Raw genomic sequence first — 144,179 nt, 5'->3', positions numbered from 1 at the left:
CGCTCAGTCAGACCGAGTGCTGACATAAGGCAAGACGCTCCTCGGGGCGCGTCTTGCTGGGGCCTCTCTCCTGGAGGAGCTCAGTCAGACCCAGTGCGTACATGTGGCAAGACGCTCCTCGGGGCGCGTCTTGCTGGGGCTTCTCTCCTGGAGGCGTTCAGTCAGACCGAGTGCTGACATGTGGCAAGACACTCCTCGGGACGCGTCTTGCTTGGGCTTCTCTCCTGGAGGCCCTCAGTCAGACTCATTGTTGACATGTGGCAAGACGCTTCTCGGGGTGCGTCTTGCTTGGGCCTCTCTCCTGGAGGCGCTCAGTCAGACCGAGTGCTAACATGTGGCAAGACGCTCCTCGGGGCGCGTCTTGCTTGGGCTTCTCTCCTGGAGGCCCTCAGTCAGACTCATTGTTGACATGTGGCAAGACGCTCCTCGGGGCGCGTCTTGCTTGGGCCTCTCTCCTGGAGGCGCTCAGTCAGACCGAGTGCTGACATAAGGCAAGACGCTCCTCGGGGCGCGTCTTGCTGGGGCCTCTCTCCTGGAGGCGCTCAGTCAGACCCAGTGCTTACATGTGGCAAGACGCTCCTCGGGGCGCGTCTTGCTTGGGCCTCTCTCCAGGAGGCGCTCAGTCAGACCCAGTGGTGACATGTGACAAGACGCTCCTCGGGGCGCGTCTTGCTTGGGCTTCTCTCATGGAGGCCCTCAGTCAGACCCATTGTTGATATGTGGCAATACGCTCCTCGGGGCACGTCTTGCTGGGGCTTCTCTCCTAGAGGCGTTCAGTCAGACCGAGTGCCGACATGTGGCGAGACGCTCCTCGGGACGCGTCTTGCTTGGGCTTCTCTCCTCGAGGCCCTCAGTCAGACTCATTGTTGACATGTGGCAAGACGCTCCTCGGGGCGCGTTTTGCTTGGGCCTCTCTCCTGGAGGCGCTCAGTCAGACCCAGTGGTGACATGTGACAAGACGCTCCTCGGGGCGCGTCTTGCTTGGGCCTCTCTCTTGGAGAACCTCAGTCAGACCCATTGTTGACATGTGGCAAGACGCTCCTCGGGGCGCGTCTTGCTTGGGCTTCTCTCCTGGAGGCCCTCAGTCAGACCCATTGTTGACATGTGGCAAGACGCTCCTCGGGGCGCGTCTTGCTTGGGCCTCTCTCCTGGAGGCGCTCAGTCAGACCGAGTGCTGACATAAGGCAAGACGCTCCTCGGGGCGCGTCTTGCTGGGGCCTCTCTCCTGGAGGCGCTCAGTCAGACCCAGTGCTTACATGTGGCAAGACGCTCCTCGGGGCGCGTCTTGCTGGGGCTTCTCTCCTGGAGGCGTTCAGCCAGACCGAGTGCTGACATGTGGCAAGACACTCCTCGGGACGCGTCTTGCTTGGGCTTCTCTCCTGGAGGCCCTCAGTCAGACTCATTGTTGACATGTGGCAAGACGCTTCTCGGGGTGCGTCTTGCTTGGTACTCTCTCCTGGAGGCGCTCAGTCAGACCGAGTGCTAACATGTGGCAAGACGCTCCTCGGGGCGCGTCTTGCTTGGGCTTCTCTCCTGGAGGCCCTCAGTCAGACCCATTGTTGACATGTGGCAAGAGGCTCCTCGGGGCGCGTCTTGCTTGGGCTTCTCTCCTGGAGGCCCTCAGTCAGACCCATTGTTGACATGTGGCAAGACGCTCCTCGGGGCGCATCTTGCTTGGGCCTCTCTCCTGGAGGCCCTCAGTCAGACCCATTGTTGATATGTGGCAAGACGCTCCTCGGGGCGCGTCTTGCTGGGGCTTCTCTCCTAGAGGAGTTCAGTCAGACCGAGTGCCGACATGTGGCAAGACGCTCCTCGGGACGCGTCTTGCTGGGGCTTCTCTCCTGGAGGCGCTCAGTCAGACCGAGTGCTAACATGTGGCAAGACGCTCCTCGGGGCGCGTCTTGCTTGGGCTTCTCTCCTGGAGGCCCTCAGTCAGATTCATTGTTGACATGTGGCAAGACGCTCCTCGGGGCGCGTCTTGCTTGGGCCTCTCTCCTGGAGGCGCTCAGTCAGACCGAGTGCTGACATAAGGCAAGACGCTCCTCGGGGCGCGTCTTGCTTGGGCCTCTCTCCTGGAGGCGCTCAGTCAGACCCAGTGGTGACATGTGGCAAGACGCTCCTCGGGGCGCGTCTTGCTTGGGCCTCTCTCCTGGAGACGCTCAGTCAGACCCAGTGTTGACACGTGACAAGACGCTCCTCGGGGCGCGTCTTGCTTGGGCTTCTCTCCTGGAGGCCCTCAGTCAGACCCATTGTTGACATGTGGCAAGACGCTCCTCGGGGCGCGTCTTGCTTGGGCCTCTCTCCTGGAGGCGCTCAGTCAGACCGAGTGCTGACATAAGGCAAGACGCTCCTCGGGGCGCGTCTTGCTGGGGCTTCTCTCCTGGAGGAGCTCAGTCAGACCCAGTGCGTACATGTGGCAAGACGCTCCTCGGGGCGCGTCTTGCTGGGGCTTCTCTCCTGGAGGCGTTCAGTCAGACCGAGTGCTGACATGTGGCAAGACACTACTCGGGACGCGTCTTGCTTGGGCTTCTCTCCTGGAGGCCCTCAGTCAGACTCATTGTTGACATGTGGCAAGACGCTTCTCGGGGTGCGTCTTGCTGGGGCTTCTCTCCTAGAGGAGTTCAGTCAGACCGAGTGCCGACATGTGGCAAGACGCTCCTCGGGACGCGTCTTGCTTGGGCTTCTCTCCTCGAGGCCCTCAGTCAGACTCATTGTTGACATGTGGCAAGACGCTCCTCGGGGCGCGTCTTGCTTGGGCCTCTCTCCTGGAGGCGCTCAGTCAGACCCAGTGTTGACACGTGACAAGACGCTCCTCGGGGCGCGTCTTGCTTGGGCTTCTCTCATGGAGGCCCTCAGTCAGACCCATTGTTGATATGTGGCAAGACGCGTCTCGGGGTGCATCTTGCTTGGGCCTCTCTCCTGGATGCGCTCAGTCAGACCGAGTGCTAACATGTGGCAAGACGCTCCTCGGGGCGCTTCTTGCTTGGGCTTCTCTCATGGAGGCCCTCAGTCAGACCCATTGTTGATATGTGGCAAGACGCTCCTCGGGGCGAGTCTTGCTTGGGCTTCTCTCTTGGAGGCCCTCATTCAGACCCATTGTTGACATGTGGCAAGACGCTCCTCGGGGCGCGTCTTGCTTGGGCTTTTCTCCTGGAGGCCCTCAGTCAGACCCATTGTTGACATGTGGCAAGACGCTCCTCGGGGCGCGTCTTGCTTGGGCCTCTCTCCTGGAGGCGCTCAGTCAGACCGAGTGCTGACATAAAGCAAGACGCTCCTCGGGGCGCGTCTTGCTTGGGCTTTTCTCCTGGAGGCCCTCAGTCAGACCCATTGTTTACATGTGGCAAGACGCTCCTCGGGGCGCGTCTTGCTTGGGCTTCTCTCATGGAGGCCCTCAGTCAGACCCATTGTTGATATGTGGCAATACGCTCCTCGGGGCGAGTCTTGCTTGGGCCTCTCTCCTGGAGGTGCTCAGTCAGACCCAGTGTTGACATGGTGCAAGACGCTCCTCGGGACGCGTCTTGCTTGGGCTTCTCTCCTCGAGGCCCTCAGTCAGACTCATTGTTGACATGTGGCAAGACGCTCCTCGGGGCGCGTTTTGCTTGGGCCTCTCTCCTGGAGGCGCTCAGTCAGACCCAGTGGTGACATGTGACAAGACGCTCCTCGGGGCGCGTCTTGCTTGGGCCTCTCTCTTGGAGAACCTCAGTCAGACCCATTGTTGACATGTGGCAAGACGCTCCTCGGGGCGCGTCTTGCTTGGGCTTCTCTCCTGGAGGCCCTCAGTCAGACCCATTGTTGACATGTGGCAAGACGCTCCTCGGGGCGCATCTTGCTTGGGCCTCTCTCCTGGAGGCGCTCAGTCAGACCGAGTGCTGACATAAGGCAAGACGCTCCTCGGGGCGCGTCTTGCTGGGGCCTCTCTCCTGGAGGAGCTCAGTCAGACCCAGTGCGTACATGTGGCAAGACGCTACTCGGGGCGCGTCTTGCTGGGGCTTCTCTCCTGGAGGCGTTCAGTCAGACCGAGTGCTGACATGTGGCAAGACACTCCTCGGGACGCGTCTTGCTTGGGCTTCTCTCCTGGAGGCCCTCAGTCAGACTCATTGTTGACATGTGGCAAGACGCTTCTCGGGGTGCGTCTTGCTGGGGCTTCTCTCCTAGAGGAGTTCAGTCAGACCGAGTGCCGACATGTGGCAAGACGCTCCTCGGGACGCGTCTTGCTTGGGCTTCTCTCCTCGAGGCCCTCAGTCAGACTCATTGTTGACATGTGGCAAGACGCTCCTCGGGGCGCGTCTTGCTTGGGCCTCTCTCCTGGAGGCGCTCAGTCAGACCCAGTGTTGACACGTGACAAGACGCTCCTCGGGGCGCGTCTTGCTTGGGCTTCTCTCATGGAGGCCCTCAGTCAGACCCATTGTTGATATGTGGCAAGACGCGTCTCGGGGTGCATCTTGCTTGGGCCTCTCTCCTGGAGGCGCTCAGTCAGACCGAGTGCTAACATGTGGCAAGACGCTCCTCGGGGCGCGTCTTGCTTGGGCTTCTCTCATGGAGGCCCTCAGTCAGACCCATTGTTGATATGTGGCAAGACGCTCCTCGGGGCGAGTCTTGCTTGGGCTTCTCTCTTGGAGGCCCTCATTCAGACCCATTGTTGACATGTGGCAAGACGCTCCTCGGGGCGCGTCTTGCTTGGGCTTTTCTCCTGGAGGCCCTCAGTCAGACCCATTGTTGACATGTGGCAAGACGCTCCTCGGGGCGCGTCTTGCTTGGGCCTCTCTCCTGGAGGCGCTCAGTCAGACCGAGTGCTGACATAAAGCAAGACGCTCCTCGGGGCGCGTCTTGCTTGGGCTTTTCTCCTGGAGGCCCTCAGTGAGACCCATTGTTGACATGTGGCAAGACGCTCCTCGGGGCGCGTCTTGCTTGGGCTTCTCTCATGGAGGCCCTCAGTCAGACCCATTGTTGATATGTGGCAAGACGCTCCTCGGGGCGAGTCTTGCTTGGGCCTCTCTCCTGGAGGTGCTCAGTCAGACCCAGTGTTGACATGGTGCAAGACGCTCCTCGGGGCGCGTCTTGCTTGGGCTTCTCTCTTGGAGGCCCTCAGTCAGACCCATTGTTGACATGTGGAAAGACGCTCCTCGGGGCGCGTCTTGCTTGGGCATCTCTCCTGGAGGCCCTCAGTCAGACCCATTGTTGACATGTGGCAAGACGCTCCTCGGGGCGCGTCTTGCTTGGGTTTCTCTCCTGGAGGCCCTCAGTCAGACCCATTGTTGACATGTGGCAAGACGCTCCTCGGGGCGCGTCTTGCTTGGGCCTCTCTCCTGGAGGCGCTCAGTCAGACCGAGTGCTGACATAAGGCAAGACGCTCCTCGGGGCGCGTCTTGCTGGGGCCTCTCTCCTGGAGGCGCTCAGTCAGACCCAGTGCTTACATGTGGCAAGACGCTCCTCGGGGCGCGTCTTGCTGGGGCTTCTCTCCTGGAGGCGTTCAGTCAGACCGAGTGCTGACATGTGGCAAGACACTCCTCGGGACGCGTCTTGCTTGGGCTTCTCTCCTGGAGGCCCTCAGTCAGACTCATTGTTGACATGTGGCAAGACGCTTCTCGGGGTGCGTCTTGCTTGGTACTCTCTCCTGGAGGCGCTCAGTCAGACCGAGTGCTAACATGTGGCAAGACGCTCCTCGGGGCGCGTCTTGCTTGGGCTTCTCTCCTGGAGGCCCTCAGTCAGACCCATTGTTGACATGTGGCAAGACGCTCCTCGGGGCGCGTCTTGCTTGGGCTTCTCTCCTGGAGGCCCTCAGTCAGACCCATTGTTGACATGTGGCAAGACGCTCCTCGGGGCGCATCTTGCTTGGGCCTCTCTCCTGGAGGCCCTCAGTCAGACCCATTGTTGATATGTGGCAAGACGCTCCTCGGGGCGCGTCTTGCTGGGGCTTCTCTCCTAGAGGAGTTCAGTCAGACCGAGTGCCGACATGTGGCAAGACGCTCCTCGGGACGCGTCTTGCTGGGGCCTCTCTCCTGGAGGCGCTCAGTCAGACCCAGTGCTTACATGTGGCAAGACGCTCCTCGGGGCGCGTCTTGCTTGGGCCTCTCTCCAGGAGGCGCTCAGTCAGACCCAGTGGTGACATGTGACAAGACGCTCCTCGGGGCGCGTCTTGCTTGGGCTTCTCTCATGGAGGCCCTCAGTCAGACCCATTGTTGATATGTGGCAATACGCTCCTCGGGGCACGTCTTGCTGGGGCTTCTCTCCTAGAGGCGTTCAGTCAGACCGAGTGCCGACATGTGGGGAGACGCTCCTCGGGACGCGTCTTGCTTGGGCTTCTCTCCTCGAGGCCCTCAGTCAGACTCATTGTTGACATGTGGCAAGACGCTCCTCGGGGCGCGTTTTGCTTGGGCCTCTCTCCTGGAGGCGCTCAGTCAGACCCAGTGGTGACATGTGACAAGACGCTCCTCGGGGCGCGTCTTGCTTGGGCCTCTCTCTTGGAGAACCTCAGTCAGACCCATTGTTGACATGTGGCAAGACACTCCTCGGGGCACGTCTTGCTTGGGCTTCTCTCCTGGAGGCCCTCAGTCAGACCCATTGTTGACATGTGGCAAGACACTCCTCGGGGCGCGTCTTGCTTGGGCCTCTCTCCTGGAGGCGCTCAGTCAGACCGAGTGCTGACATAAGGCAAGACGCTCCTCGGGGCGCGTCTTGCTGGGGCCTCTCTCCTGGAGGAGCTCAGTCAGACCCAGTGCGTACATGTGGCAAGACGCTCCTCGGGGCGCGTCTTGCTGGGGCTTCTCTCCTGGAGCCGTTCAGTCAGACCGAGTGCTGACATGTGGCAAGACACTCCTCGGGACGCGTCTTGCTTGGGCTTCTCTCCTGGAGGCCCTCAGTCAGACTCATTGTTGACATGTGGCAAGACGCTTCTCGGGGTGCGTCTTGCTTGGGCCTCTCTCCTGGAGGCGCTCAGTCAGACCGAGTGCTAACATGTGGCAAGACGCTCCTCGGGGCGCGTCTTGCTTGGGCTTCTCTCCTGGAGGCCCTCAGTCAGACTCATTGTTGACATGTGGCAAGACGCTCCTCGGGGCGCGTCTTGCTTGGGCCTCTCTCCTGGAGGCGCTCAGTCAGACCGAGTGCTGACATAAGGCAAGACGCTCCTCGGGGCGCGTCTTGCTGGGGCCTCTCTCCTGGAGGCGCTCAGTCAGACCCAGTGCTTACATGTGGCAAGACGCTCCTCGGGGCGCGTCTTGCTTGGGCCTCTCTCCAGGAGGCGCTCAGTCAGACCCAGTGGTGACATGTGACAAGACGCTCCTCGGGGCGCGTCTTGCTTGGGCTTCTCTCATGGAGGCCCTCAGTCAGACCCATTGTTGATATGTGGCAATACGCTCCTCGGGGCACGTCTTGCTGGGGCTTCTCTCCTAGAGGCGTTCAGTCAGACCGAGTGCCGACATGTGGCGAGACGCTCCTCGGGACGCGTCTTGCTTGGGCTTCTCTCCTCGAGGCCCTCAGTCAGACTCATTGTTGACATGTGGCAAGACGCTCCTCGGGGCGCGTTTTGCTTGGGCCTCTCTCCTGGAGGCGCTCAGTCAGACCCAGTGGTGACATGTGACAAGACGCTCCTCGGGGCGCGTCTTGCTTGGGCCTCTCTCTTGGAGAACCTCAGTCAGACCCATTGTTGACATGTGGCAAGACGCTCCTCGGGGCGCGTCTTGCTTGGGCTTCTCTCCTGGAGGCCCTCAGTCAGACCCATTGTTGACATGTGGCAAGACGCTCCTCGGGGCGCGTCTTGCTTGGGCCTCTCTCCTGGAGGCGCTCAGTCAGACCGAGTGCTGACATAAGGCAAGACGCTCCTCGGGGCGCGTCTTGCTGGGGCCTCTCTCCTGGAGGAGCTCAGTCAGACCCAGTGCGTACATGTGGCAAGACGCTCCTCGGGGCGCGTCTTGCTGGGGCTTCTCTCCTGGAGGCGTTCAGTCAGACCGAGTGCTGACATGTGGCAAGACACTCCTCGGGACGCGTCTTGCTTGGGCTTCTCTCCTGGAGGCCCTCAGTCAGACTCATTGTTGACATGTGGCAAGACGCTTCTCGGGGTGCGTCTTGCTTGGGCCTCTCTCCTGGAGGCGCTCAGTCAGACCGAGTGCTAACATGTGGCAAGACGCTCCTCGGGGCGCGTCTTGCTTGGGCTTCTCTCCTGGAGGCCCTCAGTCAGATTCATTGTTGACATGTGGCAAGACGCTCCTCGGGGCGCGTCTTGCTTGGGCCTCTCTCCTGGAGGCGCTCAGTCAGACCGAGTGCTGACATAAGGCAAGACGCTCCTCGGGGCGCGTCTTGCTTGGGCCTCTCTCCTGGAGGCGCTCAGTCAGACCCAGTGGTGACATGTGGCAAGACGCTCCTCGGGGCGCGTCTTGCTTGGGCCTCTCTCCTGGAGACGCTCAGTCAGACCCAGTGTTGACACGTGACAAGACGCTCCTCGGGGCGCGTCTTGCTTGGGCTTCTCTCATGGAGGCCCTCAGTCAGACCCATTGTTGATATGTTGCAAGACGCGTCTCGGGGTGCATCTTGCTTGGGCCTCTCTCCTGGAGGCGCTCAGTCAGACCGAGTGCTCACATAAAGCAAGACGCTCCTCGGGGCGCGTCTTGCTGGGGCCTCTCTCCTGGAGGCGCTCAGTCAGACCCAGTGCTTACATGTGGCAAGACGCTCCTCGGGGCGCGTCTTGCTTGGGCCTCTCTCCTGGAGGCGCTCAGTCAGACCCAGTGGTGACATGTGGCAAGACGCTCCTCGGGGCGCGTCTTGCTTGGGCATCTCTCTGGGAGACGCTCAGTCAGACCCAGTGTTGACACGTGACAAGACGCTCCTCGGGGCGCGTCTTGCTTGGGCTTCTCTCATGGAGGCCCTCAGTCAGACCCATTGTTGATAAGTGGCAAGAAGCTCCTCGGGGCGCGTCTTGCTTGGGCCTCTCTCCTGGAGGCGCTCAGTCAGACCGAGTGCTGACATGTGGCAAGACGCTCCTCGGGGCGCGTCTTGCTTGGGCTTCTCTCTTGGAGGCCCTCAGTCAGACCCATTGTTGACATGTGGCAAGACGCTCCTCGGGGCGCGTCTTGCTTGGGCTTCTCTCCTGGAGGCCCTCAGTCAGACCCATTGTTTACATGTGGCAAGACGCTCCTCGGGGCGCATCTTGCTTGGGCCTCTCTCCTGGAGGCCCTCTGTCAGCCCCAGTGTTGACATGTGTCAAGACGCTCCTCGGGGTGCGTCTTGCTTGGGCCTCTCTCCTGGAGGCGCTCAGTCAGACCGAGTGCTGACACGTGGCAAGACGCTCCTCGGGGCGCGTCTTGCTTGGGCTTCTCTCCTGGAGGCCCTCAGTCAGACCCATTGTTGACATGTGGCAAGACACTCCTCGGGACGCGTCTTGCTTGGGCTTCTCTCCTGGAGGCCCTCAGTCAGACTCATTGTTGACATGTGGCAAGACACTCCTCGGGACGCTTCTTGGTTGGGCCTCTCTCCTGGAGGCGCTCAGTCAGACCGAGTGCTGACATAAGGCAAGACGCACCTCGGGGCGCGTCTTGCTTGGGCTTCTCTCCTGGAGGCCCTCAGTCAGACCCATTGTTGATATGTGGCAAGACACATCTCGGGGTGCATCTTGCTTGGGCCTCTCTCCTGGAGGCGCTCAGTCAGACCGAGTGCTGACATAAAGCAAGACGCTCCTCGGGGCGCGTCTTGCTGGGGCCTCTCTCCTGGAGGCGCTCAGTCAGACCCAGTGCTTACATGTGGCAAGACGCTCCTCGGGGCGCGTCTTGCTTGGGCCTCTCTCCTGGAGGCGCTCAGTCAGACCCAGTGGTGACATGTGGCAAGACGCTCCTCGGGGCGCGTCTTGCTTGGGCCTCTCTCTGGGAGAGGCTCAGTCAGACCCAGTGTTGACACGTGACAAGACGCTCCTCGGGGCGCGTCTTGCTTGGGCTTCTCTCATGGAGGCCCTCAGTCAGACCCATTGTTGATAAGTGGCAAGACGCTCCTCGGGGCGCGTCTTGCTTGGGCCTCTCTCCTGGAGGCGCTCAGTCAGACCGAGTGCTGACATGTGGCAAGACGCTCCTCGGGGAGCGTCTTGCTTGGGCTTCTCTCCTGGAGGCCCTCAGTCAGACCCGTTGTTTACATGTGGCAAGACGCTCCTCGGGGCGCATCTTGCTTGGGCCTCTCTCCTGGAGGCCCTCTGTCAGCCCCAGTGTTGACATTTGTCAAGACGCTCCTCGGGGTGCGTCTTGCTTGGGCCTCTCTCCTGGAGGCGCTCAGTCAGACCGAGTGCTGACACGTGGCAAGACGCTCCTCGGGGCGCGTCTTGCTTGGGCTTCTCTCCTGGAGGCCCTCAGTCAGACCCATTGTTGACATGTGGCAAGACACTCCTCGGGACGCGTCTTGCTTGGGCTTCTCTCCTGGAGGCCCTCAGTCAGACTCATTGTTGACATGTGGCAAGACACTCCTCGGGACGCGTCTTGCTTGGGCCTCTCTCCTGGAGGCGCTCAGTCAGACCCAGTAGTGACATGTGGAAAGACGCTCCTCGGGGCGCGTCTTGCTTGGGCCTCTCTCCTGGAGACGCTCAGTCAGACCCAGTGTTGACACGTGACAAGACGCTCCTCGGGGCGCGTCTTGCTTGGGCTTCTCTCATGGAGGCCCTCAGTCAGACCCATTGTTGATAAGTGGCAAGACGCTCCTCGGGGCGCGTATTGCTTGGGCCTCTCTCCTGGAGGCGCTCAGTCAGACCGAGTGCTGACATGTGGCAAGACGCTCCTCGGGGCGCGTCTTGCTTGGGCTTCTCTCCTGGAGGCCCTCAGTCAGACCCATTGTTTACATGTGGCAAGACGCTCCTCGGGGCGCATCTTGCTTGGGCCTCTCTCCTGGAGGCCCTCTGTCAGCCCCAGTGTTGACATGTGTCAAGACGCTCCTCGGGGTGCGTCTTGCTTGGGCCTCTCTCCTGGAGGCGCTCAGTCAGACCGAGTGCTGACACGTGGCAAGACGCTCCTCGGGGCGCGTCTTGCTTGGGCTTCTCTCCTGGAGGCCCTCAGTCAGACCCATTGTTGACATGTGGCAAGACACTCCTCGGGACGCGTCTTGCTTGGGCTTCTCTCCTGGAGGCCCTCAGTCAGACTCATTGTTGACATGTGGCAAGACACTCCTCGGGACGCGTCTTGCTTGGGCCTCTCTCCTGGAGGCGCTCAGTCAGACCCAGTGACGACATGTGTCAAGACGCTCCTCGGGGCGCGTCTTGCTTGGGCCTCTCTCCTGGAGACGCTCAGTCAGACCCAGTGTTGACACGTGACAAGACGCTCCTCGGGGCGCGTCTTGCTTGGGCTTCTCTCATGGAGGCCCTCAGTCAGACCCATTGTTGATATGTGGCAAGACGCTCCTCGGGGCGCGTCTTGCTTGGGCCTCTCTCCTGGAGGCGCTTAGTCAGACCGAGTGCTGACATAAAGCAAGACGCTCCTCGGGGCGCGTCTTGCTGGGGCCTCTCTCCTGGAGGCGCTCAGTCAGACCCAGTGGTGACATGTGGCAAGACGCTCCTCGGGGCGCGTCTTGCTTGGGCCTCTCTCCTGGAGGCGCTCAGTCAGACCGAGTGCTGACATAAGGCAAGACGCACCTCGGGGCGCGTCTTGCTGGGGCCTCTCTCCTGGAGGCGCTCAGTCAGACCCAGTGCTTACATGTGGCAAGACGCGCCTCGGGGCGCGTCTTGCTGGGGCTTCTCTCCTGGAGGCGCTCAGTCAGACCGAGTGCTGACATGTGGCAAGACACTCCTCGGGACGCGTCTTAGTTGGGCTTCTCTCCTGGAGGCCCTCAGTCAGACTCATTGTTGACATGTGGCAAGACGCTCCTCGGGGCGCGTCTTGCTTGGGCCTCTCTCCTGGAGGCGCTCAGTCAGACCCAGTGGTGACATGTGGCAAGACGCTCCTCGGGGCGCGTCTTGCTTGGGCCTCTCTCCTGGAGACGCTCAGTCAGACCCAGTGTTGACACTTGACAAGACGCTCCTCGGGGCGCGTCTTGCTTGGGGGTTCTCTCATGGAGGCCCTCAGTCAGACCCATTGTTGATATGTGGCAAGACGCTCCTCGGGGGGCGTCTTGCTTGGGCCTCTCTCCTGGAGGCGCTCAGTCAGACCGAGTGCTGACATGTGGCAAGACGCTCCTCGGGGCGCTTCTTGCTTGGGCTTCTCTCATGGAGGCCCTCAGTCAGACCCATTGTTGATATGTGGCAAGACGCTCCTCGGGGCGAGTCTTGCTTGGGCCTCTCTCCTGGAGGTGCTCAGTCAGACCCAGTGTTGACATGGTGCAAGACGCTCCTCGGGGTGCGTCTTGCTTGGGCTTCTCTCTTGGAGGCCCTCAGTCAGACCCATTGTTGACATGTGGCAAGACGCTCCTCGGGGCGCGTCCTGCTTGGGCCTCTCTCCTGGAGGCGCTCAGTCAGACCGAGTGCTGACATAAGGCAAGACGCTCCTCGGGGCGCATCTTGCTTGGGCTTCTCTCCTGGAGGCCCTCAGTCAGACCCATTGTTGACATGTGGCAAGACAGTCCTCGGGACGCGTCTTGCTTGGGCTTCTCTCCTGGAGGCCCTCAGTCAGACTCATTGTTGACATGTGGCAAGACACTCCTCGGGACGCTTCTTGCTTGGGCCTCTCTCCTGGAGGCGCTCAGTCAGACCGAGTGCTGACATAAGGCAAGACGCACCTCGGGGCGCGTCTTAGTTGGGCTTCTCTCCTGGAGGCCCTCAGTCAGACTCATTGTTGACATGTGGCAAGACGCTCCTCGGGGCGCGTCTTGCTTGGGCCTCTCTCCTGGAGGCGCTCAGTCAGACCCAGTGGTGACATGTGGCAAGACGCTCCTCGGGGCACGTCTTGCTTGGGCCTCTCTCCTGGAGACGCTCAGTCAGACCCAGTGTTGACACGTGACAAGACGCTCCTCGGGGCGCGTCTTGCTTGGGCTTCTCTCATGGAGGCCCTCAGTCAGACCCATTGTTGATATGTGGCAAGACGCTCCTCGGGGCGCGTCTTGCTTGGGCCTCTCTCCTGGAGGCGCTCAGTCAGACCGAGTGCTGACATGTGGCAAGACGCTCCTCGGGGCGCTTCATGCTTGGGCTTCTCTCTTGGAGGCCCTCAGTCAGACCCATTGTTGATATGTGGCAAGACGCTCCTCGGGGCGAGTCTTGCTTGGGCCTCTCTCCTGGAGGTGCTCAGTCAGACCCAGTGTTGACATGGTGCAAGACGCTCCTCGGGGCGCGTCTTGCTTGGGCTTCTCTCTTGGAGGCCCTCAGTCAGACCCATTGTTGACATGTGGCAAGACGCTCCTCGGGGCGCGTCTTGCTTGGGCTTCTCTCCTGGAGGCCCTCAGTCAGACCCATTGTTGACATGTGGCAAGACGCTCCTCGGGGCGCATCTTGCTTGGGCCTCTCTCCTGGAGGCCCTCTGTCAGCCCCAGTGTTGACATGTGTCAAGACGCTCCTCGGGGTGCGTCTTGCTTGGGCCTCTCTCCTGGAGGCGCTCAGTCAGACCGAGTGCTGACACGTGGCAAGACGCTCCTCGGGGCGCGTCTTGCTTGGGCTTCTCTCCTGGAGGCCCTTAGTCAGACCCATTGTTGACATGTGGCAAGACACTCCTCGGGACGCGTCTTGCTTGGGCTTCTCTCCTGGAGGCCCTCAGTCAGACTCTTTGTTGACATGTGGTAAGACACTCCTCGGGACGCGTCTTGCTTGGGCCTCTCTCCTGGAGGCGCTCAGTCAGACCGAGTGCTGACATAAGGCAAGACGCACCTCGGGGCGCGTCTTGCTGGGGCCTCTCTCCTGGAGGCGCTCAGTCAGACCCAGTGCTTACATGTTGCAAGACGCTCCTCGGGGCGCGTCTTGCTGGGGCTTCTCTCCTGGAGGCGTTCAGTCAGACCGAGTGCTGACATGTGGCAAGACACTCCTCGGGACGCGTCTTAGTTGGGCTTCTCTCCTGGAGGCCCTCAGTCAGACTCATTGTTGACATGTGGCAAGACGCTCCTCGGGGCGCGTCTTGCTTGGGCCTCTCTCCTGGAGGCGCTCAGTCAGACCCAGTGGTGACATGTGGCAAGACGCTCCTCGGGGCGCGTCTTGCTTGGGCCTCTCTCCTGGAGACGCTCAGTCAGACCCAGTGTTGACACTTGACAAGACGCTCCTCGGGGCGCGTCTTGCTTGGGCTTCTCTCATGGAGGCCCTCAGTCAGACCCATTGTTGATATGTGGCAAGACGCTCCTCGGGGGGCGTCTTGCTTGGGCCTCTCTCCTGGAGGCGCTCAGTCAGACCGAGTGCTGACATGTGGCAAGACGCTCCTCGGGGCGCTTCTTGCTTGGGCTTCTCTCATGGAGGCCCTCAGTCAGACCCATTGTTGATATGTGGCAAGACGCTCCTCGGGGCGAGTCTTGCTTGGGCCTCTCTCCTGGAGGTGCTCAGTCAGACCCAGTGTTGACATGGTGCAAGACGCTCCTCGGGGTGCGTCTTGCTTGGGCTTCTCTCTTGGAGGCCCTCAGTCAGACCCATTGTTGACATGTGGCAAGACGCTCCTCGGGGCGCGTCCTGCTTGGGCCTCTCTCCTGGAGGCGCTCAGTCAGACCGAGTGCTGACATAAGGCAAGACGCTCCTCGGGGCGCATCTTGCTTGGGCCTCTCTCCTGGAGGCCCTCTGTCAGGCCCAGTGTTGACATGTGTCAAGACGCTCCTCGGGGTGCGTCTAGCTTGGGCCTCTCTCCTGGAGGCGCTCAGTCAGACCGAGTGCTGACACGTGGCAAGACGCTCCTCGGGGCGCGTCTTGCTTGGGCTTCTCTCCTGGAGGCCCTCAGTCAGACCCATTGTTGACATGTGGCAAGACACTCCTCGGGACGCGTCTTGCTTGGGCTTCTCTCCTGGAGGCCCTCAGTCAGACTCATTGTTGACATGTGGCAAGACACTCCTCGGGACGCGTCTTGCTTGGGCCTCTCTCCTGGAGGCGCTCAGTCAGACCCAGTGGTGACATGTGGCAAGACGCTCCTCGGGGCGCGTCTTAGTTGGGCTTCTCTCCTGGAGGCCCTCAGTCAGACTCATTGTTGACATGTGGCAAGACGCTCCTCGGGGCGCGTCTTGCTTGGGCCTCTCTCCTGGAGGCGCTCAGTCAGACCCAGTGGTGACATGTGGCAAGACGCTCCTCGGGGCGCGTCTTGCTTGGGCCTCTCTCCTGGAGACGCTCAGTCAGACCCAGTGTTGACACGTGACAAGACGCTCCTCGGGGCGCGTCTTGCTTGGGCTTCTCTCATGGAGGCCCTCAGTCAGACCCATTGTTGATATGTGGCAAGACGCTCCTCGGGGCGCGTCTTGCTTGGGCCTCTCTCCTGGAGGCGCTCAGTCAGACCGAGTGCTGACATGTGGCAAGACGCTCCTCGGGGCGCTTCATGCTTGGGCTTCTCTCATGGAGGCCCTCAGTCAGACCCATTGTTGATATGTGGCAAGACGCTCCTCGGGGCGAGTCTTGCTTGGGCCTCTCTCCTGGAGGTGCTCAGTCAGACCCAGTGTTGACATGGTGCAAGACGCTCCTCGGGGCGCGTCTTGCTTGGGCTTCTCTCTTGGAGGCCCTCAGTCAGACCCATTGTTGACATGTGGCAAGACGCTCCTCGGGGCGCGTCTTGCTTGGGCTTCTCTCCTGGAGGCCCTCAGTCAGACCCATTGTTGACATGTGGCAAGACGCTCCTCGGGGCGCGTCTTGCTTGGGCCTCTCTCCTGGAGGCGCTCAGTCAGACCGAGTGCTGACATAAGGCAAGACGCTCCTCGGGGCGCATCTTGCTTGGGCCTCTCTCCTGGAGGCCCTCTGTCAGCCCCAGTGTTGACATGTGTCAAGACGCTCCTCGGGGTGCGTCTTGCTTGGGCCTCTCTCCTGGAGGCGCTCAGTCAGACCGAGTGCTGACACGTGGAAAGACGCTCCTCGGGGCGCGTCTTGCTTGGGCTTCTCTCCTGGAGGCCCTCAGTCAGACCCATTGTTGACATGTGGCAAGACACTCCTCGGGACGCGTCTTGCTTGGGCTTCTCTCCTGGAGGCCCTCAGTCAGACTCATTGTTGACATGTGGCAAGACACTCCTCGGGACGCGTCTTGCTTGGGCCTCTCTCCTGGAGGCGCTCAGTCAGACCCAGTGGTGACACGTGACAAGACGCTCCTCGGGGCGCGTCTTGCTTGGGCCTCTCTCCTGGAGGCCCTCTGTCAGCCCCAGTGTTGACATGTGTCAACACGCACCTCGGGGCGCGTCTTGCTGGGGCCTCTCTCCTGGAGGCGCTCAGTCAGACCCAGTGCTTACATGTGGCAAGACTGTCCTCGGGGCGCGTCTTGCTGGGGCTTCTCTCCTGGAGGCGTTCAGTCAGACCGAGTGCTGACATGTGGCAAGACGCTCCTCGGGGCGCGTCTTGCTTGGGCTTCTCTCCTGGAGGCCCTCAGTCAGACCCATTGTTTACATGTGGCAAGACGCTCCTCGGGGCGCATCTTGCTTGGGCCTCTCTCCTGGAGGCCCTCTGTCAGCCCCAGTGCTGACACGTGGCAAGACGCTCCTCGGGGCGCGTCTTGCTTGGGCTTCTCTCCTGGAAGCCCTCAGTCAGACCCATTGTTGACATGTGGCAAGACACTCCTCGGGACGCGTCTTGCTTGGGCTTCTCTCCTGGAGGCCCTCAGTCAGACTCATTGTGGACATGTGGCAAGACACTCCTCGGGACGCGTCTTGCTTGGGCCTCTCTCCTGGAGGCGCTCAGTCAGACCCAGTGGTGACATGTGGCAAGACGCTCCTCGGGGCGCGTCTTGCTTGGGCCTCTCTCCTGGAGACGCTCAGTCAGACCCAGTGTTGACACGTGACAAGACGCTCCTCGGGGCGCGTCTTGCTTGGGCTTCTCTCATGGAGGCCCTCAGTCAGACCCATTGTTGATATGTGGCAAGACGCTCCTCGGGGCGCGTCTTGCTTGGGCCTCTCTCCTGGAGGCGCTCAGTCAGACCGAGAGCTGACATGTGGCAAGACGCTCCTCGGGGCGCGTCTTGCTTGGGCTTCTCTCCTGGAGGCCCTCAGTCAGACCCATTGTTTACATGTGGCAAGACGCTCCTCGGGGTGCATCTTGCTTGGGCCTCTCTCCTGGAGGCCCTCTGTCAGCCCCAGTGTTGACATGTGTCAAGACGCTCCTCGGGGTGCGTCTTGCTTGGGCCTTTCTCCTGGAGGCGCTCAGTCAGACCGAGTGCTGACACGTGGCAAGACGCTCCTCGGGGCGCGTCTTGCTTGGGCTTCTCTCCTGGAGGCCCTCAGTCAAACCCATTGTTGACATGTGGCAAGACACTCCTCGGGACGCGTCTTGCTTGGGCTTCTCTCCTGGAGGCCCTCAGTCAGACTCATTGTTGACATGTGGCAAGACACTCCTCGGGACGCGTCTTGCTTGGGCCTCTCTCCTGGAGGCGCTCAGTCAGACCGAGTGCTGACATAAGGCAAGACGCACCTCGGGGCGCGTCTTGCTGGGGCCTCTCTCCTGGAGGTGCTCAGTCAGACCCAGTGCTTACATGTGGCAAGACGCTCCTCGGGGCGCGTCTTGCTGGGGCTTCTCTCCTGGAGGCGTTCAGTCAGACCGAGTGCTGACATGTGGCAAGACACTCCTCGGGACGCGTCTTAGTTGGGCTTCTCTCCTGGAGGCCCTCAGTCAGACTCATTGTTGACATGTGGCAAGACACTCCTCGGGGCGCATCTTGCTTGGGCCTCTCTCCTGGAGGCGCTCAGTCAGACCCAGTGGTGACATGTGGCAAGACGCTCCTCGGGGCGCGTCTTGCTTGGGCCTCTCTCCTGGAGACGGTCAGTCAGACCCAGTGTGTTGACACGTGACAAGACGCTCCTCGGGGCGCGTCTTGCTTGGGCTTCTCTCATGGAGGCCCTCAGTCAGACCCATTGTTGATATGTGGCAAGACGCTCCTCGGGGCGCGTCTTGCTTGGGCCTCTCTCCTGGAGGCGCTCAGTCAGACCGAGTGCTGACATGTGGCAAGACGCTCCTCGGGGCGCTTCTTGCTTGGGCTTCTCTCATGGAGGCCCTCAGTCAGACCCATTGTTGATATGTGGCAAGACGCTCCTCGGGGCGAGTCTTGCTTGGGCCTCTCTCTCTCCTGGAGGCGCTCAGTCAGACCGAGTGCTAACATGTGGCAAGACGCTCCTCGGGGCGCGTCTTGCTTGGGCTTCTCTCCTGGAGGCCCTCAGTCAGACTCATTGTTGACATGTGGCAAGACGCTCCTCTGGGCGCGTCTTGCTTGGGCCTCTCTCCTGGAGGCGCTCAGTCAGACCGAGTGCTGACATAAGGCAAGACGCTCCTCGGGGCACGTCTTGCTTGGGCCTCTCTCCTGGAGGGGCTCAGTCAGACCCAGTGGTGACATGTGGCAAGACGCTCCTCGGGGCGCGTCTTGCTTGGGCCTCTCTCCTGGAGACGCTCAGTCAGACCCAGTGTTGACACGTGACAAGACGCTCCTCAGGGCGCGTCTTGCTTGGGCTTCTCTCATGGAGGCCCTCAGTCAGACCCATTGTTGATATGTGGCAAGACGCTCCTCGAGGCGAGTCTTGCTTGGGCCTCTCTCCTGGAGGCGCTCAGTCAGACCGAGTGCTGACATAAAGCAAGACGCTCCTCGGGGCGCGTCTTGCTGGGGCCTCTCTCCTGGAGGCGCTCAGTCAGACCCAGTGCTTACATGTGGCAAGACGCTCCTCGGGGCGCGTCTTGCTTGGGCCTCTCTCCTGGAGGCGCTCAGTCAGACCCAGTGGTGACATGTGGCAAGACGCTCCTCGGGGCGCGTCTTGCTTGGGCCTCTCTCCTGGAGACGCTCAGTCAGACCCAGTGTTGACACGTGACAAGACGCTCCTCGGGGCGCGTCTTGCTTGGGCTTCTCTCATGGAGGCCCTCAGTCAGACCCATTGTTGATATGTGGCAAGACGCTCCTCGGGGCGTGTCTTGCTTGGGCCTCTCTCCTGGAGGTGCTCAGTCAGACCGAGTGCTGACATGTGGCAAGACGCTCCTTGCGGCGCGTCTTGCTTGGGCTTCTCTCCTGGAGGCACTCAGTCAGACCCATTGGTTACATGTGGCAAGACGCTCCTCGGGGCGCATCTTGCTTGGGCCTCTCTCCTGGAGGCCCTCTGTCAGCCCCAGTGTTGACATGTGTCAAGACGCTCCTCGGGGTGCGTCTTGCTTGGGCCTCTCTCCTGGAGGCGCTCAGTCAGACCGAGTGCTGACACGTGGCAAGACGCTCCTCGGGGCGCGTCTTGCTTGGGCTTCTCTCCTGGAGGCCCTCAGTCAGACCCATTGTTGACATGTGGCAAGACACTCCTCGGGACGCGTCTTGCTTGGGCCTCTCTCCTGGAGGCGCTCAGTCAGACCGAGTGCTGATATAAAGCAAGACGCTCCTCGGGGCGCGTCTTGCTGGGGCCTCTCTCCTGGAGGCGCTCAGTCAGACCCAGTGCTTACATGTGGCAAGACGCTCCTCGGGGCGCGTCTTGCTTGGGCCTCTCTCCTGGAGGCGCTCAGTCAGACCCAGTGGTGACATGTGGCAAGACGCTCCTCGGGGCGCGTCTTGCTTGGGCCTCTCTCCTGGAGACGCTCAGTCAGACCCAGTGTTGACACGTGACAAGACGCTCCTCGGGGCGCGTCTTGCTTGGGCTTCTCTCATGGAGGCCCTCAGTCAGACCCATTGTTGATATGTGGCAAGACGCTCCTCGGGGCGCGTCTTGCTTGGGCCTCTCTCCTGGAGGCGCTCAGTCAGACCGAGTGCTGACATGTGGCAAGACGCTCCTCGGGGCGCGTCTTGCTTGGGCTTCTCTCCTGGAGGCCCTCAGTCAGACCCATAGTTTACATGTGGCAAGACACTCCTCGGGGCGCATCTTGCTTGGGCCTCTCTCCTGGAGGCCCTCTGTCAGCCCCAGTGTTGACGTGTGTCAAGACGCTCCTCGGGGTGCGTCTTGCTTGGGCCTCTCTCCTGGAGGCGCTCAGTCAGACCGAGTGCTGACACGTGGCAAGACGCTCCTCGGGGCGCGTCTTGCTTGGGCTTCTCTCCTGGAGGCCCTCAGTCAGACTCATTGTTGACATGTGGCAAGACACTCCTCGGGACGCGTCTTGCTTGGTCCTCTCTCCTGGAGGCGCTCAGTCAGACCGAGTGCTGACATAAGGCAAGACGCACCTCGGGGCGCGTCTTGCTGGGGCCTCTCTCCTGGAGGCGCTCAGTCAGACCCAGTGCTTACATGTGGCAAGACGCTCCTCGGGGCGCGTCTTGCTGGGGCTTCTCTCCTGGAGGCGTTCAGTCGGACCGAGTGCTGACATGTGGCAAGACACTCCTCGGGACGCGTCTTAGTTGGGCTTCTCTCCTGGAGGCCCTCAGTCAGACTCATTGTTGACATGTGGCAAGACGCTCCTCGGGGCGCGTCTTGCTTGGGCCTCTCTCCTGGAGGCGCTCAGTCAGACCCAGTGGTGACATGTGGCAAGACGCTCCTCGGGGCGCGTCTTGCTTGGGCCTCTCTCCTGGAGACGCTCAGTCAGACCCAGTTTTGACACGTGACAAGACGCTCCTCGGGGCGCGTCTTGCTTGGGCTTCTCTCATGGAGGCCCTCAGTCAGACCCATTGTTGATATGTGGCAAGACGCTCCTCGGGGCGCATCTTGCTTGGGCCTCTCTCCTGGAGGCGCTCAGTCAGACCGAGTGCTGACATGTGGCAAGACGCTCCTCGGGGGGCGTCTTGCTGGGGCTTCTCTCCTGGAGGCCCTCAGTCAGACCAAGTGCTGACATAAGGCAGCCAGACGCGCCCTGAGGAGCGTCTTGCCACATGTAAGCACTGGGTCTGACTGAGCGCCTCCAGGAGAGAGGCCCCAGCAAGACGCGCCCCGAGGAGCGTCTTGCCTTATGTCAGCACTCGGTCTGACTGAGCGCCTCCAGGAGAGAGGCCCAAGCAAGACGCGCCCCGAGGAGCGTCTTGCCACATGTCAACAATGGGTCTGACTGAGGGCCTCCAGGAGAGAAGCCCAAGCAAGACGCGCCCCGAGGAGCGTCTTGCCACATGTCAGCACTCGGTCTCACTGAGCGACTCCAGGAGAGAGGCCCAAGCAAGACGCACCCCGAGGAGCGTCTTGACACATGTCAACATTGGGGCGGACAGAGGGCCTCCAGGAGAGAGGCCCAAGCAAGATGCGCCCCGAGGAGCGTCTTGCCACATGTAAACAATGGGTCTGACTGAGGGCCTCCAGGAGAGAAGCCCAAGCAAGACGCGCCCCGAGGAGCGTCTTGCAACATGTCAGCACTCGGTCTGACTGAGCGCCTCCAGGAGAGAGGCCCAAGCAAGACGTGCCCCGAGGAGCGTCTTGCCACATGTAAGCACTGGGTCTGACTGCGCGCCTCCAGGAGAGAGGCCCAAGCAAGACGCGCCCCGAGGAGCGTCTTGCCACATGTCAACAATGAGTCTGACTGAGGGCCTCCAGGAGAGAAGCCCAAGCAAGACGCGTCCCGAGGAGTGTCTTGCCACATGTCAGCACTCGGTCTGACTGAACGCCTCCAGGAGAGAAGCCCCAGCAAGACGCGCCCCGAGGAGCGTCTTGCCACATGTAAACAATGGGTCTGACTGAGGGCCTCCAGGAGAGAAGCCCAAGCAAGACGCGCCCCGTGGAGCGTCTTGCCACATGTCAGCACTCGGTCTGACTGAGCGCCTCCAGGAGAGAGGCCCAAGCAAGACGCGCCCCGAGGAGCGTCTTGCCACATGTCAGCACTCGGTCTGACTGAACGCCTCCAGGAGAGAAGCCCCAGCAAGACACGCCCCGAGGAGCGTCTTGCCACATGTAAGCACTGGGTCTGACTGAGCGCCTCCAGGAGAGAGGCCCCAGCAAGACGCGCCCCGAGGAGCGTCTTGCCACATGTCAACAATGGGTCTGACTGAGGGCCTCCTGGAGAGAAGCCCAAGCAAGACGCGCCCCGAGGAGCGTCTTGCCACATGTCAGCACTCGGTCTCACTGAGCGACTCCAGGAGAGAGGCCCAAGCAAGACGCACCCCGAGGAGCGTCTTGACACATGTCAACATTGGGGCGGACAGAGGGCCTCCAGGAGAGAGGCACAAGCAAGATGCGCCCCGAGGAGCGTCTTGCCACATGTAAACAATGGGTCTGACTGAGGGCCTCCAGGAGAGAAGCCCAAGCAAGACGCGCCCCGAGGAGCGTCTTGCAACATGTCAGCACTCGGTCTGACTGAGCGCCTCCAGGAGAGAGGCCCAAGCAAGACGTGCCCCGAGGAGCGTCTTGCCACATGTAAGCACTGGGTCTGACTGAGCGCCTCCAGGAGAGAGGCCCAAGCAAGACGCGCCCCGAGGAGCGTCTTGCCACGTGTCAACACTGGGTCTGATTGAGGGCCTCCAGGAGAGAAGCCCAAGCAAGACGCGCCCCGAGGAGCGTCTTGCCACATGTCAGCACTCGGTCTGACTGAGCGCCTCCAGGAGAGAGGCCCAAGCAAGACGCACCCCGAGGAGCGTCTTGACACATGTCAACACTGGGTCTGACTGAGCACCTCCTGGGAGAGAGGCCCAAGCAAGACTCGCCCCGAGGAGCGTCTTGCCACATATCAACAATGGGTCTGACTGAGGGCCTCCATGAGAGAAGCCCAAGCAAGACGCGCCCCGAGGAGCGTCTTGCCACATGTCAGCACTCGGTCTGACTGAGCGCCTCCAGGAGAGAGGCCCAAGCAAGACGCGCCCCGAGGAGCGTCTTGCCACATGTCAACAATGAGTCTGACTGAGGGCCTCCAGGAGAGAAGCCCAAGCAAGACGCGTCCCGAGGAGTGTCTTGCCACATGTCAGCACTCGGTCTGACTGAACGCCTCCAGGAGAGAAGCCCCAGCAAGACGCGCCCCGAGGAGCGTCTTGCCACATGTAAGCACTGGGTCTGACTGAGCGCCTCCAGGAGAGAGGCCCCAGCAAGACGCGCCCCGAGGTGCGTCTTGCCTTATGTAAGCACTCGGTCTGACTGAGCGCCTCCAGGAGAGAGGCCCAAGCAAGACGCGTCCCGAGGAGTGTCTTGCCACATGTCAACAATGAGTCTGACTGAGGGCCTCCAGGAGAGAAGCCCAAGCAAGACGCGTCCCGAGGAGTGTCTTGCCACATGTCAACAATGGGTCTGACTGAGGGCCTCCAGGAGAGAAGCCCAAGCAAAACGCGCCCCGAGGAGCGTCTTGCCACATGTCAGCACTCGGTCTGACTGAGCGCCTCCAGGAGAGAGGCCCAAGCAAGACGCGCCCCGAGGAGCGTCTTGCCACATATCAACAATGGGTCTGACTGAGGGCCTCCATGAGAGAAGCCCAAGCAAGACGCGCCCCGAGGAGCGTCTTGTCACGTGTCAACACTGGGTCTGACTGAGCGTCTCCAGGAGAGAGGCCCAAGCAAGACGCGCCCCGAGGAGCGTCTTGCCACATGTCACCACTGGGTCTGACTGAGCGCCTCCAGGAGAGAGGCCCAAGCAAGACGCGCCCCGAGGAGCGTCTTGCCACATGTAAGCACTGGGTCTGACTGAGCGCCTCCAGGAGAGAGGCCCCAGCAAGACGCGGCCCGAGGAGCGTCTTGCTTTATGTCAGCACTCGGTCTGACTGAGCGCCTCCAGGAGAGAGGCCCAAGCAAGACGCGCCCCGAGGAGCGTCTTGCCACATGTCAACAATGGGTCTGACTGAGGGCCTCCAGGAGAAAAGCCCAAGCAAGACGCGCCCCGAGGAGCGTCTTGCCACATGTCAACAATGGGTCTGACTGAGCACCTCCAGGAGAGAGGCCCAAGCAAGACTCGCCCCGAGGAGCGTCTTGCACCATGTCAACACTGGGTCTGACTGAGCACCTCCAGGAGAGAGGCCCAAGCAAGACTCGCCCCGAGGAGCGTCTTGCCACATATCAACAATGGGTCTGACTGAGGGCCTCCATGAGAGAAGCCCAAGCAAGACGCGCCCCGAGGAGCGTCTTGCCACATGTTAGCACTCGGTCTGACTGATCGCCTCCAGGAGAGAGGCCCAAGCAAGATGCACCCCGAGACGCGTCTTGCCACATATCAACAATGGGTCTGACTGAGGGCCTCCATGAGAGAAGCCCAAGCAAGACGCGCCCCGAGGAGCGTCTTGTCACGTGTCAACACTGGGTCTGACTGAGCGTCTCCAGGAGAGAGGCCCAAGCAAGACGCGCCCCGAGGAGCGTCTTGCCACATGTCACCACTGGGTCTGACTGAGCCCCTCCAGGAGAGAGGCCCAAGCAAGACGCGCCCCGAGGAGCGTCTTGCCTTATGTCAGCACTCGGTCTGACTGAGCACCTCCAGGAGAGAGGCCCAAGCAAGACGCGCCCCGAGGAGCGTCTTGCCACATGTCAACAATGAGTCTGACTGAGGGCCTCCAGGAGAGAAGCCCAAGCAAGACGCGCCCCGAGGAGCGTCTTGCCACATGTTAGCACTCGGTCTGACTGAGCGCCTCCAGGAGAGAGGCCCAAGCAAGACGCACCCCGAGAAGCGTCTTGCCACATGTCAACAATGAGTCTGACTGAGGGCCTCCAGGAGAGAAGCCCAAGCAAGACGCGTCCCGAGGTGTGTCTTTCCACATATCAGCACTCGGTCTGATTGAACGCCTCCAGGAGAGAAGCCCCAGCAAGACGCGCCCCGAGGAGCGTCTTGCCACATGTAAGCACTGGGTCTGACTGAGCTCCTCCAGGAGAGAGGCCCCAGCAAGACGCGCCCAGAGGAGCGTCTTGCCTTATGTCAGCACTCGGTCTGACTGAGCGCCTCCAGGAGAGAGGCCCAAGCAAGACGCGCCCCGAGGAGCGTCTTGCCACATGTCAACAATGGGTCTGACTGAGGTCCTCCAGGAGAGAAGCCCAAGCAAGACGCGCCCCGAGGAGCGTCTTGCCACATGTCAACAATGGGTCTGACTGAGGGCCTCCAGGAGAGAAGCCCAAGCAAGACGCGCTCCGATGAGCGTCTTGCCACATGTCAACAATGGGTCTGACTGAGGTTCTCCAAGAGAGAAGCCCAAGCAAGACGCGCCCCGAGGAGCGTCTTGCACCATGTCAACACTGGGTCTGACTGAGCACCTCCAGGAGAGAGGCCCAAGCAAGACTCGCCCCGAGGAGCGTCTTGCCACATATCAACAATGGGTCTGACTGAGGGCCTCCATGAGAGAAGCCCAAGCAAGACGCGCCCCAAGGAGCGTCTTGACACATGTCAACACTGGGGCTGACAGAGGGCCTCCAGGAGAGAGGCCCAAGCAAGATGCGCCCCGAGGAGCGTCTTGCCACATGTAAACAATGGGTCTGACTGAGGGCCTCCAGGAGAGAAGCCCAAGCAAGACGCGCCCCGAGGAGCGTCTTGCCACATGTCAGCACTCGGTCTGACTGAGCGCCTCCAGGAGAGAGGCCCAAGCAAGACGCGCCCCGAGGAGCGTCTTGCCACATATCAACAATGGGTCTGACTGAGGGCCTCCATGAGAGAAGCCCAAGCAAGACGCGCCCCGAGGAGCGTCTTGTCACGTGTCAACACTGGGTCTGACTGAGCGTCTCCAGGAGAGAGGCCCAAGCAAGACGCGCCCCGAGGAGCGTCTTGCCACATGTCACCACTGGGTCTGACTGAGCGCCTCCAGGAGAGAGGCCCTTGAAAGACGCGCCCCGAGGAGCGTCTTGCCACATGTAAGCACTGGGTCTGACTGAGCGCCTCCAGGAGAGAGGCCCCAGCAAGACGCGGCCCGAGGAGCGTCTTGCTTTATGTCAGCACTCGGTCTGACTGAGCGCCTCCAGGAGAGAGGCCCAAGCAAGACGCGCCCCGAGGAGCGTCTTGCCACATGTCAACAATGGGTCTGACTGAGGGCCTCCAGGAGAAAAGCCCAAGCAAGACGCGCCCCGAGGAGCATCTTGCCACATGTCAACAATGGGTCTGACTGAGGGCCTCCAAGAGAGAAGCCCAAGCAAGACGCGCCCCGAGGAGCGTCTTGCACCATGTCAACACTGGGTCTGACTGAGCACCTCCAGGAGAGAGGCCCAAGCAAGACTCGCCCCGAGGAGCGTCTTGCCACATATCAACAATGGGTCTGACTGAGGGCCTCCATGAGAGAAGCCCAAGCAAGACGCGCCCCGAGGAGCGTCTTGCCACATGTTAGCACTCGGTCTGACTGAGCGCCTCCAGGAGAGAGGCCCAAGCAAGATGCACCCCGAGACGCGTCTTGCCACATATCAACAATGGGTCTGACTGAGGGCCTCCATGAGAGAAGCCCAAGCAAGACGCGCCCCGAGGATCGTCTTGTCACGTGTCAACACTGGGTCTGACTGAGCGTCTCCAGGAGAGAGGCCCAAGCAAGACGCGCCCCGAGGAGCGTCTTGCCACATGTCAACAATGAGTCTGACTGAGGGCCTCCAGGAGAGAAGCCCAAGCAAGACGCGCCCCGAGGAGCGTCTTGCCACATGTTAGCACTCGGTCTGACTGAGCGCCTCCAGGAGAGAGGCCCAAGCAAGACGCACCCCGAGAAGCGTCTTGCCACATGTCAACAATGAGTCTGACTGAGGGCCTCCAGGAGAGAAGCCCAAGCAAGACGTGTCCCGAGGTGTGTCTTTCCACATGTCAGCACTCGGTCTGACTGAACGCCTCCAGGAGAGAAGCCCCAGCAAGACGCGCCCCGAGGAGCGTCTTGCCACATGTAAGCACTGGGTCTGACTGAGCTCCTCCAGGAGAGAGGCCCCAGCAAGACGCGCCCAGAGGAGCGTCTTGCCTTATGTCAGCACTCGGTCTGACTGAGCGCCTCCAGGAGAGAGGCCCCAGCAAGACGCGCCCCGAGGAGCGTCTTGCCACATGTCAACAATGGGTCTGACTGAGGTCCTCCAGGAGAGAAGCCCAAGCAAGACGCGCCCCGAGGAGCGTCTTGCCACATGTCAACAATGGGTCTGACTGAGGGCCTCCAGGAGAGAAGCCCAAGCAAGACGCGCCCCGAGGACCGTCTTGCCACATGTCAACAATGGGTCTGACTGAGGTTCTCCAAGAGAGAAGCCCAAGCAAGACGCGCCCCGAGGAGCGTCTTGCACCATGTCAACACTGGGTCTGACTGAGCACCTCCAGGAGAGAGGCCCAAGCAAGACTCGCCCCGAGGAGCGTCTTGCCACATATCAACAATGGGTCTGACTGAGGGCCTCCATGAGAGAAGCCCAAGCAAGACGCGCCCCAAGGAGCGTCTTGCCACATGTCAGCACTCGGTCTGACTGAGCGCCTCCAGGAGAGAGGCCCAAGCAAGACGCGCCCCGAGGAGCGTCTTGTCACATGTCACCACTGGGTCTGATTGAGCCCCTCCAGGAGAGAGGCCCAAGCAAAACGCGCCCCGAGGAGCGTCTTGCCACATGTCAACAATGAGTGACTGAGGGCCTCGAGGAGAGAAGCCCAAGCAAGACGCGTCCGGAGGAGCGTCGTGCCACATGTCGGCACTCGGTCTGACTGAACGCCTCTAGGAGAGAAGCCCCAGCAAGACGCGCCCCGAGGAGCGTCTTGCCACATATCAACAATGGGTCTGACTGAGGGCCTCCATGAGAGAAGCCCAAGCAAGACGCGCCCCGAGGAGCGTCTTGTCACATGTCACCACTGGGTCTGACTGAGCGCCTCCTGGAGAGAGGCCCAAGCAAGACGCGCCCCGAGGAGCGTCTTGCCACATGTAAGCACTGGGTCTGACTGAGCGCCTCCAGGAGAGAGGCCCCAGCAAGACGCGCCCCGAGGAGCATCTTACCTTATGTCAGCACTCGGTCTGACTGAGCGCCTCCAGGAGAGAGGCCCAAGCAAGACGCGCCCCGAGGAGCGTCTTGCCACATGTCAACAATGAGTCTGACTGAGGACCTCGAGGAGAGAAGCCCAAGCAAGACGCGTCCCGAGGAGCGTCTTGCCACATGTCGGCACTCGGTCTGACTGAACGCCTCTAGGAGAGAAGCCCCAGCAAGACGCGCCCCGAGGAGCGTCTTGCCACATATCAACAATGGGTCTGACTGAGGGCCTCCAGGAGAGAGGCCCAAGCAAGACGCGCCCCGAGGAGCGTCTTGCCTTATGTCAGCACTCGGTCTGACTGAGCGCCTCCAGGAGAGAGGCCCAAGCAAAACGCGCCCCGAGGAGCGTCTTGCCACATGTCAACAATGAGTCTGACTGAGGGCCTCCAGGAGAGAAGCCCAAGCAAGACGCGCCCCGAGGAGCGACTTGCCACATGTTAGCACTCGGTCTGACTGAGCGCCTCCAGGAGAGAGGCCCAAGCAAGACGCACCCCGAGAAGCGTCTTGCCACATGTCAACAATGAGTCTGACTGAGGGCCTCCAGGAGAGAAGCCCAAGCAAGACGCGTCCCGAGGAGTGTCTTGCCACATGTCAGCACTCGGTCTGACTGAACGCCTCCAGGAGAGAAGCCCCAGCAAGACGCGCCCCGAGGAGCGTCTTGCCACATGTAAGCACTGGGTCTGACTGAGCGCCTCCAGGAGAGAGGCCCCAGCAAGACGCGCCCCGAGGAGCGTCTTGCCTTATGTCAGCACTCGGTCTGACTGAGCGCCTCCAGGAGAGAGGCCCAAGCAAGACGCGCCCCGAGGAGCGTCTTGCCACATGTCAACAATGGGTCTGACTGAGGGCCTCCAGGAGAGAAGCCCAAGCAAGACGCGCCCCGAGGAGCGTCTTGTCACATGTCACCACTGGGTCTGACTGAGCGCCTCCTGGAGAGAGGCCCAAGCAAGACGCGCCCCGAGGAGCGTCTTGCCACATGTAAGCACTGGGTCTGACTGAGCGCCTCCAGGAGAGAGGCCCCAGCAAGACGCGCCCCGAGGAGCGTCTTGCCACATGTCAACAATGAGTCTGACTGAGGACCTCGAGGAGAGAAGCCCAAGCAAGACGCGTCCCGAGGAGCGTCTTGCCACATGTCGGCACTCGGTCTGACTGAACGCCTCTAGGAGAGAAGCCCCAGCAAGACGCGCCCCGAGGAGCGTCTTGCCACATATCAACAATGGGTCTGACTGAGGGCCTCCAGGAGAGAGGCCCAAGCAAGACGCGCCCCGAGGAGCGTCTTGCCTTATGTCAGCACTCGGTCTGACTGAGCGCCTCCAGGAGAGAGGCCCAAGCAAAACGCGCCCCGAGGAGCGTCTTGCCACATGTCAACAATGAGTCTGACTGAGGGCCTCCAGGAGAGAAGCCCAAGCAAGACGCGCCCCGAGGAGCGACTTGCCACATGTTAGCACTCGGTCTGACTGAGCGCCTCCAGGAGAGAGGCCCAAGCAAGACGCACCCCGAGAAGCGTCTTGCCACATGTCAACAATGAGTCTGACTGAGGGCCTCCAGGAGAGAAGCCCAAGCAAGACGCGTCCCGAGGAGTGTCTTGCCACATGTCAGCACTCGGTCTGACTGAACGCCTCCAGGAGAGAAGCCCCAGCAAGACGCGCCCCGAGGAGCGTCTTGCCACATGTAAGCACTGGGTCTGACTGAGCGCCTCCAGGAGAGAGGCCCCAGCAAGACGCGCCCCGAGGAGCGTCTTGCCTTATGTCAGCACTCGGTCTGACTGAGCGCCTCCAGGAGAGAGGCCCAAGCAAGACGCGCCCCGAGGAGCGTCTTGCCACATGTCAACAATGGGTCTGACTGAGGGCCTCCAGGAGAGAAGCCCAAGCAAGACGCGCCCCGAGGAGCGTCTTGCCACATGTCAACAATGGGTCTGACTGAGGGCCTCCAAGAGAGAAGCCCAAGCAAGACGCGCCCCGAGGAGCGTCTTGCACCATGTCAACACTGGGTCTGACTGAGCACCTCCAGGAGAGAGGCCCAAGCAAGATGCGCCCCGAGGAGCGTCTTGCCACATGTAAACAATGGGTCTGACTGAGGGCCTCCAGGAGAGAAGCCCAAGCAAGACGCGCCCCGAGGAGCTTCTTGCCACATGTCAGCACTCGGTCTGACTGAGCACCTCCAGGAGAGAGGCCCAAGCAAGACGCGCCCCGAGGAGCGTCTTGCCACATATCAACAATGGGTCTGACTGAGCGCCTCCATGAGAGAAGCCCAAGCAAGACGCGCCCCGAGGAGCGTCTTGTCACGTGTCAATACTGGGTCTGACTGAGCGTCTCCAGGAGAGAGGCCCAAGCAAGACGCGCCCCGAGGAGCATCTTGCCACATGTCACCACTGGGTCTGACTGAGCGCCTCCAGGAGAGAGGCCCAAGCAAGACGCGCCCCGAGGAGCGTCTTGCCACATGTAAGCACTGGGTCTGACTGAGCGCCTCCAGGAGAGAGGCCCCAGCAAGACGCGCCCCGAGGAGCGTCTTGCCTTATGTCAGCACTCGGTCTGACTGAGCGCCTCCAGGAGAGAGGCCCAAGCAAGACGCGCCCCGAGGAGCGTCTTGCCACATGTCAACAATGGGTCTGACTGAGGGCCTCCAGGAGAGAAGCCCAAGCAAGACGCGCCCCGAGGAGCGTCTTGCCACATGTCAACAATGGGTCTGACTGAGGGCCTCCAAGAGAGAAGCCCAAGCAAGACGCGCCCCGAGGAGCGTCTTGCACCATGTCAACACTGGGTCTGACTGAGCACCTCCAGGAGAGAGGCCCAAGCAAGACTCGCCCCGAGGAGCGTCTTGCCACATATCAACAATGGGTCTGACTGAGGGCCTCCATGAGAGAAGCCCAAGCAAGACGCGCCCCGAGGAGCGTCTTGCCACATGTCAGCACTCGGTCTGACTGAGCGCCTCCAGGAGAGAGGCCCAAGCAAGACGCGCCCCGAGGAGCGTCTTGCATCATATCAACAATGGGTCTGACTGAGGGCCTCCATGAGAGCAGCCCAAGCAAGACGCGCCCCGAGGAGCGTCTTGTCACGTGTCAAAACTGGGTCTGACTGAGCGTCTCCAGGAGAGAGGCCCAAGCAAGACGCGCCCCGAGGAGCGTCTTGCCACATGTCAACAATGAGTCTGACTGAGGGCCTCCAGGAGAGAAGCCCAACTAAGACGCGTCCCGAGGAGTGTCTTGCCACATGTCAGCACTCGGTCCGACTGAACGCCTCCAGGAGAGAAGCCCCAGCCAGACGCGCCCTGAGGAGCGTCTTGCCACATGTAAGCACTGGGTCTGACTGAGCGCCTCCAGGAGAGAGGCCCCAGCAAGACGCGCCCCGAGGTGCGTCTTGCCTTATGTCAGCACTCGGTCTGACTGAGCGCCTCCAGGAGAGAGGCCCAAGCAAGACGCACCCCGAGGAGCGTCTTGACACACGTCAACACTGGGGCTGACAGAGGGCCTCCAGGAGAGAGGCCCAAGCAAGATGCGCCCCGAGGAGCGTCTTGCCACATGTAAACAATGGGTCTGACTGAGGGCCTCCAGGAGAGAAGCCCAAGCAAGACGCGCCCCGAGGAGCGTCTTGCCACATGTCAGCACTCGGTCTGACTGAGCGCCTCCAGGAGAGAGGCCCAAGCAAGACGCGCCCCGAGGAGCGTCTTGCCACATATCAACAATGGGTCTGACTGAGGGCCTCCATGAGAGAAGCCCAAGCAAGACGCGCCCCGAGGAGCGTCTTGTCACGTGTCAACACTGGGTCTGACTGAGCGTCTCCAGGAGAGAGGCCCAAGCAAGACGCGCCCCGAGGAGCGTCTTGTCACGTGTCAACACTGGGTCTGACTGAGCGTCTCCAAGAGAGAGGCCCAAGCAAGACGCGCCCCGAGGAGCGTCTTGCCACATGTCACCACTGGGTCTGACTGAGCGCCTCCAGGAGAGAGGCCCAAGCAAGACGCGCCCCGAGGAGCGTCTTGCCACATGTCAACAATGAGTCTGACTGAGGGCCTCCAGGAGAGAAGCCCAAGCAAGACGCGCCCCGAGGAGCGTCTTGCCACATGTTAGCACTCGGTCTGACTGAGCGCCTCCAGGAGAGAGGCCCAAGCAAGACGCACCCCGAGAAGCGTCTTGCCACATGTCAACAATGAGTCTGACTGAGGGCCTCCAGGAGAGAAGCCCAAGCAAGACGCGTCCCGAGGAGTGTCTTGCCACATGTCAGCACTCGGTCTGACTGAACGCCTCCAGGAGAGAAGCCCCAGCAAGACGCGCCCCGAGGATCGTCCTGCCACATGTAAGCACTGGGTCTGACTGAGCTCCTCCAGGAGAGAGGCCCCAGCAAGACGCGCCCCGAGGAGCGTCTTGCCTTATGTCAGCACTCGGTCTGACTGAGCGCCTCCAGGAGAGAGGCCCCAGCAAGACGCGCCCCGTGGAGCGTCTTGCCACATGTCAACAATGGGTCTGACTGAGGGCCTCCAGGAGAGAAGCCCAAGCAAGACGCGCCCCGAGGAGCGTCTTGCCACATGTCAACAATGGGTCTGACTGAGGTTCTCCAAGAGAGAAGCCCAAGCAAGACGCGCCCCGAGGAGCGTCTTGCACCATGTCAACACTGGGTCTGACTGAGCACCTCCAGGAGAGAGGCCCAAGCAAGACTCGCCCCGAGGAGCGTCTTGCCACATATCAACAATGGGTCTGACTGAGGGCCTCCATGAGAGAAGCCCAAGCAAGACGCGCCCCGAGGAGCGTCTTGCCACATGTCAGCACTCGGTCTGACTGAGCGCCTCCAGGAGAGAGGCCCAAGCAAGACGCGCCCCGAGGAGCGTCTTGCCACATATCAACAATGGGTCTGACTGAGGGCCTCCATGAGAGAAGCCCAAGCAAGACGCGCCCCCCGAGGAGCGTCTTGTCACATGTCACCACTGGGTCTGACTGAGCGCCTCCAGGAGAGAGGCCCAAGCAAGACGCGCCCCGAGGAGCGTCTTGTCACATTTCACCACTGGGTCTGACTGAGCGCCTCCAGGAGAGAGGCCCAAGCAATACGCGCCCCGAGGAGCGTCTTGCCACATGTCAACAATGAGTCTGACTGAGGGCCTCGAGGAGAGAAGCCCAAGCAAGACGCGCCCCGAGGAGCGTCTTGTCACGTGTCAACACTGGGTCTGACTGAGCGTCTCCAGGAGAGAGGCCCAAGCAAGACGCGCCCCGAGGAGCGTCTTGCCACATGTCACCACTGGGTCTGACTGAGCGCCTCCAGGAGAGAGGCCCAAGCAAGACGCGCCCAGAGGAGCGTCTCGCCACATGTCAACAATGAGTCTGACTGAGGGCCTCGAGGAGAGAAGCCCAAGCAAGACGCGCCCCGAGGAGCGTCTTGTCATGTGTCAACACTGGGTCTGACTGAGCGTCTCCAGGAGAGAGGCCCCAGCAAGACGCGCCCCGAGAAGCATCTTGCCTTATGTCAGCACTCGGTCTGACTGAGCGCCTCCAGGAGAGAGGCCCAAGCAAGACGCGCCCCGAGGAGCGTCTTGCCACATGTCAACAATGAGTCTGACTGAGGGCCTCGAGGAGAGAAGCCCAAGCAAGACGCGTCCCGAGGAGCGTCTTGCCACATGTCGGCCCTCGGTCTGACTGAACGCCTCTAGGAGAGAAGCCCCAGCAAGACGCACCCCGAGGAGCGTCTTGCCACATATCAACAATGGGTCTGACTGAGGGCCTCCAGGTGAGAGGCCCAAGCAAGACGCGCCCCGAGGAGCGTCTTGCCTTATGTCAGCACTCGGTCTGACTGAGCGCCTCCAGGAGAGAGGCCCAAGCAAGACGCGCCCCGAGGAGCGTCTTGCCACATGTTAGCACTCAGTCTGACTGAGCGCCTCCAGGAGAGAGGCCCAAGCAAGACGCACCCCGAGAAGCGTCTTGCCACATGTCAACAATGAGTCTGACTGAGGGCCTCCAGGAGAGAAGCCCAAGCAAGACGCGTCCCGAGGAGTGTCTTGCCACATGTCAGCACTCGGTCTGACTGAATGCCTCCAGGAGAGAAGCCCCAGCAAGACAAGCCCCGAGGAGCGTCTTGCCACATGTAAGCACTGGGTCTGACTGAGCGCCTCCAGGAGAGAGGCCCCAGCAAGACGAGCCCCGAGGAGCGTCTTGCCTTATGTCAGCACTCGGTCTGACTGAGCGCCTCCAGGAGAGAGGCCCAAGCAAGACGCGCCCCGAGGAGAGTCTTGCACCATGTCAGCACTCGGTCTGACTGAACGCCTCCAGGAGAGAAGCCCCAGCAAGACGCGCCCCGAGGAGCGTCTTGCCACATGTCAACAATGGGTCTGACTGAGGGCCTCCAAGAGAGAAGCCCAAGCAAGACGCGCCCTGAGGAGCGTCTTGCACCATGTCAACACTGGGTATGACTGAGCCCCTTCAGGAGAGAGGCCCAAGCAAGATGCACCCCGAGGAGCGTCTTGCCACATGTAAACAATGGGTCTGACTGAGGGCCTCCAGGAGAGAAGCCCAAGCAAGACGCGCCCCGAGGAGCGTCTTGTCACGTGTCAACACTGGGTCTGACTGAGCGTCTCCAGGAGAGAGGCCCAAGCAAGACGCGCCCCGAGGAGCATCTTGCCACATGTCACCATTGGGTCTGACTGAGCGCCTCAAAGAGAGAGGCCCAAGCAAGACGCGCCCCGAGGAGCGTCTTGCCACATGTAAGCACTGGGTCTGACTGAGCACCTCCAGGAGAGAGGCCCCAGCAAGACGCGCCCCGAGGAGCGTCTTGCCTTATGTCAGCACTCGGTCTGACTGAGCGCCTCCAGGAGAGAGGCCCAAGCAAGACGCGCCCCGAGGAGCGTCTTGCCACATGTCAACAATGGGTCTGACTGAGGGCCTCCAGGAGAGAAGCCCAAGCAAGACGCGCCCCGAGGAGCGTCTTGCCACATGTCAACAATGGGTCTGACTGAGGGCCTCCAAGAGATAAGCCCAAGCAAGACGCGCACCGAGGAGCGTCTTGCACCATGTCAACACTGGGTCTGACTGAGCACCTCCAGGAGAGAGGCCCAAGCAAGACTCGCCCCGAGGAGCGTCTTGCCACATATCAACAATGGGTCTGACTGAGGGCCTCCATGAGAGAAGCCCAAGCAAGAAGCGCCCCGAGGAGCGTCTTGCCACATGTCAACAATGAGTCTGACTGAGCGCCTCCAGGAGAGAGGCCCAAGCAAGACGCGCCCCGAGGAGCGTCTTGCCACATATCAACAATGGGTCTGACTGAGGGCCTCCATGAGAGAAGCCCAAGCAAGACGCGCCCCGAGGAGCGTCTTGTCACGTGTCAACACTGGGTCTGACTGAGCGTCTCCAGGAGAGAGGCCCAAGCAAGACGTGCCCCGAGGAGCGTCTTGCCACATGTCACCACTGGGTCTGACTGAGCGCCTCCAGGAGAGAGGCCCAAGCAAGACGCGCCCCGAGGAGCGTCTTGCCACATGTAAGCACTGGGTCTGACTGAGCGCCTCCAGGAGAGAGGCCCCAGCAAGACGCGCCCGAGGAGCGTCTTGCTTTATGTCAGCACTCGGTCTGACTGAGCGCCTCCAGGAGAGAGGCCCAAGCAAGACGCGTCCCGAGGAGTGTCTTGCCACATGTCAACAATGGGTCTGACTGAGGGCCTCCAGGAGAGAAGCCCAAGCAAGACGCGCCCCGAGGAGCGTCTTGCCACATGTCAGCACTCGGTCTAACTGAGCACCTCCAGGAGAGAGGCCCAAGCAAGACGCGCCCCGAGGAGCGTCTTGCCACATATCAACAATGGGTCTGACTGAGGGCCTCCATGAGAGAAGCCCAAGCAAGACGCGCCCCGAGGAGCGTCTTGTCACGTGTCAACACTGGGTCTGACTGAGCGTCTCCAGGAGAGAGGCCCAAGCAAGACGCGCCCCGAGGAGCATCTTGCCACATGTCACCACTGGGTCTGACTGAGCGCCTCCAGGAGAGAGGCCCCAGCAAGACGCGCCCCGAGGAGCGTCTTGCTTTATGTCAGCACTCGGTCTGACTGAGCGCCTCCAGGAGAGAGACCCAAGCAAGACTCGCCCCGAGGAGCGTCTTGCCACATATCAACAATGGGTCTGACTGAGGGCCTCCATGAGAGAAGCCCAAGCAAGACGCGCCCCGAGGAGCGTCTTGCCACATGTTAGCACTCGGTCTGACTGAGCGCCTCCAGGAGAGAGGCCCAAGCAAGATGCACCCCGAGACGCGTCTTGCCACATATCAACAATGGGTCTGACTGAGGGCCTCCATGAGAGAAGCCCAAGCAAGACGCGCCCCGAGGAGTGTCTTGTCACGTGTCAACACTGGGTCTGACTGAGCGTCTCCAAGAGAGAGGCCCAAGCAAGACGCGCCCCGAGGAGCGTCTTGCCACATGTCACCACTGGGTCTGACTGAGCGCCTCCAGGAGAGAGGCCCAAGCAAGACGCGCCCCGAGGAGCGTCTTGCCACATGTCAACAATGAGTCTGACTGAGGGCCTCCAGGAGAGAAGCCCAAGCAAGACGCGCCCCGAGGAGCGTCTTGCCACATGTTAGCACTCGGTCTGACTGAGCGCCTCCAGGAGAGAGGCCCAAGCAAGACGCACCCCGAGAAGCGTCTTGCCACATGTCAACAATGAGTCTGACTGAGGGCCTCCAGGAGAGAAGCCCAAGCAAGATGCGTCCCGAGGAGTGTCTTGCCACATGTCAGCACTCGGTCTGACTGAACGCCTCCAGGAGAGAAGCCCCAGCAAGACGCGCCCCGAGGATCGTCCTGCCACATGTAAGCACTGGGTCTGACTGAGCTCCTCCAGGAGAGAGGCCCCAGCAAGACGCGCCCCGAGGAGCGTCTTGCCTTATGTCAGCACTCGGTCTGACTGAGCGCCTCCAGGAGAGAGGCCCCAGCAAGACGCGCCCCGAGGAGCGTCTTGCCACATGTCAACAATGGGTCTGACTGAGGGCCTCCAGGAGAGAAGCCCAAGCAAGAAGCGCCCCGAGGAGCGTCTTGCCACATGTCAACAATGGGTCTGACTGAGGTTCTCCAAGAGAGAAGCCCAAGCAAGACGCGCCCCGAGGAGCGTCTTGCACCATGTCAACACTGGGTCTGACTGAGCACCTCCAGGAGAGAGGCCCAAGCAAGACTCGCCCCGAGGAGCGTCTTGCCACATATCAACAATGGGTCTGACTGAGGGCCTCCATGAGAGAAGCCCAAGCAAGACGCGCCCCGAGGAGCGTCTTGCCACATGTCAGCACTCGGTCTTACTGAGCGCCTCCAGGAGAGAGGCCCAAGCAAGACGCGCCCCGAGGAGCGTCTTGCCACATATCAACAATGGGTCTGACTGAGGGCCTCGATGAGAGAAGCCCAAGCAAGACGCGCCCCCCCCCGAGGAGCGTCTTGTCACATGTCACCACTGGGTCTGACTGAGCGCCTCCAGGAGAGAGGCCCAAGCAAGACGCGCCCCGAGGAGCATCTTGCCACTATTGAGTTGTAAGTGATCTGAACGTTTCATGATGATCGCACATTCCTATAGGGGGTCAAACCATGTCCCAAAAGTCACCGGGCCTGGTGTCACTTTAAAGAAGTAGTCCAGTTACACCTTTGTGGGCTTATAACTTGGCTTCTGAATATCCTAGAGAGGTCAGGTTTGTTTTAGAGTACTCCAATTAACAGCCCCCATTACCACAACAAGGAATGCAGTCATTAGCACTTATGGTTTTTAAATGGCACCCAGAATGATGTTGCACGAAGCACAATTTCACATCATTCTGGGTTCATTTGTGTGAAAACAAGGTCCAATCAGGCTGAAACGTTACAAGAAGGCAGAATCTATTGAGTTGTAAGTGATCTGAACGTTTCATGATGATCGCACATTCCTATAGGGGGTCAAACCATGTCCCAAAGGTCACCGGGCCTGGCGTCACTTTAAAGAAGTAGTCCAGTTACACCTTTGTGGGCTTATAACTTGGCCTCTGAATGTACTAGAGAGATCAGGTTTGTTTTAATGTACTCCAATCAACAGCCCCTACAACCACAAAAAGTAATGGAGTCATTAGCACTTATGGTTTGTAAATGGCACCCAGAATTATGTTGCACGAAGCACAATTTCACATCATTCTGGGTCCATTTGTGTGAAAACAAGGTCCAGTCAGGCTGAAACGTTACAAGAAGGTAGAATCTATTGAGTTGTAAGTGATCTGAACGTTTCATCATGATCTCACATTCCTATAGGGGGTAAAACCATGTCCCAAAGGTCACCAGGCCTGGTGTCACTTTAAAGAAGTAGTCCAGTTACACATTTGTGGGCTTATAACTTGGCTTCTGCATGTCCTAGAGAGATCAGGTTTGTTTTAGTGTACTCCAATCAACAGCCCCTACAACCACAAAAAGGAATGGCGTCATTAGCACTTATGGTTTGTAAATGGCACCCAGAATTATGTTGCACGAAGCACAATTTCACATCATTCTGGGTCCATTTGTGTGAAAACAAGGTCCAATCAGGCTGAAACGTTACAAGAAGGTAGAATCTATTGAGTTGTAAGTGATCTGAACATTTCATGATGATCGCACATTCCTATAGGGGGTAAAACCATGTCCCAAAGGTCACCAGGCCTGGTGTCACTTTAAAGAAGTAGTCCAGTTACACATTTGTGGGCTTATAACTTGGCTTCTGAATATCCTAGAGAGGTCAGGTTTGTTTTAGAGTACTCCAATTAACAGCCCCCATTACCACAAAAAGGAATGGAGTCATTAGCACTTATGCTTTTTAAATGGCACCCAGAATTATGTTAAACGAAGCATAATTTCATATCATTCTGGGTTCATTTGTGTGAAAACAAGGTCCAATCAGGCTGAAACGTTACAAGAAGGTAGAATCTATTGAGTTGTAAGTGATTTGAACGTTTCATGATGATCGCACATTCCTATAGGGGGTCAAACCATGTCCCAAAGGTCACCGGGCCTGGTGTAGTTTTAAAGAAGTAGTCCAGTTACACCTTTGTGGGCTTATAACTTGGCCTCTGAATGTCCTAGAGAGATCAGGTTTGTTTTAATGTACTCCAATCAACAACCCCTACAACCACAAAAAGGAATGGAGTCATTAGCACTTATGGTTTGTAAATGGTACCAAGAATTATGTTGCACGAAGCACAATTTCACATCATTCTGGGTCCATTTGTGTGAAAACAAGGTCCAATCAGGCTGAAACGTTACAAGAAGGTAGAATCTATTGAGTTGAAAGTGATCTGAACGTTTTATGATGATCGCACATTCCCATAGGGGGTAAAACCATGTCCCAAAGGTCACCAGGCCTGGTGTCACTTTAAAGAAGTAGTCCAGTTACACATTTGTGGGCTTATAACTTGGCTTCTGAATGTCCTAGAGAGATCAGGTTTGTTTTAGTGTACTCCAATCAACAGCCCCTACAACCACAAAAAGGAATGGAGTCATTAGCACTTATGGTTTTTAAATGGCACCCAGAATTATGTTGCACGAAGCACAATTTCACATCATTCTGGGTTCATTTGTGTGAAAACAAGGTCCAATAAGGCTGAAACGTTACAAAAAGGTAGAATCTATTGAGTTGTAAGTGATCTGAACGTTTCATGATGATCGCACATTCCTATAGGGGGTCAAACCATGTCCCAAAGGTTACCGGGCCTGGTGTAGCTTTAAAGAAGTAGTCCAGTTACACCTTTGTGGGCTTTTAACTTGGCTTCTGAATATCCTAGAGAGATCAGGTTTGTTTTCATGTACTCCAATCAACAGCCCCTACAACCACAAAAAGGAATGGAGTCATTAGCACTTATGGTTTGTAAATGGTACCCAGAATTATGTTGCACGAAGCACAATTTCACATCATTCTGGGTCCATTTGTGTGAAAACAAGGTCCAATCAGGCTGAAACGTTACAAGAAGGTAGAATCTATTGAGTTGAAAGTGATCTGAACGTTTCATGATGATCGCACATTCCTATAGGGGGTAAAACCATGTCCCAAAGGTCACCAGGCCTGGTGTCACTTTAAAGAAGTAGTCCAGTTACACATTTGTGGGCTTATAACTTGGCTTCTGAATGTCCTAGAGAGATCAGGTTTGTTTTAGTGTACTCCAATCAACAGCCCCTACAACCACAAAAAGGAATGGAGTCATTAGCACTTATGGTTTTTAAATGGCACCCAGAATTATGTTGCACGAAGCACAATTTAACATCATTCTGGGATCATTTGTGTGAAAACAAGGTCCAATAAGGCTGAAACGTTACAAGAAGGTAGAATCTATTGAGTTGTAAGTGATCTGAACGTTTCATGATGATCGCACATTCCTATAGGGGGTCAAACCATGTCCCAAAGGTTACCGGGCCTGGTGTCACTTTAAAGAAGTAGTCCAGTTACACTTTTGTGGGCTTATAACTTGGCTTCTGAATATCCTAGAGAGGTCAGGTTTGTTTTTGAGAACTCCAATTAACAGCCCCCATTACCACAAAAAGGAATGGAGTCATTAGCACTTATGGTTTTTAAATGGCACCCAGAATTATGTTGCACGAAGCACAATTTCACATCATTCTGGGTTCATTTGTGTGAAAACAAGGTCCAATCAGGCTGAAATGTTACAAGAAGGTAGAATCTATTGAGTTGTAAGTGATCTGAACGTTTCATGATGATCGCACATTCCTATAGGGGGGTCAAACCATGTCCCAAAGGTCACCGGGCCTGGTGTCACTTTAAAGAAGTAGTCCAGTTACACCTTTGTGGGCTTATAACTTGGCCTCTGAATGTCCTAGAGAGATCAGGTTTGTTTTAATGTACTCCAATCAACAGCCCCTACAACCACAAAAAGGAATGGAGTCATTAGCACTTATGGTTTTTAAATGGCACCCAGAATTATGTTGCACGAAGCACAATTTCACATCATTCTGGGTCCATTTGTGTGAAAACAAGGTCCAATCAGGCTGAAACGTTACAAGAAGGTAGAATCTATTGAGTTGTAAGTGATCTGAATGTTTCATGATGATCGCACATTCCTATAGGGGGTCAAACTATGTCCCAAAGGTCACCGGGCCTGGTGTCACTTTAAAGTAGTCCAGTTACACATTTGTGGGTTTATAACTTGGCTTCTGAATATCCTAGAGAGGTCAGGTTTGTTTTAGAGTACTCCAATTAACAGCCCCCATTACCCCAAAAAGGAATGGAGTCATTAGCACCTATGGTTTTTAAATGGCACCAAGAATTATGTTGCACGAATCATAATTTCACATCATTCTGGGTTCATTTGTGTGAAAACAAGGTCCAATCAGGCAGAAACGTTACAGGAAGGTAGAATCTATTGAGTTGTAAGTGATCTGAACGTTTCATGATGATCGCACATTCCTAAAGGGGGTCAAACCATGTCCCAAAGGTCACCGGGCCTGGCGTCACTTTAAAGAAGTAGTCCAGTTACACCTTTGTGGGCTTATAACTTGGCTTCTGAATATCCTAGAGAGGTCAGGTTTGTTTTAGAGTACTCCAATTAACATCCCCTACAACCACAAAAAGGAATGGAGTCATTAGCACTTATGGTTTGTAAATGGCACCCAGAATTATGTTGCACGAAGCACAATTTCACATCATTCTGGGTCCATTTGTGTGAAAACAAGGTCCAGTCAGGCTGAAACGTTACAAGAAGGTAGAATCTATTGAGTTGTAAGTGATCTGAACGTTTCATGTTGATCGCACATTCCTATAGGGGGTAAAACCATGTCCCAAAGGTCACCAGGCCTGGTGTCACTTTAAAGAAGTAGTCCAGTTACACATTTGTGGGCTTATAACTTGGCTTCTGAATGTCCTAGAGAGATCAGGTTTGTTTTAGTGTACTCCAATCAACAGCCCCTACAACCACAAAAAGGAATGGAGTCATTAGCATTTATGGTTTTTAAATGGCACCCAGAATTATGTTGCACGAAGCACAATTTCAGATCATTCTGGGTTCATTTGTGTGAAAACAAGGTCCAATCAGGCTGAAACGTTACAAGAAGGTAGAATCTATTGAGTTGTAAGTGATCTGAACGTTTCATGATGATCGCACATTCCTATAGGGGGTCAAATCATGTCCCAAAGGTCACCGGGCCTGGTGTCACTTTAAAGAAGTAGTCCAGTTACACATTAGTGGGCTTATAACTTGGCTTCTGAATGTCCTAGAGAGATCAGGTTTGTTTTATTGTACTCCAATCAACAGCCCCTACAACCACAAAAAGGAATGGAGTCATTAGCACTTATGGTTTTTAAATGGCACCCAGAATTATGGTGCACGAAGCACAATTTCACATCATTCTGGGTTCATTTGTGTGAAAACAAGGTCCAATCAGGCTGAAACGTTACAAGAAGGTAGAATCTATTGAGTTGTAAGTGATATGAACGTTTCATGATGATCGCACATTCCTATAGGGGGTCAAACCATGTCCCAAAGGTCACCGGGCCTGGTGTCACTTTAAAGAAGTAGTCCAGTTACACATTAGTGGGCTTATAACTTGGCTTCTGAATGTCCTAGAGAGATCAGGTTTGTTTTAGTGTACTCCAATCAACAGCCCCTACAACCACAAAAAGGATTGGAGTCATTAGCACTTATGGTTTTTAAATGGCACCCAGAATTATGTTGCACGAAGCACAATTTCAGATCATTCTGGGTTCATTTGTGTGAAAACAAGGTCCAATCAGGCTGAAACGTTACAAGAAGGTAGAATCTATTGAGTTGTAAGTGATCTGAACGTTTCATGATGATCGCACATTCCTATAGAGGGTCAAACCATGTCCCAAAGGTCACCGGGCCTGGTGTCACTTTAAAGAAGTAGTCCAGTTACACATTAGTGGGCTTATAACTTGGCTTCTGAATGTCCTAGAGAGATCAGGTTTGTTTTAGTGTACTCCAATCAACAGCCCCTACAACCACAAAAATGAATGGAGTCATTAACACTTATGGTTTTTAAATGGCACCCAGAATTATGTTGCACGAAGCACAATTTCACATCATTCTGGGTTCATTTGTGTGAAAACAAGGTCCAATCAGGCTGAAACGTTACAAGAAGTTAGAATCTATTGAGTTGTAAGTGATCTGAACGTTTCATGATGATCGCACATTCCTATAGGGGGTCAAACCATGTCCCAAAGGTAACCGGGCCTGGTGTCACTTTAAAGAAGTAGTCCAGTTACACCTTTGTGGGCTTATAACTTGGCTTCTGAATATCCTAGAGAGGTCAGGTTTGTTTTAGAGTACTCCAATTAACAGCCCCCATTACCACAAAAAGGAATGCAGTCATTAGCACTTATGGTTTTTAAATGGCACCCAGATTTATGTTGCACGAAGCACAATTTCACATCATTCTGGGTTCATTTGTGTGAAAACAAGGTCCAATCAGGCTGAAACGTTACAAGAAGGCAGAATGTGTTGAGTTGTAAGTGATCTGAACGTTTCATGATGATCGCACATTCCTATAGGGGGTCAAACCATGTCCCAAAGGTCACCGGGCCTGGCGTCACTTTAAAGAAGTAGTCCAGTTACACCTTTGCGGGCTTATAACTTGGCCTCTGAATGTACTAGAGAGATCAGGTTTGTTTTAATGTACTCCAATCAACAGCCCCTACAACCACCAAAAGGAATGGAGTCATTAGCACTTATGGTTTGTAAATGGCACCCAGAATTATGTTGCACGAAGCACAATTTCACATCATTCTGGGTCCATTTGTGTGAAAACAAGGTCCAGTCAGGCTGAAACGTTACAAGAAGGTAGAATCTATTGAGTTGTAAGTGATCTGAACGTTTCATCATGATCGCACATTCCTATAGGGGGTAAAACCATGTCCCAAAGGTCACCAGGCCTGGTGTCACTTTAAAGAAGTAGTCCAGTTACACATTTGTGGGCTTATAACTTGGCTTCTGCATGTCCTAGAGAGATCAGGTTTGTTTTAGTGTACTCCAATAAACAGCCCCTACAACCACAAAAAGGAATGGCGTCATTAGCACTTATGGTTTGTAAATGGCACCCAGAATTATGTTGCACGAAGCACAATTTCACATCATTCTGGGTCCATTTGTGTGAAAACAAGGTCCAATCAGGCTGAAACGTTACAAGAAGGTAGAATCTATTGAGTTGTAAGTGATCTGAACATTTCATGATGATCGCACATTCCTATAGGGGGTAAAACCATGTCCCAAAGGTCACCAGGCCTGGTGTCACTTTAAAGAAGTAGTCCAGTTACACATTTGTGGGCTTATAACTTGGCTTCTGAATGTCCTAGAGAGATCAGGTTTGTTTTAGTGTACTCCAATCAACAGTTCCGACAACCACAAAAAGGAATGGAGTCATTAGCACTTATGGTTTTTAAATGGCACCCAGAATTATGTTGCACGAAGCACAATTTCAGAACATTCTGGGTTCATTTGTGTAAAAACAAGGTCCAATCAGGCTGAAACGTTACAAGAAGGTAGAATCTATTGAGTTGTAAGTGATCTGAACGTTTCATGATGATCGCACATTCCTATAGTGGGTCAAACCATGTCCCAACGGTCACCGGGCCTGGTGTCACTTTAAAGAAGTAGTCCAGTTACACCTTTGTGGGCTTATAACTTGGCTTCTGAATATCCTAGAGAGGTCAGGTTTGTTTTAGAGTACTCCAATTAACAGCCCCCATTACCACAAAAAGGAATGGAGTCATTAGCACTTATGCTTTTTAAATGGCACCCAGAATTATGTTGCACGAAGCACAATTTCATATCATTCTGGGTTCATTTGTGTGAAAACAAGGTCCAATCAGGCTGAATCGTTACAAGAAGGTAGAATCTATTGAGTTGTAAGTGATCTGAACGATTCATGATGATCGCACATTCCTAGAGGTGGTCAAACCATGTCCCAAAGGTCACCGGGCCTGGTGTAGTTTTAAAGAAGTAGTCCAGTTACACCTTTGTGGGCTTATAACTTGGCATCTGAATGTCCTAGAGAGATCAGGTTTGTTTTAATGTACTCCAATCAACAGCCCCTACAACCACAAAAAGGAATGGAGTCATTAGCACTTATGGTTTGTAAATGGTACCCAGAATTATGTTGCACGAAGCACAATTTCACATCATTCTGGGTTCATTTGTGTGAAAACAAGGTCCAATCAGGCTGAAACGTTACAAGAAGAAAGAATGTGTTGAGTTGTAAGTGATCTGAACGTTTCATGATGATCGCACATTCCTATAGGGGGTCAAACCATGTCCCAAAGGTCACCGGGCCTGGCGTCACTTTAAAGAAGTAGTCCAGTTACACCTTTGCGGGCTTATAACTTGGCCTCTGAATGTACTAGAGAGATCAGGTTTGTTTTAATGTACTCCAATCAACAGCCCCTACAACCACAAAAAGGAATGGAGTCATTAGCACTTATGGTTTGTAAATGGCACCCAGAATTATGTTGCACGAAGCACAATTTCACATCATTCTGGGTCCATTTGTGTGAAAACAAGGTCCAGTCAGGCTGAAACGTTACAAGAAGGTAGAATCTATTGAGTTGTAAGTGATCTGAACGTTTCATCATGATCGCACATTCCTATAGGGGGTAAAACCATGTCCCAAAGGTCACCAGGCCTGGTGTCACTTTAAAGAAGTAGTCCAGTTACACATTTGTGGGCTTATAACTTGGCTTCTGCATGTCCTAGAGAGATCAGGTTTGTTTTAGTGTACTCCAATAAACAGCCCCTACAACCACAAAAAGGAATGGCGTCATTAGCACTTATGGTTTGTAAATGGCACCCAGAATTATGTTGCACGAAGCACAATTTCACATCATTCTGGGTCCATTTGTGTGAAAACAAGGTCCAATCAGGCTGAAACGTTACAAGAAGGTAGAATCTATTGAGTTGTAAGTGATCTGAACATTTCATGATGATCGCACATTCCTATAGGGGGTAAAACCATGTCCCAAAGGTCACCAGGCCTGGTGTCACTTTAAAGAAGTAGTCCAGTTACACATTTGTGGGCTTATAACTTGGCTTCTGAATGTCCTAGAGAGATCAGGTTTGTTTTAGTGTACTCCAATCAACAGTTCCGACAACCACAAAAAGGAATGGAGTCATTAGCACTTATGGTTTTTAAATGGCACCCAGAATTATGTTGCACGAAGCACAATTTCAGAACATTCTGGGTTCATTTGTGTGAAAACAAGGTCCAATCAGGCTGAAACGTTACAAGAAGGTAGAATCTATTGAGTTGTAAGTGATCTGAACGTTTCATGATGATCGCACATTCCTATAGTGGGTCAAACCATGTCCCAACGGTCACCGGGCCTGGTGTCACTATAAAGAAGTAGTCCAGTTACACCTTTGTGGGCTTATAACTTGGCTTCTGAATATCCTAGAGAGGTCAGGTTTGTTTTAGAGTACTCCAATTAACAGCCCCCATTACCACAAAAAGGAATGGAGTCATTAGCACTTATGCTTTTTAAATGGCACCCAGAATTATGTTGCACGAAGCACAATTTCATATCATTCTGGGTTCATTTGTGTGAAAACAAGGTCCAATCAGGCTGAATCGTTACAAGAAGGTAGAATCTATTGAGTTGTAAGTGATCTGAACGTTTCATGATGATCGCACATTCCTAGAGGGGGTCAAACCATGTCCCAAAGGTCACCGGGCCTGGTGTAGTTTTAAAGAAGTGTCCAGTTACACCTTTGTGGGCTTATAACTTGGCCTCTGAATGTCCTAGAGAGATCAGGTTTGTTTTAATGTACTCCAATCAACAGCCCCTACAACCACAAAAAGGAATGGAGTCATTAGCACTTATGGTTTGTAAATGGTACCCAGAATTATGTTGCACGAAGCACAATTTCACATCATTCTGGGTTCATTTGTGTGAAAACAAGGTCCAATCAGGCTGAAACGTTACAAGAAGGCAGAATATATTGAGTTGTAAGTGATCTGAACGTTTCATGATGATCGCACATTCCTATAGGGGGTAAAACCATGTCCCAAAGGTCACCGGGCCTGGCGTCACTTTAAAGAAGTAGTCCAGTTACACCTTTGTGGGCTTATAACTTGGCCTCTGAATGTACTAGAGAGATCGGGTTTGTTTTAATGTACTCCAATCAACAGCCCCTACAACCACAAAAAGGAATGGAGTCATTAGCAGTTATGGTTTGTAAATGGCACCCAGAATTATGTTGCACGAAGCACAATTTCACATCATTCTGGGTCCATTTGTGTGAAAACAAGGTCCAGTCAGGCTGAAACGTTACAAGAAGGGAGAATCTATTGAGTTGTAGGTGATCTGAACGTTTCATCATGATCGCACATTCCTATAGGGGGTAAAACCATGTCCCAAAGGTCACCAGGCCTGGTGTCACTTTAAAGAAGTAGTCCAGTTACACATTTGTGGGCTTATAACTTTGCTTCTGCATGTCCTAGAGAGATCAGGTTTATTTTAGTGTACTCCAATCAACAGCCCCTACAACCACAAAAAGGAATGGCGTCATTAGCACTTATGGTTTGTAAATGGCACCCAGAATTATGTTGCACGAAGCACAATTTCACATCATTCTGTGTCCATTTGTGTGAAAACAAGGTCCAATCAGGCTGAAACGTTACAAGAAGGTAGAATCTATTGAGTTGTAAGTGATCTGAACATTTCATGATGATCGCACATTCCTATAGGGGGTAAAACCATGTCCCAAAGGTCACCAGGCCTGGTGTCACTTTAAAGAAGTAGTCCAGTTACACATTTGTGGGCTTATAACTTGGCTTCTGAATGTCCTAGAGAGATCAGGTTTGTTTTAGTGTACTCCAATCAACAGCCCCTACAACCACAAAATGGAATGGAGTCATTAGCACTTATGGTTTTTAAATGGCACCCAGAATTATGTTGCACGAAGCACAATTTCACATCATTCTGGGTTCATTTGTATGAAAACAAGGTCCAATCAGGCTGAAACGTTACAAGAAGGTAGAATCTATTGAGTTGTAAGTGATCTGAAGGTTTCATGATGATCGCACATTCCTATAGGGTGTCAAACCATGTCCCAAAGGTCACCGGGCCTGGTGTCACTTTAAAGAAGTAGTCCAGTTACACCTTTGTGGGCTTATAACTTGGCTTCTGAATATCCTAGAGAGGTCAGGTTTGTTTTAGAGTACTCCAATTAACAGCCCCCATTACCACAAAAAGGAATGCAGTCATTAGCACCTATGGTTTTTAAATGGCACCCAGAATTATGTTGCACGAAGCACAATTTCACATCATTCTGGGTCCATTTGTGTGAAAACAAGGTCCAATCAGGCTGAAACGTTACAAGAAGGTAGAATCTATTGAGTTGTAAGTGATCTGAACATTTCATGATGATCGCACATTCCTATAGGGTGTCAAACCATGTCCCAAAGGTCACCGGGCCTGGTGTCACTTTAAAGAAGTAGTCCAGTTACACCTTTGTGGGCTTATAACTTGGCTTCTGAATATCCTAGAGAGGTCAGGTTTGTTTTAGAGTACTCCAATTAACAGCCCCCATTACCACAAAAAGGAATGCAGTCATTAGCACCTATGGTTTTTAAATGGCACCCAGAATTATGTTGCACGAAGCACAATTTCACATCATTCTGGGTCCATTTGTGTGAAAACAAGGTCCAATCAGGCTGAAACGTTACAAGAAGGTAGAATCTATTGAGTTGTAAGTGATCTGAACATTTCATGATGATCGCACATTCCTATAGGGGGTAAAACCATGTCCCAAAGGTCACCAGGCCTGGTGTCACTTTAAAGAAGTAGTCCAGTTACACATTTGTGGGCTTATAAATTGGCTTCTGAATGTCCTAGAGAGATCAGGTTTGTTTTAGTGTACTCCAATCAACAGCCCCTACAACCACAAAAAGGAATGGAGTCATTAGCACTTATGGTTTTTAAATGGCACCCAGAAATATGTTGCACGAAGCACAATTTCAGATCATTCTGGGTTCATTTGTGTGAAAACAAGGTCCAATCAGGCTGAAACGTTACAAGAAGGTAGAATCTATTGAGTTGTAAGTGATATGAACGTTTCATGATGATCGCACATTCCTATAGGGGGTCAAACCATGTCCCAAAGGTCACCGGGCCTGGTGTCACTTTAAAGAAGTAGTCCAGTTACACATTAGTGGGCTTATAACTTGGCTTCTGAATGTCCTAGAGAGATCAGGTTTGTTTTAGTGTACTCCAATCAACAGCCCCTACAACCACAAAAAGGAATGGAGTCATTAGCACTTATGGTTTTTAAATGGCACCCAGAATTATGTTGCACGAAGCACAATTTCACATCATTCTGGGTTCATTTGTGTGAAAACAAGGTCCAATCAGGCTGAAACGTTACAAGAAGGCAGAATGTATTGAGTTGTAAGTGATCTGAACGTTTCATGATGATCGCACATTCCTATAGGGGGTAAAACCATGTCCCAAAGGTCACCGGGCCTGGCGTCACTTTAAAGAAGTAGTCCAGTTACACCTTTGTGGGCTTATAACTTGGCCTCTGAATGTACTAGAGAGATCGGGTTTGTTTTAATGTACTCCAATCAACAGCCCCTACAACCACAAAAAGGAATGGAGTCATTAGCACTTATGGTTTGTAAATGGCACCCAGAATTATGTTGCACGAAGCACAATTTCACATCATTCTGGGTCCATTTGTGTGAAAACAAGGTCCAGTCAGGCTGAAACGTTACAAGAAGGGAGAATCTATTGAGTTGTAGGTGATCTGAACGTTTCATCATGATCGCACATTCCTATAGGGGGTAAAACCATGTCCCAAAGGTCACCAGTCCTGGTGTCACTTTAAAGAAGTAGTCCAGTTACACATTTGTGGGCTTATAACTTTGCTTCTGAATGTCCTAGAGAGATCAGGTTTGTTTTAGTGTACTCCAATCAACAGCCCCTACAACCACAAAAAGGAATGGCGTCATTAGCACTTATGGTTTGTAAATGGCACCCAGAATTATGTTGCACGAAGCACAATTTCAGATCATTCTGGGTTCATTTGTGTGAAAACAAGGTCCAATCAGGCTGAAACGTTACAAGAAGGTAGAATCTATTGAGTTGTAAGTGATATGAAAGTTTGATTATGATCGCACATTCCTATAGGTGGTCAAACCATGTCCCAAAGGTCACCGGGCCTGGTGTCACTTTAAAGAAGTAGTCCAGTTACACATTAGTGGGCTTATAACTTGGCTTCTGAATGTCCTAGAGAGATCAGGTTTGTTTTAGTGTACTCCAATCAACAGCCCCTACAACCACAAAAAGGAATGGAGTCATTAACACTTATGGTTTTTAAATGGCACCCAGAATTATGTTGCACGAAGCACAATTTCACATCATTCTGGGTTCATTTGTGTGAAAACAAGGTCCAATCAGGCTGAAACGTTACAAGAAGGTAGAATCTATTGAGTTGTAAGTGATCTGAACGTTTCATGATGATCGCACATTCCTATAGGGGGTCAAACCATGTCCCAAAGGTCACCGGGCCTGGTGTCACTTTAAAGAAATAGTCCAGTTACACCTTTGTGGGCTTATAACTTGGCTTCTGAATATCCTAGAGAGGTCAGGTTTGTTTTAGAGTACTCCAATTAACAGCCCCCATTACCACAAAAAGGAATGCAGTCATTAGCACTTATGGTTTTTAAATGGCACCCAGAATTATGTTGCACGAAGCACAATTTCACATCATTCTGGGTTCATTTGTGTGAAAACAAGGTCCAATCAGGCTGAAACGTTACAAGAAGGCAGAATGTGTTGAGTTGTAAGTGATCTGAACGTTTCATGATGATCGCACATTCCTATAGGGGGTCAAACCATGTCCCAAAGGTCACCGGGCCTGGCGTCACTTTAAAGAAGTAGTCCAGTTACACCTTTGTGGGCTTATAACTTGGCCTCTGAATGTACTAGAGAGATCAGGTTTGTTTTAATGTACTCCAATCAACAGCCCCTACAACCACAAAAAGGAATGGAGTCATTAGCACTTATGGTTTGTAAATGGCACCCAGAATTATGTTGCACGAAGCACAATTTCACATCATTCTGGGTCCATTTGTGTGAAAACAAGGTCCAGTCAGGCTGAAACGTTACAAGAAGGTAGAATCTATTGAGTTGTAAGTGATCTGAACGTTTCATCATGATCGCACATTCCTATAGGGGGTAAAACCATGTCCCAAAGGTCACCAGGCCTGGTGTCACTTTAAAGAAGTAGTCCAGTTACACATTTGTGGGCTTATAACTTGGCTTCTGCATGTCCTAGAGAGATCAGGTTTGTTTTAGTGTACTCCAATAAACAGCCCCTACAACCACAAAAAGGAATGGCGTCATTAGCACTTATGGTTTGTAAATGGCACCCAGAATTATGTTGCACGAAGCACAATTTCATATCATTCTGGGTTCATTTGTGTGAAAACAAGGTCCAATCAGGCTGAAACGTTACAAGAAGGTAGAATCTATTGAGTTGTAAGTGATCTGAACGTTTCATGATGATCGCACATTCCTAGAGGGGGTCAAACCATGTCCCAAAGGTCACCGGGCCTGGTGTAGTTTTAAAGAAGTAGTCCAGTTACACCTTTGTGGGCTTATAACTTGGCCTCTGAATGTCCTAGAGAGATCAGGTTTGTTTTTACTGTACTCCAATCAACAGCCCCTACAACCACAAAAAGGAATGGAGTCATTAGCACTTATGGTTTGTAAATGATACCCAGAATGATGTTGCACGAAGCACAATTTCACATCATTCTGGGTTCATTTGTGTGAAAACAAGGTCCAATCAGGCTGAAACATTACAAGAAGGCAGAATGTATTGAGTTGTAAGTGATCTGAACGTTTCATGATGATCGCACATTCCTATAGGGGGTCAAACCATGTCCCAAAGGTCACCGGGCCTGGCGTCACTTTAAAGAAGTAGTCCAGTTACACCTTTGTGGGCTTATAACTTGGCCTCTTAATGTACTAGTGAGATCAGGTTTGTTTTAATGTACTCCAATCAACAGCCCCTACAACCACAAAAAGGAATGGAGTCATTAGCACTTATGGTTTGTAAATGGCACCCAGAATTATGTTGCACGAAGCACAATTTCACATCATTCTGGGTCCATTTGTGTGAAAACAAGGTCCAGTCAGGCTGAAACGTTACAAGAAGGGAGAATCTATTGAGTTGTAGGTGATCTGAACGTTTCATCATGATCGCACATTCCTATAGGGGGTAAAACCATGTCCCAAAGGTCACCAGGCCTGGTGTCACTTTAAAGAAGTAGTCCAGTTACACATTTGTGGGCTTATAACTTTGCTTCTGCATGTCCTAGAGAGATCAGGTTTGTTTTAGTGTACTCCAATCAACAGCCCCTACAACCACAAAAAGGAATGGCGTCATTAGCACTTATGGTTTGTAAATGGCACCCAGAATTATGTTGCACGAAGCACAATTTCACATCATTCTGGGTCCATTTGTGTGAAAACAAGGTCCAATCAGGCTGAAACGTTACAAGAAGGTAGAATCTATTGAGTTGTAAGTGATCTGAACATTTCATGATGATCGCACATTCCTATAGGGGGTAAAACCATGTCCCAAAGGTCACCAGGGCCTGGTGTCACTTTAAAGAAGTAGTCCAGTTACACATTTGTGGGCTTATAACTTGGCTTCTGAATGTCCTAGAGAGATCAGGTTTGTTTTAGTGTACTCCAATCAACAGTTCCTACAACCACAAAAAGGAATGGAGTCATTAGCACTTATGGTTTTTAATTGGCACCCAGAATTATGTTGCACGAAGCACAATTTCCGATCATTCTGGGTTCATTTGTGTGAAAACAAGGTCCAATCAGGCTGAAACGTTACAAGAAGGTAGAATCTATTGAGTTGTAAGTGATCTGAACGTTACATGATGATCGCACATTCCTATAGGGGGTCAAACCATGTCCCAAAGGTTACCGGGCCTGGTGTCACTTTAAAGAAGTAGTCCAGTTACACCTTTGTGGGCTTATAACTTGGCTTCTGAATATCCTAGAGAGGTCAGGTTTGTTTTAGAGAACTCCAATTAACATCCCCCATTACCACAAAAAGGAATGGAGTCATTAGCACTTATGGTTTTTAAATGGCACCCAGAATTATGTTGCACGAAGCACAATTTCACATCATTCTGGGTTCATTTGTGTGAAAACAAGGTCCAATCAGGCTGAAACGTTACAAGAAGGTAGAATCTATTGAGTTGTAAGTGATCTGAACGTTTCATGATGATCGCTCATTCCTATAGTGGGGTCAAACCATGTCCCAAAGGTCACCTGGCCTGGTGTCACTTTAAAGAAGTAGTCCAGTTACACCTTTGTGGGCTTTTAACCTGGCCTCTGAATGTCCTAGAGAGATCAGGTTTGTTTTAATGTACTCCAATCAACAGCCCCTACAACCACAAAAAGGAATGGAGTCATTAGCACTTATGGTTTTTAAATGGCACCCAGAATTATGTTGCACGAAGCACGATTTCACATCATTCTGGGTCCATTTGTGTGAAAACAAGGTCCAATCAGGCTGAAACGTTACAAGAAGGTAGAATCTATTGAGTTGTAAGTGATCTGAACGTTTCATGATGATCGCACATTCCTATAGGGGGTCAAACCATGTCCCAAAGGTCACCGGGCCTGGCGTCACTTTAAAGAAGTAGTCCAGTTACACCTTTGTGGGCTTATAACTTGGCCTCTGAATGTACTAGAGAGATCAGGTTTGTTTTAATGTACTCCAATCAACAGCCCCTACAACCACAAAAAGGAATGGAGTCATTAGCACTTATGGTTTGTAAATGGCACCCAGAATTATGTTGCACGAAGCACAATTTCACATCATTCTGGGTCCATTTGTGTGAAAACAAGGTCCAGTCAGGCTGAAACGTTACAAGAAGGGAGAATCTATTGAGTTGTAGGTGATCTGAACGTTTCATCATGATCGCACATTCCTATAGGGGGTAAAACCATGTCCCAAAGGTCACCAGGCCTGGTGTCACTTTAAAGAAGTAGTCCAGTTACACATTTGTGGGCTTATAACTTTGCTTCTGCATGTCCTAGAGAGATCAGGTTTTTTTAGTGTACTCCAATCAACAGCCCCTACAACCACAAAAAGGAATGGCGTCATTAGCACTTATGGTTTGTAAATGGCACCCAGAATTATGTTACACGAAGCACAATTTCACATCATTCTGGGTCCATTTGTGTGAAAACAAGGTCCAATCAGGCTGAAACGTTACAAGAAGGTAGAATCTATTGAGTTGTAATTGATCTGAACATTTCATGATGATCGCACATTCCTATAGGGGGTAAAACCATGTCCCAAAGGTCACCAGGCCTGGTGTCACTTTAAAGAAGTAGTCCAGTTACACATTTGTGGGCTTATAACTTGGCTTCTGAATGTCCTAGAGAGATCAGGTTTGTTTTAGTGTACTCCAATCAACAGTTCCTACAACCACAAAAAGGAATGGAGTCATTAGCACTTATGGTTTTTAATTGGCACCCAGAATTATGTTGCACGAAGCACAATTTCAGATCATTCTGGGTTCATTTGTGTGAAAACAAGGTCCAATCAGGCTGAAACGTTACAAGAAGGTAGAATCTATTGAGTTGTAAGTGATCTGAACGTTTCATGATGATCGCACATTCCTATAGGGGGTCAAACCATGTCCCAAAGGTCACCGGGCCTGGTGTCACTTTAAAGAAGTAGTCCAGTTACACCTTTGTGGGCTTATAACTTGGCTTCTGAATATCCTAGAGAGGTCAGGTTTGTTTTAGAGTACTCCAATTAACAGCCCCCATTACCACAAAAAGGAATGGAGTCATTAGCACTTATGCTTTTTAAATGGCACCCAGAATTATGTTGCACGAAGCACAATTTCATATCATTCTGGGTTCATTTGTGTGAAAACAAGGTCCAATCAGGCTGAAACGTTACAAGAAGGTAGAATCTATTGAGTTGTAAGCGATCTGAACGTTTCATGATGATCGCACATTCCTATAGGGGGTCAAACCATGTCCCAAAGGTCACCAGGCCTGGTGTAGTTTTAAAGAAGTAGTCCAGTTACACCTTTGTGGGCTTATAACTTGGCCTCTGAATGTCCTAGAGAGATCAGGTTTGTTTTAATGTACTTCAATCAACAGCCCCTACAACCACAAAAAGGAATGGAGTCATTAGCACTTATGGTTTGTAAATGGTACCCAGAATTATGTTGCACGAAGCACAATTTCACATCATTCTGGGTCCATTTGTGTGAAAACAAGGTCCAATCAGGCTGAAACGTTACAAGAAGGTAGAATCTATTGAGTTGTAAGCGATCTGAACGTTTCATGATGATCGCACATTCCTATAGGCGGTCAAACCATGTCCCAAAGGTCACCAGGCCTGGTGTAGTTTTAAAGAAGTAGTCCAGTTACACCTTTGTGGGCTTATAACTTGGCCTCTGAATGTCCTAGAGAGATCAGGTTTGTTTTAATGTACTCCAATCAACAGCCCCTACAACCACAAAAAGGAATGGAGTCATTAGCACTTATGGTTTGTAAATGGTACCCAGAATTATGTTGCACGAAGCACAATTTCACATCATTCTGGGTCCATTTGTGTGAAAACAAGGTCCAATCAGGCTGAAATGTTACAAGAATGTAGAATCTATTGAGTTGTAAGTGATCTGAACGTTTCATGATGATCGCACATTCCTATAGGGGGTAAAACCATGTCCCAAAGGTCACCAGGCCTGGTGTCACTTTAAAGAAGTAGTCCAGTTACACATTTGTGGGCTTATAACTTGGCTTCTGAATGTCCTAGAGAGATCAGGTTTGTTTTAGTGTACTCCAATCAACAGCCCCTACAACCACAAAAAGGAATGGAGTCATTAGCACTTATGGTTTTTAAAAGGCACCCAGAATTATGTTGCACGAAGCACATTTTCACATCATTCTGGGTCCATTTGTGTGAAAACAAGGTCCAATCAGGCTGAAACGTTACAAGAAGGTAGAATCTATTGAGTTGTAAGTGATCTGAACGTTTCATGATGATCACACATTCCTATAGGGGGTCAAACCATGTCCCAAAGGTCAGCGGGCTTGGTGTCACTTTAAAGAAGTAGTCCAGTTACACCTTTGTGGGCTTATAACTTGGCCTCTGAATGTACTAGAGAGATCAGGTTTGTTTTAATGTACTACAATCTACAGCCCCTACAACCACAAAAAGGAATGGAGTCATTAGCACTTATGGTTTGTAAATGGCACCCAGAATTATGTTGCACGAAGCACAATTTCACATCATTCTGGGTCCATTTGTGTGAAAACAAGGTCCAGTCAGGCTGAAACGTTACAAGAAGGGAGAATCTATTGAGTTGTAGGTGATCTGAACGTTTCATCATGATCGCACATTCCTATAGGGGGTAAAACCATGTCCCAAAGGTCACCAGGCCTGGTGTCACTAAAGAAGTAGTCCAGTTACACATTTGTGGGCTTATAACTTTGCTTCTGCATGTCCTAGAGAGATCAGGTTTGTTTTAGTGTACTCCAATCAACAGCCCCTACAACCACAAAAAGGAATGGCGTCATTAGCACTTATGGTTTGTAAATGGCACCCAGAATTATGTTGCACGAAGCACAATTTCACATCATTCTGGGTCCATTTGTGTGAAAACAAGGTCCAATCAGGCTGAAACGTTACAAGAAGGTAGAATCTATTGAGTTGTAAGTGATCTGAACATTTCATGATGATCACACATTCCTATAGGGGGTAAAACCATGTCCCAAAGGTCACCAGGCCTGGTGTCACTTTAAAGAAGTAGTCCAGTTACACCTTTGTGGGCTTATAACTTGGCTTCTGAATATCCTAGAGAGGTCAGGTTTGTTTTAGAGTACTCCAATTAACAGCCCCCATTACCACAAAAAGGAATGGAGTCATTAGCACTTATGCTTTTTAAATGGCACCCAGAATTATGTTGCACGAAGCACAATTTCATATCATTCTGGGTTCATTTGTGTGAAAACAAGGTCCAATCAGGCTGAAACGTTACAAGAAGGTAGAATCTATTGAGTTGTAAGTGATCTGAACGTTTCATGATGATCGCACATTCCTATAGGGGGTCAAACCATGTCCCAAAGGTCACCGGGCCTGGTGTAGTTTTAAAGAAGTAGTCCAGTTACACCTTTGTGGGCTTATAACTTGGCCTCTGAATGTCCTAGAGAGATCAGGTTTGTTTTAATGTACTCCAATCAACAGCCCCTACAACCACAAAAAGGAATGGAGTCATTAGCACTTATGGTTTGTAAATGGTACCCAGAATTATGTTGCACGAAGCACAATTTCACATCATTCTGGGTCCATTTGTGTGAAAACAAGGTCCAATCAGGCTGAAACGTTACAAGAAGGTAGAATCTATTGAGTTGTAAGTGATCTGAACGTTTCATGATGATCGCACATTCCTATAGGGGGTAAAACCATGTCCCAAAGGTCACCAGGCCTGGTGTCACTTTAAAAAAGTAGTCCAGTTACACATTTGTGGGCTTATAACTTGGCTTCTGAATGTCCTAGAGAGATCAGGTTTGTTTTAGTGTACTCCAATCAACAGCCCCTACAACCACAAAAAGGAATGGAGTCATTAGCACTTATGGTTTTTAAAAGGCACCCAGAATTATGTTGCACGAAGCACATTTTCACATCATTCTGGGTTCATTTGTGTGAAAACAAGGTCCAATAAGGCTGAAACGTTACAAGAAGGTAGAAGCTATTGAGTTGTAAGTGATCTGAACGTTTCATGATGATCGCACATTCCTATAGGGGGTCAAACCATGTCCCAAAGGTTACCGGGCCTGGTGTCACTTTAAAGAAGTAGTCCAGTTACACCTTTGTGGGCTTATAACTTGGCTTCTGAATATCCTAGAGAGGTCAGGTTTGTTTTAGAGAACTCCAATTAACATCCCCCATTACCACAAAAAGGAATGGAGTCATTAGCACTTATAGTTTTTAAATGGCACCCAGAATTATGTTGCACGAAGCACAATTTCACATCATTCTGGGTTCATTTGTGTGAAAACAAGGTCCAATCAGGCTGAAACGTTACAAGGAGGTAGAATCTATTGAGTTGTAAGTGATCTGAACGTTTCATGATGATCGCTCATTCCTATAGGGGGGGCAAACCATGTCCCAAAGGTCACCTGGCCTGGTGTCACTTTAAAGAAGTAGTCCAGTTACACCTTTGTGGGCTTTTAACCTGGCCTCTGAATGTCCTAGAGAGATCAGGTTTGTTTTAATGTACTCCAATCAACAGCCCCTACAACCACAAAAAGGAATGGAGTCATTAGCACTTATGGTTTTTAAATGGCACCCAGAATTATGTTGCACGAAGCACAATTTCACATCATTCTGGGTCCATTTGTGTGAAAACAAGGTCCAATCAGGCTGAAACGTTACAAGAAGGTAGAATCTATTGAGTTGTAAGTGATCTGAACGTTTCATGATGATCGCACATTCCTATAGGGGGTCAAACCATGTCCCAAAGGTCACCGGGCCTGGCGTCACTTTAAAGAAGTAGTCCAGTTACACCTTTGTGGGCTTATAACTTGGCCTCTGAATGTACTAGAGAGATCAGGTTTGTTTTAATGTACTCCAATCAACAGCCCCTACAACCACAAAAAGGAATGGAGTCATTAGCACTTATGGTTTTGTTGTAGGGGCTGTTGATTGGAGTATACTAAAACAAACCTGATCTCTGTAGGACATTCAGAAGCCAAGTTATAAGCCCACAAATGTGTAACTGGACTACTTCTTTAAATTGACACTAGATCCGGTGACCTTTGGGACATGGTTTGACCCCCTTAGGAAAGTGCTATCATCATGAAACGTTCAGATCACTTACAACTCAATAGATTCTACCTTCCTGTAACGTTTCAGCCTGATTGGACCTTGTTTTCACACAAATGAACCCAGAATGATGTGAAATTGTGCTTCGTGCAACATAATTCTGGGTGCCATTTAAAAACCATAAGTGCTAATGTCTCCATTCCTTTTTGTGGTTCTAGGGGCTGTTGATTGGAGAACACTAAAACAAACCTGATCGCTCTAGGACATTCAGAAGCCAAGTTATAAGCCCACAAATGTGTAACTGGACTACTTCTTTAAATTGACACCAGATCCGGTGACCTTTGAGACATGGTTTGACCCCCTTAGGAAAGTGCTATCATCATGAAACCTTCAGATCACTTACAACTCAATAGATTCTACCTTCCTGTAACGTTTCAGCCTGATTTGACCTTTTTTTCACACAAATGAACCCAGAATGATGTGAAATTGTGCTTCGTGCAACATAATTCTGGGTGCCATTTAAAAACCATAAGTACTAATGACTCCATTCCTATTTGTGGTTGTAGGGGCTGTTGATTGGAGTACACTAAAACAAACCTAACCTCTCTAGGACATTCAGAAGCCAAGTTATAAGCCCACAAAGGTGTAACTGGACTACTTCTTTAAAGTGACACCAGGCCCGGTGACCTTTGGGACATGGTTTTACATCATATAGGAATGTGCGATCATCTTGAAACGTTCAGATCACTTACAACTCAATAGATTCTACCTTCTTGTAGCGTTTCAGCCTGATTGGACCTTGTTTTCACACAAATGGACCCAGAATGATGTGAAATTGTGCTTTGTGCAACAAAATTCTGGGTGCCATTTACAAACCATAAGTGCTAATGACTCCATTCCTTTTTGTGGTTGTAGGGGCTGTTGATTGGAGTACACTAAAAAGAACCTGATCTCTCTAGGACATTCAGAAGCCAAGTTATAAGCCCATAATTGTGTAACTGGACTACTTCTTTAAATTGACACCAGATCCGGTGACCTTTGGGACATGGTGTGACCCCCTTAGGAAAATGCTATCATCATGAAACGTTCAGATCACTTTCAACTCAATAGATTCTACCTTCCTGTAATGTTTCAGCCTGATTGGACCTTGTTTTCACACAAATGGACCCAGAATGATGTGAAATTGTGCTTCGTGCAACATAATTCTGGGTGCCAATTACAAACCATAAGTGCTAATGACTCCATTCCTTTTTGTGGTTGTAGGGGCTGTTGATTGGAGTACACTAAAACAACCCTGACCTCTCTAGGACATTCAGAAGCCAAGTTATAAGCCCACAAATGTGTAACTGGACTACTTCTTTAAAGTGACACCAGATCCGGTGACCTTTGGGACATGGTTTGACCCCCTTAGGAAAGTGCGATCATCATGAAACGTTCAGATCACTTACAACTCAATAGATTCTACCTTCCTGTATTGTTTCAGCCTGATTGGACCTTGTTTTCACACAAATGAACCCAGAATGATGTGAAATTGTGCTTCGTGCAACATAATTCTGGGTGCCATTTAAAAACCATAAGTGCTAATGTCTACATTCCTGTTTGTGGTTGTAGGGGCTGTTGATTGGAGTACACTAAAGCAAACCTGATCGCTCTAGGACATTCAGAAGCCAAGTTATAAGCCCACAAATGTGTAACTGGACTACTTCTTTAAATTGACACCAGATCCGGTGACCTTTGGGACATTGTTTGACCCCCTTAGGAAAGGGCTATCATCATGAAACGTTCAAATCCCTTACAACTCAATAGATTCTACCTTCCTGTAACGTTTCAGCCTGATTGGACCTTGTTTTCACACAAATGAACCCAGAATGATGTGAAATTGTGCTTCGTGCAACATAATTCTTTGTGCCATTTAAAAACCATAAGTGCTAATGACTCCATTCCTTTTTGTGGTTGTAGGGGCTGTTGATTGGAGTATACTTAAACAAACCTGATCTCTGTAGGACATTCAGAAGCCAAGTTATAAGCCCACAAATGTGTAACTGGACTACTTCTTTAGACACCAGATCCGGTGACCTTTGGGACATGGTTTGACCCCCTTAGGAAAGTACTATCATCATGAAACGTTCAGATCACTTACAACTCAATAGATTCTACCTTCCTGTAACGTTTCAGCCTGATTGGACCTTATTTTCACACAAATGAACACAGAATGATGTGAAATTGTGCTTCGTGCAACATAATTCTGGGTGCCATTTAAAAACCATAAGTGCTAATGACTCCATTCCTTTTTGTGGTTCTAGGGGCTGTTGATTGGAGAACACTAAAACAAACCTGATCGCTCTAGGACATTCAGAAGCCAAGTTATAAGCCCACAAATGTGTAACTGGACTACTTCTTTAAATTGACACCAGATCCGGTGACCTTTGAGACATTGTTTGACCCCCTTAGGAAAGTGCTATCATCATGAAACCTTCAGATCACTTACAACTCAATAGATTCTACCTTCATGTAACGTTTCAGCCTGATTGGACCTTGTTTTCACACAAATGAACCCAGAATGATGTGAAATTGTGCTTCGTGCAACATAATTCTGGGTGCCATTTACAAACCATAAATGCTAATGACTCCATTCCTTCTTGTGGTTGTAGGGGCTGTTGATTGGAGTACATTAAAACAAACCTGATCTCTCTAGGACATTCAGAAGCCAAGTTATAAGCCCACAAATGTGTAACTAGACTACCTCTTTAAATTGACACCAGATCCGGTGACCTTTGGGACATGGTTTGACCCCCTTAGGAAAGTGCTATCATCATGAAACGTTCAGATCACTTACAACTCAATAGATTCTACCTTCCTGTAACGTTTCAGCCTGATTGGACCTTGTTTTCACACAAATGGACCCAGAATGATGTGAAATTGTGATTCGTGCAACATAATTCTGGGTGCCATTTACAAACCATAAGTGCTAATGACTCCATTCCTTTTTGTGGTTGTAGGGGCTGTTGATTGGAGTACACTAAAACAACCCTGACCTCTCTAGGACATTCAGAAGCCAAGTTATAAGCCCACAAATGTGTAACTGGACTACTTCTTTAAAGTGACACCAGATCCGGTGACCTTTGGGACATGGTTTGACCCCCTTAGGAAAGTGCGATCATCATGAAACGTTCAGATCACTTACAACTCAATAGATTCTACCTTCGTGTATTGTTTCAGCCTGATTGGACCTTGTTTTCACACAAATGAACCCAGAATGATGTGAAATTGTGCTTCGTGCAACATAATTCTGGGTGCCATTTAAAAACCATAAGTGCTAATGTCTACATTCCTGTTTGTGGTTGTAGGGGCTGTTGATTGGAGTACACTAAAGCAAACCTGATCGCTCTAGGACATTCAGAAGCCAAGTTATTACCCCACAAATGTGTAACTGGACTACTTCTTTAAATTGACACCAGATCCGGTGACCTTTGGGACATTGTTTGACCCCCTTAGGAAAGTGCTATCATCATGAAACGTTCAAATCACTTACAACTCAATAGATTCTACCTTCCTGTAACGTTTCAGCCTGATTGGACCTTGTTTTCACACAAATGAACCCAGAATGATGTGAAATTGTGCTTCGTGCAACATAATTCTGGGTGCCATTTAAAAACCATAAGTGCTAATGACTCCATTCCTTTTTGTGGTTGTAGGGGCTGTTGATTGGAGTATACTAAAACAAACCTGATCTCTGTAGGACATTCAGAAGCCAAGTTATAAGCCCACAAATGTGTAACTGGACTACTTCTTTGGACACCAGATCCGGTGACCTTTGGGACATGGTTTGACCCCCTTAGGAAAGTGCTATCATCATGAAACGTTCAGATCACTTACAACTCAATAGATTCTACCTTCCTGTAACGTTTCAGCCTGATTGGACCTTGTTTTCACACAAATGAACCCAGAATGATGTGAAATTGTGCTTCGTGCAACATAATTCTGGGTGCCATTTAAAAACCATAAGTGCTAATGTCTCCATTCCTTTTTGTGGTTCTAGGGGCTGTTGATTGGAGAACACTAAAACAAACCTGATCGCTCTAGGACATTCGGAAGCCAAGTTATAAGCCCACAAATGTGTAACTGGACTACTTCTTTAAATTGACACCAGATCCGGTGACCTTTGAGACATGGTTTGACCCCCTTAGGAAAGGGCTATCATCATGAAACCTTCAGATCACTTACAACTCAATAGATTCTACCTTCCTGTAACGTTTCAGCCTGATTGGACCTTGTTTTCACACAAATGAACCCAGAATGATGTGAAATTGTGCTTCGTGCAACATAATTCTGGGTGCCATTTAAAAACCATAAGTACTAATGACTCCATTCCTATTTGTGGTTGTAGGGGCTGTTGATTGGAGTACACTAAAACAAACCTAACCTCTCTAGGACATTCAGAAGCCAAGTTATAAGCCCACAAAGGTGTAACTGGACTACTTCTTTAAAGTGACACCAGGCCCGGTGACCTTTGGGACATGGTTTTACCCCATATAGGAATGTGCGATCATCTTGAAACGTTCAGATCACTTACAACTCAATAGATTCTACCTTCTTGTAGCGTTTCAGCCTGATTGGACCTTGTTTTCACACAAATGGACCCAGAATGATGTGAAATTGTGCTTCGTGCAACAAAATTCTGGGTGCCATTTACAAACCATAAGTGCTAATGACTCCATTCCTTTTTGTGGTTGTAGGGGCTGTTGATTGGAGTACACTAAAACAAACCTGATCTCTCTAGGACATTCAGAAGCCAAGTTATAAGCCCATAATTGTGTAACTGGACTACTTCTTTAAATTGACACCAGATCCGGTGACCTTTGGGACATGGTGTGACCCCCTTAGGAAAATGCTATCATCATGAAACGTTCAGATCACTTTCAACTCAATAGATTCTACCTTCCTGTAACGTTTCAGCCTGATTGGACCTTGTTTTCACACAAATGGACCCAGAATGATGTGAAATTGTGCTTCGTGCAACATAATTCTGGGTGCCAATTACAAACCATAAGTTTTAATTACTCCATTCCTTTTTGTGGTTGTAGGGGCTGTTGATTGGAGTACACTAAAACAACCCTGACCTCTCTAGGACATTCAGAAGCCAAGTTATAAGCCCACAAATGTGTAACTGGACTACTTCTTTAAAGTGACACCAGATCCGGTGACCTTTGGGACATGGTTTGACCCCCTTAGGAAAGTGCGATCATCATGAAACGTTCAGATCACTTACAACTCAATAGATTCTACCTTCCTGTATTGTTTCAGCCTGATTGGACCTTGTTTTCACACAAATGAACCCAGAATGATGTGAAATTGTGCTTCGTGCAACATAATTCTGGGTGCCATTTAAAAACCATGAGTGCTAATGTCTACATTCCTGTTTGTGGTTGTAGGGGCTGTTGATTGGAGTACACTAAAGCAAACCTTATCGCTCTAGGACATTCAGAAGCCAAGTTATAAGCCCACAAATGTGTAACTGGACTACTTCTTTAAAGTGACACCAGATCCGGTGACCTTTGGGACATGGTTTGACCCCCTTAGGAAAGTGCGATCATCATGAAACGTTCAGATCACTTACAACTCAATAGATTCTACCTTCGTGTATTGTTTCACCCTGATTGCACCTTGTTTTCACACAAATGAACCCAGAATGATGTGAAATTGTGCTTCGTGCAACATAATTCTGGGTGCCATTTAAAAACCATAAGTGCTAATGTCTACATTCCTGTTTGTGGTTGTAGGGGCTGTTGATTGGAGTACACTAAAGCAAACCTGATCGCTCTAGGACATTCAGAAGCCAAGTTATTACCCCACAAATGTGTAACTGGACTACTTCTTTAAATTGACACCAGATCCGGTGACCTTTGGGACATTGTTTGACCCCCTTAGGAAAGTGCTATCATCATGAAACGTTCAAATCACTTACAACTCAATAGATTCTACCTTCCTGTAACGTTTCAGCCTGATTGGACCTTGTTTTCACACAAATGAACCCAGAATGATGTGAAATTGTGCTTCGTGCAACATAATTCTGGGTGCCATTTAAAAACCATAAGTGCTAATGACTCCATTCCTTTTTGTGGTTGTAGGGGCTGTTGATTGGAGTATACTAAAACAAACCTGATCTCTGTAGGACATTCAGAAGCCAAGTTATAAGCCCACAAATGTGTAACTGGACTACTTCTTTAGACACCAGATCCGGTGACCTTTGGGACATGGTTTGACCCCCTTAGGAAAGTGCTATCATCATGAAACGTTCAGATCACTTACAACTCAATAGATTCTACCTTCCTGTAACGTTTCAGCCTGATTGGACCTTGTTTTCACACAAATGAACCCAGAATGATGTGAAATTGTGCTTCGTGCAACATAATTCTGGGTGCCATTTAAAAACCATAAGTGCTAATGTCTCCATTCCTTTTTGTGGTTCTAGGGGCTGTTGATTGGAGAACACTAAAACAAACCTGATCGCTCTAGGACATTCAGAAGCCAAGTTATAAGCCCACAAATGTGTAACTGGACTACTTCTTTAAATTGACACCAGATCCGGTGACCTTTGAGACATGGTTTGACCCCCTTAGGAAAGTGCTATCATCATGAAACCTTCAGATCACTTACAACTCAATAGATTCTACCTTCCTGTAACGTTTCAGCCTGATTGGACCTTGTTTTCACACAAATGAACCCAGAATGATGTGAAATTGTGCTTCGTGCAACATAATTCTGGGTGCCATTTAAAAACCATAAGTACTAATGACTCCATTCCTATTTGTGGTTGTAGGGGCTGTTGATTGGAGTACACTAAAACAAACCTAACCTCTCTAGGACATTCAGAAGCCAAGTTATAAGCCCACAAAGGTGTAACTGGACTACTTCTTTAAAGTGACACCAGGCCCGGTGACCTTTGGGACATGGTTTTACCCCATATAGGAATGTGCGATCATCTTGAAACGTTCAGATCACTTACAACTCAATAGATTCTACCTTCTTGTAGCGTTTCAGCCTGATTGGACCTTGTTTTCACACAAATGGACCCAGAATGATGTGAAATTGTGCTTCGTGCAACAAAATTCTGGGTGCCATTTACAAACCATAAGTGCTAATGACTCCATTCCTTTTTGTGGTTGTAGGGGCTGTTGATTGGAGTACACTAAAACAAACCTGATCTCTCTAGGACATTCAGAAGCCAAGTTATAAGCCCATAATTGTGTAACTGGACTACTTCTTTAAATTGACACCAGATCCGGTGACCTTTGGGACATGGTGTGACCCCCTTAGGAAAATGCTATCATCATGAAACGTTCAGATCACTTTCAACTCAATAGATTCTACCTTCCTGTAACGTTTCAGCCTGATTGGACCTTGTTTTCACACAAATGGACCCAGAATGATGTGAAATTGTGCTTCGTGCAACATAATTCTGGGTGCCAATTACAAACCATAAGTGCTAATGACTCCATTCCTTTTTGTGGTTGTAGAACTGTTGATTGGAGTACACTAAAACAACCCTGACCTCTCTAGGACATTCAGAAGCCAAGTTATAAGCCCACAAATGTGTAACTGGACTACTTCTTTAAAGTGACACCAGATCCGGTGACCTTTGGGACATGGTTTGACCCCCTTAGGAAAGTGCGATCATCATGAAACGTTCAGATCACTTACAACTCAATAGATTCTACCTTCCTGTATTGTTTCAGCCTGATTGGACCTTGTTTTCACACAAATGAACCCAGAATGATGTGAAATTGTGCTTCGTGCAACATAATTCTGGGTGCCATTTAAAAACCATGAGTGCTAATGTCTACATTCCTGTTTGTGGTTGTAGGGGCTGTTGATTGGAGTACACTAAAGCAAACCTGATCGCTCTAGGACATTCAGAAGCCAAGTTATAAGCCCACAAATGTGTAACTGGACTACTTCTTTAAATTGACACCAGATCCGGTGACCTTTGGGAAATGGTTTGACCCCCTTAGGAAAGTGCTATCATCATGAAACGTTCAAATCCCTTACAACTCAATAGATTCTACCTTCCTGTAACGTTTCAGCCTGATTGGACCTTGTTTTCACACAAATGAACCCAGAATGATGTGAAAGTGTGCTTCGTGCAACATAATTCTGGGTGCCATTTAAAAACCATAAGTGCTAATGACTCCATTCCTTTTTGTGGTTGTAGGGGCTGTTGATTGGAGTATACTAAAACAAACCTGATCTCTGTAGGACATTCAGAAGCCAAGTTATAAGCCCACAAATGTGTAACTGGACTACTTCTTTAGACACCAGATCCGGTGACCTTTGGGACATGGTTTGACCCCCTTAGGAAAGTACTATCATCATGAAACGTTCAGATCACTTACAACTCAATAGATTCTACCTTCCTGTAACGTTTCAGCCTGATTGGACCTTGTTTTCACACAAATGAACCCAGAATGATGTGAAATTGTGCTTCGTGCAACATAATTCTGGGTGCCATTTAAAAACCATAAGTGCTAATGTCTCCATTCCTTTTTGTGGTTCTAGGGGCTGTTGATTGGAGAACACTAAAACAAACCTGATCGCTCTAGGACATTCAGAAGCCAAGTTATAAGCCCACAAATGTGTAACTGGACTACTTCTTTAAATTGACACCAGATCCGGTGACCTTTGAGACATTGTTTGACCCCCTTAGGAAAGTGCTATCATCATGAAACCTTCAGATCACTTACAACTCAATAGATTCTACCTTCATGTAACGTTTCAGCCTGATTGGACCTTGTTTTCACACAAATGAACCCAGAATGATGTGAAATTGTGCTTCGTGCAACATAATTCTGGGTGCCATTTACAAACCATAAATGCTAATGACTCAATTCCTTCTTGTGGTTGTAGGGGCTGTTGTTTGGAGTACATTACAACAAACCTGATCTCTCTAGGACATTCAGAAGCCAAGTTATAAGCCCACAAATGTGTAACTAGACTACTTCTTTAAATTGACACCAGATCCGGTGACCTTTGGGACATGGTTTGACCCCCTTAGGAAAGTGCTATCATCATGAAACGTTCAGATCACTTACAACTCAATAGATTCTACCTTCTTGTAACGTATCAGCCTGATTGGACCTTGTTTTCAAACAAATGGACCCAGAATGATGTGAAATTGTGCTTCGTGCAACATAATTCTGGGTGCCATTTAAAAACCATAAGTGCTAATGACTCCATTCATTTTTGTGGTTGTAGGGGCTGTTGATTGGAGTATACTAAAACAAACCTGATCTCTCTAGGACATTCAGAAGCCAAGTTATAAGCCCACAAAGGTGTAACTGGACTACTTCTTTAAAGTGACACTTGGCCCGGTGACCTTTGGGACATGGTTTGACCCCCTATAGGAATGTGCGATCATCTTGAAGCGTTCAGATCACTTACATCTCAATAGATTCTACCTTCTTGTAGCGTTTCAGCCGGATTGGACCTTGTTTTCACACAAATTGACCCAGAATGATGTGAAATTGTGCTTCGTGCAACATAATTCTGGGTGCCACTTACAAACCATAAGTGCTAATGACTCCATTCCTTTTTGTGGTTGTAGGGGCTGTTGATTGGAGTACATTAAAACAAACCTGATTTCTCTAGGACATTCATAAGCCAAGTTATAAGCCCACAAATGTGTAACTGGACTACTTCTTTAAATTGACACCAGATCCAGTGACCTTTGGGACATGGTTTGACCCCCTTAGGAAAGTGCTATCATCATGAAACGTTCAGATCAGTTACAACTCAATAGATTCTACCTTCTTGTAACGTTTCAGCCTGATTGGACCTTGTTTTCACACAAATGAACCCAGAATGATGTGAAATTGTGCTTCGTGCAACATAATTCTGGGTGCCAATTACAAACCATAAGTGCTAATGACTCCATTCCTTTTTGTGGTTGTAGGGGCTGTTGATTGGAGTACACTAAAACAACCCTGACCTCTCTAGGACATTCAGAAGCCAAGTTATAAGCCCACAAATGTGTAACTGGACTACTTCTTTAAAGTGACACCAGATCCGGTGACCTTTGGGACATGGTTTGACCCCCTTAGGAAAGTGCGATCATCATGAAACGTTCAGATCACTTACAACTCAATAGATTCTACCTTCCTGTATTGTTTCAGCCTGATTGGACCTTGTTTTCACACAAATGAACCCAGAATGATGTGAAATTGTGCTTCGTGCAACATAATTCTGGGTGCCATTTAAAAACCATAAGTGCTAATGTCTACATTCCTGTTTGTGGTTGTAGGGGCTGTTGATTGGAGTACACTAAAGCAAACCTGATCGCTCTAGGACATTCAGAAGCCAAGTTATAAGCCCACAAATGTGTAACTGGACTACTTCTTTAAATTGACACCAGATCCGGTGACCTTTGGGACATTGTTTGACCCCCTTAGGAAAGTGCTATCATCATGAAACGTTCAAATCCCTTACAACTCAATAGATTCTACCTTCCTGTAACGTTTCAGCCTGATTGGACCTTGTTTTCACACAAATGAACCCAGAATGATGTGAAATTGTGCTTCGTGCAACATAATTCTGGGTGCCATTTAAAAACCATAAGTGCTAATGACTCCATTCCTTTTTGTGGTTGTAGGGGCTGTTGATTGGAGTATACTAAAACAAACCTGATCTCTGTAGGACATTCAGAAGCCAAGTTATAAGCCCACAAATGTGTAACTGGACTACTTCTTTAGACACCAGATCCGGTGACCTTTGGGACATGGTTTGACCCCCTTAGGAAAGTACTATCATCATGAAACGTTCAGATCACTTACAACTCAATAGATTCTACCTTCATGTAACGTTTCAGCCTGATTCGACCTTGTTTTCACACAAATGAACCCAGAATGATGTGAAATTGTGCTTCGTGCAACATAATTCTGGGTGTCATTTACAAACCATAAATGCTAATGACTCAATTCCTTCTTGTGGTTGTAGGGGCTGTTGATTGGAGTACATTAAAACAAACCTGATCTCTCTAGGACATTCAGAAGCCAAGTTATAAGCCCACAAATGTGTAACTAGACTACTTCTTTAAATTGACACCAGATCCGGTGACCTTTGGGACATGGTTTGACCCCCTTAGGAAAGTGCTATCATCATGAAACGTTCAGATCACTTACAACTCAATAGATTCTACCTTCTTGTAACGTATCAGCCTGATTGGACCTTGTTTTCAAACAAATGGACCCAGAATGATGTGAAATTGTGCTTCGTGCAACATAATTCTGGGTGCCATTTAAAAACCATAAGTGCTAATGACTCCATTCATTTTTGTGGTTGTAGGGGCTGTTGATTGGAGTATACTAAAACAAACCTGATCTCTCTAGGACATTCAGAAGCCAAGTTATAAGCCCACAAAGGTGTAACTGGACTACTTCTTTAAAGTGACACTTGGCCCGGTGACCTTTGGGACATGGTTTGACCCCCTATAGGAATGTGCGATCATCTTGAAGCGTTCAGATCACTTACAACTCAATAGATTCTACCTTCTTGTAGCGTTTCAGCCGGATTGGACCTTGTTTTCACACAAATTGACCCAGAATGATGTGAAATTGTGCTTCGTGCAACATAATTCTGGGTGCCACTTACAAACCATAAGTGCTAATGACTCCATTCCTTTTTGTGGTTGTAGGGGCTGTTGATTGGAGTACATTAAAACAAACCTGATTTCTCTAGGACATTCATAAGCCAAGTTATAAGCCCACAAATGTGTAACTGGACTACTTCTTTAAATTGACACCAGATCCAGTGACCTTTGGGACATGGTTTGACCCCCTTAGGAAAGTGCTATCATCATGAAACGTTCAGATCAGTTACAACTCAATAGATTCTACCTTCTTGTAACGTTTCAGACTGATTGGACCTTGTTTTCACACAAATGAACCCAGAATGATGTGAAATTGTGCTTCGTGCAACATAATTCTGGGTGCCATTTAAAAACCATAAGTGCTAATGACTCCATTCCTTTTTGTAGTTGTAGGGACTGTTGATTGGAGTACACTAAAACAAACCTGACCTCTCTAGGACATTCAGAAGCCAAGTTGTAAGCCCACAAATGTGTAACTGGACTACTTCTTTAAAGTGACACCAGATCCGGTGACCTTTGGGACATGGTTTGACCCCCTTAGGAAAGTGCTATCATCATGAAACGTTCAGATGACTTACAACTCAATAGATTCTACCTTCCTGTAACGTTTCAGCCTGATTGGACCTTGTTTTCACACAAATGAACCCAGAATGATGTGAAATTGTGCTTCGTGCAACATAATTCTGGGTGCCATTTAAAAACCATAAGTGCTAATGACTCCATTCCTTTTTGTGGTTGTAGGGGCTGTGGATTGGAGTATACTAAAACAAACCTGATCTCTCTAGGACATTCAGAAGCCAAGTTATAAGCCCCCAAATGTGTAACTGGACTACTTCTTTAAATTGACACCAGATCCGGTGACCTTTGGGACATGGTTTGACCCCTTTAGGAAAGCGCTATCATCATGAAACGTTCAGATCACTTACAACTCAATAGATTCTACCTTCCTGTATTGTTTCAGCCTGATTGGACCTTGTTTTCACACAAATGAACCCAGAATGATGTGAAATTGTGCTTCGTGCAACATAATTCTGGGTGCCATTTAAAAACCATAAGTCTAATGACTCCATTCCTTTTTGTGGTTGTAGGGGCTGTTGATTGGAGTATACTAAAACAAACCTGATCTCTCTAGGACATTTAGAAGCCAAGTTATAAGCCCACAAATTTGTAACTGGACTACTTCTTTAAATTGACACCAGATCCGGTGACCTTTGGGACATGGTTTGACCCCCTTAGGGAAGTGCTATCATCATGAAACGTTCAGATCACTTACAACTCAATAGATTATACCTTCCTGTAACGTTTCAGCCTGATTGGACCTTGTTTTCACACAAATGAACCCAGAATGATGTGAAATTGTGCTTCGTGCAACATAATTCTGGGTGCCATTTAAAAACCATAAGTGCTAATGACTCCATTCATTTTTGTGGTTGTAGGGACTGTTGATTGGAGTATACTAAAACAAACCTGATCTCTCTAGGACATTCAGAAGCCAAGTTATAAGCCCACAAATGTGTAACTGCACTACTTCTTTAGACACCAGATCCGGTGACCTTTGGGACATGGTTTGACCCCCTTAGGGAAGTGCTATCATCATGAAACGTTCAGATCACTTACAACTTAATAGATTCTACCTTCATGTAATGTTTCAGCCTGATTGGACCTTGTTTTCACACAAATGGACCCAGAATGATGTGAAATTGTGCTTTGTGCAACATAATTCTGGGTGCCATTTACAAACCATAAGTGCTAATGACTCCATTCCTTTTTGTGGTTGTAGGGGCTGTTGATTGGAGTACACTAAAACAAACCTGATCGCTCTAGGACATTAAGAAGCCAAGTTATAAGCCCACAAATGTGTGACTGGACTACTTCTTTAAATTGACACCAGATCCAGTGACCTTTGGGACATGGTTTGTCCCCCTTAGGAAAGTGCTATCATCATGAAACGTTCAGATCACTTACAACTCAATAGATTCTACCTTCCTCTAACATTTCAGCCTGATTGGACCTTGTTTTCATACAAATGAACCCAGAATGATGTGAAATTGTGCTTCGTGCAACGTAATTCTGGGTGCCATTTACAAACCATAAGTGCTAATGACTCCATTCCTTTTTGTGGTTGTAGGGGCTTTTGATTGGAGTACACTAAAACAAACCTAACCTCTCTAGGACATTCAGAAGCCAAGTTATAAGCCCACAAAGGTGTAACTGGACTACTTCTTTAAAGTGACACCAGGCCCGGTGACATTTGGGACATGGTTTGACCCCCTATAGGAATGTGCGATCATGTTGAAACGTTCAGATCACTTACAACTCAATAGATTCTACCTTCCTGTATTGTTTCAGCCTGATTGGACCTTGTTTTTACACAAATGAACCCAGAATGATGTGAAATTGTGCTTCGTGCAACATAATTCTGGGTGCCATTTAAAAACCATAAGTCTAATGTCTCAATTCCTTTTTGTGGTTGTAGGGGCTGTTGATTGGAGTACACTAAAACAAACCTGATCACTCTAGGACATTAAGAAGCCAAGGTTTAAGCCCACAAATGTGTAACTGGACTACTACTTTAAATTGACACCAGATCCGGTGACCTTTGGGACATGGTTTGACCCCCTTAGGAAAGTGCTATCATCATGAAACGTTCAGATCACTTACAACGCAATAGATTCTACCTTCCTGTAACGTTTCAGCCTGATTGGACCTTGTTTTCACACAAATGAACCCAGAATGATGTGAAATTGTGCTTCGTGCAACATAATTCTGGGTGCCATTTAAAAACCATAAGTCTAATGACTCCATTCCTTTTTGTGGTTGTAGGGGCTGTTGATTGGAGTATACTAAAACAAACCTGATCTCTCTAGGACATTCAGAAGCCAAGTCATAAGCCCACACATTTGTAACTGGACTACTTCTTTAGACACCAGATCCGGTGACCTTTGGGACATGGTTTGACCCCCTTAGGGAAAAGCTATCATCATTAAACGTTCAGATCACTTACAACTTAATAGATTCTACCTTCCTGTTATGTTTCAGCCTGATTGGACCTTGTTTTCACACAAATGGACCCAGAATGATGTGAAATTGTGCTTCGTGCAACATAATTCTGGGTGCCATTTACAAACCATAAGCGCTAATGACTCCATTCCTTTTTGTGGTTGTAGGGGCTGTTGATTGGAGTACACTAAAACAAACCTGACCTCTCTAGGACATTCAGAAGCCAAGTTATAAGACCACAAATGTGTAACTGGACTACTTCTTTAAAGTGACACCAGATCCGGTGACCTTTGGGACATGGTTTGACCCCCTTAGGAAAGTGCTATCATCATGAAACGTTCAGATCACTTACAACTCAATAGATTCTACCTTCCTGTAACGTTTCAGCCTGGTTGGACCTTGTTTTCACACAAATGAACCCAGAATGATGTGAAATTTTGCTTCGTGCAACATAATTCTGGGTGCCATTTATAAACCATAAGTGCTAATGACTCCATTCCTTTTTGTGGTTGTAGGGGCTGTTGATTGGAGTACATTAAAACAAACCTGACCTCTCTAGGACATTCAAAAGCCAAGTTATAAGCCCACAAATGTGTAACTGGACTACTACTTTAAATTGACACCAGATCCGGTGACATTTGGGACATGGTTTGACCCCCTTAGGAAAGTGCTATCATCATGAAATGTTCAGATCACTTACAACTCAATAGATTCTACCTTCCTGTAACGTTTCAGCCTGATTGGACCTTGTTTTCACACAAATGAACCCAGAATGATGTGAAATTGTGCTTCGTGCAACATAATTCTGGGTGCCATTTAAAAACCATAAGTGCTAATGACTCCATTCCTTTTTGTGGTTGTAGGGGCTGTTGATTGGAGTATACTAAAACAAACCTGATCTCTCTAGGACATTCAGAAGCCAAGTTATAAGCCCACAAATTTGTAACTGGACTACTTCTTTAGACACCAGATCCGGTGACCTTTGGGACATGGTTTGACCCCCTTAGGGAAAAGCTATCATCATTAAACGTTCAGATCACTTACAACTTAATAGATTCTACCTTCCTGTAACGTTTCAGCCTGATTGGACCTTGTTTTCACACAAATGGACCCAGAATGATGTGAAATTGTGCTTCGTGCAACATAATTCTGGGTGCCAATTACAAACCATAAGTGCTAATGACACCATTCCTTTTTGTGGTTGTAGGGGCTGTTGATTGGAGTACACTAAAACAACCCGTGACCTCTCTAGGACATTCAGAAGCCAAGTTATAAGCCCACAAATGTGTAACTGGACTACTTCTTTAAAGTGACACCAGATCCGGTGACCTTTGGGACATGGTTTGACCCCCTTAGGAAAGTGTGATCATCATGAAACGTTCAGATCACTTACAACTCAATAGATTCTACCTTCCTGTATTGTTTCAGCCTGATTGGACCTTGTTTTCACACAAATGAACCCAGAATGATGTGAAATTGTGCTTCGTGCAACATAATTCTGGGTGCCATTTAAAAACCATGAGTGCTAATGTCTACATTCCTGTTTGTGGTTGTAGGGGCTGTTGATTGGAGTACACTAAAGCAAACCTGATCGCTCTAGGACATTCAGAAGCCAAGTTATAAGCCCACAAATGTGTAACTGGACTACTTCTTTAAATTGACACCAGATCCGGTGACCTTTGGGACATTGTTTGACCCCCTTAGGAAAGTGCTATCATCATGAAACGTTCAAATCCCTTACAACTCAATAGATTCTACCTTCCTGTAACGTTTCAGCCTGATTGGACCTTGTTTTCACACAAATGAACCCAGAATGATGTGAAATTGTGCTTCGTGCAACATAATTCTGGGTGCCATTTAAAAACCATAAGTGCTAATGACTCCATTCCTTTTTGTGGTTGTAGGGGCTGTTGATTGGAGTATACTAAAACAAACCTGATCTCTGTAGGACATTCAGAAGCCAAGTTATAAGCCCACAAATGTGTAACTGGACTACTTCTTTAGACACCAGATCCGGTGACCTTTGGGACATGGTTTGACCCCCTTAGGAAAGTACTATCATCATGAAACGTTCAGATCACTTACAACTCAATAGATTCTACCTTCCTGTAACGTTTCAGCCTGATTGGACCTTGTTTTCACACAAATGTACCCAGAATGATGTGAAATTGTGCTTCGTGCAACATAATTCTGGGTGCCATTTAAAAACCATAAGTGCTAATGTCTCCATTCCTTTTTGTGGTTCTAGGGGCTGTTGATTGGAGAACACTAAAACAAACCTGATCGCTCTAGGACATTCAGAAGCCAAGTTATAAGCCCACAAATGTGTAACTGGACTACTTCTTTAAATTGACACCAGATCCGGTGACCTTTGAGACATTGTTTGACCCCCTTAGGAAAGTGCTATCATCATGAAACCTTCAGATCACTTACAACTCAATAGATTCTACCTTCATGTAACGTTTCAGCCTGATTGGACCTTGTTTTCACACAAATGAACCCAGAATGATGTGAAATTGTGCTTCGTGCAACATAATTCTGGGTGCCATTTACAAACCATAAATGCTAATGACTCAATTCCTTCTTGTGGTTGTAGGGGCTGTTGATTGGAGTACATTAAAACAAACCTGATCTCTCTAGGACATTCAGAAGCCAAGTTATAAGCCCACAAATGTGTAACTAGACTACTTCTTTAAATTGACACCAGATCCGGTGACCTTTGGGACATGGTTTGACCCCCTTAGGAAAGTGCTATCATCATGAAACGTTCAGATCACTTACAACTCAATAGATTCTACCTTCTTGTAACGTATCAGCCTGATTGGACCTTGTTTTCAAACAAATGGACCCAGAATAATGTGAAATTGTGCTTCGTGCAACATAATTCTGGGTGCCATTTAAAAACCATAAGTGCTAATGACTCCATTCATTTTTGTGGTTGTAGGGGCTGTTGATTGGAGTATACTAAAACAAACCTGATCCCTCTAGGACATTCAGAAGCCAAGTTATAAGCCCACAAAGGTGTAACTGGACTACTTCTTTAAAGTGACACTTGGCCCGGTGACCTTTGGGACATGGTTTGACCCCCTATAGGAATGTGCGATCATCTTGAAGCGTTCAGATCACTTACAACTCAATAGATTCTACCTTCTTGTAGCGTTTCAGCCGGATTGGACCTTGTTTTCACACAAATTGACCCAGAATGATGTGAAATTGTGCTTCGTGCAACATAATTCTGGGTGCCACTTACAAACCATAAGTGCTAATGACTCCATTCCTTTTTGTGGTTGTAGGGGCTGTTGATTGGAGTACATTAAAACAAACCTGATTTCTCTAGGACATTCATAAGCCAAGTTATAAGCCCACAAATGTGTAACTGGACTACTTCTTTAAATTGACACCAGATCCAGTGACCTTTGGGACATGGTTTGACCCCCTTAGGAAAGTGCTATCATCATGAAATGTTCAGATCAGTTACAACTCAATAGATTCTACCTTCTTGTAACGTTTCAGCCTGATTGGACCTTGTTTTCACACAAATGAACCCAGAATGATGTGAAATTGTGCTTCGTGCAACATAATTCTGGGTGCCATTTAAAAACCATAAGTGCTAATGACTCCATTCCTTTTTGTAGTTGTAGGGACTGTTGATTGGAGTACACTAAAACAAACCTGACCTCTCTAGGACATTCAGAAGCCAAGTTGTAAGCCCACAAATGTGTAACTGGACTACTTCTTTAAAGTGACACCAGATCCGGTGACCTTTGGGACATGGTTTGACCCCCTTAGGAAAGTGCTATCATCATGAAACGTTCAGATCACTTACAACTCAATAGATTCTACCTTCCTGTAACGTTTCAGCCTGATTGGACCTTGTTTTCACACAAATGAACCCAGAATGATGTGAAATTGTGCTTCGTGCAACATAATTCTGGGTGCCATTTAAAAACCATAAGTGTTAATGACTCCATTCCTTTTTGTGGTTGTAGGGGCTGTGGATTGGAGTATACTAAAACAAACCTGATCTCTCTAGGACATTCAGAAGCCAAGTTATAAGCCCCCAAATGTGTAACTGGACTACTTCTTTAAATTGACACCAGATCCGGTGACCTTTGGGACATGGTTTGACCCCCTTAGGAAAGCGCTATCATCATGAAACGTTCAGATCACTTACAACTCAATAGATTCTACCTTCCTGTATTGTTTCAGCCTGATTGGACCTTGTTTTCACACAAATGAACCCAGAATGATGTGAAATTGTGCTTCGTGCAACATAATTCTGGGTGCCATTTAAAAACCATAAGTCTAATGACTCCATTCCTTTTTGTGGTTGTAGGGGCTGTTGATTGGAGTATACTAAAACAAACCTGATCTCTCTAGGACATTTAGAAGCCAAGTTATAAGCCCACAAATTTGTAACTGGACTACTTCTTTAGACACCAGATCCGGTGACATTTGGGACATGGTTTGACCCCCTTAGGGAAGTGCTATCATCATGAAACGTTCAGATCACTTACAACTTAATAGATTCTACCTTCCTGTAATGTTTCAGCCTGATTGGACATTGTTTTCACACAAATGGACCCAGAATGATGTGAAATTGTGCTTCGTGCAACATAATTCTGGGTGCCATTTACAAACCATAAGTGCTAATGACTCCATTCCTTTTTGTGGTTGTAGGGGCTGTTGATTGGAGTACACTAAAACAAACCTGACCTCTCTAGGACATTCAGAAGCCAAGTTATAAGCCCACAAATGTGTAACTGGACTACTTCTTTAAAGTGACACCAGATCCGGTGACCTTTGGGACATGGTTTGACCCCCTTAGGAAAGTGCTATCATCATGAAACGTTCAGATCACTTACAACTCAATAGATTATACCTTCCTGTAACGTTTCAGCCTGATTGGACCTTGTTTTCACACAAATGAACCCAGAATGATGTGAAATTGTGCTTCGTGCAACATAATTCTGGGTGCCATTTAAAAACCATAAGTGCTAATGACTCCATTCATTTTTGTGGTTGTAGGGACTGTTGATTGGAGTATACTAAAACAAACCTGATCTCTCTAGGACATTCAGAAGCCAAGTTATAAGCCCACAAATGTGTAACTGCACTACTTCTTTAGACACCAGATCCGGTGACCTTTGGGACATGGTTTGACCCCCTTAGGGAAGTGCTATCATCATGAAACGTTCAGATCACTTACAACTTAATAGATTCTACCTTCATGTAATGTTTCAGCCTGATTGGACCTTGTTTTCACACAAATGGACCCAGAATTATGTGAAATTGTGCTTTGTGCAACATAATTCTGGGTGCCATTTACAAACCATAAGTGCTAATGACTCCATTCCTTTTTGTGGTTGTAGGGGCTGTTGATTGGAGTACACTAAAACAAACCTGATCGCTCTAGGACATTAAGAAGCCAAGTTATAAGCCCACAAATGTGTAACTGGACTACTTCTTTAAATTGACACCAGATCCAGTGACCTTTGGGACATGGTTTGTCCCCCTTAGGAAAGTGCTATCATCATGAAACGTTCAGATCACTTACAACTCAATAGATTCTACCTTCCTGTAACATTTCAGCCTGATTGGACCTTGTTTTCATACAAATGAACCCAGAATGATGTGAAATTGTGCTTCGTGCAACGTAATTCTGGGTGCCATTTACAAACCATAAGTGCTAATGACTCCATTCCTTTTTGTGGTTGTAGGGGCTTTTGATTGGAGTACACTAAAACAAACCTAACCTCTCTAGGACATTCAGAAGCCAAGTTATAAGCCCACAAAGGTGTAACTGGACTACTTCTTTAAAGTGACACCAGGCCCGGTGACATTTGGGACATGGTTTGACCCCCTATAGGAATGTGCGATCATCTTGAAACGTTCAGATTACTTACAACTCAATAGATTCTACCTTCCTGTATTGTTTCAGCCTGATTGGACCTTGTTTTCACACAAATGAACCCAGAATGATGTGAAATTGTGCTTCGTGCAACATAATTCTGGGTGCCATTTAAAAACCATAAGTGCTAATGTCTCAATTCCTTTTTGTGGTTGTAGGGGCTGTTGATTGGAGTACACTAAAACAAACCTGATCACTCTAGGACATTAAGAAGCCAAGGTTTAAGCCCACAAATGTGTAACTGGACTACTACTTTAAATTGACACCAGATCCGGTGACCTTTGGGACATGGTTTGACCCCCTTAGGAAAGTGCTATCATCATGAAACGTTCAGATCACTTACAACGCAATAGATTCTACCTTCCTGTAACGTTTCAGCCTGATTGGACCTTGTTTTCACACAAATGAACCCAGAATGATGTGAAATTGTGCTTCGTGCAACATAATTCTGGGTGCCATTTAAAAACCATAAGTCTAATGACTCCATTCCTTTTTGTGGTTGTAGGGGCTGTTGATTGGAGTATACTAAAACAAACCTGATCTCTCTAGGACATTCAGAAGCCAAGTTATAAGCCCACACATTTGTAACTGGACTACTTCTTTAGACACCAGATCCGGTGACCTTTGGGACATGGTTTGACCCCCTTAGGGAAAAGCTATCATCATTAAACGTTCAGATCACTTACAACTTAATAGATTCTACCTTCCTGTAATGTTTCAGCCTGATTGGACCTTGTTTTCACACAAATGGACCCAGAATGATGTGAAATTGTGCTTCGTGCAACATAATTCTGGGTGCCATTTACAAACCATAAGCGCTAATGACTCCATTCCTTTTTGTGGTTGTAGGGGCTGTTGATTGGAGTACACTAAAACAAACCTGACCTCTCTAGGACATTCAGAAGCCAAGTTATAAGACCACAAATGTGTAACTGGACTACTTCTTTAAAGTGACACCAGATCCGGTGACCTTTGGGACATGGTTTGACCCCCTTAGGAAAGTGCTATCATCATGAAACGTTCAGATCACTTACAACTCAATAGATTCTACCTTCCTGTAACGTTTCAGCCTGGTTGGACCTTGTTTTCACACAAATGAACCCAGAATGATGTGAAATTTTGCTTCGTGCAACATAATTCTGGGTGCCATTTACAAACCATAAGTGCTAATGACTCCATTCCTTTTTGTGGTTGTAGGGGCTGTTGATTGGAGTACATTAAAACAAACCTGACCTCTCTAGGACATTCAAAAGCCAAGTTATAAGCCCACAAATGTGTAACTGGACTACTACTTTAAATTGACACCAGATCCGGTGACATTTGGGACATGGTTTGACCCCCTTAGGAAAGTGCTATCATCATGAAATGTTCAGATCACTTACAACTCAATAGATTCTACCTTCCTGTAACGTTTCAGCCTGATTGGACCTTGTTTTCACACAAATGAACCCAGAATGATGTGAAATTGTGCTTCGTGCAACATAATTCTGGGTGCCATTTAAAAACCATAAGTGCTAATGACTCCATTCCTTTTTGTGGTTGTAGGGGCTGTTGATTGGAGTATACTAAAACAAACCTAATCTCTCTAGGACATTCAGAAGCCAAGTTATAAGCCCACAAATTTGTAACTGGACTACTTCTTTAGACACCAGATCCGGTGACCTTTGGGACATGGTTTGACCCCCTTAGGGAAAAGCTATCATCATTAAACGTTCAGATCACTTACAACTTAATAGATTCTACCTTCCTGTAATGTTTCAGCCTTATTGGACCTTGTTTTCACACAAATGGACCCAGAATGATGTGAAATTGTGCTTCGTGCAACATAATTCTGGGTGCCATTTACAAACCATAAGCGCTAATGACTCCATTCCTTTTTGTGGTTGTAGGGGCTGTTGATTGGAGTACACTAAAACAAACCTGACCTCTCTAGGACATTCAGAAGCCAAGTTATAAGCCCACAAATGTGTAACTGGACTACTTCTTTAAAGTGACACCAGATCCGGTGACCTTTGGGACATGGTTTGACCCCCTTAGGAAAGTGCTATCATCATGAAACGTTCAGATCACTTACAACTCAATAGATTCTACCTTCCTGTAACGTTTCAGCCTGATTGGACCTTGTTTTCACACAAATGAACCCAGAATGATGTGAAATTTTGCTTCGTGCAACATAATTCTGGGTGCCATTTACAAACCATAAGTGCTAATGACTCCATTCCTTTTTGTGGTTGTAGGGGCTGTTGATTGGAGTACATTAAAACAAACCTGACCTCTCTAGGACATTCAAAAGCCAAGTTATAAGCCCACAAATGTGTAACTGGACTACTACTTTAAATTGACACCAGATCCAGTGACATTTGGGACATGGTTTGACACCCTTAGGAAAGTGCTATCATCATGAAATGTTCAGATCACTTACAACTTAATAGATTCTACCTTCCTGTAACGTTTCAGCCTGATTGGACCTTGTTTTCACACAAATGAACCCAAAATGATGTGAAATTGTGCTTCGTGCAACATAATTCTGGGTGCCATTTAAAAACCATAAGTGCTAATGACTCCATTCCTTTTTGTGGTTGTAGGGGCTGTTGATTGGAGTACACTAAAACAAACCTGATCTCTCTAGGACATTCAGAAGCCAAGTTATAAGCCCACAAATTTGTAACTGGACTACTTCTTTAGACACCAGATCCGGTGACCTTTGGGACATGGTTTGACCCCCTTAGGAAAGTGCTATCATCATGAAACGTTCAGATCACTTACAACTCAATAGATTCTACCTTCCTGTAACGTTTCAGCCTGATTGGACCTTGTTTTCACACAAATGGACCCAGAATGATGTGAAATTGTGCTTCGTGCAACATAATTCTGGGTCCCATTTACAAACCATAAATGCTAATGACTCCATTCCTTTTTGTGGTTGTAGGAGCTGTTGATTGGAGTACATTAAAACAAACCTGACCTCTCTAGGACATTCAAAAGCCAAGTTATAAGCCCACAAATGTGTAACTGGACTACTACTTTAAATTGACACCAGATCCGGTGACATTTGGGACATGGTTTGACCCCCTTAGGAAAGTGCTATCATCATGAAATGTTCAGATCACTTACAACTCAATAGATTCTACCTTCCTGTAACGTTTCAGCCTGATTGGACCTTGTTTTCACACAAATGAACCCAGAATGATGTGAAATTGTGCTTCGTGCAACATAATTCTGGGTGACATTTAAAAACCATAAGTGCTAATGACTCCATTCCTTTTTGTGGTTGTAGGGGCTGTTGATTGGAGTACACTAAAACAAACCTGATCGCTCTAACACATTCAGGAACCAAGTTATAAGCCCACAAATGTGTAACTGGACTACTTCTTTAAATTGACACCAGATCCGGTGACATTTGGGACATGGTTTGACCCCCTTAGGAAAGTGCTATCATCATGAAACGTTCAGATCACTTACAACTCAATAGATTCTACCTTCCTGTAACATTTCAGCCTGATTGGACCTTGTTTTCATACAAATGAACCCAGAATGATGTGAAATTGTGCTTCGTGCAACGTAATTCTGGGTGCCATTTACAAACCATAAGTGCTAATGACTCCATTCCTTTTTGTGGTTGTAGGGGCTTTTGATTGGAGTACACTAAAACAAACCTAACCTCTCTAGGACATTCAGAAGCCAAGTTATAGGCCCATAAATGTGTAACTGGACTACTTCTTTAAAGTGACACCAGGCCCGGTGACATTTGGGACATGGTTTGACCCCCTATAGGAATGTGCGATCATCTTGAAACGTTCAGATCACTTACAACTCAATAGATTCTACCTTCCTGTATTGTTTCAGCCTGATTGGACTTTGTTTTTACACAAATGAACCCAGAATGATGTGAAATTGTGCTTCGTGCAACATAATTCTGGGTGCCATTTAAAAACCATAAGTGCTAATGTCTCCATTCCTTTTTGTGGTTGTAGGGGCTGTTGATTGGAGTACACTAAAACAAACCTGATCGCTCTAGGACATTCCGAAGCCAAGGTTTAAGCCCACAAATGTGTAACTGGACTACTTCTTTAAATTGACACCAGATCCGGTGACCTTTGGGACATGGTTTGACCCCCTTAGGAAAGTGCTATCATCATGAAATGTTCAGATCACTTACAACTCAATAGATTCTACCTTTTTGTAACGTTTCAGCCTGATTGGACCTTGTTTTCACACAAATGGACCCAGAATGATGTGAAATAGTGCTTCGTGCAACATAATTCTGGGTGCCATTTACAAACCATAAGTGCTAATGACTCCATTCCTTTTTGTGGTTGTAGGGGCTGTTGATTGGAGTATACTAAAACAAACCTGATCTCTCTAGGACATTCAGAAGCCAAGTTATAAGCCCACAAATTTGTAACTGGACTACTTCTTTAGACACAAGATCCGGTGACCTTTGGGACATGGTTTGACCCCCTTTGGGAAAAGCTATCATCATGAAACGTTCAGATCACTTACAACTTAATAGATTCTACCTTCCTGTAATGTTTCAGCCTGATTGGACCTTGTTTTCACACAAATGGACCCAGAATGATGTGAAATTGTGCTTCGTGCAACATAATTCTGGGTGCCATTTACAAACCATAAGCGCTAATGACTCCATTCCTTTTTGTGGTTGTAGGGGCTGTTGATTGGAGTACACTAAAACAAACCTGACCTCTCTAGGACATTCAGAAGCCAAGTTATAAGCCCACAAATGTGTAACTGGACTACTTCTTTAAAGTGACACCAGATCCGGTGACCTTTGGGACATGGTTTGACCCCCTTAGGAAAGTGCTATCATCATGAAACGTTCAGATCACTTACAACTCAATAGAGTCTACCTTCCTGTAACGTTTCAGCCTGATTGGACCTTGTTTTCACACAAATGAACCCAGAAAGATGTGAAATTTTGCTTCGTGCAACATAATTCTGGGTGCCATTTACAAACCATAAGCGCTAATGACTCCATTCCTTTTTGTGGTTGTAGGGGCTGTTGATTGGAGTACACTAAAACAAACCTGACCTCTCTAGGACATTCAAAAGCCAAGTTATAAGCCCACAAATGTGTAACTGGACTACTACTTTAAATTGACACCAGATCCGGTGACATTTGGGACATGGTTTGACCCCCTTAGGAAAGTGCTATCATCATGAAATGTTCAGATCACTTACAACTCGATAGATTCTACCTTCCTGTAACGTTTCAGCCTGATTGGACCTTGTTTTCACACAAATGAACCCAGAATGATGTGAAATTGTGCTTCGTGCAACATAATTCTGGGTGACATTTAAAAACCATAAGTGCTAATGACTCCATTCCTTTTTGTGGTTGTAGGGGCTGTTGATTGGAGTACACTAAAACAAACCTGATCGCTCTAACACATTCAGGAACCAAGTTATAAGCCCACAAATGTGTAACTGGACTACTTCTTTAAATTGACACCAGATCCGGTGACATTTGGGACATGGTTTGACCCCCTTAGGAAAGTGCTATCATCATGAAACGTTCAGATCACTTACAACTCAATAGATTCTACCTTCCTGTAACATTTCAGCCTGATTGGACCTTGTTTTCATACAAATGAACCCAGAATGATGTGAAATTGTGCTTCGTGCAACGTAATTCTGGGTGCCATTTACAAACCATAAGTGCTAATGACTCCATTCCTTTTTGTGGTTGTAGGGGCTTTTGATTGGAGTACACTAAAACAAACCTAACCTCTCTAGGACATTCAGAAGCCAAGTTATAGGCCCATAAATGTGTAACTGGACTACTTCTTTAAAGTGACACCAGGCCCGGTGACATTTGGGACATGGTTTGACCCCCTATAGGAATGTGCGATCATCTTGAAACGTTCAGATCACTTACAACTCAATAGATTCTACCTTCCTGTATTGTTTCAGCCTGATTGGACCTTGTTTTTACACAAATGAACCCAGAATGATGTGAAATTGTGCTTCGTGCAACATAATTCTGGGTGCCATTTAAAAACCATAAGTGCTAATGTCTCCATTCCTTTTTGTGGTTGTAGGGGCTGTTGATTGGAGTACACTAAAACAAACCTGATCGCTCTAGGACATTCCGAAGCCAAGGTTTAAGCCCACAAATGTGTAACTGGACTACTTCTTTAAATTGACACCAGATCCAGTGACCTTTGGGACATGGTTTGACCCCCTTAGGAAAGTGCTATCATCATGAAATGTTCAGATCACTTACAACTCAATAGATTCTACCTTTTTGTAACGTTTCAGCCTGATTGGACCTTGTTTTCACACAAATGGACCCAGAATGATGTGAAATAGTGCTTCGTGCAACATAATTCTGGGTGCCATTTACAAACCATAAGTGCTAATGACTCCATTCCTTTTTGTGGTTGTAGGGGCTGTTGATTGGAGTATACTAAAACAAACCTGATCTCTCTAGGACATTCAGAAGCCAAGTTATAAGCCCACAAATTTGTAACTGGACTACTTCTTTAGACACAAGATCCGGTGACCTTTGGGACATGGTTTGACCCCCTTTGGGAAAAGCTATCATCATGAAACGTTCAGATCACTTACAACTTAATAGATTCTACCTTCCTGTAATGTTTCAGCCTGATTGGACCTTGTTTTCACACAAATGGTCCCAGAATGATGTGAAATTGTGCTTCGTGCAACATAATTCTGGGTGCCATTTACAAACCATAAGCGCTAATGACTCCATTCCTTTTTGTGGTTGTAGGGGCTGTTGATTGGAGTACACTAAAACAAACCTGACCTCTCTAGGACATTCAGAAGCCAAGTTATAAGCCCACAAATGTGTAACTGGACTACTTCTTTAAAGTGACACCAGATCCGTTGACCTTTGGGACATGGTTTGACCCCCTTAGGAAAGTGCTATCATCATGAAACGTTCAGATCACTTACAACTCAATAGAGTCTACCTTCCTGTAACGTTTCAGCCTGATTGGACCTTGTTTTCACACAAATGAACCCAGAAAGATGTGAAATTTTGCTTCGTGCAACATAATTCTGGGTGCCATTTACAAACCATAAGCGCTAATGACTCCATTCCTTTTTGTGGTTGTAGGGGCTGTTGATTGGAGTACACTAAAACAAACCTGACCTCTCTAGGACATTCAAAAGCCAAGTTATAAGCCCACAAATGTGTAACTGGACTACTACTTTAAATTGACACCAGATCCGGTGACATTTGGGACATGGTTTGACCCCCTTAGGAAAGTGCTATCATCATGAAATGTTCAGATCACTTACAACTCGATAGATTCTACCTTCCTGTAACGTTTCAGCCTGATTGGACCTTGTTTTCACACAAATGAACCCAGAATGATGTGAAATTGTGCTTCGTGCAACATAATTCTGGGTGCCATTTAAAAACCATAAGTGCTAATGACTCCATTCCTTTTTGTGGTTGTAGGGGCTGTTGATTGGAGTACACTAAAACAAACCTGATCGCTCTAGGACATTCAGAAGCCAAGTTATAAGCCCACAAATGTGTAACTGGACTACTTCTTTAAATTGACACCAGATCCAGTGACCTTTGGGACATGGTTTGACCCCCTTAGGAAAGTGCTATCATCATGAAACGTTCAGATCACTTACAACTCAATAGATTCTACCTTCCTGTAACATTTCAGCCTGATTGGACCTTGTTTTCATACAAATGAACCCAGAATGATGTGAAATTGTGCTTCGTGCAACGTATTTCTGGGTGCCATTTACAAACCATAAGTGCTAATGACTCCATTCCTTTTTGTGGTTGTAGGGGCTTTTGATTGGAGTACACTAAAACAAACCTAACCTCTCTAGGACATTCAGAAGCCAAGTTATAAGCCCACAAAGGTGTAACTGGACTACTTCTTTAAAGTGACACCAGGCCCGGTGACATTTGGGACATGGTTTGACCCCCTATAGGAATGTGCGATCATCTTGAAACGTTCAGATCAATTACAACTCAATAGATTCTACCTTCCTGTATTGTTTCAGCCTGATTGGACCTTGTTTTTACACAAATGAACCCAGAATGATGTGAAATTGTGCTTCGTGCAACATAATTCTGGGTGCCATTTAAAAACCATAAGTGCTAATGTCTCCATTCCTTTTTGTGGTTGTAGGGGCTGTTGACTGGAGTACACTAAAACAAACCTGATCGCTCTAGGACATTCAGAAGCCAAGGTTTAAGCCCACAAATGTGTAACTGGACTACTTCTTTAAATTGACACCAGATCCGGTGACATTTGGGACATGGTTTGACCCCCTTAGGAAAGTGCTATCATCATGAAATGTTCAGATCACTTACAACGCAATAGATTCTACCTTCCTGTAACGTTTCAGCCTGATTGGACCTTGTTTTCACACAAATGAACCCAGAATGATGTGAAATTGTGCTTCGTGCAACATAATTCTGGGTGCCATTTAAAAACCATAAGTCTAATGACTCCATTCCTTTTTGTGGTTGTAGGGGCTGTTGATTGGAGTATACTAAAACAAACCTGATCTCTCTAGGACATTCAGAAGCCAAGTTATAAGCCCACAAATTTGTAACTGGACTACTTCTTTAGACACCAGATCCGGTGACCTTTGGGATATGGTTTGACCCCCTTAGGGAAGTGCTATCATCATGAAACGTTCAGATCACTTACACCTTAATAGATTCTACCTTCCTGTAATGTTTCAGCCTGATTGGACATTGTTTTCACACAAATGGACCCAGAATGATGTGAAATTGTGCTTCGTGCAACATAATTCTGGGTGCCATTTACAAACCATAAGTGCTAATGACTCCATTCCTTTTTGTGGTTGTAGGGGCTGTTGATTGGAGTACACTAAAACAAACCTGACCTCTCTAGGACATTCAGAAGCCAAGTTATAAGCCCACAAATGTGTAACTGGACTACTTCTTTAAAGTGACACCAGATCCGGTGACCTTTGGGACATGGTTTGACCCCCTTAGGAAAGTGCTATCATCATGAAACGTTCAGATCACTTACAACTCAATAGATTCTACCTTCCTGTAACGTTTCAGCCTGATTGGACCTTGTTTTCACACAAATGGACCCAGAATGATGTTAAATTGTGCTTCGTGCAACATAATTCTGGGTGCCATTTAAAAAACATAAGTGCTAATGACTCCATTCCTTTTTGTGGTTGTAGGGGCTGTTGATTGGAGTACACTAAAATAAACCTGATCTCTCTAGGACATTCAGAAGCCAATTATACGCCCACAAATGTGTAACTGGACTACTTCTTTAATTGACACCAGATCCGGTGACCTTTGGGACATGGTTTGACCCCCTTAGGAATGTGCTATCATCATGAAACGTTCAGATCACTTACAACTCAATAGATTCTACCTTCCTGTAACGTTTCAGCCTGATTGGACCTTGTTTTCACACAAATGGACCCAGAATGATGTGAAATTGTGCTTCGTGCAACAAAATTCTGGGTGCCATTTACAAACCATAAGTGCTAATGACTCCATTCCTTTTGTGGTTGTAGGGGCTGTTGATTGGAGTACACTAAAACAAACCTAACCTCTCTAGGACATTCAGAAGCCAAGTTATAAGCCCACAAAGGTGTAACTGGACTACTTATTTAAAGTGACACCAGGCCCGGTGACCTTTGGGACATGGTTTTACCCCATATAGGAATGTGCGATCATCTTGAAACGTTCAGATCACTTACAACTCAATAGATTCTACCTTCCTGTATTGTTTCAGCCTGATTGGACCTTGTTTTCACACAAATGGACCCAGAATGATGTGAAATTGTGCTTCGTGCAACATAATTCTGGGTGCCATTTACAAACCATAAGCGCTAATGACTCCATTCCTTTTTGTGGTTGTAGGGGCTGTTGATTGGAGTACACTAAAACAAACCTGACCTCTCTAGGACATTCAGAAGCCAAGTTATAAGCCCACAAATGTGTAACTGGACTACTTCTTTAAAGTGACACCAGATCCGGTGACATTTGGGACATGGTTTGACCCCCTTAGGAAAGTGCTATCATCATGAAACGTTCAGATCACTTACAACTCAATAGATTCTACCTTCCTGTAACGTTTCAGCCTGATTGGACCTTGTTTTCACACAAATGGACCCAGAATGATGTGAAATTGTGCTTCGTGCAACATAATTCTGGGTCCCATTTACAAACCATAAATGCTAATGACTCCATTCCTTTTTGTGGTTGTAGGGGCTGTTGATTGGAGTACATTAAAACAAACCTGACCTCTCTAGGACATTCAAAAGCCAAGTCATAAGCCCACAAATGTGTAACTGGACTACTACTTTAAATTGACACCAGATCCGGTGACATTTGGGACATGGTTTGACCCCCTTAGGAAAGTGCTATCATCATGAAATGTTCAGATCACTTACAACTCAATAGATTCTACCTTCCTGTAACGTTTCAGCCTGATTGGACCTTGTTTTCACACAAATGAACCCAGAATGATGTGAAATTGTGCTTCGTGCAACATAATTCTGGGTGACATTTAAAAACCATAAGTGCTAATGACTCCATTCCTTTTTGTGGTTGTAGGGGCTGTTGATTGGAGTACACTAAAACAAACCTGATCGCTCTAGCACATTCAGAAGCCAAGTTATAAGCCCACAAATGTGTAACTGGACTACTTCTTTAAATTGACACCAGATCCGGTGACCTTTGGGACATGGTTTGACCCCCTTAGGAAAGTGCTATCATCATGAAACGTTCAGATCACTTACAACTCAATAGATTCTACCTTCCTGTAACATTTCAGACTGATTGGACCTTGTTTTCATACAAATGAACCCAGAATGATGTGAAATTGTGCTTCGTGCAACGTAATTCTGGGTGCCATTTACAAACCATAAGTGCTAATGACTCCATTCCTTTTTGTGGTTGTAGGGGCTTTTGATTGGAGTACACTAAAACAAACCTAACCTCTCTAGGACATTCAGAAGCCAAGTTATAAGCCCATAAAGATGTAACTGGACTACTTCTTTAAAGTGACACCAGGCCCGGTGACATTTGGGACATGGTTTGACCCCCTATAGGAATGTGCGATCATCTTGAAACGTTCAGATCACTTACAACTCAATAGATTCTACCTTCCTGTATTGTTTCAGCCTGATTGGACCTTGTTTTTACACAAATGAACCCAGAATGATGTGAAATTGTGCTTCGTGCAACATAATTCTGGGTGCCATTTAAAAACCATAAGTGCTAATGTCTCCATTCCTTTTTGTGGTTGTAGGGGCTGTTGATTGGAGTACACTAAAACAAACCTGATCGCTCTAGGACATTCCGAAGCCAAGGTTTAAGCCCACAAATGTGTAACTGGACTACTTCTTTAAATTGACACCAGATCCGGTGACCTTTGGGACATGGTTTGACCCCCTTAGGAAAGTGCTATCATCATGAAATGTTCAGATCACTTACAACTCAATAGATTCTACCTTTTTGTAACGTTTCAGCCTGATTGGACCTTGTTTTCACACAAATGGACCCAGAATGATGTGAAATAGTGCTTCGTGCAACATAATTCTGGGTGCCATTTACAAACCATAAGTGCTAATGACTCCTTTCCTTTTTGTGGTTGTAGGGGCTGTTGATTGGAGTATACTAAAACAAACCTGATCTCTCTAGGACATTCAGAAGCCAAGTTATAAGCCCACAAATTTGTAACTGGACTACTTCTTTAGACACAAGATCCGGTGACCTTTGGGACATGGTTTGACCCCCTTTGGGAAAAGCTATCATCATGAAACGTTCAGATCACTTACAACTTAATAGATTCTACCTTCCTGTAATGTTTCAGCCTGATTGGACCTTGTTTTCACACAAATGGACCCAGAATGATGTGAAATTGTGCTTCGTGCAACATAATTCTGGGTGCCATTTACAAACCATAAGCGCTAATGACTCCATTCCTTTTTGTGGTTGTAGGGGCTGTTGATTGGAGTACACTAAAACAAACCTGACCTCTCTAGGACATTCAGAAGCCAAGTTATAAGCCCACAAATGTGTAACTGGACTACTTCTTTAAAGTGACACCAGATCTGGTGACCTTTGGGACATGGTTTGACCCCCTTAGGAAAGTGCTATCATCATGAAACGTTCAGATCACTTACAACTCAATAGAGTCTACCTTCCTGTAACGTTTCAGCCTGATTGGACCTTGTTTTCACACAAATGAACCCAGAAAGATGTGAAATTTTGCTTCGTGCAACATAATTCTGGGTGCCATTTACAAACCATAAGCGCTAATGACTCCATTCCTTTTTGTGGTTGTAGGGGCTGTTGATTGGAGTACACTAAAACAAACCTGACCTCTCTAGGACATTCAAAAGCCAAGTTATAAGCCCACAAATGTGTAACTGGACTACTACTTTAAATTGACACCAGATCCGGTGACATTTGGGACATGGTTTGACCCCCTTAGGAAAGTGCTATCATCATGAAATGTTCAGATCACTTACAACTCGATAGATTCTACCTTCCTGTAACGTTTCAGCCTGATTGGACCTTGTTTTCACACAAATGAACCCAGAATGATGTGAAATTGTGCTTCGTGCAACATAATTCTGGGTGCCATTTAAAAACCATAAGTGCTAATGACTCCATTCCTTTTTGTGGTTGTAGGGGCTGTTGATTGGAGTACACTAAAACAAACCTGATCGCTCTAGGACATTCAGAAGCCAAGTTATAAGCCCACAAATGTGTAACTGGACTACTTCTTTAAATTGACACCAGATCCAGTGACCTTTGGGACATGGTTTGACCCCCTTAGGAAAGTGCTATCATCATGAAACGTTCAGATCACTTACAACTCAATAGATTCTACCTTCCTGTAACATTTCAGCCTGATTGGACCTTGTTTTCATACAAATGAACCCAGAATGATGTGAAATTGTGCTTCGTGCAACGTAATTCTGGGTGCCATTTACAAACCATAAGTGCTAATGACTCCATTCCTTTTTGTGGTTGTAGGGGCTTTTGATTGGAGTACACTAAAACAAACCTAACCTCTCTAGGACATTCAGAAGCCAAGTTATAAGCCCACAAAGGTGTAACTGGACTACTTCTTTAAAGTGACACCAGGCCCGGTGACCTTTGGGACATGGTTTTACCCCATATAGGAATGTGCGATCATCTTGAAACGTTCAGATCAATTACAACTCAATAGATTCTACCTTCCTGTATTGTTTCAGCCTGATTGGACCTTGTTTTTACACAAATGAACCCAGAATGATGTGAAATTGTGCTTCGTGCAACATAATTCTGGGTGCCATTTAAAAACCATAAGTGCTAATGTCTCCATTCCTTTTTGTGGTTGTAGGGGCTGTTGATTGGAGTACACTAAAACAAACCTGATCGCTCTAGGACATTCAGAAGCCAAGGTTTAAGCCCACAAAAGTGTAACTGGACTACTTCTTTAAATTGACACCAGATCCGGTGACATTTGGGACATGGTTTGACCCCCTTAGGAAAGTGCTATCATCATGAAACATTCAGATCACTTACAACGCAATAGATTCTACCTTCCTGTAACGTTTCAGCCTGATTGGACCTTGTTTTCACACAAATGAACCCAGAATGATGTGAAATTGTGCTTCGTGCAACATAATTCTGGGTGCCATTTAAAAACCATAAGTCTAATGACTCCATTCCTTTTTGTGGTTGTAGGGGCTGTTGATTGGAGTATACTAAAACAAACCTGATCTCTCTAGGACATTCAGAAGCCAAGTTATAAGCCCACAAATTTGTAACTGGACTACTTCTTTAGACACCAGATCCGGTGACCTTTGGGATATGGTTTGACCCCCTTAGGGAAGTGCTATCATCATGAAACGTTCAGATCACTTACACCTTAATAGATTCTACCTTCCTGTAATGTTTCAGCCTGATTGGACATTGTTTTCACACAAATGGACCCAGAATGATGTGAAATTGTGCTTCGTGCAACATAATTCTGGGTGCCATTTACAAACCATAAGTGCTAATGACTCCATTCCTTTTTGTGGTTGTAGGGGCTGTTGATTGGAGTACACTAAAACAAACCTGACCTCTCTAGGACATTCAGAAGCCAAGTTATAAGCCCACAAATGTGTAACTGGACTACTTCTTTAAAGTGACACCAGATCCGGTGACCTTTGGGACATGGTTTGACCCCCTTAGGAAAGTGCTATCATCATGAAACGTTCAGATCACTTACAACTCAATAGATTCTACCTTCCTGTAACGTTTCAGCCTGATTGGACCTTGTTTTCACACAAATGGACCCAGAATGATGTTAAATTGTGCTTCGTGCAACATAATTCTGGGTGCCATTTAAAAAACATAAGTGCTAAAGACTCCATTCCTTTTTGTGGTTGTAGGGGCTGTTGATTGGAGTACACTAAAATAAACCTGATCTCTCTAGGACATTCAGAAGCCAAGTTATACGCCCACAAATGTGTAACTGGACTACTTCTTTAAATTGACACCAGATCCGGTGACCATTGGGACATGGTTTGACCCCCTTAGGAATGTGCTATCATCATGAAACGTTCAGATCACTTACAACTCAATAGATTCTACCTTCCTGTAACGTTTCAGCATGATTGGACCTTGTTTTCACACAAATGGACCCAGAATGATGTGAAATTGTGCTTCGTGCAACAAAATTCTGGGTGCCATTTACAAACCATAAGTGCTAATGACTCCATTCCTTTTTGTGGTTGTAGGGGCTGTTGATTGGAGTACACTAAAACAAACCTAACCTCTCTAGGACATTCAGAAGCCAAGTTATAAGCCCACAAAGGTGTAACTGGACTACTTATTTAAAGTGACACCAGGCCCGGTGACCTTTGGGACATGGTTTTACCCCATATAGGAATGTGCGATCATCTTGAAACGTTCAGATCACTTACAACTCAATAGATTCTACCTTCCTGTATTGTTTCAGCCTGATTGGACCTTGTTTTCACACAAATGAACCCAGAATGATGTGAAATTGTGCTTCGTGCAACATAATTCTGGGTGCCATTTAAAAACCATAAGTGCTAATGTCTACATTCCTGTTTGTGGTTGTAGGGGCTGTTGATTGGAGTACACTAAAGCAAACCTGATCGCTCTAGGACATTCAGAAGCCAAGTTATAAGCCCACAAATGTGTAACTGGACTACTTCTTTAAATTGACACCAGATCCGGTGACCTTTGGGACATTGTTTGACCCCCTTAGGAAAGTGCTATCATCATGAAATGTTCAAATCACTTACAACTCAATAGATTCTACCTTCCTGTAACGTTTCAGCCTGATTGGACCTTGTTTTCACACAAATGAACCCAGAATAATGTGAAATTGTGCTTCGTGCAACATAATTCTGGGTGCCATTTAAAAACCATAAGTGCTAATGACTCCATTCCTTTTTGTGGTTGTAGGGGCTGTTGATTGGAGTATACTAAAACAAACCTGATCTCTGTAGGACATTCAGAAGCCAAGTTATAAGCCCACAAATGTGTAACTGGACTACTTCTTTAGACACCAGATCCGGTGACCTTTGGGACATGGTTTCACCCCCTTAGGAAAGTGCTATCATCATGAAACGTTCAGATCACTTACAACTCAATAGATTCTACCTTCCTGTAACGTTTCAGCCTGATTGGACCTTGTTTTCACACAAATGAACCCAGAATGATGTGAAATTGTGCTTCGTGCAACATAATTCTGGGTGCCATTTTAAAACCATAAGTGCTAATGTCTCCATTCCTTTTTGTGGTTCTAGGGGCTGTTGATTGGAGTACACTAAAACAAACCTGATCGCTCTAGGACATTCAGAAGCCAAGTTATAAGCCCACAAATGTGTAACTGGACTACTTCTTTAAATTGACACCAGATCCGGTGACCTTTGAGACATGGTTTGACCCCCTTAGGAAAGTGCTATCATCATGAAACCTTCAGATCACTTACAACTCAATAGATTCTACCTTCATGTAACGTTTCAGCCTGATTGGACCTTGTTTTCACACAAATGAACCCAGAATGAGGTGAAATTGTGCTTCGTGCAACATAAATCTGGGTGCCATTTACAAACCATAAATGCTAATGACTCCATTCCTTTTTGTGGTTGTAGGGGCTGTTGATTGGAGTACATTAAAACAAACCTGATCTCTCTAGGACATTCAGAAGCCAAGTTATAAGCCCACAAATGTGTAACTGGACTACTTCTTTAAATTGACACCAGATCCGGTGACCTTTGGGACATGGTTTGACCCCCTTAGGAAAGTGCTATCATCATGCAACGTTCAGATCACTTACAACTCAATAGATTCTACCTTCTTGTAACGTATCAGCATGATTGGACCTTGTTTTCACACAAATGGACCCAGAATGATGTGAAATTGTGCTTCGTGCAACATAATTCTGGGTGCGATTTAAAAACCATAAGTGCTAATGACTCCATTCCTTTTTGTGGTTGTAGGGGCTGTTGATTGGAGTATACTAAAACAAACCTGATCTCTCTAGGACATTCAGAAGCCAAGTTATAAGCCCACAAATGTGTAACTGGACTACTTCTTTAAAGTGACACTTGGCCCGGTGACCTTTGGGACATGGTTTGACCCCCTATAGGAATGTGCGATCATCTTGAAACGTTCATATCACTTACAACTCAAAAGATTCTACCTTCTTGTAGCGTTTCAGCCGGATTGGACCTTGTTTTCACACAAATTGACCCAGAATGATGTGAAATTGTGCTTCGTGCAACATAATTCTGGGTGCCATTTAAAAACCATAAGTGCTAATGTCTACATTCATGTTTGTGGTTGTAGGGGCTGTTGATTGGAGTACACTAAAGCAAACCTGATCGCTCTAGGACATTCAGAAGCCAAGTTATAAGCCCACAAATGTGTAACTGGACTACTTCTTTAAATTGACACCAGATCCGGTGACCTTTGGGACATTGTTTGACCCCCTTAGGAAAGTGCTATCATCATGAAATGTTGAAATCACTTACAACTCAATAGATTCTACCTTCCTGTAACGTTTCAGCCTGATTGGACCTTGTTTTCACACAAATGAACCCAGAATGATGTGAAATTGTGCTTCGTGCAACATAATTCTGGGTGCCATTTAAAAACCATAAGTGCTAATGTCTCCATTCCTTTTTGTGGTTCTAGGGGCTGTTGATTGGAGTACACTAAAACAAACCTGATCGCTCTAGGACATTCAGAAGCCAAGTTATAAGCCCACAAATGTGTAACTGGACTACTTCTTTAAATTGACACCAGATCCGGTGACCTTTGGGACATTGTTTGACCCCCTTAGGAAAGTGCTATCATCATGAAATGTTGAAATCACTTACAACTCAATAGATTCTACCTTCCTGTAACGTTTCAGCCTGATTGGACCTTGTTTTCACACAAATGAACCCAGAATGATGTGAAATTGTGCTTCGTGCAACATAATTCTGGGTGCCATTTAAAAACCATAAGTGCTAATGTCTCCATTCCTTTTTGTGGTTCTAGGGGCTGTTGATTGGAGTACACTAAAACAAACCTGATCGCTCTAGGACATTCAGAAGCCAAGTTATAAGCCCACAAATGTGTAACTGGACTACTTCTTTAAATTGACACCAGATCCGGTGACCTTTGAGACATGGTTTGACCCCCTTAGGAAAGTGCTATCATCATGAAACCTTCAGATCACTTACAACTCAATAGATTCTACCTTCATGTAACGTTTCAGCCTGATTGGACCTTGTTTTCACACAAATGAACCCAGAATGATGTGAAATTGTGCTTCGTGCAACATAATTCTGGGTGCCATTTACAAACCATAAATGCTAATGACTCCATTCCTTTTTGTGGTTGTAGGGGCTGTTGATTGGAGTACATTAAAACAAACCTGATCTCTCTAGGACATTCAGAAGCCAAGTTATAAGCCCACAAATGTGTAACTGGACTACTTCTTTAAATTGACACCAGATCCGGTGACCTTTGGGACATGGTTTGACCCCCTTAGGAAAGTGCTATCATCATGAAACGTTCAGATCACTTACAACTCAATAGATTCTACCTTCTTGTAACGTATCAGCCTGATTGGACCTTGTTTTCACACAAATGGACCCAGAATGATGTGAAATTGTGCTTCGTGCAACATAATTCTGGGTGCCATTTACAAACCATAAGTGCTAATGACTCCATTCCTTTTTGTGGTTGTAGGGGCTGTTGATTGGAGTACACTAAAACAAACCTGAACTCTCTAGGACATTCAGAAGCCAAGTTATAAGCCCACAAAGGTGTAACTGGACTACTTCTTTAAAGTGACACTTGGCCCGGTGACCTTTGGGACATGGTTTGACCCCCTATAGGAATGTGCGATCATCTTAAAACGTTCAGATCTCTTACAACTCAAAAGATTCTACCTTCTTGTAGCGTTTCAGCCGGATTGGACCTTGTTTTCACACAAATTGACCCAGAATGATGTGAAATTGTGCTTCGTGCAACATAATTCTGGGTGCCACTTACAAACCATAAGTGCTAATGACTCCATTCCTTTTTGTGGTTGTAGGGGCTGTTGATTGGAGTACATTAAAACAAACCTGATCTCTCTAGGACATTCATAAGCCAAGTTATAAGCCCACAAATGTGTAACTGGACTACTTCTTTAAATTGACACCAGATCCAGTGACCTTTGGGACATGGTTTGACCCCCTTAGGAAAGTGCTATCATCATGAAACGTTCAGATCAGTTACAACTCAATAGATTCTACCTTCCTGTAACGTTTCAGCCTGATTGGACCTTGTTTTCACACAAATGAACCCAGAATGATGTGAAATTGTGCTTCGTGCAACATAATTCTGGGTGCCATTTAAAAACCATAAGTGCTAATGACTCCATTCCTTTTTGTAGTTGTAGGGACTGTTGATTGGAGTACACTAAAACAAACCTGACCTCTCTAGGACATTCAGAAGCCAAGTTATAAGCCCACAAAGGTGTAACTGGACTACTTCTTTAAAGTGACACTTGGCCCGGTGACCTTTGGGACATGGTTTGACCCCCTATAGGAATGTGCGATCATCTTGAAACGTTCAGATCACTTACAACTCAATAGATTCTACCTTCTTGTAGCGTTTCAGCCGGATTGGACCTTGTTTTCACACAAATTGACCCAGAATGATGTGAAATTGTGCTTCGTGCAACATAATTCTGGGTGCCACTTACAAACCATAAGTGCTAATGACTCCATTCCTTTTTGTGGTTGTAGGGGCTGTTGATTGGAGTACATTAAAACAAACCTGATCTCTCTAGGACATTCAGAAGCCAAGTTATAAGCCCACAAATGTGTAACTGGACTACTTCTTTAAATTGACACCAGATCCGGTGACCTTTGGGACATGGTTTGACCCCCTTAGGAAAGTGCTATCATCATGAAACGTTCAGATCACTTACAACTCAATAGATTCTACCTTCCTGTAACATTTCAGCCTTATTGGACCTTGTTTTCATACAAATGAACCCAGAATGATGTGAAATTGTGCTTCGTGCAACGTAATTCTGGGTGCCATTTAAAAACCATAAGTGCTAATGACTCCATTCCTTTTTGTGGTTGTAGGGGCTTTTGAATGGAGTACACTAAAACAAACCTAACCTCTCTAGGACATTCAGAAGCCAAGTTATAAGCCCACAAAGGTGTAACTGGACTAATTCTTTAAAGTGACACCAGGCCCTGTGACATTTGGGACATGGTTTGAACCCCTATAGGAATGTGCGATCATCTTGAAACGTTCAGATCACTTACAACTCAATAGATTCTACCTTCCTGTATTGTTTCAGCCTGATTGGACCTTGTTTTTACACAAATGAACCCAGAATGATGTGAAATTGTGCTTCGTGCAACATAATTCTGGGTGCCATTTAAAAACCATAAGTGCTAATGTCTCCATTCCTTTTTGTGGTTGTAGGGGCTGTTGATTGGAGTACACTAAAACAAACCTGATCGCTCTAGGACATTCAGAAGCCAAGGTTTAAGCCCACAAATGTGTAACTGGACTACTTCTTTAAATTGACACCAGATCCGGTGACCTTTGGGACATGGTTTGACCCCCTTAGGAAAGTGCTATCATCATGAAACGTTCAGATCACTTACAACGCAATAGATTCTACCTTCCTGTAACGTTTCAGCCTGATTGGACCTTGTTTTCACACAAATGAACCCAGAATGATGTGAAATTGTGCTTCGTGCAACATAATTCTGGGTGCCATTTAAAAACCATAAGTCTAATGACTCCATTCCTTTTTGTGGTTGTAGGGGCTGTTGATTGGAGTATACTAAAACAAACCTGATCTCTCTAGGACATTCAGAAGCCAAGTTATAAGCCCACAAATGTGTAACTGGACTACTTCTTTAAAGTGACACCAGATCCGGTGACCTTTGGGACATGGTTTGACCCCCTTAGGAAAGTGCTATCATCATGAAACGTTCAGATCACTTACAACTCAATAGATTCTACCTTCGTGTATTGTTTCAGCCTGATTGGACCTTGTTTTCACACAAATGAACCCAGAATGATGTGAAATTGTGCTTCGTGCAACATAATTCTGGGTGCCATTTAAAAACCATAAGTGCTAATGTCTACATTCCTGTTTGTGGTTGTAGGGGCTGTTGATTGGAGTACACTAAAGCAAACCTGATCGCTCTAGGACATTCAGAAGCCAAGTTATTACCCCACAAATGTGTAACTGGACTACTTCTTTAAATTGACACCAGATCCGGTGACCTTTGGGACATTGTTTGACCCCCTTAGGAAAGTGCTATCATCATGAAACGTTCAAATCACTTACAACTCAATAGATTCTACCTTCCTGTAACGTTTCAGCCTGATTGGACCTTGTTTTCACACAAATGAACCCAGAATGATGTGAAATTGTGCTTCGTGCAACATAATTCTGGGTGCCATTTAAAAACCATAAGTGCTAATGACTCCATTCCTTTTTGTGGTTGTAGGGGCTGTTGATTGGAGTATACTAAAACAAACCTGATCTCTGTAGGACATTCAGAAGCCAAGTTATAAGCCCACAAATGTGTAACTGGACTACTTCTTTAGACACCAGATCCGGTGACCTTTGGGACATGGTTTGACCCCCTTAGGAAAGTGCTATCATCATGAAACGTTCAGATCACTTACAACTCAATAGATTCTACCTTCCTGTAACGTTTCAGCCTGATTGGACCTTGTTTTCACACAAATGAACCCAGAATGATGTGAAATTGTGCTTCGTGCAACATAATTCTGGGTGCCATTTAAAAACCATAAGTGCTAATGTCTCCATTCCTTTTTGTGGTTCTAGGGGCTGTTGATTGGAGAACACTAAAACAAACCTGATCGCTCTAGGACATTCAGAAGCCAAGTTATAAGCCCACAAATGTGTAACTGGACTACTTCTTTAAAGTGACACCAGGCCCGGTGACCTTTGGGACATGGTTTTACCCCATATAGGAATGTGCGATCATCTTGAAACGTTCAGATCACTTACAACTCAATAGATTCTACCTTTGTGTATTGTTTCAGCCTGATTGGACCTTGTTTTCACACAAATGAACCCAGAATGATGTGAAATTGTGCTTCGTGCAACATAATTCTGGGTGCCATTTAAAAACCATAAGTGCTAATGTCTACATTCCTGTTTGTGGTTGTAGGGGCTGTTGATTGGAGTACACTAAAGCAAACCTGATCGCTCTAGGACATTCAGAAGCCAAGTTATTACCCCACAAATGTGTAACTGGACTACTTCTTTAAATTGACACCAGATCCGGTGACCTTTGGGACATTGTTTGACCCCCTTAGGATAGTGCTATCATCATGAAACGTTCAAATCACTTACAACTCAATAGATTCTACCTTCCTGTAACGTTTCAGCCTGATTGGACCTTGTTTTCACACAAATGAACCCAGAATGATGTGAAATTGTGCTTCGTGCAACATAATTCTGGGTGCCATTTAAAAACCATAAGTGCTAATGACTCCATTCCTTTTTGTGGTTGTAGGGGCTGTTGATTGGAGTATACTAAAACAAACCTGATCTCTGTAGGACATTCAGAAGCCAAGTTATAAGCCCACAAATGTGTAACTGGACTACTTCTTTAGACACCAGATCCGGTGACCTTTGGGACATGGTTTGACCCCCTTAGGAAAGTGCTATCATCATGAAACGTTCAGATCACTTACAACTCAATAGATTCTACCTTCCTGTAACGTTTCAGCCTGATTGGACCTTGTTTTCACACAAATGAACCCAGAATGATGTGAAATTGTGCTTCGTGCAACATAATTCTGGGTGCCATTTAAAAACCATAAGTGCTAATGTCTCCATTCCTTTTTGTGGTTCTAGGGGCTGTTGATTGGAGAACACTAAAACAAACCTGATCGCTCTAGGACATTCAGAAGCCAAGTTATAAGCCCACAAATGTGTAACTGGACTACTTCTTTAAATTGACACCAGATCCGGTGACCTTTGAGACATGGTTTGACCCCCTTAGGAAAGTGCTATCATCATGAAACCTTCAGATCACTTACAACTCAATAGATTCTACCTTCCTGTAACGTTTCAGCCTGATTGGACCTTGTTTTCACACAAATGAACCCAGAATGATGTGAAATTGTGCTTCGTGCAACATAATTCTGGGTGCCATTTAAAAACCATAAGTACTAATGACTCCATTCCTATTTGTGGTTGTAGGGGCTGTTGATTGGAGTACACTAAAACAAACCTAACCTCTCTAGGACATTCAGAAGCCAAGTTATAAGCCCACAAAGGTGTAACTGGACTACTTCTTTAAAGTGACACCAGGCCCGGTGACCTTTGGGACATGGTTTTACCCCATATAGGAATGTGCGATCATCTTGAAACGTTCAGATCACTTACAACTCAATAGATTCTACCTTCTTGTAGCGTTTCAGCCTGATTGGACCTTGTTTTCACACAAATGGACCCAGAATGATGTGAAATTGTGCTTCGTGCAACATAATTCTGGGTGCCATTTACAAACAATAAGTGCTAATGACTCCATTCCTTTTTGTGGTTGTAGGGGCTGTTGATTAGAGTACACTAAAACAAACCTGATCTCTCTAGGACATTCAGAAGCCAAGTTATAAGCCCACAAATGTGTAACTGGACTACTTCTTTAAATTGACACCAGATCCGGTGACTTTTGGGACATGGTTTGACCCCCTTAGGAAAGTGCTATCATCATGAAACGTTCAGATCACTTGCAACTCAATAGATTCTACCTTCCTGTATCGTTTCAGCCTGATTGGACCTTGTTTTCACACAAATGAACACAGAATGATGTGAAATTGTGCTTCGTGCAACATAATTCTGGGTGCCATTTAAAAACCATAAGTGCTAATGACTCCATTCCTTTTTTGGGGTAACGGGGGCTGTTAATTGGAGTACGCTAAAACAAACCTGATCTCTCTAGGACATTCAGAAGCCAAGTTATAAGCCCACAAATGTGTAACTGGACTACTTCTTTAAATTGACACCAGTTCCGGTGACCTTTGGGACATGGTTTGACCCCATTAGGAAAGTGCTATCATCATGAAACGTTCAGATCACTTACAACTCAGTAGATTCTACCTTCCTGTAACGTTTCAGCCTGATTGGACCTTGTTTTCACACAAATGAACCCAGAATGATGTGAAATTGTGCTTCGTGCAACATAATTCTGGGTGCCATTTACAAACCATAAGTGCTAATATCTCCATTCCTTTTTGTGGTTGTAGGGGCTGTTGATTGGAGTACATTAAAACAAACCTGATCTCTGTAGGACATTCAGAAGCCAAGTTATAAGCCCACAAAGGTGTAACTGGACTACTTCTTTAAAGTGACACCAGGCCCGGTGACCTTTGGGAAATGGTTTTACCCCCTATAGGAATGTGCGATCATCTTGAAACGTTCAGATCACTTACAACTCAATAGATTCTACCTTCTTGTAGCGTTTCAGCCTGATTGGACCTTGTTTTCACACAAATGGACCCAGAATGATGTGAAATTGTGCATCGTGCAACATAATTCTGGGTGCCATTTACAAACCATAAGTGCTAATGACTCCATTCCTTTTTGTGTTTGTAGGGGTTCTTGATTGGAGTACATTAAAACAAACCTGATCTCTCTAGGACATTCAGAAGCCAAGTTATAAGCCCACAAATGTGTAACTGGACTACTTCTTTAAATTGACACTAGATCCGGTGACCTTTGGGACATGGTTTGACCCCCTTAGGAAAGTGCTATCATCATGAAACGTTCAGATCACTTACAACTCAATACATTCTACCTTCCTGTAACGTTTCAACCTGATTGGACCTTGTTTTCACACAAATGAACCCAGAATGATGTGAAATTGTGCTTCGTGCAACATAATTCTGGGTGCCATTTACATACCACAAGTGCTAATGACTCCATTCCTTTTTGTGGTTGTAGGGGCTGTTGATTGGAGTACACTAAAACAAACCTGATCTCTCTAGGACATTCAGAAGCCAAGTTATAAGCCCACAAATGTGTAACTGGACTACTTCTTTAAATTGACACCAGTTCCGGTGACCTTTGGGACATGGTTTGACCCCATTAGGAAAGTGCTATCATCATGAAACGTTCAGATCACTTACAACTCAGTAGATTCTACCTTCCTGTAACGTTTCAGCCTGATTGGACCTTGTTTTCACACAAATGAACCCAGAATGATGTGAAATTGTGCTTCGTGCAACATAATTCTGGGTGCCATTTACAAACCATAAGTGCTAATATCTCCATTCCTTTTTGTGGTTGTAGGGGCTGTTGATTGGAGTACATTAAAACAAACCTGATCTCTGTAGGACATTCAGAAGCCAAGTTATAAGACCACAAAGGTGTAACTGGACTACTTCTTTAAAGTGACACCAGGCCCGGTGACCTTTGGGAAATGGTTTTACCCCCTATAGGAATGTGCGATCATCTTGAAACGTTCAGATCACTTACAACTCAAAAGATTCTACCTTCTTGTAGCGTTTCAGCCTGATTGGACCTTGTTTTCACACAAATGGACCCAGAATGATGTGAAATTGTGCATCGTGCAACATAATTCTGGGTGCCATTTACAAACCATAAGTGCTAATTACTCCATTCCTTTTTGTGTTTGTAGGGACTCTTGATTGGAGTACATTAAAACAAACCTGATCTCTCTAGGACATTCAGAAGCCAAGTTATAAGCCCACAAATGTGTAACTGGACTACTTCTTTAAATTGACACTAGATCCGGTGACCTTTGGGACATGGTTTGACCCCCTTAGGAAAGTGCTATCATCATGAAACGTTCAGATCACTTACAACTCAATACATTCTACCTTCCTGTAACGTTTCAACCTGATTGGACCTTGTTTTCACACAAATGAACCCAGAATGATGTGAAATTGTGCTTCGTGCAACATAATTCTGGGTGCCATTTACATACCATAAGTGCTAATGACTCCATTCCTTTTTGTGGTTGTAGGGGCTGTTGATTGGAGTACACTAAAACAAACCTGATATCTCTAGGACATTCAGAAGCCAAGTTATAAGCCCACAAATGTGTAACTGGAATACTTCTTTAAATTGACACCAGATCCGGTGACCTTTGCGACATGGTTTGACCCCCTTAGGAAAGTGCTATCATCATGAAACGTTCAGATCACTTACAACTAAATAGATTCTACCTTCCTGTAACGTTTCAGCCTGATTGGACCTTGTTTTCACACAAATGAACCCAGAATGATGTGAAATGGTGCTTCGTGCAACATAATTTTGGGTGCCATTTACAAACCATAAAAGCTAATGACTCCATTCCTTTTTGTGGTTGTAGGGGCTGTTGATTGGAGTACATTAAAACAAACCTGATTTCTCTAGGACATTCAGAAGCCAAGTTATAAGCCCACAAATGTGTAACTGGACTACTTCTTTAAATTGACACCAGATCCGGTGACCTTTGGGACATGGTTTGACCCTCTTAGGAAAGTGCTATCATCATGAAACGTTCAGATCACTTACAACTCAATAGATTCTACCTTCTTGTAACGTTTCAGCCTGATTGGACCTTGTTTTCACACAAATGGACCCAGAATGATGTGAAATTGTGCTTCGTGCAACATAATTCTGGGTGCCATTTACAAACCATAAGTGCTAATGACTCCATTCCTTTTTGTGGTTGTAGGGGCTGTTGATTGGAGTTCACTAAAACAAACCTGACCTCTCTAGGACATTCAGAAGCCAAGTTATAAGCCCACAAAGGTGTAACTGGACTACTTCTTTAAAGTGACACCAGGCCCGGTGACCTTTGGGACATGGTTTGACCCCCTATGGGAATGTGAGATCATCATGAAACGTTCAGATCACTTACAACTCAATAGATTCTACCTTCTTGTAATGTTTCAGCCTGATTGGACTTTGTTTTCACACAAATGGACCCAGAATGATGTGAAATTGTGCTTCGTGCAACATAATTCTGGGTGCCATTTACAAACCATAAGGCTAATGACTCCATTCCTTTTGTGGTTGTAGGGGCTGTTGATTGGAGTACACTAAAACAAACCTGATCTCTCTAGGACATTCAGAAGCCAAGTTATAAGCCCACAAATGTGTAACTGGACTACTTCTTTAAATTGACACTAGATCCGGTGACCTTTGGGACATGGTTTGATCCCCTTAGGAAAGCGCTATCATCATGAAACGTTCAGATCACTTACAACTAAATAGATTCTACCTTCCTGTAACGTTTCAGCCTGATTGGACCTTGTTTTCACATAATTGGACCCAGAATTATGTGAAATTGTGCTTCGTGCAACATAATTCTGGGTGCCATTTACAAACCATAAGTGCTAATGACTCCATTCCTTTTTGTGGTTGTAGGGGCTGTTGATTGGAGTACATTAAAACAAACCTGATCTCTCTAGGACATTCAGAAGCCAAGTTATAAGCCCACAAATGTGTAACTGGACTACTTCTTTAAATTGACACCAGATCCGGTGACCTTTGGGACATAGTTTGACCCCCTTAGGAAAGTGCTATCATCATGAAACGTTCAGATCACTTACAACTCAATAGATTCTACCTTCCTGTAACGTTTCAGCCTGATTGGACCTTGTTTTCACACAAATGGACCCAGAATGATGTGAAATTGTGCTTCGTGCAACATAATTCTGGGTGCCATTTACAAACCATAAGTGCTAATGACTCCATTCCTTTTTGTGGTTGTAGGGGCTGTTGATTGGAGAACACTAAAACAAACCTAACCTCTCTAGGACATTCAGAAGCCAAGTTATAAGCCCACAAAGGTGTAACTGGACTACTTTAAAGTGACACCAGGCCCGGTGACCTTTGGGACATGGTTTTACCCCCTATAGGAATGAGTGATCATCTTGAAACGTTCAGATCACTTACAACTCAAGAGATTCTACCTTCTTGTAGCGTTTCAGCCTGATTGGACCTTGTTATCACACAAATGGACCCAGAATGATGTGAAATTGTGCTTCGTGCAACATAATTCTGGGTGCCATTTACAAACCTTAAGTGCTAATGACTCAATTCCTTTTTGTGGTTGTAGGGGCTGTTGATTGGAGTACACTAAAGCAAACCTGATCTCTCTAGGACATTCAGAAGCCAAGTTATAAGCCCACAAATGTGTAACTGGACTACTTCTTTAAATTGACACCAGATCCGGTGACCTTTGGCACATGGTTTGACCCCCTTAGGAAAGTGCTATCATCATGAAACGTTCAGATCACTTACAACTCAATAGATTCTACCTTCCTGTAACGTTTCAGCCTGATTGGACCTTGTTTTCACACAAATGAACCCAGAATGATGTGAAATTGTGCTTCGTGCAACATAATTCTGGGTGCCATTTACAAACCATAAGAGCTAATGACTCCATTCCTTTTTGTGGTTTTAGGGGCTGTTGATTGGAGTACACTAAAACAAACTAACCTCTCTAGGACATTCAGAAGCCAAGTTATAAGCCCACAAAGGTGTAACTGGACTACTACTTTAAAGTGACACCAGGCCCGGTGACCTTTGGGACATGGTTTTACCCCCTATAGGAATGTGCGATCATCTTGAAACGTTCAGATCACTTACAACTCAATAGATTCTACCTTCTTGTAGTGTTTCAGCCTGATTGGACCTTGTTTTCACACAAATGGACCCAGAATGATGTGAAATTGTGCTTCGTGCAACATAATTCTGGGTGCCATTTACAAACCATAAGTGCTAATGACTCCATTCCTTTTGTGGTTGTAGGGGCTGTTGATTGGAGTACACTAAAACAAACCTGATCTCTCTAGGACATTCAGAAGCCAAGTTATAAGCCCACAAATGTGTAACTGGACTACTTCTTTAAATTGACACCAGATCCGGTGACCTTTGGGACATGGTTTGATCCCCTTAGGAAAGCGCTATCATCATGAAACGTTCAGATCACTTACAACTAAATAGATTCTACCTTCCTGTAACGTTTCAGCCTGATTGGACCTTGTTTTCACACAAATGAACCCAGAATGATGTGAAATTGTGCTTCGTGCAACATAATTCTGGGTGCCATTTACAAACCATAAATGCTAATGACTCCATTCATTTTTGTGGTTGTAGGGGCTGTTGATTGGAGTACATTAAAAAAAAACCTGATCTCTCTAGGACATTCAGAAGCCAAGTTATAAGCCCACAAATGTGTAACTGGACTACTTCTTTAAATTGACACCAGATCCGGTGACCTTTGGGTCATGGTTTGACCCCCTTAGGAAAGTGCTATCATCATGAAACGTTCAGATCACTTACAACTCAATAGATTCTACCTTCTTGTAACGTATCAGCCTGATTGGACCTTGTTTTCACACAAATGGACCCAGAATGATGTGAAATTGTGCTTCGTGCAACATAATTCTGGGTGCCATTTACAAACCATAAGTGCTAATGACTCCATTCCTTTTTGTGGTTGTAGGGGCTGTTGATTGGAGTACACTAAAACAAACCTGATCTCTCTAGGACATTCAGAAGCCAAGTTATAAGCCCACAAAGGTGTAACTGGACTACTTCTTTAAAGTGACACTTGGCCCGGTGACCTTTGGGACATGGTTTGACCCCCTATAGGAATGTGCGATCATCTTGAAACGTTCAGATCACTTACAACTCAATAGATTCTACCTTCTTGTAGCGTTTCAGCCGGATTGGACCTTGTTTTCACACAAATTGACCCAGAATGAAGTGAAATTGTGCTTCGTGCAACATAATTCTGGGTGCCATTTACAAACCATAAGTGCTAATTACTCCATTCCTTTTTGTAGTTGTAGGGACTGTTGACTGGAGTACACTAAAATAAACCTGATCTCTCTAGGACATTCAGAAGCCAAGTTATAAGCCCACAAATGTGTAACTGGACTACTTCTTTAAATTGACACCAGATCCGGTGACCTTTGGGACATGGTTTGACCCCCTTAGGAAAGTGCTATCATCATGAAACGTTCAGATCACTTACAACTCAATAGATTCTACCTTCCTGTAACGTTTCAGCCTGATTGGACCTTGTTTTCACACAAATGGACCCAGAATGATGTGAAATTGTGCTTCGTGCAACATAATTCTGGGTGCCATTTACAAACCATAAGTGCTAATGACTCCATTCCTTTTTGTGGTTGTAGGGGCTGTTGATTGGAGAACACTAAAACAAACCTAACCTCTCTAGGACATTCAGAAGCCAAGTTATAAGCCCACAAAGGTGTAACTGGACTACTTCTTTAAAGTGACACCAGGCTCGGTGACCTTTGGGACATGGTTTTACCCCCTATAGGAATGTGCGATCATCTTGAAATGTTCAGATCACTTACAACTCAATAGATTCTACCTTCTTGTAGCGTTTCAGCCTGATTGGACCTTGTTTTCACACAAATGGACCCAGAATGATGTGAAATTGTGCTTCGTGCAACATAATTCTGGGTGCCATTTACAAACCATAAGTGCTAATGACTCCATTCCTTTTTGTGGTTGTAGGGGCTGTTGATTGGAGTACACTAAAACAAACCTGATCTCTCTAGGACATTCAGAAGCCAAGTTATAAGCCCACAAATGTGTAACTGGACTACTTCTTTAAATTGACACCAGATCCGGTGATCTTTGGGACATGGTTTGACCCCCTTAGGAAAGTGCTATCATCATGAAACGTTCAGATCACTTACAACTAAATAGATTCTACCTTCCTGTAACGTTTCAGCCTGATTGGACCTTGTTTTCACACAAATGAACCCAGAATGATGTGAAATTGTGCTTCGTGCAACATAATTCTGGGTGCCATTTACAAACCATAAATGCTAATGACTCCATTCATTTTTGTGGTTGTAGGGGCTGTTGATTGGAGTACATTAAAAAAAACCTGATCTCTCTAGGACATTCAGAAGCCAAGTTATAAGCCCACAAATGTGTAACTGGACTACTTCTTTAAATTGACACCAGATCCGGTGACCTTTGGGTCATGGTTTGACCCCCTTAGGAAAGTGCTATCATCATGAAACGTTCAGATCACTTACAACTCAATAGATTCTACCTTCTTGTAACGTATCAGCCTGATTGGACCTTGTTTTCACACAAATGGACCCAGAATGATGTGAAATTGTGCTTCGTGCAACATAATTCTGGGTGCCATTTACAAACCATAAGTGCTAATGACTCCATTCCTTTTTGTGGTTGTAGGGGCTGTTGATTGGAGTACACTAAAACAAACCTGATCTCTCTAGGACATTCAGAAGCCAAGTTATAAGCCCACAAAGGTGTAACTGGACTACTTCTTTAAAGTGACACTTGGCCCGGTGACCTTTGGGACATGGTTTGACCCCCTATAGGAATGTGCGATCATCTTGAAACGTTCAGATCACTTACAACTCAATAGATTCTACCTTCTTGTAGCGTTTCAGCCGGATTGGACCTTGTTTTCACACAAATTGACCCAGAATGAAGTGAAATTGTGCTTCGTGCAACATAATTCTGGGTGCCACTTACAAACCATAAGTGCTAATTACTCCATTCCTTTTTGTAGTTGTAGGGACTGTTGACTGGAGTACACTAAAATAAACCTGATCTCTCTAGGACATTCAGAAGCCAAGTTATAAGCCCACAAATGTGTAACTGGACTACTTCTTTAAATTGACACCAGATCCGGTGACCTTTGGGACATGGTTTGACCCCCTTAGGAAAGTGCTATCATCATGAAACGTTCAGATCACTTACAACTCAATAGATTCTACCTTCCTGTAACGTTTCAGCCTGATTGGACCTTGTTTTCACACAAATGGACCCAGAATGATGTGAAATTGTGCTTCGTGCAACATAATTCTGGGTGCCATTTACAAACCATAAGTGCTAATGACTCCATTCCTTTTTGTGGTTGTAGGGGCTGTTGATTGGAGAACACTAAAACAAACCTAACCTCTCTAGGACATTCAGAAGCCAAGTTATAAGCCCACAAAGGTGTAACTGGACTACTTCTTTAAAGTGACACCAGGCTCGGTGACCTTTGGGACATGGTTTTACCCCCTATAGGAATGTGCGATCATCTTGAAATGTTCAGATCACTTACAACTCAATAGATTCTACCTTCTTGTAGCGTTTCAGCCTGATTGGACCTTGTTTTCACACAAATGGACCCAGAATGATGTGAAATTGTGCTTCGTGCAACATAATTCTGGGTGCCATTTACAAACCATAAGTGCTAATGACTCCATTCCTTTTTGTGGTTGTAGGGGCTGTTGATTGGAGTACACTAAAACAAACCTGATCTCTCTAGGACATTCAGAAGCCAAGTTATAAGCCCACAAATGTGTAACTGGACTACTTCTTTAAATTGACACCAGATCCGGTGATCTTTGGGACATGGTTTGACCCCCTTAGGAAAGTGCTATCATCATGAAACGTTCAGATCACTTACAACTCAGTAGATTCTACCTTCCTGTAACGTTTCAGCCTGATTGGACCTTGTTTTCACACAAATGAACCCAGAATGATGTGAAATTGTGCTTCGTGCAACATAATTCTGGGTGCCATTTAAAAACCATAAGTGCTAATGTCTCCATTCCTTTTTGTGGTTGTAGGGGCTGTTGATTGGAGTACACTAAAACAAACCTGACCTCTATAGGACATTCAGAAGCCAAGTTATAAGCCCACAAAGGTGTAACTGGACTACTTCTTTAAAGTGACACCAGGCCCGGTGACCTTTGGGACATGGTTTGACCCCCTATGGGAATGTGAGATCATCATGAAACGTTCAGATCACTTACAACTCAATAGATTCTACCTTCTTGTAATGTTTCAGCCTGATTGGACCTTGTTTTCACACAAATGGACCCAGAATGATGTGAAATTGTGCTTCGTGCAACATAATTCTGGGTGCCATTTACAAACCCTAAGGCTAATGACTCCATTCCTTTTGTGGTTGTAGGGGCTGTTGATTGGAGTACACTAAAACAAACCTGATCTCTCTAGGACATTCCGAAGCCAAGTTATAAGCCCACAAATGTGTAACTGGACTACTTCTTTAAATTCACACCAGATCCGGTGACCTTTGGGACATGGTTTGATCCCCTTAGGAAAGCGCTATCATCATGAAACGTTCAGATCACTTACAACTAAATAGATTCTACCTTCCTGTAACGTTTCAGCCTGATTGGACCTTGTTTTCACACAAATGAACCCAGAATGATGTGAAATTGTGCTTCGTGCAACATAATTCTGGGTGCCATTTACAAACCATAAATGCTAATGACTCCATTCCTTTTTGTGGTTGTAGGGGCTGTTGATTGGAGTACATTAAAACAAACCTGATCTCTCTAGGACATTCAGAAGCCAAGTTATAAGCCCACAAATGTGTAACTGGACTACTTCTTTAAATTGACACCAGATCCGGTGACCTTTGGGACATGGTTTGACCCCCTTAGGAAAGTGCTATCATCATGAAACGTTCAGATCACTTACAACTCAATAGATTCTACCTTCTTGTAACGTATCAGCCTGATTGGACCTTGTTTTCACACAAATGGACCCAGAATGATGTGAAATTGTGCTTCGTGCAACATAATTCTGGGTGCCATTTACAAACCATAAGTGCTAATGACTCCATTCCTTTTTGTGGTTGTAGGGGCTGTTGATTGGAGTATACTAAAACAAACCTGATCTCTCTAGGACATTCAGAAGCCAAGTTATAAGCCCACAAATGTGTAACTGGACTACTTCTTTAAATTGACACCAGATCCGGTGACCTTTGGGACATGGTTTGACCCCCTTAGGAAAGCGCTATCATCATGAAACGTTCAGATCACTTACAACTCAATAGATTCTAGCTTCCAGTAACGTTTCAGCCTGATTGGACCTTGTTTTCACACAAATGAACCCAGAATGATGTGAAATTGTGCTTCGTGCAAAATAATTCTGGGTGCCATTTACAAACCATAAGTGCTAATGACTCCATTCCTTTTGTGGTTGTAGGGGCTGTTGATTGGAGTACACTAAAACAAACCTAACCTCTCTAGGACATTCAGAAGCCAAGTTATAAGCCCACAAATGTGTAACTGGACTACTTCTTTAAATTCACACCAGATCCGGTGACCTTTGGGACATGGTTTGATCCCCTTAGGAAAGCGCTATCATCATGAAACGTTCAGATCACTTACAACTAAATAGATTCTACCTTCCTGTAACGTTTCAGCCTGATTGGACCTTGTTTTCACACAAATGAACCCAGAATGATGTGAAATTGTGCTTCGTGCAACATAATTCTGGGTGCCATTTACAAACCATAAATGCTAATGACTCCATTCCTTTTTGTGGTTGTAGGGGCTGTTGATTGGAGTACATTAAAACAAACCTGATCTCTCTAGGACATTCAGAAGCCAAGTTATAAGCCCACAAATGTGTAACTGGACTACTTCTTTAAATTGACACCAGATCCGGTGACCTTTGGGACATGGTTTGACCCCCTTAGGAAAGTGCTATCATCATGAAACGTTCAGATCACTTACAACTCAATAGATTCTACCTTCTTGTAACGTATCAGCCTGATTGGACCTTGTTTTCACACAAATGGACCCAGAATGATGTGAAATTGTGCTTCGTGCAACATAATTCTGGGTGCCATTTACAAACCATAAGTGCTAATGACTCCATTCCTTTTTGTGGTTGTAGGGGCTGTTGATTGGAGTATACTAAAACAAACCTGATCTCTCTAGGACATTCAGAAGCCAAGTTATAAGCCCACAAATGTGTAACTGGACTACTTCTTTAAATTGACACCAGATCCGGTGACCTTTGGGACATGGTTTGACCCCCTTAGGAAAGCGCTATCATCATGAAACGTTCAGATCACTTACAACTCAATAGATTCTAGCTTCCAGTAACGTTTCAGCCTGATTGGACCTTGTTTTCACACAAATGTCCCCAGAATGATGTGAAATTGTGCTTCGTGCAAAATAATTCTGGGTGCCATTTACAAACCATAAGTGCTAATGACTCCATTCCTTTTTGTGGTTGTAGGGGCTGTTGATTGGAGTACACCAAAACAAACCTAACCTCTCTAGGACATTCAGAAGCCAAGTTATAAGCCCACAAAGGTGTAACTGGACTACTTTAAAGTGACACTTGGCCCGGTGACCTTTGGGACATGGTTTGACCCCCTATAGGAATGTGCGATCATCTTGAAACGTTCAGATCACTTACAACTCAATAGATTCTACCTTCTTGTAGCGTTTCAGCCGGATTGGACCTTGTGTTCACACAAATTGACCCAGAATGATGTGAAATTGTGCTTCGTGCAACATAATTCTGGGTGCCACTTACAAACTATAAGTGCTAATGACTCCATTCCTTTTTGTGGTTGTAGGGGCTGTTGATTGGAGTACATTAAAACAAACCTGATCTCTCTAGGACATTCAGAAGCCAAGTTATAAGCCCACAAATGTGTAACTGGACTACTTCTTTAAATTGACACCAGATCCGCTGACCTTTGGGACATGGTTTGACCCCCTTAGGAAAGTGCTATCATCATGAAACGTTCAGATCACTTACAACTCAATAGATTCTACCTTCCTGTAACGTTTCAGCCTGATTGGACCTTGTTTTCACACAAATGGACCCAGAATGATGTGAAATTGTGCTTCGTGCAACATAATTCTGGGTGTCATTTACAAACCATAAGTGCTAATGACTCCATTCCTTTTTGTGGTTGTAGGGGCTGTTGATTGGATTACACTAAAACAAACCTAACCTCTCTAGGACATTCAGAAGCCAAGTTATAAGCCCACAAAGGTGTAACTGGACTACTTCTTTAAAGTGACACCAGGCCCGGTGACCTTTGGGACATGGTTTTAGCCCCTATAGGAATGTGCGATCATCTTGAAACGTTCAGATCACTTACAACTCAATAGATTCTACCTTCTTGTAGCGTTTCAGCCTGATTGGACCTTGTTTTCACACAAATGGACCCAGAATGATGTGAAATTGTGCTTCGTGCAACATAATTCTGGGTGCCATTTACAAACCATAAGTGCTAATGACTCCATTCCTTTTTGTGGTTGTAGGGGCTGTTGATTGGAGTACACTAAAACAAACCTGATCTCTCTAGGACATTCAGAAGCCAAGTTATAAGCCCACAAATGTGTAACTGGACTACTTCTTTAAATTGACACCAGATCCGGTGATCTTTGGGACATGGTTTGACCCCCTTAGGAAAGTGCTATCATCATGAAACGTTCAGATCACTTACAACTCAGTAGATTCTACCTTCCTGTAACGTTTCAGCCTGATTGGACCTTGTTTTCACACAAATGAACCCAGAATGATGTGAAATTGTGCTTCGTGCAACATAATTCTGGGTGCCATTTAAAAACCATAAGTGCTAATGTCTCCATTCCTTTTTGTGGTTGTAGGGGCTTTTGATTGGAGTACACTAAAGCAAACCTGATCGCTCTAGGACATTCAGAAGCCAAGTTATAAGCCCACAAATGTGTAACTGGACTACTTCTTTAAATTGACACCAGATCCGGTGACCTTTGGGACATGGTTTGACCCCCTTAGGAAAGTGCTATCATCATGAAACGTTCAGATCACTTACAACTCAATAGATTCTACCTTCCTGTAACGTTTCAGCCTGATTGGACCTTGTTTTCACACAAATGAACCCAGAATGATGTGAAATTGTGCTTCGTGCAACATAATTCTGGGTGCCATTTACAAACCATAAATGCTAATGACTCCATTCCTTTTTGTGGTTGTAGGGACTGTTGATTGGAGTACACTAAAGCAAACCTGATCGCTCTAGGACATTCAGAAGCCAAGTTATAAGCCCACAAATGTGTAACTGGACTACTTCTTTAAATTGACACCAGATCCGGTGACCTTTGGGACATGGTTTGACCCCCTTAGGAAAGTGCTATCATCATGAAACGTTCAGATCACTTACAACTCAATAGATTCTACCTTCCTGTAATGTTTCAGCCTGATTGGACCTTGTTTTCACACAAATGGACCCAGAATGATGTGAAATTGTGCTTCGTGCAACATAATTCTGGGTGCCATTTACAAACCATAAGGCTAAGGACTCCATTCCTTTTGTGGTTGTAGGGGCTGTTGATTGGAGTACACTAAAACAAACCTGATCTCTCTAGGACATTCAGAAGCCAAGTTATAAGCCCACAAATGTGTAACTGGACTACTTCTTTAAATTCACACCAGATCCGGTGACCTTTGGGACATGGTTTGATCCCCTTAGGAAAGCGCTATCATCATGAAACGTTCAGATCACTTACAACTAAATAGATTCTACCTTCCTGTAACGTTTCAGCCTGATTGGACCTTGTTTTCACACAAATGAACCCAGAATGATGTGAAATTGTGCTTCGTGCAACATAATTCTGGGTGCCATTTACAAACCATAAATGCTAATGACTCCATTCCTTTTTGTGGTTGTAGGGGCTGTTGATTGGAGTACATTAAAACAAACCTGATCTCTCTAGGACATTCAGAAGCCAAGTTATAAGCCCACAAATGTGTAACTGGACTACTTCTTTAAGTTGACACCAGATCCGGTGACCTTTGGGAGATGGTTTGACCCCCTTAGGAAAGTGCTATCATCATGAAATGTTCAGATCACTTACAACTCAATAGATTCTACCTTCTTGTAACGTATCAGCCTGATTGGACCTTGTTTTCACACAAATGGACCCAGAATGATGTGAAATTGTGCTTCGTGCAACATAATTCTGGGTGCCATTTACAAACCATAAGTGCTAATGACTCCATTCCTTTTTGTGGTTGTAGGGGCTGTTGATTGGAGTATACTAAAACAAACCTGATCTCTCTAGGACATTCAGAAGCCAAGTTATAAGCCCACAAATGTGTAACTGGACTACTTCTTTAAATTGACACCAGATCCGGTGACCTTTGGGACATGGTTTGACCCCCTTAGGAAAGCGCTATCATCCTGAAACATTCAGATCACCTACAACTCAATAGATTCTGGCTTCCAGTAACGTTTCAGCCTGATTGGACCTTGTTTTCACACAAATGAACCCAGAATGATGTGAAATTGTGCTTCGTGCAAAATAATTCTGGGTGCCATTTACAAACCATAAGTGCTAATGACTCCATTCCTTTTTGTGGTTGTAGGGGCTGTTGATTGGAGTACACTAAAACAAACCTAACCTCTCTAGGACATTCAGAAGCCAAGTTATAAGCCCACAAAGGTGTAACTGGACTACTTCTTTAAAGTGACACTTGGCCCGGTGACCTTTGGGACATGGTTTGACCCCCTATAGGAATGTGCGATCATCTTGAAACGTTCAGATCACTTACAACTCAATAGATTCTACCTTCTTGTAGCGTTTCAGCCGGATTGGACCTTGTTTTCACACAAATTGACCCAGAATGATGTGAAATTGTGCTTCGGGCAACATAATTCTGGGTGCCACTTACAAACTATAAGTGCTAATGTTTCCATTCCTTTTTGTGGTTGTAGGGGCTGTTGATTGGAGTACATTAAAACAAACCTGATCTATCTAGGACATTCAGAAGTCAAGTTATAAGCCCACAAATGTGTAACTGGACTACTTCTTTAAATTGACACCGGATCCGGTGACCTTTGGGACATGGTTTGACCCCCTTAGGAAAGTGCTATCATCATGAAACGTTCAGATCACTTACAACTCAATAGATTCTACCTTCCTGTAACGTTTCAGCCTGATTGGACCTTGTTTTCACACAAATGGACCCAGAATGATGTGAAATTGTGCTTCGTGCAACATAATTCTGGGTGCCATTTACAAACCATAAGTGCTAATGACTCCATTCCTTTTTGTGGTTGTAGGGGCTGTTGATTGGATTACACTAAAACAAACCTAACCTCTCTAGGACATTCAGAAGCCAAGTTATAAGCCCACAAAGGTGTAACTGGACTACTTCTTTAAAGTGACACCAGGCCCGGTGACCTTTGGGACATGGTTTTAGCCCCTATAGGAATGTGCGATCATCTTGAAACGTTCAGATCACTTACAACTCAATAGATTCTACCTTCTTGTAGCGTTTCAGCCTGATTGGACCTTGTTTTCACACAAATGGACCCAGTATGATGTGAAATTGTCCTTCGTGCAACATAATTCCGGGTGCCATTTACATCTCATAAGTGCTAATGACTCCATTCCTTTTTGTGGTTGTAGGGGCTGTTGATTGGAGTACACTAAAACAAACCTGATCTCTCTAGGACATTCAGAAGCCAAGTTATAAGCCCACAAATGTGTAACTGGACTACTTCTTTAAATTGACACCAGATCCGGTGATCTTTGGGACATGGTTTGACCCCCTTAGGAAAGTGCTATCATCATGAAACGTTCAGATCACTTACAACTCAGTCGATTCTACCTTCCTGTAACGTTTCAGCCTGATTGGACCTTGTTTTCACACAAATGAACCCAGAATGATGTGAAATTGTGCTTCGTGCAACATAATTCTGGGTGCCATTTAAAAACCATAAGTGCTAATGACTCCATTCCTTTTTGTGGTTGTAGGGGCTGTTGATTGGAGTACACTAAAACAACCCTGACCTCTCTAGGACATTCAGAAGCCAAGTTATAAGCCCACAAATGTGTAACTGGACTACTTCTTTAAAGTGACACCAGATCCGGTGACCTTTGGGACATGGTTTGACCCCCTTAGGAAAGTGCGATCATCATGAAACGTTCAGATCACTTACAACTCAATAGATTCTACCTTCCTGTAACGTTTCAGCCTGATTGGACCTTGTTTTCACACAAATGGACCCAGAATGATGTGAAATTGTGCTTCGTGCAACATAATTCTGGGTGCCATTTACAAAACATAAGTGCTAATGACTCCATTCCTTTTTGTGGTTGTAGGGGCTGTTGATTGGAGTACACTAAAACAAACCTGACCTCTCTAGGACATTCAGAAGCCAAGTTATAAGCCCACAAAGGTGTAACTGGACTACTTCTTTAAAGTGACACCAGGCCCGGTGACCTTTGGGACATGGTTTGACACCCTATGGGAATGTGAAATCATCATGAAACGTTCAGATCACTTACAACTCAATAGATTCTACCTTCTTGTAATGTTTCAGCCTGATTGGACCTTGTTTTCACACAAATGGACCCAGAATGATGTGAAATTGTGCTTCGTGCAACATAATTCTGGGTGCCATTTACAAACCATAAGTGCTAATGACTCCATTCCTTTTGTGGTTGTAGGGGCTGTTGATTGGAGTACACTAAAACAAACCTGATCTCTCTAGGACATTCAGAAGCCAAGTTATAAGCCCACAAATGTGTAACTGGACTACTTCTTTAAATTCACACCAGATCCGGTGACCTTTGGGACATGGTTTGATCCCCTTAGGAAAGCGCTATCATCATGAAACGTTCAGATCACTTACAACTAAATAGATTCTACCTTCCTGTAACGTTTCAGCCTGATTGGACCTTGTTTTCACACAAATGAACCCAGAATGATGTGAAATTGTGCTTCGTGCAACATAATTCTGGGTGCCATTTACAAACCATAAATGCTAATGACTCCATTCCTTTTTGTGGTTGTAGGGGCTGTTGATTGGAGTACATTAAAACAAACCTGATCTCTCTAGGACATTCAGAAGCCAAGTTATAAGCCCACAAATGTGTAACTGGACTACTTCTTTAAATTGACACCAGATCCGGTGACCTTTGGGACATGGTTTGACCCCCTTAGGAAAGTGCTATCATCATGAAACGTTCAGATCACTTACAACTCAATAGATTCTACCTTCTTGTAACGTATCAGCCTGATTGGACCTTGTTTTCACACAAATGGACCCAGAATGATGTGAAATTGTGCTTCGTGCAACATAATTCTGGGTGCCATTTACAAACCATAAGTGCTAATGACTCCATTCCTTTTTGTGGTTGTAGGGGCTGTTGATTGGAGTATACTAAAACAAACCTGATCTCTCTAGGACATTCAGAAGCCAAGTTATAAGCCCACAAATGTGTAACTGGACTACTTCTTTAAATTGACACCAGATCCGGTGACCTTTGGGACATGGTTTGACCCCCTTAGGAAAGCGCTATCATCATGAAACGTTCAGATCACTTACAACTCAATAGATTCTAGCTTCCAGTAACGTTTCAGCCTGATTGGACCTTGTTTTCACACAAATGTCCCCAGAATGATGTGAAATTGTGCTTCGTGCAAAATAATTCTGGGTGCCATTTACAAACCATAAGTGCTAATGACTCCATTCCTTTTTGTGGTTGTAGGGGCTGTTGATTGGAGTACACCAAAACAAACCTAACCTCTCTAGGACATTCAGAAGCCAAGTTATAAGCCCACAAAGGTGTAACTGGACTACTTTAAAGTGACACTTGGCCCGGTGACCTTTGGGACATGGTTTGACCCCCTATAGGAATGTGCGATCATCTTGAAACGTTCAGATCACTTACAACTCAATAGATTCTACCTTCTTGTAGCGTTTCAGCCGGATTGGACCTTGTGTTCACACAAATTGACCCAGAATGATGTGAAATTGTGCTTCGTGCAACATAATTCTGGGTGCCACTTACAAACTATAAGTGCTAATGACTCCATTCCTTTTTGTGGTTGTAGGGGCTGTTGATTGGAGTACATTAAAACAAACCTGATCTCTCTAGGACATTCAGAAGCCAAGTTATAAGCCCACAAATGTGTAACTGGACTACTTCTTTAAATTGACACCAGATCCGCTGACCTTTGGGACATGGTTTGACCCCCTTAGGAAAGTGCTATCATCATGAAACGTTCAGATCACTTACAACTCAATAGATTCTACCTTCCTGTAACGTTTCAGCCTGATTGGACCTTGTTTTCACACAAATGGACCCAGAATGATGTGAAATTGTGCTTCGTGCAACATAATTCTGGGTGTCATTTACAAACCATAAGTGCTAATGACTCCATTCCTTTTTGTGGTTGTAGGGGCTGTTGATTGGATTACACTAAAACAAACCTAACCTCTCTAGGACATTCAGAAGCCAAGTTATAAGCCCACAAAGGTGTAACTGGACTACTTCTTTAAAGTGACACCAGGCCCGGTGACCTTTGGGACATGGTTTTAGCCCCTATAGGAATGTGCGATCATCTTGAAACGTTCAGATCACTTACAACTCAATAGATTCTACCTTCTTGTAGCGTTTCAGCCTGATTGGACCTTGTTTTCACACAAATGGACCCAGAATGATGTGAAATTGTGCTTCGTGCAACATAATTCTGGGTGCCATTTACAAACCATAAGTGCTAATGACTCCATTCCTTTTTGTGGTTGTAGGGGCTGTTGATTGGAGTACACTAAAACAAACCTGATCTCTCTAGGACATTCAGAAGCCAAGTTATAAGCCCACAAATGTGTAACTGGACTACTTCTTTAAATTGACACCAGATCCGGTGATCTTTGGGACATGGTTTGACCCCCTTAGGAAAGTGCTATCATCATGAAACGTTCAGATCACTTACAACTCAGTAGATTCTACCTTCCTGTAACGTTTCAGCCTGATTGGACCTTGTTTTCACACAAATGAACCCAGAATGATGTGAAATTGTGCTTCGTGCAACATAATTCTGGGTGCCATTTAAAAACCATAAGTGCTAATGTCTCCATTCCTTTTTGTGGTTGTAGGGGCTTTTGATTGGAGTACACTAAAGCAAACCTGATCGCTCTAGGACATTCAGAAGCCAAGTTATAAGCCCACAAATGTGTAACTGGACTACTTCTTTAAATTGACACCAGATCCGGTGACCTTTGGGACATGGTTTGACCCCCTTAGGAAAGTGCTATCATCATGAAACGTTCAGATCACTTACAACTCAATAGATTCTACCTTCCTGTAACGTTTCAGCCTGATTGGACCTTGTTTTCACACAAATGAACCCAGAATGATGTGAAATTGTGCTTCGTGCAACATAATTCTGGGTGCCATTTACAAACCATAAATGCTAATGACTCCATTCCTTTTTGTGGTTGTAGGGACTGTTGATTGGAGTACACTAAAGCAAACCTGATCGCTCTAGGACATTCAGAAGCCAAGTTATAAGCCCACAAATGTGTAACTGGACTACTTCTTTAAATTGACACCAGATCCGGTGACCTTTGGGACATGGTTTGACCCCCTTAGGAAAGTGCTATCATCATGAAACGTTCAGATCACTTACAACTCAATAGATTCTACCTTCCTGTAATGTTTCAGCCTGATTGGACCTTGTTTTCACACAAATGGACCCAGAATGATGTGAAATTGTGCTTCGTGCAACATAATTCTGGGTGCCACTTACAAACCATAAGTGCTAAAGACTCCATTCCTTTTTGGGGTTGTAGGGGCTGTTGATTGGAGTACACTAAAACAAACCTGATCTCTCTAGGACATTCAGAAGCCTAGTTATAAGCCCACAAATGTGTAACTGGACTACTTCTTTAAGTTGACACCAGATCCGGTGACCTTTGGGACATGGTTTGACCCCCTTAGGAAAGTGCTATCATCATGAAACGTTCAGATCACTTATAACTCAATAGATTCTACCTTCCTGTAACGTTTCAGCCTGATTGGACCTTGTTTTCACACAAATGAACCCAGAATGATGTGAAATTGTGCTTCGTGCAACATAATTCTGGGTGCCATTTACAAACCATAAATGCTAATGACTCCATTCCTTTTTGTGGTTGTAGGGGCTGTTGATTGGAGTACATTAAAACAAACCTGATCTCTCTAGGACATTCAGAAGCCAAGTTATAAGCCCACAAATGTGTAACTGGACTACTTCTTTAAGTTGACACCAGATCCGGTGACCTTTGGGACATGGTTTCACCCCCTTAGGAAAGTGCTATCATCATGAAACGTTCAGATCACTTACAACTCAATAGATTCTACCTTCTTGTAACGTATCAGCCTGATTGGACCTTGTTTTCACACAAATGGACCCAGAATGATGTGAAATTGTGCTTCGTGCAACATAATTCTGGGTGCCATTTACAAACCATAAGTGCTAATGACTCCATTCCTTTTGTGGTTGTAGGGGCTGTTGATTGGAGTATACTAAAACAAACCTGATCTCTCTAGGACATTCAGAAGCCAAGTTATAAGCCCACAAATGTGTAACTGGACTACTTCTTTAAATTGACACCAGATCCGGTGACCTTTGGGACATGGTTTGACCCCCTTAGGAAAGTGCTATCATCATGAAACGTTCAGATCAGTTACAACTCAATAGATTCTACCTTCCTGTAACGTTTCATGATGATAGCACTTTCCTAAGGGGATCAAACCATGTCCCAAAGGTCACCGGATCTGGTGACAATTTAAAGAAGTAGTCCAGTTACACATTTGTGGGCTTATAACTTGGCTTCTGAATGTCCTAGAGAGATCAGGTTTGTTTTAGTGTACTCCAATCAACAGCCCCTACAACCACAAAAGGAATGGAGTCATTAGCACTTATGGTTTGTAAATGGCACCCAGAATTATGTTGCACGAAGCACAATTTCACATCATTCTGGGTCCATTTGTGTGAAAACAAGGTTCAATCAGGCTGAAACGCTACAAGAAGGTAAAATCTATTGAGTTGTAAGTGATCTGAACATTTCAAGATGATCGCACATTCCTATAGGGGGTAAAACCATGTCCCAAAGGTCACCGAGCCTGGTGTCACTTTAAAGAAGTAGTCCAGTTACACCTTTGTGGGCTTATAACTTGGCTTCTGAATGTCCTAGAGAGGTTAGGTTTGTTTTAGTGTACTCCAATCAACAGCCCCTACAACCACAAAAAGGAATGGAGTCATTAGCACTTATGGTTTGTAAATGGCACCCAGAATTATGTTGCACGAAGCACAATTTCACATCATTCTGGGTCCATTTGTGTGAAAACAAGGTCCAATCAGGCTGAAACGCTACAAGAAGGTAGAATCTATTGAGTTGTAAGTGATCTGAACGTTTCAAGATGATCGCACATTCCTATAGGGGCTAAAACCATGTCCCAAAGGTCACCGGGCCTGGTGTCACTTTAAAGAAGTAGTCCAGTTACACCTTTGTGGGCTTATAACTTGGCTTCTGAATGTCCTAGAGAGGTTAGGTTTGTTTTAGTGTAATCCAATCAACAGCCCCTACAACCACAAAAAGGAATGGAGTCATTAGCACTTATGGTTTGTAAATGGCACCCAGAATTATGTTGCACGAAGCACAATTTCACATCATTCTGGGTCCATTTGTGTGAAAACAAGGTCCAATCAGGCTGAAACGTTACAGGAAGGTAGAATGTATTGAGTTGTAAGTGATCTGAACATTTCATGATGATAGCACTTTCCTAAGGGGGTCAAACCATGTCCCAAAGGTCACCGGATCTGGTGTCAATTTAAAGAAGTAGTCCAGTTACACATTTGTGGGCTTATAACTTGGCTTCTGAATGTCCTAGAGAGATCAGGTTTGTTTTAATGTACTCCAATCAACAGCCCCTACAACCACAAAAAGGAATGGAGTCATTAGCATTTATGGTTTGTAAATGGCACCCAGAATTATGTTGCACGAAGCACAATTTCACATCATTCTGGGTTCATTTGTGTGAAAACAAGGTCCAATCAGGCTGAAACGTTACAGGAAGGTAGAATCTATTTAGTTGTAAGTGATCTGAACGTTTCATGATGATAGCACTTTCCTAAGGGGATCAAACCATGTCCCAAAGGTCACCGGATCTGGTGTGAATTTAAAGAAGTAGTCCAGTTACACATTTGTGGGCTTATAACTTGGCTTCTGAATGTCCTAGAGAGATCAGGTTTGTTTTAGTGTACTCCAATCAACAGCCCCTACAACCACAAAAGGAATGGAGTCATTAGCCTTAGGGTTTGTAAATGGCACCCAGAATTATGTTGCACGAAGCACAATTTCACATCATTCTGGGTCCATTTGTGTGAAAACAAGGTCCAATCAGGCTGAAACATTACAAGAAGGTAGAATCTATTGAGTTGTAAGTGATCTGAACGTTTCATGATGATCTCACATTCCCATAGGGGGTCAAACCATGTCCCAAAGGTCACCGGGCCTGGTGTCACTTTAAAGAAGTAGTCCAGTTACACCTTTGTGGGCTTATAACTTGGCTTCTGAATGTCCTAGAGAGGTCAGGTTTGTTTTAGTGTACTCCAATCAACAGCCCCTACAACCACAAAAAGGAATGGAGACATTAGCACTTATGGTTTTTAAATGGCACCCAGAATTATGTTGCACGAAGCACAATTTCACATCATTCTGGGTTCATTTGTGTGAAAACAAGGTCCAATCAGGCTGAAACGTTACAGGAAGGTAGAATCTACTGAGTTGTAAGTGATCTGAACATTTCAAGATGATCGCACATTCCTATAGGGGGTAAAACCATGTCCCAAAGGTCACCGAGCCTGGTGTCACTTTAAAGAAGTAGTCCAGTTACACCTTTGTGGGCTTATAACTTGGCTTCTGAATGTCCTAGAGAGGTTAGGTTTGTTTTAGTGTACTCCAATCAACAGCCCCTACAACCACAAAAAGGAATGGAGTCATTAGCACTTATGGTTTGTAAATGGCACCCAGAATTAAGTTGCACGAAGCACAATGTCACATCATTCTGGGTCCATTTGTGTGAAAACAAGGTCCAATCAGGCTGAAACGCTACAAGAAGGTAGAATCTATTGAGTGGTAAGTGATCTGAACGTTTCAAGATGATCGCACATTCCTATAGGGGCTAAAACCATGTCCCAAAGGTCACCGTGCCTGGTGTCACTTTAAAGAAGTAGTCCAGTTACACCTTTTTGGGCTTATAACTTGGCTTCTGAATGTCCTAGAGAGGTTAGGTTTGTTTTAGTGTAATCCAATCAACAGCCCCTACAACCACAAAAAGGAATGGAGTCATTAGCACTTATGGTTTGTAAATGGCACCCAGAATTATGTTGCACGAAGCACAATTTCACATCATTCTGGGTCCATTTGTGTGAAAACAAGGTCCAATCAGGCTGAAACGTTACAGGAAGGTAGAATCTATTGAGTTGTAAGTGATCTGAACGTTTCATGATGATAGCACTTTCCTAAGGGGGTCAAACCATGTCCCAAAGGTCACCGGATCCGGTGTCAATTTAAAGAAGTAGTCCAGTTACACATTTGTGGGCTTATAACTTGGCTTCTGAATGTCCTAGAGAGATCAGGTTTGTTTTAATGTACTCCAATCAACAGCCCCTACAACCACAAAAAGGAATGGAGTCATTAGCACTTATAGTTTGTAAGTGGCACCCAGAATTATGTTGCCCGAAGCACAATTTCACATCATTCTGGGTCAATTTGTGTGAAAACAAGGTCCAATCCGGCTGAAACGCTACAAGAAGGTAGAATCTATTGAGTTGTAAGTGATCTGAACGTTTCATGATGATAGCACTTTCCTAAGGGGGTCAAACCATGTCCCAAAGGTCACCGGATCTGGTGTCAACTTAAAGAAGTAGTCCAGTTACACATTTGTGGGCTTATAACTAGGCTTCTGAATGTCCTAGAGAGATCAGGTTTGTTTTAGTGTACTCCAATCAACAGCCCCTACAACCCCAAAAAGGAATGGAGTCTTTAGCACTTATGGTTTGTAAGTGGCACCCAGAATTATGTTGCACGAAGCACAATTTCACATCATTCTGGGTCCATTTGTGTGAAAACAAGGTCCAATCAGGCTGATACGTTACAAGAAGGTAGAATCTATTGAGTTGTAAGTGATCTGAACGTTTCATGATGATAGCACTTTCCTAAGGGGATCAAACCATGTCCCAAAGGTCACCGGATCTGGTGTCAATTTAAAGAAGTAGTCCAGTTACACATTTGTGGGCTTATAACTTGGCTTCTGAATGTCCTAGAGAGATCAGGTTTGTTTTAATGTACTCCAATCAACAGCCCCTACAACCACAAAAGGAATGGAGTCATTAGCACTTATGGTTTGTAAATGGCACCCAGAATTATGTTGCACGAAGCACAATTTCACATCATTCTGGGTCCATTTGTGTGAAAACAAGGTCCAATCAGGCTGAAACGTTACAAGAAGGTAGAATCTATTGAGTTGTAAGTGATCTGAACGTTTCATGATGATTTCACATTCCCATAGGGTGTCAAACCATGTCCCAAAGGTCACCGGGCCTGGTGTCACTTTAAAGAAGTAGTCCAGTTACACCTTTGTGGGCTTATAACTTGGCTTCTGAATGTCCTAGAGAGGTCAGGTTTGTTTTAGTGTACTCCAATCAACAGCCCCTACAACCACAAAAAGGAATGGAGTCATTAGCACTTATGTTTTGTAAATGGCACCCAGAATTATGTTGCACGAAGCACAATTTCACATCATTCTGGGTCCATTTGTGTGAAAACAAGGTCCAATCAGGCTGAAACGTTACAGGAAGGTAGAATCGACTGAGTTGTAAGTGATCTGAACGTTTCATGATGATAGCACTTTCCTAAGGGGGTCAAACCATGTCCCAAAGATCACCGGATCTGGTGTCAATTTAAAGAAGTAGTCCAGTTACACATTTGTGGGCTTATAACTTGGCTTCTGAATGTCCTAGAGAGATCAGGTTTGTTTTAGTGTACTCCAATCAACAGCCCCTACAACCACAAAAGGAATGGAGTCATTAGCACTTATGGTTTGTAAATGGCACCCAGAATTATGTTGCACGAAGCACAATTTCACATCATTCTGGGTCCATTTGTGTGAAAACAAGGTCCAATCAGGCTGAAACATTACAAGAAGGTAGAATCTATTGAGTTGTAAGTGATCTGAACGTTTCATGATGATTTCACATTCCCATAGGGTGTCAAACCATGTCCCAAAGGTAACCAGGCCTGGTGTCAACTTTAAAGAAGTAGTCCAGTTACACATTTGTGGGCTTATAACTTGGCTTCTGAATGTCCTAGAGAGGTCAGGGTTGTTTTAGTGTACTCCAATCAACAGCCCCTACAACCACAAAAAGGAATGGAGTCATTAGCACTTATGGTTTTTAAATGGCACCCAGAATTATGTTGCACGAAGCACAATTTCACATCATTCTGGGTTCATTTGTGTGAAAACAAGGTCCAATCAGGCTGAAACGTTACAGGAAGGTAGAATCGACTGAGTTGTAAGTGATCTGAACGTTTCATGATGATAGCACTTTCCTAAGGGGGTCAAACCATGTCCCAAAGATCACCGGATCTGGTGTCAATTTAAAGAAGTAGTCCAGTTACACATTTGTGGGCTTATAACTTGGCTTCTGAATGTCCTAGAGAGATCAGGTTTGTTTTAGTGTACTCCAATCAACAGCCCCTACAACCACAAAAAGGAATGGAGTCATTAGCACTTATGAGATGTAAATGGCACCCGGAATTATGTTGCACGAAGGACAATTTCACATCATACTGGGTCCATTTGTGTGAAAACAAGGTCCAATCAGGCTGAAACGCTACAAGAAGGTAGAATCTATTGAGTTGTAAGTGATCTGAACGTTTCAAGATGACCGCACATTCCTATAGGGGCTAAAACCATGTCCCAAAGGTCACCGGGCCTGGTGTCACTTTAAAGAAGTAGTCCAGTTACACCTTTGTGGGCTTATAACTTGGCTTCTGAATGTCCTAGAGAGGTTAGGTTTGTTTTAGTGTAATCCAATCAACAGCCCCTACAACCACAAAAAGGAATGGAGTCATTAGCACTTATGGTTTGTAAATGGCACCCAGAATTATGTTGCACGAAGCACAATTTCACATCATTCTGGGTCCATTTGTGTGAAAACAAGGTCCAATCAGGCTGAAACGTTACAGGAAGGTAGAATCTATTGAGTTGTAAGTGATCTGAACGTTTCATGATGATAGCACTTTCCTAAGGGGGTCAAACCATGTCCCAAAGGTCACCGGATCCGGTGTCAATTTAAAGAAGTAGTCCAGTTACACATTTGTGGGCTTATAACTTGACTTCTGAATGTCCTAGATAGATCAGGTTTGTTTTAATGTACTCCAATCAACAGCCCCTACAACCACAAAAAGGAATGGAAACATTAGCACTTATAGTTTGTAAGTGGCACCCAGAATTATGTTGCCCGAAGCACAATTTCACATCATTCTGGGTCAATTTGTGTGAAAACAAGGTCCAATCCGGCTGAAACGCTACAAGAAGGTAGAATCTATTGAGTTGTAAGTGATCTGAACGTTTCAAGATGATCGCACATTCCTATAGGGGGTCAAACCATGTCCCAAAGGTCACCGGGCCAAGTGTCACTTTAAAGAAGTAGTCCAGTTACACCTTTGTGGGCTTATAACTTGGCTTCTGAATGTCCTAGAGAGGTTAGGTTTGTTTTAGTGTACTCCAATCAACAGCCCCTACAAGCACAAAAAGGAATGGAGTCATTAGCACTTATGGTTTGTAAATGGCACCCAGAATTATTTTGCACGAAGCACAATTTCACATCATTCTGGGTTCATTTGTGTGAAAACAAGGTCCAATCAGGCTGAAACGTTACTGGAAGCCAGAATCTATTGAGTTGTAAGTGATCTGAATGTTTCAGGATGATAGCGCTTTCCTAAGGGGGTCAAACCATGTCCCAAAGGTCACCGGATCTGGTGTCAATTTAAAGAAGTAGTCCAGTTACACATTTGTGGGCTTATAACTTGGCTTCTGAATGTCCTAGAGAGATCAGGTTTGTTTTAGTATACTCCAATCAACAGCCCCTACAACCACAAAAAGGAATGGAGTCATTAGCACTTATGGTTTGTAAATGGCACCCAGAATTATGTTGCACGAAGCACAATTTCACATCATTCTGGGTCCATTTGTGTGAAAACAAGGTCCAATCAGGCTGATACGTTACAAGAAGGTAGAATCTATTGAGTTGTAAGTGATCTGAACATTTCATGATGATAGCACTTTCCTAAGGGGGTCAAACCATCTCCCAAAGGTCACCGGATCTGGTGTCAACTTAAAGAAGTAGTCCAGTTACACATTTGTGGGCTTATAACTTGGCTTCTGAATGTCCTAGAGAGATCAGGTTTGTTTTAATGTACTCCAATCAACAGCCCCTACAACCACAAAAAGGAATGGAGTCATTAGCATTTATGGTTTGTAAATGGCACCCAGAATTATGTTGCACGAAGCACAATTTCACATCATTCTGGGTCCATTTGTGTGAAAACAAGGTCCAATCAGGCTGAAACGTTACAAGAAGGTAGAATCTATTGAGTTGTAAGTGATCTGAACGTTTCATGATGATTTCACATTCCCATAGGGTGTCAAACCATGTCCCAAAGGTCACCGGGCCTGGTGTCACTTTAAAGAAGTAGTCCAGTTACACCTTTGTGGGCTTATAACTTGGCTTCTGAATGTCCTAGAGAGGTCAGGTTTGTTTTAGTGTACTCCAATCAACAGCCCCTACAACCACAAAAAGGAATGGAGTCATTAGCACTTATGTTTTGTAAATGGCACCCAGAATTATGTTGCACGAAGCACAATTTCACATCATTCTGGGTCCATTTGTGTGAAAACAAGGTCCAATCAGGCTGAAACGTTACAGGAAGGTAGAATCGACTGAGTTGTAAGTGATCTGAACGTTTCATGATGATAGCACTTTCCTAAGGGGGTCAAACCATGTCCCAAAGATCACCGGATCTGGTGTCAATTTAAAGAAGTAGTCCAGTTACACATTTGTGGGCTTATAACTTGGCTTCTGAATGTCCTAGAGAGATCAGGTTTGTTTTAGTGTACTCCAATCAACAGCCCCTACAACCACAAAAGGAATGGAGTCATTAGCACTTATGGTTTGTAAATGGCACCCAGAATTATGTTGCACGAAGCACAATTTCACATCATTCTGGGTCCATTTGTGTGAAAACAAGGTCCAATCAGGCTGAAACATTACAAGAAGGTAGAATCTATTGAGTTGTAAGTGATCTGAACGTTTCATGATGATTTCACATTCCCATAGGGTGTCAAACCATGTCCCAAAGGTCACCGGGCCTGGTGTCACTTTAAAGAAGTAGTCCAGTTACACCTTTGTGGGCTTATAACTTGGCTTCTGAATGTCCTAGAGAGGTCAGGTTTGTTTTAGTGTACTCCAATCAACAGCCCCTACAACCACAAAAAGGAATGGAGTCATTAGCACTTATGTTTTGTAAATGGCACCCAGAATTATGTTGCACGAAGCACAATTTCACATCATTCTGGGTCCATTTGTGTGAAAACAAGGTCCAATCAGGCTGAAACGTTACAGGAAGGTAGAATCTATTGAGTTGTAAGTGATCTGAACGTTTCATGATGATCGCACTTTCCTAAGGGGGTCAAACCATGTCCCAAAGGTCACCGGATCTGGTGTCACTTTAAAGAAGTAGTCCAGTTACACATTTGTGGGCTTATAACTTGGCTTCTGAATGTCCTAGAGAGGTCAGGGTTGTTTTAGTGTACTCCAATCAACAGCCCCTACAACCACAAAAAGGAATGGAGTCATTAGCACTTATGGTTTTTAAATGGCACCCAGAATTATGTTGCACGAAGCACAATTTCACATCATTCTGGGTTCATTTGTGTGAAAACAAGGTCCAATCAGGCTGAAACGTTACAGGAAGGTAGAATCGACTGAGTTGTAAGTGATCTGAACGTTTCATGATGATAGCACTTTCCTAAGGGGGTCAAACCATGTCCCAAAGATCACCGGATCTGGTGTCAATTTAAAGAAGTAGTCCAGTTACACATTTGTGGGCTTATAACTTGGCTTCTGAATGTCCTAGAGAGATCAGGTTTGTTTTAGTGTACTCCAATCAACAGCCCCTACAACCACAAAAAGGAATGGAGTCATTAGCACTTATGAGATGTAAATGGCACCCGGAATTATGTTGCACGAAGGACAATTTCACATCATACTGGGTCCATTTGTGTGAAAACAAGGTCCAATCAGGCTGAAACGCTACAAGAAGGTAGAATCTATTGAGTTGTAAGTGATCTGAACGTTTCAAGATGATCGCACATTCCTATAGGGGCTAAAACCATGTCCCAAAGGTCACCGGGCCTGGTGTCACTTTAAAGAAGTAGTCCAGTTACACCTTTGTGGGCTTATAACTTGGCTTCTGAATGTCCTAGAGAGGTTAGGTTTGTTTTAGTGTAATCCAATCAACAGCCCCTACAACCACAAAAAGGAATGGAGTCATTAGCACTTATGGTTTGTAAATGGCACCCAGAATTATGTTGCACGAAGCACAATTTCACATCATTCTGGGTCCATTTGTGTGAAAACAAGGTCCAATCAGGCTGAAACGTTACAGGAAGGTAGAATCTATTGAGTTGTAAGTGATCTGAACGTTTCATGATGATAGCACTTTCCTAAGGGGGTCAAACCATGTCCCAAAGGTCACCGGATCCGGTGTCAATTTAAAGAAGTAGTCCAGTTACACATTTGTGGGCTTATAACTTGACTTCTGAATGTCCTAGATAGATCAGGTTTGTTTTAATGTACTCCAATCAACAGCCCCTACAACCACAAAAAGGAATGGAAACATTAGCACTTATAGTTTGTAAGTGGCACCCAGAATTATGTTGCCCGAAGCACAATTTCACATCATTCTGGGTCAATTTGTGTGAAAACAAGGTCCAATCCGGCTGAAACGCTACAAGAAGGTAGAATCTATTGAGTTGTAAGTGATCTGAACGTTTCAAGATGATCGCACATTCCTATAGGGGGTCAAACCATGTCCCAAAGGTCACCGGGCCAAGTGTCACTTTAAAGAAGTAGTCCAGTTACACCTTTGTGGGCTTATAACTTGGCTTCTGAATGTCCTAGAGAGGTTAGGTTTGTTTTAGTGTACTCCAATCAACAGCCCCTACAAGCACAAAAAGGAATGGAGTCATTAGCACTTATGGTTTGTAAATGGCACCCAGAATTATTTTGCACGAAGCACAATTTCACATCATTCTGGGTTCATTTGTGTGAAAACAAGGTCCAATCAGGCTGAAACGTTACTGGAAGCCAGAATCTATTGAGTTGTAGGTGATCTGAATGTTTCAGGATGATAGCGCTTTCCTAAGGGGGTCAAACCATGTCCCAAAGGTCACCGGATCTGGTGTCAATTTAAAGAAGTAGTCCAGTTACACATTTGTGGGCTTATAACTTGGCTTCTGAATGTCCTAGAGAGATCAGGTTTGTTTTAGTATACTCCAATCAACAGCCCCTACAACCACAAAAAGGAATGGAGTCATTAGCACTTATGGTTTGTAAATGGCACCCAGAATTATGTTGCACGAAGCACAATTTCACATCATTCTGGGTCCATTTGTGTGAAAACAAGGTCCAATCAGGCTGATACGTTACAAGAAGGTAGAATCTATTGAGTTGTAAGTGATCTGAACATTTCATGATGATAGCACTTTCCTAAGGGGGTCAAACCATCTCCCAAAGGTCACCGGATCTGGTGTCAACTTAAAGAAGTAGTCCAGTTACACATTTGTGGGCTTATAACTTGGCTTCTGAATGTCCTAGAGAGATCAGGTTTGTTTTAATGTACTCCAATCAACAGCCCCTACAACCACAAAAAGGAATGGAGTCATTAGCACTTATGAGATGTAAATGGCACCCGGAATTATGTTGCACGAAGGACAATTTCACATCATACTGGGTCCATTTGTGTGAAAACAAGGTCCAATCAGGCTGAAACGCTACAAGAAGGTAGAATCTATTGAGTTGTAAGTGATCTGAACGTTTCAAGATGATCGCACATTCCTATAGGGGCTAAAACCATGTCCCAAAGGTCACCGGGCCTGGTGTCACTTTAAAGAAGTAGTCCAGTTACACCTTTGTGGGCTTATAACTTGGCTTCTGAATGTCCTAGAGAGGTTAGGTTTGTTTTAGTGTAATCCAATCAACAGCCCCTACAACCACAAAAAGGAATGGAGTCATTAGCACTTATGGTTTGTAAATGGCACCCAGAATTATGTTGCACGAAGCACAATTTCACATCATTCTGGGTCCATTTGTGTGAAAACAAGGTCCAATCAGGCTGAAACGTTACAGGAAGGTAGAATCTATTGAGTTGTAAGTGATCTGAACGTTTCATGATGATAGCACTTTCCTAAGGGGGTCAAACCATGTCCCAAAGGTCACCGGATCCGGTGTCAATTTAAAGAAGTAGTCCAGTTACACATTTGTGGGCTTATAACTTGACTTCTGAATGTCCTAGATAGATCAGGTTTGTTTTAATGTACTCCAATCAACAGCCCCTACAACCACAAAAAGGAATGGAAACATTAGCACTTATAGTTTGTAAGTGGCACCCAGAATTATGTTGCCCGAAGCACAATTTCACATCATTCTGGGTCAATTTGTGTGAAAACAAGGTCCAATCCGGCTGAAACGCTACAAGAAGGTAGAATCTATTGAGTTGTAAGTGATCTGAACGTTTCAAGATGATCGCACATTCCTATAGGGGGTCAAACCATGTCCCAAAGGTCACCGGGCCAAGTGTCACTTTAAAGAAGTAGTCCAGTTACACCTTTGTGGGCTTATAACTTGGCTTCTGAATGTCCTAGAGAGGTTAGGTTTGTTTTAGTGTACTCCAATCAACAGCCCCTACAAGCACAAAAAGGAATGGAGTCATTAGCACTTATGGTTTGTAAATGGCACCCAGAATTATTTTGCACGAAGCACAATTTCACATCATTCTGGGTTCATTTGTGTGAAAACAAGGTCCAATCAGGCTGAAACGTTACTGGAAGCCAGAATCTATTGAGTTGTAGGTGATCTGAATGTTTCAGGATGATAGCGCTTTCCTAAGGGGGTCAAACCATGTCCCAAAGGTCACCGGATCTGGTGTCAATTTAAAGAAGTAGTCCAGTTACACATTTGTGGGCTTATAACTTGGCTTCTGAATGTCCTAGAGAGATCAGGTTTGTTTTAGTATACTCCAATCAACAGCCCCTACAACCACAAAAAGGAATGGAGTCATTAGCACTTATGGTTTGTAAATGGCACCCAGAATTATGTTGCACGAAGCACAATTTCACATCATTCTGGGTCCATTTGTGTGAAAACAAGGTCCAATCAGGCTGATACGTTACAAGAAGGTAGAATCTATTGAGTTGTAAGTGATCTGAACATTTCATGATGATAGCACTTTCCTAAGGGGGTCAAACCATCTCCCAAAGGTCACCGGATCTGGTGTCAACTTAAAGAAGTAGTCCAGTTACACATTTGTGGGCTTATAACTTGGCTTCTGAATGTCCTAGAGAGATCAGGTTTGTTTTAATGTACTCCAATCAACAGCCCCTACAACCACAAAAAGGAATGGAGTCATTAGCATTTATGGTTTGTAAATGGCACCCAGAATTATGTTGCACGAAGCACAATTTCACATCATTCTGGGTTCATTTGTGTGAAAACAAGGTCCAATCAGGCTGAAACGTTACAGGAAGGTAGAATCTATTTAGTTGTAAGTGATCTGAACGTTTCATGATGATAGCGCTTTCCTAAGGGGATCAAACCATGTCCCAAAGGTCACCGGATCTGGTGTGAATTTAAAGAAGTAGTCCAGTTACACATTTGTGGGCTTATAACTTGGCTTCTGAATGTCCTAGAGAGATCAGGTTTGTTTTAGTGTACTCCAATCAACAGCCCCTACAACCACAAAAGGAATGGAGTCCTTAGCCTTATGGTTTGTAAATGGCACCCAGAATTATGTTGCACGAAGCACAATTTCACATCATTCTGGGTCCATTTGTGTGAAAACAAGGTCCAATCAGGCTGAAACATTACAGGAAGGTAGAATCTATTGAGTTGTAAGTGATCTGAACGTTTCATGATGATAGCACTTTCCTAAGGGGGTCAAACCATGTCCCAAAGGTCACCGGATCTGGTGTCAATTTAAAGAAGTAGTCCAGTTACACATTTGTGGGCTTATAACTTGGCTTCTGAATGTCCTAGAGCGATCAGGTTTGCTTTAGTGTACTCCAATCAACAGTCCCTACAACCACAAAAAGGAATGGAGTCATTAGCATTTATGGTTTGTAAATGGCACCCAGAATTATGTTGCACGAAGCACAATTTCACATCATTCTGGGTTCATTTGTGTGAAAACAAGGTCCAATCAGGCTGAAACGTTACAGGAAGGTAGAATCTATTGAGTTGTAAGTGATCTGAACGTTTCATGATGATAGCACTTTCCTAAGGGGGTCAAACCATGTCCCAAAGGTCACCGGATCTGGTGTCAATTTAAAGAAGTAGTCCAGTTACACATTTGTGGGCTTATAACTTGGCTTCTGAATGTCCTAGAGCGATCAGGTTTGCTTTAGTGTACTCCAATCAAAAGCCCCTACAACCACAAAAAGGAATGGAGACATTAGCACTTATGGTTTTTAAATGGCACCCAGAATTATGTTGCACGAAGCACAATTTCACATCATTCTGGGTTCATTTGTGTGAAAACAAGGTCCAATCAGGCTGAAACGTTACAGGAAGGTAGAATCTACTGAGTTGTAAGTGATCTGAACGTTTCATGATGATAGCACTTTCCTAAGGGGGTCAAACCATGTCCCAAAGATCACCGGATCTGGTGTCAATTTAAAGAAGTAGTCCAGTTACACATTTGTGGGCTTATAACTTGGCTTCTGAATGTCCTAGAGAGATCAGGTTTGTTTTAGTGTACTCCAATCAACAGCCCCTACAACCACAAAAAGGAATGGAGTCATTAGCACTTATGGTTTGTAAATGGCACCCAGAATTATGTTGCACGAAGCACAATTTCACATCATTCTGGGTCCATTTGTGTGAAAACAAGGTCCAATCAGGCTGAAACGCTACAAGAAGGTAGAATCTATTGAGTTGTAAGTGATCTGAACGTTTCAAGATGATCGCACATTCCTATAGGGGCTAAAACCATGTCCCAAAGGTCACCGGGCCTGGTGTCACTTTAAAGAAGTAGTCCAGTTACACCTTTGTGGGCTTATAACTTGGCTTCTGAATGTCCTAGAGAGGTTAGGTTTGTTTTAGTGTAATCCAATCAACAGCCCCTACAACCACAAAAAGGAATGGAGTCATTAGCACTTATGGTTTGTAAATGACACCCAGAATTATGTTGCACGAAGCACAATTTCACATCATTCTGGGTCCATTTGTGTGAAAACAAGGTCCAATCAGGCTGAAACGTTACAGGAAGGTAGAATCTATTGAGTTGTAAGTGATCTGAACGTTTCATGATGATAGCACTTTCCTAAGGGGGTCAAACCATGTCCCAAAGGTCAGCGGATCTGGTGTCAATTTAAAGAAGTAGTCCAGTTACACATTTGTGGGCTTATAACTTGGCTTCTGAATGTCCTAGAGAGATCAGGTTTGTTTTAATGTACTCCAATCAACAGCCCCTACAACCACAAAAAGGAATGGAGTCATTAGCACTTATAGTTTGTAAGTGGCACCCAGAATTATGTTGCACGAAGCACAATTTCACATCATTCTGGGTCAATTTGTGTGAACACAAGGTCCAATCCGGCTGAAACGCTACAAGAAGGTAGAATCTATTGAGTTGTAAGTGATCTGAACGTTTCAAGATGATCGCACATTCCTATAGGGGGTCAAACCATGTCCCAAAGGTCACCGGGCCAAGTGTCACTTTAAAGTAGTCCAGTTACACCTTTGTGGGCTTATAACTTGGCTTCTGAATGTCCTAGAGAGGTTAGGTTTGTTTTGGTGTACTCCAATCAACAGCCCCTACAACCACAAAAAGGAATGGAGTCATTAGCACTTATGGTTTGTAAATGGCACCCAGAATTATTTTGCACGAAGCACAATTTCACATCATTCTGGGGACATTTGTGTGAAAACAAGGTCCAATCAGGCTGAAACGTTACTGGAAGCTAGAATCTATTGAGTTGTAAGTGATCTGAACGTTTCATGATGATAGCGCTTTCCTAAGGGGGTCAAACCATGTCCCAAAGGTCACCGGATCTGGTGTCAATTTAAAGAAGTAGTCCAGTTACACATTTGTGGGCTTATAACTTGGCTTCTGAATGTCCTAGAGAGATCAGGTTTGTTTTAGTATACTCCAATCAACAGCCCCTACAACCACAAAAAGGAATGGAGTCATTAGCACTTATGGTTTGTAAATGGCACCCAGAATTATGTTGCACGAAGCACAATTTCACATCATTCTGGGTCCATTTGTGTGAAAACAAGGTCCAATCAGGCTGATACGTTACAAGAAGGTAGAATCTATTGAGTTGTAAGTGATCTGAACGTTTCATGATGATAGCACTTTCCTAAGGGGGTCAAACCATGTCCCAAAGGTCACCGGATCTGGTGTCAATTTAAAGAAGTAGTCCAGTTACACATTTGTGGGCTTATAACTTGGCTTCTGAATGTCCTAGAGAGATCAGGTTTGTTTTAATGTACTCCAATCAACAGCCCCTACAACCACAAAAAGGAATGGAGTCATTAGCATTTATGGTTTGTAAATGGCACCCAGAATTATGTTGCACGAAGCACAATTTCACATCATTCTGGGTTCATTTGTGTGAAAACAAGGTCCAATCAGGCTGAAACGTTACAGGAAGGTAGAATCTATTTAGTTGTAAGTGATCTGAACGTTTCATGATGATAGCGCTTTCCTAAGGAGATCAAACCATGTCCCAAAGGTCACCGGATCTGGTGTGAATTTAAAGAAGTAGTCCAGTTACACATTTGTGGGCTTATAACTTGGCTTCTGAATGTCCTAGAGAGGTTAGGTTTGTTTTAGTGTACTCCAATCAACAGCCCCTACAACCACAAAAGGAATGGAGTCATTAGCACTTATGGTTTGTAAATGGCACCCAGAATTATTTTGCACGAAGCACAATTTCACATCATTCTGGGTTCATTTGTGTGAAAACAAGGTCCAATCAGGCTGAAACGTTACTGGAAGCTAGAATCTATTGAGTTGTAAGTGATCTGAACGTTTCATGATGATAGCGCTTTCCTAAGGGGGTCAAACCATGTCCCAAAGGTCACCGGATCTGGTGTCAATTTAAAGAAGTAGTCCAGTTACACATTTGTGGGCTTATAACTTGGCTTCTGAATGTCCTAGAGAGATCAGGTTTGTTTTAGTATACTCCAATCAACAGCCCCTACAACCACAAAAAGGAATGGAGTCATTAGCACTTATGGTTTGTAAATGGCACCCAGAATTATGTTGCACGAAGCACAATTTCACATCATTCTGGGTCCATTTGTGTGAAAACAAGGTCCAATCAGGCTGATACGTTACAAGAAGGTAGAATCTATTGAGTTGTAAGTGATCTGAACGTTTCATGATGATAGCACTTTCCTAAGGGGGTCAAACCATGTCCCAAAGGTCACCGGATCTGGTGTCAATTTAAAGAAGTAGTCCAGTTACACATTTGTGGGCTTATAACTTGGCTTCTGAATGTCCTAGAGAGATCAGGTTTGTTTTAATGTACTCCAATCAACAGCCCCTACAACCACAAAAAGGAATGGAGTCATTAGCATTTATGGTTTGTAAATGGCACCCAGAATTATGTTGCACGAAGCACAATTTCACATCATTCTGGGTTCATTTGTGTGAAAACAAGGTCCAATCAGGCTGAAACGTTACAGGAAGGTAGAATCTATTTAGTTGTAAGTGATCTGAACGTTTCATGATGATAGCGCTTTCCTAAGGGGATCAAACCATGTCCCAAAGGTCACCGGATCTGGTGTGAATTTAAAGAAGTAGTCCAGTTACACATTTGTGGGCTTATAACTTGGCTTCGGAATGTCCTAGAGAGATCAGGTTTGTTTTAGTGTACTCCAATCAACAGCCCCTACAACCACAAAAGGAATGGAGTCATTAGCCTTAGGGTTTGTAAATGGCACCCAGAATTATGTTGCACGAAGCACAATTTCACATCATTCTGGGTTCATTTGTGTGAAAACAAGGTCCAATCAGGCTGAAACGTTACAGGAAGGTAGAATCTATTTAGTTGTAAGTGATCTGAACGTTTCATGATGATAGCGCTTTCCTAAGGGGATCAAACCATGTCCCAAAGGTCACCGGATCTGGTGTGAATTTAAAGAAGTAGTCCAGTTACACATTTGTGGGCTTATAACTTGGCTTCTGAATGTCCTAGAGAGATCAGGTTTGTTTTAGTGTACTCCAATCAACAGCCCCTACAACCACAAAAGGAATGGAGTCATTAGCACTTATGGTTTGTAAATGGCACCCAGAATTATGTTGCACGAAGCACAATTTCACATCATTCTGGGTCCATTTGTGTGAAAACAAGGTCCAATCAGGCTGAAACATTACAAGAAGGTAGAATCTATTGAGTTGTAAGTGATCTGAACGTTTCATGATGATTTCACATTCCCATAGGGTGTCAAACCATGTCCCAAAGGTCACCGGGCCTGGTGTCACTTTAAAGAAGTAGTCCAGTTACACCTTTGTGGGCTTAAAACTTGGCTTCTGAATGTCCTAGAGAGGTCAGGTTTGTTTTAGTGTACTCCAATCAACAGCCCCTACAACCACAAAAAGGAATGGAGTCATTAGCACTTATGTTTTGTAAATGGCACCCAGAATTATGTTGCACGAAGCACAATTTCACATCATTCTGGGTCCATTTGTGTGAAAACAAGGTCCAATCAGGCTGAAACGTTACAGGAAGGTAGAATCTATTGAGTTGTAAGTGATCTGAACGTTTCATGATGATCGCACTTTCCTAAGGGGGTCAAACCATGTCCCAAAGGTCACCGGATCTGGTGTCACTTTAAAGAAGTAGTCCAGTTACACATTTGTGGGCTTATAACTTGGCTTCTGAATGTCCTAGAGAGGTCAGGGTTGTTTTAGTGTACTCCAATCAACAGCCCCTACAACCACAAAAAGGAATGGAGTCATTAGCACTTATGGTTTTTAAATGGCACCCAGAATTATGTTGCACGAAGCACAATTTCACATCATTCTGGGTTCATTTGTGTGAAAACAAGGTCCAATCAGGCTGAAACGTTACAGGAAGGTAGAATCGACTGAGTTGTAAGTGATCTGAACGTTTCATGATGATAGCACTTTCCTAAGGGGGTCAAACCATGTCCCAAAGATCACCGGATCTGGTGTCAATTTAAAGAAGTAGTCCAGTTACACATTTGTGGGCTTATAACTTGGCTTCTGAATGTCCTAGAGAGATCAGGTTTGTTTTAGTGTACTCCAATCAACAGCCCCTACAACCACAAAAAGGAATGGAGTCATTAGCACTTATGAGATGTAAATGGCACCCGGAATTATGTTGCACGAAGGACAATTTCACATCATACTGGGTCCATTTGTGTGAAAACAAGGTCCAATCAGGCTGAAACGCTACAAGAAGGTAGAATCTATTGAGTTGTAAGTGATCTGAACGTTTCAAGATGATCGCACATTCCTATAGGGGCTAAAACCATGTCCCAAAGGTCACCGGGCCTGGTGTCACTTTAAAGAAGTAGTCCAGTTACACCTTTGTGGGCTTATAACTTGGCTTCTGAATGTCCTAGAGAGGTTAGGTTTGTTTTAGTGTAATCCAATCAACAGCCCCTACAACCACAAAAAGGAATGGAGTCATTAGCACTTATGGTTTGTAAATGGCACCCAGAATTATGTTGCACGAAGCACAATTTCACATCATTCTGGGTCCATTTGTGTGAAAACAAGGTCCAATCAGGCTGAAACGTTACAGGAAGGTAGAATCTATTGAGTTGTAAGTGATCTGAACGTTTCATGATGATAGCACTTTCCTAAGGGGGTCAAACCATGTCCCAAAGGTCACCGGATCCGGTGTCAATTTAAAGAAGTAGTCCAGTTACACATTTGTGGGCTTATAACTTGACTTCTGAATGTCCTAGATAGATCAGGTTTGTTTTAATGTACTCCAATCAACAGCCCCTACAACCACAAAAAGGAATGGAAACATTAGCACTTATAGTTTGTAAGTGGCACCCAGAATTATGTTGCCCGAAGCACAATTTCACATCATTCTGGGTCAATTTGTGTGAAAACAAGGTCCAATCCGGCTGAAACGCTACAAGAAGGTAGAATCTATTGAGTTGTAAGTGATCTGAACGTTTCAAGATGATCGCACATTCCTATAGGGGGTCAAACCATGTCCCAAAGGTCACCGGGCCAAGTGTCACTTTAAAGAAGTAGTCCAGTTACACCTTTGTGGGCTTATAACTTGGCTTCTGAATGTCCTAGAGAGGTTAGGTTTGTTTTAGTGTACTCCAATCAACAGCCCCTACAAGCACAAAAAGGAATGGAGTCATTAGCACTTATGGTTTGTAAATGGCACCCAGAATTATTTTGCACGAAGCACAATTTCACATCATTCTGGGTTCATTTGTGTGAAAACAAGGTCCAATCAGGCTGAAACGTTACTGGAAGCCAGAATCTATTGAGTTGTAGGTGATCTGAATGTTTCAGGATGATAGCGCTTTCCTAAGGGGGTCAAACCATGTCCCAAAGGTCACCGGATCTGGTGTCAATTTAAAGAAGTAGTCCAGTTACACATTTGTGGGCTTATAACTTGGCTTCTGAATGTCCTAGAGAGATCAGGTTTGTTTTAGTATACTCCAATCAACAGCCCCTACAACCACAAAAAGGAATGGAGTCATTAGCACTTATGGTTTGTAAATGGCACCCAGAATTATGTTGCACGAAGCACAATTTCACATCATTCTGGGTCCATTTGTGTGAAAACAAGGTCCAATCAGGCTGATACGTTACAAGAAGGTAGAATCTATTGAGTTGTAAGTGATCTGAACATTTCATGATGATAGCACTTTCCTAAGGGGGTCAAACCATCTCCCAAAGGTCACCGGATCTGGTGTCAACTTAAAGAAGTAGTCCAGTTACACATTTGTGGGCTTATAACTTGGCTTCTGAATGTCCTAGAGAGATCAGGTTTGTTTTAATGTACTCCAATCAACAGCCCCTACAACCACAAAAAGGAATGGAGTCATTAGCATTTATGGTTTGTAAATGGCACCCAGAATTATGTTGCACGAAGCACAATTTCACATCATTCTGGGTTCATTTGTGTGAAAACAAGGTCCAATCAGGCTGAAACGTTACAGGAAGGTAGAATCTATTTAGTTGTAAGTGATCTGAACGTTTCATGATGATAGCGCTTTCCTAAGGGGATCAAACCATGTCCCAAAGGTCACCGGATCTGGTGTGAATTTAAAGAAGTAGTCCAGTTACACATTTGTGGGCTTATAACTTGGCTTCTGAATGTCCTAGAGAGATCAGGTTTGTTTTAGTGTACTCCAATCAACAGCCCCTACAACCACAAAAGGAATGGAGTCCTTAGCCTTATGGTTTGTAAATGGCACCCAGAATTATGTTGCACGAAGCACAATTTCACATCATTCTGGGTCCATTTGTGTGAAAACAAGGTCCAATCAGGCTGAAACATTACAGGAAGGTAGAATCTATTGAGTTGTAAGTGATCTGAACGTTTCATGATGATAGCACTTTCCTAAGGGGGTCAAACCATGTCCCAAAGGTCACCGGATCTGGTGTCAATTTAAAGAAGTAGTCCAGTTACACATTTGTGGGCTTATAACTTGGCTTCTGAATGTCCTAGAGCGATCAGGTTTGCTTTAGTGTACTCCAATCAACAGTCCCTACAACCACAAAAAGGAATGGAGTCATTAGCATTTATGGTTTGTAAATGGCACCCAGAATTATGTTGCACGAAGCACAATTTCACATCATTCTGGGTTCATTTGTGTGAAAACAAGGTCCAATCAGGCTGAAACGTTACAGGAAGGTAGAATCTATTGAGTTGTAAGTGATCTGAACGTTTCATGATGATAGCACTTTCCTAAGGGGGTCAAACCATGTCCCAAAGGTCACCGGATCTGGTGTCAATTTAAAGAAGTAGTCCAGTTACACATTTGTGGGCTTATAACTTGGCTTCTGAATGTCCTAGAGCGATCAGGTTTGCTTTAGTGTACTCCAATCAAAAGCCCCTACAACCACAAAAAGGAATGGAGACATTAGCACTTATGGTTTTTAAATGGCACCCAGAATTATGTTGCACGAAGCACAATTTCACATCATTCTGGGTTCATTTGTGTGAAAACAAGGTCCAATCAGGCTGAAACGTTACAGGAAGGTAGAATCTACTGAGTTGTAAGTGATCTGAACGTTTCATGATGATAGCACTTTCCTAAGGGGGTCAAACCATGTCCCAAAGATCACCGGATCTGGTGTCAATTTAAAGAAGTAGTCCAGTTACACATTTGTGGGCTTATAACTTGGCTTCTGAATGTCCTAGAGAGATCAGGTTTGTTTTAGTGTACTCCAATCAACAGCCCCTACAACCACAAAAAGGAATGGAGTCATTAGCACTTATGGTTTGTAAATGGCACCCAGAATTATGTTGCACGAAGCACAATTTCACATCATTCTGGGTCCATTTGTGTGAAAACAAGGTCCAATCAGGCTGAAACGCTACAAGAAGGTAGAATCTATTGAGTTGTAAGTGATCTGAACGTTTCAAGATGATCGCACATTCCTATAGGGGCTAAAACCATGTCCCAAAGGTCACCGGGC

The sequence above is a fragment of the Nothobranchius furzeri genome, chromosome 6 (assembly GCF_043380555.1).
Source record: "Nothobranchius furzeri strain GRZ-AD chromosome 6, NfurGRZ-RIMD1, whole genome shotgun sequence".
Classification (NCBI taxonomy): Eukaryota; Metazoa; Chordata; class Actinopteri; order Cyprinodontiformes; family Nothobranchiidae; genus Nothobranchius; species Nothobranchius furzeri.
This window is presented reverse-complemented; position numbering follows the sequence as displayed.